Source organism: Scophthalmus maximus, chromosome 5 (genome assembly GCF_022379125.1).
Source record: "Scophthalmus maximus strain ysfricsl-2021 chromosome 5, ASM2237912v1, whole genome shotgun sequence".
In the NCBI taxonomy this organism is placed as follows: Eukaryota; Metazoa; Chordata; class Actinopteri; order Pleuronectiformes; family Scophthalmidae; genus Scophthalmus; species Scophthalmus maximus.
This window is the reverse complement of record NC_061519.1, coordinates 25169652-25310492: the sequence shown is the minus strand read 5'-3', so window position 1 is coordinate 25310492 and position 140841 is coordinate 25169652. Positions and strand designations below refer to the sequence as shown.

Below are 140841 nucleotides of genomic sequence, written 5' to 3'. Positions count from 1 at the left end.
AACAGATAGTCAGTAGATTGACAGAAGCTAAAGCAACTACTTCAATAATTGATTAATCACGTAGATCATTTTTTGAAGCTTAGACTCCAAACGTTGGTCCTTTCTCAAAATTCTCTGTTATGAGGATTTTGACGAGTTGCTTCACAGACATATTGAGATCTAAATAAAGTTTATGGTTAAATTGTAAAATATCAATCCTCAGTGTTAGTTCTTTGTCATAAAGGTTTGATAATGACATCTTAAGAAGCATTGACAATTTTTGTCTTTTGATATGTATATATATATTTCGATCGATATATCTGTATCGGAAATATCTTACTCCCAAATATCGGCATTGGCTCTGCATCTTTTATTCACTCTAAACATTGGCTTCAGGATAATGATAAATATATATATATATATATATATATATATGAATAAAATATTTACCAAGATACAAGTTGAACATTTTACAGTTTCAAAGTCTGCATAGTCGGTGCTTTGACCAAATCATCTCACCTAACCTCACTTTAATTTCCATCTGACATAGTGTTTTGGCAAATTTTTGCTTTTGTCTCTGACGTTTCATGTTTTTCTTCACACAGTTTTGTTTTTAGAAACCTGACCCCGTCTTCATACTTTGTGACAACCACACATTATAAACCATAATAACTCGGGTCATATGGAGGAGCATTATTGGGCCTAGATTTTTTTTGTGGTCATCCACAGTCTAAACGTGGACTTTGTTAAAGGATTACTAAACGTTCACAGATGTTCTCTGCTGCACCTTCGGACAACACCGGGCTTGTCCTTTTTATTAGGAGGAGGGTTTGATACTCTGCAGGTATACTTTTCTCTTAATGATATAATTCAATCCTCTCTCCTGGACATATCCACCCACAGACCACCAGTTAATGTTTCTTTACCCCTAAATGACATAAACAAAAAAAAAACAATAGACCTCGTCACGCAGTGTTTCAGAATATCAGGGAGTTGCCTCCGAAAAGAGGAAGTCTCCCAAACCAGACTTTGAACAGACATTTTCCCTGGTTGATAACAGCCCGATAAGCTGCGTGACACCGTCGGTGAACAGAGGGAGGCGTAAACAAGGAAGTGGCGGTGACACATCTGGGCAGCGACTGAGTCAAAGCCTTTATGTTCACCTCCTGTTTTTAACCGTGACTAAAAGCTGACTTGGGGAAAATCCTGATGTCTTCTCTGGAAGAATAATCCTTTTCCTTTTGAGGAACTCCAATCTACCTTAATGGATATGAATGGAATGAACACCTCTCCGTGAAGTGCGGTACCAGGCGGCGTTTGTCGAGCAGACACAACATGACAAACAACCAGGAGTCCAGCTGGTCAAATTCAAACCTCGAACCAATTCAAGAGTTAATGAAGTTCGTATTGAGTCAGATTTCTGTCCAGCTGTTTTGTTGTCTTAACTTTCTGCTGTGAGGCTTTTTTAAAAATTCTTCTGTTTATTGTATAAACCACATGTCTCCACTTGAAAAGAAAATTCAGCTGCTTTGACTGCAAATCAAATGAACAACACGATAAGTCATTTTTCATCAGAGGTCTTTGTTTTAGACAAAGACGGTTAACTACAATGGATTCAGCTCAATGTATCTAATAAACCAGCATTTGAGATGTGCATATATAGGTATTAAAATTTGGGTGTGTGGTGAAATAGTACGTTTACTGGTAAAAAATTGTTGTAAACAGTTACAAGATGGTGATGCCTGGTTGTTTTGGTAATTTCAGGGAGTAAAAATTAGAGCCCGACAAAAGCTTTTCACACGCGTTTTCAGATGTCTTAATATGAAAAATTATCAATAAAAAATTTCTTAATTCATCTTCTATATATTTGGTTTTATTTGTGTTTTTTAAACAGTTATTTATTATAAAATATCAAGCCTTAGTTACATTTTTTTGTCATTATGGTTTGATGAGGACATCTCCGGAATCTTTGCTGCTTTAAAAAATATATATCTGTTTGTATCGGCATCCCTAATATCGGCATCGGCGTTAAAAAAACCCCCCACATCAGTCTGGCTCTACTTTTATTTGTCTTGTGTGGTATTAAAATAAATATCTTGGTTTCAGTTCAGTAGCCTTGAATTAATCAACATTAATTTTAATATGAATATCAGCCAATATATTTAACTTCACAATAGCGGTATTGGCATCAGGTCAGGCTCTTGTAGAAATCAAGATACGTCTTTGATATAAATCTCCAGCGTTGCCATGAAGCAGTTGTCAATAATTTCCATCTAATTCTACAATGGCCTAATAATACAACCAGAAATATAAATGCGAAAATGCTGCCTCAGGATTAAAAATTGTCATATCGCTGAACTTTGCAATTGCAAGTGACGTGAATGCTCAAGACTTAATCTGTCGAACAGAAGCCCATTCCTTATCATTTTCCATCAGATGTTATATTTATGTGTCTCATCCAGGTCCCAGCGTGGGTGGAGGTGTAGCACACGGGGTCGGTTCTCTTCGCAGGACTGCTCGACGTGTGCGCAGAAGAATGCAGGCTGTGAATTTACAGAAGTCAGAGCGTGACTCTGGTTTTCGGGAGGCAGATTGAATCAAAGTGCCTCTCGCCTGACCTGTCTGGGCCTGACGACGGTTTACTGTGCAGAGAGCCGAGCTTCAGTCGGCAGCTGTGGGAAGAGATTCCTGATAAAAACATTTGTCTGGGTCTGTCTGTGCATGACTCCCTAGTGCTTGTGTCGAAACCTTGGCTTTGATTTACTCTTCTAGCAGTAACATCGTTTCACAGTCTTCCTTCCATATTTGAGGAATGCCTGGTAAAAGCTTCTGTCTCAGTCACTGTACTTGAATTGGAACGAGCAGCTCTGCTTCGTGTCAACGGCGCTTATACTGTAACTGACAAGCGATGGCGTTAATATCCAGCACCAGCAACACAAAGGCTGCTGCTTCTTCGTCGTCGTCTGCTGTCTGACCATAAAAAGTCATGATTCCATAGTTTACTCCTCTCAATCTAAATATTAAGCTTTCAGGTCCGTCAGCACAAAGACTCATGAGCCATAGTTTCTGCTTGACGATATTACACGGAGCAGTGTTTCCCATTAATTACCTAGACAGTCGTGGCCATGTGCCATAGTCTACAGTTTCACTATGATCCGAAAAATGTTAAAGTCCCCTTTCACTCAGTGTGTTTTTCTTCTGTGTCTGTCCTCTAAAATGTCTGACATTGACTACAGGGACTTGTATCTGAGCATATGTTGTCACTACTGAGGTGTTTTCACATTCCTCTCCTGGAGGAGGAGATTTCCATGTCACTTCTCTGCAATTTGAAATTCAAAAGGAATCCTGTTCAAGCTAGATTTGGTACATCACAAATACAGAAAATCAATCGCTGTTGAAGATGCAAATGTGAGGCAAAGAAACTGGAAAACTTCCAGTGCAGCAGAGGCAGCGCATCCACGAGAGGACGTGTGTCAGCAGACAGTTAGCGTTAGCATTAGCAGTTAGCATCCACGAGAGGACGGCAGGCGTGTCAGCAGACTGTTGGCCTTAGCATTAGCAGTTAGCATCCACGAGAAGATGGCAAGTGTCAGCAGACATTTAGCATTAGCAGTTAGCATCCAGGAGAATATGGCAGGTGTGTCAGAAGACAGTTAGCGTTAGCATTAGCAGTTAGCATCCACGAGAGGACGGCAGGCGTGTCAGCAGACTGTTAGCCTTAGCATTAGCGATTAGCATCCACGAGAAGACGGCAAGTGTCAGCAGACATTTAGCATTAGCAGTTAGCATCCAGGAGAAGATGGCAGGTGTGTAAGCAGACAGTTAGCGTTAGCCTTAGCAGTTAGCATCCACGAGAGGACGGCAGGTGTGTCAGAAGACTGTTAGCTTTAGTATTAGCAGTTAGCATCCACGAGAAGACGCAGGTGTCAGCAGACATTTAGCATTAGCATTAGCAGTTAGCATCCGCGAGGGGACGGCAGGTGTGTCAGCAGACAATTGGGATTAGCAGCTCGTGAAAGTTTTAAGGCTGAATCTCGCCGACGCTGCTGCTAGCCATCTTGTTGCACACATTCTTCCACCGGTCAACCTAGCGTGAGCAGCTATGGTGGGCGGGGCCTCTGTTATTTGCACATCATGAATATTCATAGTTTTGAAATTCCTGAGTGAGGGAGAGAGAGTGGATGGTTTCCATCCCCATTTCAGACGGGTTTTTTAAACTTTTTCTTGGAGTAAACAATGTTAACCAAAATGAGGCATAGCAGATTCTTTTTATATACTTTTTAAAGTGACTAGAGGGGTTCTTTAACGTTTTATCTTTGGAAGACCAACTTGTAAATCTTTCGGGCTCGAGTTAAAACACTAAGCAACTAAGTTGCTAACGTCAGGATGTAGATTAGAACGACAAGCAGGCGTCTCTTCAAAGTTATCATGCTCCAGGATCATGATCCCTGAAATGCCAGGGGCCTCCGCCCTAATGCCATTATGTGGCACTCTGGCACTGGAGCCCCACCCCCCTGCCCATCTGTCAGCTCGCTGCCATTTACAGCCCCGTGTAGGACGTGGCCCCGGGGCAGTAAACAAAGCTGGACTTCAGGAATGTGAGGGAGGAGCCTTCAATCGTGTAGAAAGTCTTTCCACTTGGTTTTGGTTTAGAAATTTTATTGATCGTCTATCTGGGTTTGTTGTGGGAGTAAAAACCCACAAGCTCTCATCCAAGTTAGTTAGTTAGTATAATTTACAAGGGGCAACTGGCCTATTGATCAACACAAATAATCATTAAAATTATTCCCATCTGTTTTTCATGGCCACACATCAACAAAAAAGCACAATTATGCTTTTATCTTTCTGTGTTAGATGTCAGACTTTTTCTTTTTGTCATTATTGTCTAAATCGTCCGCTGTGACTTGGTTCTTCTACCATCACGTTTTCCTTTGAGCCACAGCATCATGATAACTCTGAACCACTGAAACCTGCATTTGATGTCGGTCACCGGGCCTCATGTCACAGGATGTGGTTGTTTCGATGCCTGTACCCTCCCACCCACACTGCACTGCAGCAAACACAAAGCACTTTGTCAACTACTGGAGCACGTAGTCGGTCAGTGCGTTTACATGCACAGCAGTCCCCGGTTAAGTGAATAACCGGGTTATGCCAGTTCTCCCCGTGTACATGAGCGGGAAAGAATGACGGGAGTAACTCTGCCTCCCGTACAGTAGGTGGCGCTCTCCCAACGTACAACTGGTTGGAATAAGGCTCCGGTTAACCGGGGTAGGGTGTTTACACAGTGTTTGAGAAACCGGGGTATGGCCTTAACCCAAATATAAATCATTTTTATTTTTTTAATGCATGAACTGACGCACTGACTGGTTTTACACTCTAAAAAACATTCCTGTTCTTGTGTGGTGTTGATAAAAACACTGAATTAGCTCTCAAGTCCTGCAGGACCGGACTTATTCTCGGACGCAGCTGTTGACCTGGCAACTGTCAACAACTGCCCGATTTCCTATTTGCATCTGACCGAGGCAAACGCTCACCAGAAAGGCTGGTGGAAGTTTTTGCGAGTTTGAGGATTGGGCAGACGGTCAAAGGAAGTGTGTCACACACTGGAGCCTCAGGGAATGGCCGAGTTTTCAGGAGGGAGGCATAGAACAGCCTTGACCAAATATGGGAATTCAACACACACACATTCACGTGAACACACCGACCTCATTTTGAGGTTTTTGCCGCACAAAACTTGTTTGAAAATGTTGACCCACCACCAAAAGTATTTCAAAGTCTGTGTGTGAGTTTTGTCTATATTTTTGGGTTATGGCTGGAGGTTTATCCTCAGTGGGTCGAACTGCTCCGTGAACCACAGTTATTTCTTCCTAGTTTAAAATTCTTTACTGTTAAATCTGCTGCTGCTGCTGTTCCAGTCATTACATTACAGAGCAACATCGGTGAAGACTAAACACCTCCAGTGTAAATGTGGCCATTTCTTTTACAGAACAGTTATCTTTCTTATCGGATATGAAAAAAACCAGCCTCCTTCCCCAACGCCTGCTCACCACAGGCAGAAAGCGAACATGTAGTCAGTACAAAGGTTCGTAGAGGTGTTGACGAACTGGCAGCTGATGCCAGCTGAGTGTGGGCAAATCATTCCTCCACATATGGAACAAGCAGAATGAGAAATACTCCCTCTCTCCCTCCCCCCGTGGAAACTGGGCTAATCCAGCTCCATGTGAAATCAGGATTTTTTTTTGTGAACTTTCTTACGCAGGAGCGGTTGTGTTAATGGAGAACTTAAAGCCCCAGTTTGTAATTTTTGTAATTTTCTGGCGGCATCTGGTGGTGAAGTTGCAAACCGCAACCAACTGAGAACCCAACAGGGGACACTTAATGGTGGCGCACCGCTGATTCCATTTCCAGTTCCCGGCAACGTCTGAAAATCCAACGCGAATGGACGTAATCTGGACCGTTTTGTGCAACAACCATATTCAACACGTGTTTGAAAATGCGTCAGGCAAATGTAGAATGTAAAATGTTTTGTTTCATCGTATTTTATTTTTTCTTGTTGCAGATGGATTTGCGGTTACTGTTACTAGCCTCTTTATCGGCCGTCCTGGGTGGCAGCTGGGCGCAGCAAGGTAAGATCACAGAAATGTCATAGATTTGTTTTTTAGATTGAACTTTCTCTTATCTCAAAAGTTAAATATCAACTAATTCATAGTGTATCATGTGTTTCTAGCTTTTTAAACCATAGTAACCAACCATTCTAAAGGCTTTTCTCTCTGGTCTCTAGTTTTAAAACTTGCCCGCTTCAATCTTTTTCTAATTCTCTTTAATTGTTCTACTTCTTCCTTCATGGTTTTACGACTGTGTTGGCTAATGGTGGGAGGCCTTTTTAATTAATTCCTTATTTCTTCTTTAACGAGGTGAAGTCATCTGCCTCCAGCTCTTTCTCAGCATGACTCAGTTTGTACTTATCTGGGAAAGAGGTTTTTGGTCATTTGCAGCTAAAACCTAAAAGCTGCTTTTGGTTTAGTGAACGAATGGAAAATCTTCTGTTTTGTCGTTGTCGTCTTCGGCTAAGAGAGGAACTCGTTGTATGTGTCTCTTTTCAGAGGGAAGCATTTGCATCAAAGCCAACGCGCAGTCGTGCGGGGAATGCATCCAGGTCGCCGAGACGTGCGGATGGTGCTCGGACCAAGTGAGTTTGAGCGGGCGAAAGCTGCCACTGAACTATTTTATCGCATCAATGAAATGTTATCTTGGAAGATCTTGAAATGTGCATTGAAGAGTTTCCCCTCTGTGGTTTGTCTTGCAGCTTCGCCACATGCACACAGCTGGTAGTCATGTTACGAACAGGTCTTTACTGTCATTATTTACAATTATTACATCAAAAACACAAGAGTCACAGTTGGATCTATTTAAAACACACATATAATCCAAAGATTATTGACAAAATATGAATGTTAAGCCTCTGTGCTGGCTATGACCATAGGTTTTTGGTGTTGTCAGTCCATCCCATTCGCAGGAACACAATATCTCAGTTACGCTGCGAGGGAATTTCTTCAAATTGCTTAAAGATGAACTGATATGAACTGTGTGGTCAAAGGTCAAGGTCACTGCAGCTGTAGCTGTGTCCCAGTTCAGGGGGCGGCCTCTTTCGGAGGATCTGGTCTACGCGGCCGACAGAGGCCACAATGGCGGGTGGACTCCGCCGGCCGCATAGACTGAACCGGCATGAGACAGTCTAGTCTTCAGCACATTGTCTAAGCATTTCCTCCCTTTCTGCTGTCACCTAGCAACGGAGCCGCAGTCGCCCAGGCTTCGAAGGTTTGCGCAATGAATCCTGGGTCAGGTTAAGCAACCGGTCTGGACGCATTCGGTCTTCAAATGTAGCCACTGAAGGAAGCGAGCCGAGAATTGGGACACAGCTTGTGACTGTATAGAATAGATAGACTGTACCTGTTTGGCCATGATAAAAAAATATGTATATTTACTAATTATGACACAATTTCATACAAAATTTCCCCAAAGTGGATAAAATGCTGAAATTGTGACATTTCATATCCAAAAGGTCAAATTGTCAAATTGACTGTGGCCTCTCTGGCCATTATGCAACAGAGCACATAATTCCTGCAACCTGATTGGCTCGCAGTAAGGTACGTTTGTCCTCTAGTGTAGGCACGCTGAAATAAATAAACACATCGTGCCGTACATGAATAAACCACACATACACATAGTATACAGTAAGTAAATAAACACATGCAGAGGAGAAGCACTAGAGTAAAGAGATGAATGAGACGTGTTCTCACTTCCCGTTCGACCAGAGGAAACCGACCACAACTACGCCATTAGTTGTCAACATGAGTTCTGCTGCTTCTCGTCTCCCGGTGGAAAACTTTTTGGTAATTACATGTTTGCTGTTTCCCGAGGAGACACATACATACGTGCTGTGGAAGCGTCCATACCGCTGAGTGAACCGACAACGGCACAGGGAGAGAAATAGTATACTGACTTACAGGAGCACGGACACGAGGTCACGATGAAATGTTAACTGGCTCGTTCATCCTCCGTCGCAGATTCACTCGCAGCATGAGCTCATTGTAAAAATCAGTGGAACGAGGCAGTGAATTAGTCTAAAAGTATGAAAGTGTTTTTTAGGTGTGGGAGATAAAGACACTTTAGCGGCGCAAATACATTTTCATATCAGTTAAATACGTTAAAGGGGATGATTCTGATCGTTCACTATCATCTGTCTGCCTGTAGGTGTCAGTATTTTTTTTAAATATATATATATATATATTGTGAGCAGAATGCATATCCCCAATCTTTCTACTAATTAGAGCTGCAACAGTTAACCGATCGGCCGATTAATTGAGATAATGAAAATAATAGTTTTTTAGTTGCAGCCCTGCTATAGATATCGTGGTAATGTCATCGTCGTGAATTATTTTGGCCCCACTTCAAACATTAACCTGTGTGAGAAGCCAAAAGGCATCACCGTGATTCAAAGCTCCGAGGTGAAAAACAAAAATATGGTGTGAGAAGATTGTAATGTACCTAAACGCTGCAGATATTTGAACCAAATCATGTGGTTCTGAAGGAATTGGGTCAAAGAATTATATTTCTTTTAACTGAGTTTCATTGTCTCGATTTCTCTCCTCCACTGGGCCTTGTGGGATATCATGTGCGTCCAATCTATATTCTTAGCCGGGTGAGTTGCAGTCATCTGTTTCTCCTTATCTGTCCCCCGGCTTCCAAACAATGACAGAGTAGAGGTTTCTCTAAAAATGATTTTGGTTTGTCTGGACCTCACGATTCTATTAGATACTCGGGCCGTGTCAAAGATCCTGTCAATCGTATCTACAGTGTTGCATATGCAGCACAGTTGTTTTCTGGAAACCTGTGAAGTGACAGATTCCAGTTGCTGTGCAAGTTGTCAACATGTTTCTTCGTGTTGTATCTTAGCACACGTTGTCACTATAGAGGTGTTTTCACATTCTTCTCCTGGAGGAGGAGCTGTGGTGGGCGGGGCCTGTGTTATTTGCATATCATGAATATTCATAGTCTCAGAATTTTTTAGTCTCAGTTTAAACATTTTTTTTAAACCTTTTTTTGGGGGGTAAACAATGTTAAACAAAATACTAGGCATAGCAGATTATTTGTATAATCTTTAAAACGTGACTGGAGGGGTTTCTTTAAGAACAAATTCTACTTTAATATATTCCTCCTCACAATCGCTCTCATGCCAATTTTTTTCCCGGCAGAACTTCCTCACCGTGGGCGAATCCAAGTCGGCCCGCTGCGACGACCTGGAGTCGCTGAAGAAGAGGAGCTGCGCCGTGGCGCAAATCGAGAACCCGCGCGGAAGTATCGTCGTCGACAAGGACACGCCCGTCACCAACCGCAAGAAGGACGGCACCGAGAAACTGAATCCCGAGCAGATCACGCAGATCCAGCCCCAGAAACTAACCCTGACTCTCCGATCTGGTAAACGTTCAACAAGAAACGGCTGCCGGTGACGCAGTAGCTGCAGCAGTCTGGGTTTTAATGTCAGATTTGTAATCTGTAAATCTGCCATCCGTCCCGAAGGTGAGCCCCAGACGTTCGAGCTGAAGTTCAAGCGCGCGGAGGACTACCCCATCGACCTCTACTACCTGATGGACCTCTCCTACTCCATGAAAGATGATTTGGAAAACGTCAAGAACCTCGGCACTGACCTGATGAGGGAAATGCAGGAGATCACCTCAGACTTCCGGATTGGTGAGGGGGGGAACTCGACTCCCGATGAAGAGATATTAAACGACACGAAAGCTGTTGTGTATAATGAATCGTCTCCTCCTCCTCCTCCTTTTAGGTTTTGGCTCCTTCGTGGAGAAGACGGTCATGCCCTACATCAGCACCACGCCAGCCCGGCTCCTCAACCCCTGCACGGGGAGCCAGAACTGCACCAGCCCCTTCAGCTACAAGAACGTCCTTAATTTGACTAACAACGGGGACGACTTCAACCAGCTGGTCAGTCAGCAGCAGATCTCGGGGAACCTGGACTCTCCGGAGGGCGGCTTCGACGCCATCATGCAGGTGGCGGTCTGCGAGGTGAGAACGGGCATTATTTTGAACTGCAGATTTACAATCGAGCATATCTGCGAATGAACAAAAATGCTAACAAGGAATACTAACCCCCCCCCCTCCTCTCGGATCTCCTCCAGGGCCACATCGGCTGGAGGAACGTGACCCGCCTGCTGGTGTTTTCCACCGACGCTGGTTTCCACTTCGCCGGCGACGGCAAACTTGGCGGCATCGTCCTCCCCAACGACGGGAAGTGTCACCTGGAGAACAACATGTACACCATGAGCCACTACTACGTACGTGCTTTAATCATTTTATTCAATACGCATAATGTTTCCACAGAGAGAGAGAGAGCGAGAGAGATGACGACGGAGCCTGCGAGACGTTACGAGCTCTTTACTAATGGTCTTGATTTAATGTGGGCAGTTCTTTTTTTAGGGCTGAGCTCCACTGACAGAGTCAGAGCGAGGACCTATCGTAAACTCAGATTTATTATTATCCTTTAGCAAATAAATCACTAATTTGAGGCACTAGTCGTGCTCCGACCTGGCTGGAATCAGAACCGGTGAAAAAAATAAATACTTGAGGGGTATTGGGATTCGGGCTTGCCAAAATGACTCGATAGAGCCCTTCACCACGATTTCCCCCAGCCTCCGACAAACTTCACACCAGAATTAAAAGTGTGTGTGTGTGTGTGTGTGTGTGTGTGTGTGTGTGTGTGTGTGTGTGTGTGTTTTTCAGGACTACCCCTCCATCGCCCACTTGGTCCAGAAACTCAGTGACCACAACATCCAGACCATCTTTGCCGTCACGGAGGAATTCCAGCCCGTTTACAAGGTGAACTTTTGTTCTCTGCACATTGTACAAAATGACTCTAAAACATTAATATTAATAAGGAATGTGCACGGTTAAAAAATGTCCCTTTTGTCGCCTACAGGAGTTGAAAAATCTGATTCCCAAGTCGGCCGTCGGCACACTGTCCTCTAACTCCAGCAACGTGATCAAACTCATTATTGACGCTTACAACGTGAGTCAAATGGCACCGTGCAGCTTTCAGAGAGAACTGATGCTTTCAATTTGAATTAACACTATTTTCAAGCTGAATAAAGATCATCATGACTGCTCTCCCATCTGAAAACAAATGGCCCCAAAGCTGACGAGTGAGTGAGTCTTCTTCTTCTTGTCTTGTGCGCAGTCTTTGTCGTCCGAGGTGATTCTGGAAAACGGCCGGCTGCCGGATGGCGTGTCCATCACCTACAAGTCCATCTGTAAGAATGGCGTGGAGGGAACGGGAGAGAATGGCAGGAAGTGCTCCAACATCTCCATCGGAGACGAGGTATATACCCACGATCCCTCTGGTTGCAATTTGTGTAAATTCTGGGAAAAACTGATACAACTCGGAGAAAAACATGTATTTCACTCTCAGGAGTCTCCGATCACGCCGGCGTGATGAAATCACTATGTCTTGTGTGGTTTTGGTTGCAACAGTTAATCGTTTAGTAATCGATTACTAAATTAATCCCCAACTATTTTGATAATCGATTAATCGGTTCAAGTAGTTTTTATAATGAAAAAAAAGTCAAACTTCTCTGATTTCAGCTTCTTAAATGTGAATATTTTCTGGGGTTTTTTGCTCCTCTGACAGTAAACTAAATATTTCCAGTGTGTGGACAAAATAAAAAATCTTTTTTTGAAACACAATCCACCTTTTGCAACTAATTTTCATTATCGATGATTATTTTTATTGATTAATCGGTTTGTTGTTTATTCCATAAAATGTTGAAAAATGTCGATGCCGTTTCCCAAAACTCCAAGATGATATTTTGTTTTGTCCACACACCAAACACTGCTGCAGCTCTAAAAACATTAAACATTTTTAATGTGGCATATAAACACAAAATCAAGAGCGGCTAAAATGGCTCCGGATTCGTCTGGTTCAAACATGGAGAATCCAGGAAGTACAGGGACAGTGTAGTGAGAGCATTGTGAGTTTACACCCTGGACGTCCCGTGTCTGGAAAACAACTCTGTCCTATTAGTGTCTTCTACTGGTCGAGGGAACTGCTGTTCCAACCTGAGAGGAAAGGGGCAAAACACAGATTGAACAAAGTTGCTTAAACATAAATAAGAAATGAGAAATGCTTCACGAGCTAATAATTTGAGCCATGTCTGAAAAATGGCACAAACTCTCTCTCTGCGGTTTCCCCAGGTGTCCTTCAAGATTTCCATAGAATCCCAGAAGTGTCCGTTGCACAGCCAGCCCGAGGTCATCAAAATCAAACCGCTGGGCTTCACCGAGGAGGTGGAGGTGGTTCTGAACTTCATCTGCAACTGTCAGTGCGCCGCCAAAGGAGAACCAAAGAGCGAGAAGTGCCACGAGGGCAACGGCACCTTCGAGTGTGGCGCCTGCAAGTGAGTATATCACGGGCAGGGGAAGATTGACCGGACAATGTTCAGCTCTGATGACGCACGTTATTAACTGAGGCCGTCGCTCTCTCTCTCTCTCGCTCTCTCTCTCTCTCTCTCTCTCTCTCTCTCTCTCTCTCTCTCTCTCTCTCTGTCCCTCCCCCGTCTGCTCCAGGTGTAACGAGGGACGCATCGGGCGCCTCTGCGAGTGCAGCAAAGATGAGGTGCGGACCGAGGACCTGGACGCCAACTGCCGAAAGGACAACGGCACGGACATCTGCAGCAACAACGGCGACTGCGTGTGCGGGACCTGCGAGTGCAAGAAGCGGGAAAACCCCGCGGAGGTGTACAGCGGGAAATACTGCGATTGCGACAACTTCAACTGCGACCGCTCCAACAACAGACTCTGCGGAGGTGAGGATCTGTACGAGATCGTACGATCATCTGAATCCACTCGACATCGGGTTCTATTGTTTTAACCCTTTAATCTTTTTGCTTTTTAACCAGGACACGGCCGCTGCGAATGCAGGAAGTGCATCTGCGACGCCAACTACACGGGTAGCGCCTGCGACTGCTCACTGGAGACATCCACTTGCCTCGCGAAGAACGGGCAGATCTGTAATGGCCGCGGCACCTGCGAATGCGGAATCTGCAAGTGCACCAACCCCAAGTTCCAGGGTCCCACCTGCGAGATCTGCCCCACCTGCCCGGGCGTCTGCGCTGAGCACAAGTGAGTCCGAGGGTGTTTCTCTGCCTTCTAACCGAGTTACGCCGAGACTCTGACGGGAAGCTGATGCGTCCTCCCGTGTGTGTGTTTTCCCCCCAGGGACTGCGTGCAGTGCCGAGCGTTCGAGGCCGGCGAAAAGAAGGACACGTGCGAGCGTGACTGCAGCTACTTCGTGCTAATCAAGGTGAAGGACCGCGACAGGCTGCCGCAGCCGACGGACCAGAGTTTCCCGCTGACGCACTGCAAGGAGCGGGACGCAAACGACTGCTGGTTCTACTACACCTACGCCATCAGGAACGACACCAAGGAGGTGTACGTGGTGGAGAACCTGGGTACGTCTGGATTGCTAATCTTTGCAAAAAAAAGATGATCCAAATTTTGGGATTTCAAGACTTTAATTTAGGACTCTCTGCACTTCCTGTTTGTTTTCAGAGTGCCCGGCAGGACCCGACATCATCCCCATCGTGGCGGGCGTGGTGGCGGGCATCGTGCTGATCGGCCTTGCCCTGCTGCTCATCTGGAAGCTGCTCATGATCATCCACGACCGCCGAGAGTTCGCCAAATTCGAGAAGGAGAAGATGAACGCCAAATGGGACACGGTGAGTAGGGAGGGAAAAAAAACGATCAAACCTTTTTATCAGTGCGAAGGATTTCCGTCTCTCTCATACTTCAAACTATTGTTTCGGCTGCTAAAAATAATAATAATCTGAGTTAGATTCATTCTTAGATTTTCCAGCTGTCCAACCATATGGAGAAGCATTTGCAAAAAAAAAAAAGGAGCAGCACGTTGTAGTTGCGTCTCCAGGGAACAGAGAGCGAATCTGCAGCTCTCTGCTCAGGGAGCGGCCTTCCCCTCGGCCCCCCCAACAGCGCCGCCCCCCACTGTCCACGCGCCGCAACTGCACGGCCATAAAAGGCAATGAAGCCGAGGAGGGGAGGGGCCGGTGGGGAGAGACCGCACTGCTGCTCACCGCTTGTTTAGTCACAGGAGTTAGTTATAAACTTATTAATTTCTTCTTTATCTTTCCTGCTTTGCTGAACATTTTCCGTCAGACTTTTTATGCTTCATCCTTTTTTTTTTACTGCTTCTGCTCATTTTCTTTTCCCCTCTGTTTTTCCTTCTTCCCTCTTTCTTTCTCCATGTTAGCAAGGAAACCCCATTTACAAGAGTCCCATTAACCAGTTCCAGAATCCCAGCTATGGGAACAAATCCACTGCTCTTTAGGTCAAAGTTCGTATCCACCTGTTGACTCCGTTTACCTGCACGAACTCTCCTCTGGTTTGGTTTCATGCCGACGTCGACTTAATGTTGACGGCCGCATGTTGTGATTATTAACCCGAGGTGGATTTGCTGTGTTTCAACTTATTTATTGAAGTGCATTTGTTTGTTTTTCCTTGCTCTAACATGAACAAACGAAATAATGAATTTAAGAAAATTACTTATTCATCTTATTTAAACATGTTTAAACAAACTGTTGACTCAAGTCAATGGCCACTGCTGTCACTAATATATACTGGCCCTTAAAAGTCTGGATCAACGAACAGATTCTACAGATCATCTATGAAAAACATCTGTCGCCGTTTCTTAGTCGTCACGTTGCTGTGAACTCTTTTGTCCCCGTCAGGACCCTGTAAGGTATTCTGGTTATATCCAGCGATCTGATTGGTCGGTCAACCTCTAGTTTCAAGTCTTCTTCCATATGGCATGATATTAATTACATTGTGTGCATTGTGGTCTCATTTAGGGTCAAATAGACCATAAAGCACCGTAAACATTGGAACGTGGATACAGCGTGATTGACAGCTACAGCACCGTCCAATCAGTGCATGGTCGCAGGTGTCGGTGGACGAGCTGTCAGGCAGACTCCACCCACAATTCTACGTCTGGTTGCAAAAAAACCAAAACATGGCGCTGCTCAAAAAATGTAAACTCTAGGCGTCAGGGAGGGACGATCTGTATCTCAAATTTTTCTCACTCCACCACCGAAAACTCTGAGTCAAACCTAAAGTTGCGTCACTAACCACGAGTCCTGATCCGTAGCACGGGCAACTGAAGGTACAACTGAGCTGAAGGTTTGACGAGTGCTGTGATTTCTCAACCCAATGACTCAAAAAACAGTTCAGCTCACTCACAAGTTGTTGTTCTTCTTCTTCTGCTCAGGGCGAGAATCCAATCTACAAGAGTGCCGTGACAACTGTCGTCAATCCAAAGTACGAGGGCAAATGATGGAGCTTCGCCTTCGCTGTGTCAACACTGTATGGAAAAGAAGAAAAGAAAGAAAACGGGCTGGGGTGACGGGTTTTTATAACGCTCTCACTGTTTGTTTCTGTCTGTTTGTTGTAGTCACCAAATGATAGCAAATGCATTCTGCCACTATTTCAGTTTTTTTTTTGTTTTTTTTTACTAACTTCCATTTTCTATGCATCATCTGAAATGTGTACAGTCTGTGTAAATGTGGGGTTTTGTATTTTATTCTATGCATCCTTGAGAGAAAGTGAACCGTTTCTTTTTTTTCTGCCACAGGACTGGCAAAGTAACCAGAAGCCAAACTGTGCCTTTTTTTCTTCTTTAAAAAAAATAGAACCGTCAAGCCATCAGTGTTTTGTTGAGGGGTTTTCAATCGGACGTAGATAACCGCAAACAACTGAAGTGTTCCTTTCCAAATTACCATGTATGCAACGTCGAGTTGGCGCCGGTCAGTCGGTGACTCGGACCACCCGGGCGAGCAAAGACCTCGAGATCGATTGTGCCGTCTGAGCAAAGTCTTTTTCGTTTTGTGTCTCTTGAGTAGATCTCACTCCTTTTGTTCATTGTCCCTTTGGATTGAACTCTTCAGATGTAGCACCAGTGTGGACTGTGTACAGTGTGTGTTTGGGTTCTGTGTAAAGCCATATATGTATTCACAGAACCGGGTTGAAGGCGTTTTGTTTTTTTATTTTTGTCGTTGTTCCAGAGTGACTTCATCCGTCTGGACAACGTGTCGTTATCTACGAAAGATCATTTGTGATCGGTTTCGCCTTTTTCTAGGTGAAAGGACGTCGGTGTACAGTAGTATTACTGTTTGGCTCCAGGTTTTACTTTTACTTAAAGGGGCAGATAGCGATTTTCAATCCAATTACACTTTCTTTGGTCAAATTCAGCGCCTATTTTTCCTCCAATCAGGTTACTCGACTCTGCCCTGGCTCTGTAAATTGAAAACAATCACACACACAAACTGGCGCGGACCGCAGCACACAACGCGTGTGTGCAGTTTGTGAACATCCCTCCCCGACACTCTAAGAGACGTGCTAGCGACGGACGTGCTAGGACTCAGGGGTTTGGGCCTCGTGGTCAGCGCGTCCGTCTCCCGTACCCGAGGTGGCGGGATCGAACCCTGACCAGTGAAGTAAACAAAAAAAAGAAATTCAACAACAAATGATCTTTCTCCAAAAATCGCTCACTGCCCCTAAAAGCCAACTCAGGTCCTGAATTCTTCACAGCGATGCCAAATACGCAATCATGCCTTATGATGTGCTAACTAAATTAGCTTCTATTGAAATGCCCTGTTTTACTTGTAGAACTTGAACTGGGGAAGGGTCCCAGTTTCTTTTTTTTGTTGTTGTTGTTGTAACATGTCAGTAATCCCACTCGATCAAACTTTTAAAAAAAAAAAATTTAATTGAACATAAATAGGATAAAAACGTCACTTAGCGTTAAAGATCGGTGGTAAGGGAATGATTTTATCTAGATCGTTCTTTTTGTAAAGAATTAGAAGAAGAAAAAGGTCACACCTGTCACCATTGTTTTTAAGTGCCTTTTAATTTCTGCAACACAGTCACATTTGCAATTCTGTATTTCTGAAAATTATTTATTGAATAAACATTCAAAACAATCCATCACTATGCTGTCACGATATTGTTAATTTTATCTAATTCTAATGTCTGTGGTGATTGAATGGTTTTGTTTGTGTCGTGATGTGGATAATTTTCACTATTATTGAAATAGTGAAAATATTTCACTAACTATTGAGGTTTTAAAGCGATTGTGTTGAACTGAAACTGGTTCTGTACCAAAGTAGGTTTTATTTCTACTCCGGTGACTTGAAAAACATGAGATGTTCTTCAAAAAGTTTGGACTATGTTTTTTGATCTGCGAAGACTGAACTAAACTGCAATGTGCTGTGACTGACACCTGAGTTCATTGTTTATAATATGTTATGAACAATATTCCTTGTGCACATTTTGAAATAATCTGTGCGTGTGTCTTACATGTGTCCATTTCAACTTTAGAACATAATTTCAGTCGATGGAGGAAGAAAACAAATAGACAATGCTCTCTAAAGGAAAAAAACAAGATTAAGAAAGAGTGACACTGATCAAATAAAAAGCTCAAATGGAATAAGACGGATATAACAGTTGAATGAAAAAAATGACATTATTGACGAATAAGTAGCCCCAGCTTTCAAGTAAAGCGGTACAGGAGACGGTGAAGAAGTGGTTCAGGTGTCGGATCAGTCCCAAATTCACTCTGCAGCACGACGACCAACCCGAACGTCCGTCCGGTCCCGAAGAACTGATCTGCTTTGACAAGACCGAGGGAGTGAGTCCTGCAGCAGACGGACATGACGGAGTGCGTCTGGGATCACACGACGAGCGGGAAGACGCAGCTTTAATCTACAGAAGAAACTGGGAACAACATACAAAGAAGTTGCTTTGAATAAATCTGCACGTCTACCGAGGACAAGTGGTGTGATTTAGAAGGCAAATGGTGGTCAAAACAAATGATAGTGATTTATGTTTGTTCATCTGTTTTCTTCACTTTGTAGGAAGTCAATTAAAGTGTTAAAGTAAAACTATTGATGCCATATTTAGACAAGTCAAGTTTTTTTTATTGTATAGCACATTTCAACGACAAGGCAATTTTAAAGTGTTTTATATAAAAAATTGAAAGCATTGGGGAGACACAAATGTGACCCGAAAACGGGTTTCAGGTCTCATATCTGTATGAAAAAAAGATATTAAAAGAGGACATCACATAAAAGCAAGTCTGTAGAAATGTTTTTTTTTAAAGTGACCTGAAAACCGTTTTATTGTTGGAATGCTAATTTTAATTGTCTGTGATTTGTATGTTTTTTTGTGACAGCACTTTGCGAAGCTACTTTTGAAAGGTGCTACATAAATAAAATGATTATTATTATTATATTGACATTGACGTAAAATAAAAAAAATGGCCGACGCTCTGACGCGCTGCTGTCTTTCATCGCGACACCGTCAGCCAATCACGTGTCGTCCCCCCCCCCCTCTGTGGAACGTGACGCCACCGGGCCCCGCGGGCTCTCCACAGGTGATTGGTGGGCCCCGGCTCGTCCAATCCGGTGCCGCGTTTCAACACAAGCAAAGTTGTTAACCCCCAACAGAAGCACTTTGGTTTCCGCCTCTCTCTCTCTCCGTAGTTTCCAGCCTGTCGCCGCTGCCGCTTCTTCTTCTTCTTCTTCTTCTTACTTCACCCGACAGGAAAATAAAACACCCACTTCCACCGTGACACCGGGATACTCGTCCTCCTCCAGCAGCCGGGGACACCGGGAACCACCGGGCGCGGTGGTCTGTTATGAAACCGACCAGGAGAAGTAGCCGCGGCTAACGCTGCTGTAAGCTAGCTGCGTCGTGCTGCTGCTCCCTGACGGATTCTTTTTATTTCTTTATTTTTTAACTTCTGACTTCTGCACAAATGTTCCCCATCTTGTCTCCCAATCTCCGAACGATCGACTCGGTGAGTATTTATTTTTATTTTTTTTCTTAATTTTTTTTTTTATCTTCTAATGTTTTTTTCTACTTGAATCGATTGGCTGCTTTTTGTGGCGACAGAAGAAGAAGATAAAAAAAGAAAAAAAAAAAGAAAAAGAGAAGCAGAAGAGGAGGAGGAGGAGGAGGAGGCGGCCCATCGCTGAAAAGTGTTTCTGGCATCAGATGATTTCATACATGCGATCAAATTCCCCGTCTGCTAGGCTGGATGCAGTTCAGCACCGGATACAAAAATAATGAATACAAAAATAAGGATAAGTTTCCTCCTTTGATCACCTGTGTCCCCCTGTCGGAGCGACGGGGGGGGTGGTGATGTGGGCACAGGAGGAGACGTGTGGCTTCTTTATCATTGTATGAAAGTTAAAAAAAAACAAAAAAAAAAACGACTTTGCTAGGTGTGTGTGTGTGTGTGTGTGTGTCAGAAACCTGATCTGGCTGATCTGAGTCGATGAGAGGCAAAACATTGTGACAATATTTCATATGACTGTTCATTTTCTTCTTCTTCCTCCTCCTCCCCATCATCTTGGTTTTGACTGTAACAGACAGTGTGTGTGTGTGTGTGACTGTGTGACTGAACAGCGCCAGGCAGCTCCCCTGTGGCCTGGCACGGTACTGCTCGGCGCTGGCCTGCATGGGTCTGCATCACTGCTGTCACCCCTCGTATCCCCCTGCTCCCACCTCTCCCTCCCTACATGGACTCACAGAAGGGGAAGGAGGCTTTATGAGAGCCCCCCCCCCCCTCCCCATTACAAAGATGGAAGTTTGGCAGATCCGCACCCAGCCTAGGAGGATTAGAGCTGCCTCACGGTGACCAGCACAGGGTCTGTGTGGTACCATATGAACTTGTTCATAACTCGTAATAGACGCCTGCACACAGGAGCCAATCGGTAGGGTTGAATACGTGAAATAAGGTAAATCAGAACAAAATATGTGTAACTGTAGTGGTACTAGGGCTGAACGATTAATCGCATTTGCGATAATATCGCAATATGATAAAACGCAATTTTCTAATCACAAGGACGCGATTACACGGGTCACGGAATTCCGCGAGCGAGTGGAGCGCTCGGTGCAAAGACAAAACAGCAGTCACGCTGCACTTTAACCCGCTGCGCAATGTCCTCAAGCTCGACAGAACGGTTGGAAAAAGATACAGCGGAGACTTAAGTGTCGAAGAGGAGCAGTACGTCGGTTGTGTGGAAGTTCTTTGGTTTTAAAAAGGAGGATGGTGCGATGTCATGTGTTGTGCAGAACATGCCGTGCTACCGTTGCTACTTCACTGGGCAACACCACCAACCTGTATCAGCGCTTGACAGCGCCACAGCCACCGCGGCGGTTGACAATCGGTGACAGTAGTGACGAACACAGAACCACACAAGAGTTGTTTGAGACTGTTACTCTGTATGAAAACGTCTCACGGGGCACCGCGAGGTGACGAACACCACGACTATTCCCTCGTTAAAGAGACAGGGTGCTAACAGAGAGAGAGAGCTCTCTCCCCTTCTATATAGCTATAGTTCTATTCATCCAGCAGGTCAATATTCAAATATAAACTAGTACACTTGTGGTTTCTGGAAAATGACTCACTTGTTTTATTTACATAGTAGACATTTTCCTGAGGAGTTGATCTCAAGGGCGAGTTTAAGGTCTTCTTCAATACATCACGATTTTGATTTTGTAGAGACGATTAAGCACAATGTGCATTGGAGCGTGATTGACAGCTGGTACCGCCCAATTGGTGTGTGGTTGCAAAGTGTGGGTGGGCATGCAGTAGACTAGCTCTCAATCGGGTTGCAAAAAAAACAAGATGGCACTGGTCAAAATGCTGAACCTCGACGCTTCGAAGCGTCAGCTCACAAACCAGCGGGTGACGTCACCGGTGGGTTGCCACACATAATTTCAGTAGATAATTGAAAACTCTAAACCTGCTTGTGTTGCCAGATCAAGAAAGAATCACCAAAGCTGTCTGGATTTATCCTCTGGGGAGCTTAAATATCTGTACCAGACATTATGGCAGTTTATTCCTACGTAGTCCGAAACGTTTCACACAAAACCAAACATGTCGTCTTCATTGTAGTGCTATAGGGGACATGTCCGGGGATCGCCAGAAGACACAAGGATTCATCATCTGGGGAACACGACTTATCTGTTGATTAATTGCACGGAGAGAGAAATGGTTAAATACTTCCTTTCAACAGTAACATCTCCTCAGGACAAATTCACTTTACAAAAGAGTCCATTTGGCGAATCCCAGAGCCAGGTGCGGTCGTGGGAGGGCCCGACCAGGCAGCACTGCCGACAATCGTGATCAGGTGGTGGACAAATGTTTTGTCTTTGCTCCACCCAGCCAGCCTTTTCCTTAGCCTCTCTTTAGTCAGGAAAGGAAAGGCCTTGGTTAGGTTTTCTTTTTTTATTCGTCTGACTTGCAGTCTACTTGGTTCTATTTTTATGTCATAATGTCTTTTTGGTTGAGTTTTGGCTTATTGTCCCTGTTGGCTCTCAGGTCCTCATAATGGAGTCAGTGGATTTAAGGCAGATAAGAAATCCCCACTTCACCTGGTTGGATCCTGGCTGAACCCAATGTCATCAACAGGTAAGGTGTTTTAATGGTTGTAAAATATTATTATATCAATAACCTTGATAAATGTAACAGTGTTTTTGGCTCTGGTTGTCGCACACTTCAGTAAGCTTAGATCCTAGATCGACGCTCTACAGTGCTTTGGATCTTGATATTGGATAAATGCTGTATTCAATGTGTGTATTTGTACAAATGTATTGAATGAAAAATCAAGATCCTTTTGCCTGTCAGACCAGAGGAGGGTGCCATTGTTCACGAGGTGACCATGTTGCCATGAAAGCCTTGGTTTCACCTGGAATGAGCTTATGTTTTTTGTTTTTTTTAATTGTCGGCTGTTGTGGGATCACCTCTGCTTGATAAGGTTCAGTTATCTCAGGTCACTTCTCGGGAACAGTTACTTCCGTGCTGTGTGAGACGTGGGCTTGTAATGGATGACAGACTATTACGCCAGTTTTGCACTATTGAATGAAAAAATAAAAAAAAAGCAAAAATAAAACAAAATCTGGAGTATATTGTATTTGACTTAATATAACTTACATTTGATAGTTTTGATTAAGGAAAAAAATGAAGTTTGTGTGTCTATATATATATATATATATATATATAATCTGTCAAATGAGAGTAAATTGTTTGAGGCCATTTTTACTCCTGGTATTTTAGTGCATTTTTACTTTATATCAATGATATTTCACCACCCTGTCATATCAATGCATTACTAAAAGGAATAGTTATAGAACACAATAACTTTGTTGCGCTTTGATTCCTCATGATTCGCCTAGCTCTGGTGATAATTTTGTTTTATTTGGATTTGATATTATACTTAACATTCAAGGATTGTACAGTCAGTAATTCACAAGCAACAAGCGTCAAACTCATATATATATATTATAATATATAAGCTTATTATCACTGGTGCAAATTATATATTAAATTTTACAACATTACTTGTATCTTTCCTTTTCATAATACCCACGTGAATCACTTTTCACTTATAAATTATTTGTTATATCGTTTGTCATGTGACTAATTTCCAATTTTTTTGTAATAATCAAAAATAATAATGTTGGATGTGTTATTTGTATATTTAAAAAATTTTATATAATTTTTTAATTGCCTTGTGATTAATGTATTTTTTTCATACATATATATAAACAATTATTTAACTACGATTGATTATCACAATTTATAATTCAGAATCGTGCCCTGATGTTTAAATAGATAGATATAGCACGTTTCATACAGCACACTTTAAAAACATAAACAACATCTACAGTAATAAATGTAAAATATATGAATTGCAAAAAAATATGGAGAATAAGAATATTACACTTTTTGGAATTATATGAAATACTAACAGTGGAAATAGTGCAGCAGTACAATCAGTTACCAGTAGTGTGCAGAGGAACATGGTGACATGAAAGTGCAAATGTGGCGGAATTTATGTTTTAATTTAGATTAAACAGAGTCCAATAATGTGTGTGTGTGTGTGTGTCTATAAGGTTGTTGGTTCGCGAGGTGCCCCCTTCCCCCCCCCCCCCCCCCCGCCCGCCCACCCCCGCAACGCGCAAGCGCCCGGGACCGCGTGGGAATGGTCGGTCCCGCGAACGGGGGGTTGGACCGCTGCGAGCGAAACAAGCGCAAAAGAGTTTTAAATGTCCGCCATGTTGCCCATGGCGCACTGAACCAGCGCCAGGGAGCGGAGCGTCGGGAAGACCCAGTCCGAGCGAGAGCGACCGAGATCCGGGCCCTTCTCCCCCCCACCGGCTCCGCTGGCGACGCCCTCAGAACGCAAGCGACAGCCGCTCCGCACCGTCCGAACAGAACTCACCGCACAGAAACATCCATGAACGCGCCACTCCGGCACCGCGGCGAATGTCGGTGGATCGGACAGGTTTATTATTTGCATCGCGAGTTGTGAAAAAATGAGTAAATTGTCGTTTCGGGCGCGGGCGCTGGACGCGGCCAAGCCACTGCCCGTCTTCCGCTGCGAGGACCTGCCCGACCTGCACGAATATGCGTCCATTAACCGCGCCGTGCCGCAGATGCCCACGGGGATGGAGAAAGAAGAGGAATCGGTATGATTTTGTGGACATATTTCGCTTTGGTTTATTTTATATATATATTTTAATTTTTTTTTTTTTTTTTAGAGGCGTCCCTCTTTTTTTTTTTTTTTTTTTCCTCCTGCGCAAGCTTTCACAAAATGGCCGCCAATTTTCTCAGGAAGAAACACGACAGATTTGTGTGGCGGGCGGCTCGCGTGTGGCCCTCGGACGGATGTTTGGGCGCCGCGGGAGTGCGTCGTGTAGTTATCCGGTGAAATCGCCCGGTTTCACCGGCTCATTTGCGTGCGGCGCGATTTTCCGAGCACAAAGGAGTCATGTGACTTCGGCGATGCCGACATTTTGTCTCGTCTGTCAAGTGTGGTGTGGTGCTGGGGGCGTAATTGCGACGGGCCAGGGCAAGGGGGCGCTCGTGATCCCAAATTCTGTGTGTGCGTGTGTGTGCGCGTGCGCGCCTGCCAAGATAGGAATGTCAACAATGGTGCCATGTATTTGGGGGAAAATATATACATCTGTGTTGACATGGTTTTCATGTTTTTGTCACAAATTGTGGTGCTGTTTGCACTTTGCATGCTGCAGCCCCTCATGTATATTTATATGGAGGCTGTGGGTTGTAATGCAGCTGTTGTCAGTCGTTGTTTGACAGTAAATGCACGGGTCAAAACATCCAGTCTGTGTATTTAATCTCCCAGTTTTACACCACTAACCTGTGAATCCACGTTGACTTTTTCACAGGTCACTTGGTGGTTATGTTGGGGGTTTTTTTTAGTTTTTTTTTTTACATCTAATAAACATCTGTGGACTTGCAAGAAACAATCAAAGTCCCTCGTGCTTGCAATTTTTATAAATTTAATGATTTTTGGATGCGCCTGCCATAGAGGCAGGTAGATAAACAAAGTCTGCTTCTCTGTCTGGTTTGTGTAGTAGCACACCACGGGGTGTTGCAGTTTATCTGTAGGATGTAGTGGGATGTTTGTAAATCATGCACCGACCCCCCCATTGGATTTCTCTCCTTCTTCTACTGTGTCATTCTCTTCTGTTTGTGCCATTTATCAGAGACAACAGTGTGGCACTGCCAGGCCCCTTATTCTGGGCATCATATGGGCTTCTCCAAGGGTGCAGCTAAGTCGCCTGCCCAGCAGGCTTGACTAAATGTTTAAATGTAAATGGGGGGATATCACTCCTGGCGTTTGCAGCGATGCATGCTGTAGTTTAATTCTAACTGAAAAGTGTGTTGCAGCCAGTCTTGCCTCGCTGCTCTTGCGGAGGCTCAGTGTCTGGGGTTCAGTGTGTCAGATGGCACAGCAGGCTGGCAGACAAGCGGCACGTGGCGTGCAGGAGGAAAGGGGGGGGGCTTGCTGTCACTTCAAAGTCTGTGCCCCGCTCAGCTGGAGTGGTGGCTTATGTAATGCTCATATTATCATAAGAGGTAAAGCCAAGGCCCGCAGCGTGCGAACCGCTCTGTTTTGGAGCTGATCTGGAGTTTTTTACGTCAGAGTTCAGGTGGAAATTTCCTTTTTAATCATTGACAGTAGATACTGTGGCTCATGCTCCCTCAGCAGATTTCTGCACTCCTTGGCGTTTCTCTAGATCTGCTCGACTCCCACTTCCTGAAAGTGTTCAAAGAAAGCATCATCTTTTTCATTTTTCGCTTTCCTCCTCCACCGCAACCACACTGAACCCCCTTGCTCAGTGTTCGGTGGTCTACGAGGTGAATGTGCGGTGTCCCTGCACTTCCCCACGCTTTTGACCACAGAGGAACTTTTCAGACACTTTCTTCCTCCGTTGCTGCTTGCTCGCCTTCCAAGATCCATATTTTAGTCTTGACATGTGGTTTTGTACTTTTCAGGTCTGCGTGTTTTTGTAAGCGCGGCTCGACTGCAGAGAGCCGTCATCGCGGAAATTCCCCTCAGCACGTGCGGCTTGTTTGTTTTGGGGCCAGACACTTTGTCTTGTGTTTACGTTTGGGTGAACGCGAGGTGAATATCTGCGGCGGCGGTGGGAACCCACAGGCGTCTGCTGTGTGTGCGTCTTGTACTCACACGCACACACAGTCCGCTTCTGGCAGACGCCCAGCTCGTCACACCGTGACCTTGCTGGGTGGGAATTTGGCGCATGTCACCTGTCCAAAGTCTCTCCAGCGTACATGCTGTGAAATTGAAAGTTGTCTTTGTCATCTGTCCCCCCCCCCCCCCCCCAAACGTTTTCTTTCACTGTTGACAGTTTTGTGTTGACGTGTATGTGTGGGGCAGCGTGGGATATTAACACCAGCAAGTCTGCCAGCTCGAGCCTCAGCTGGAACAACTCCTCCTGAGATTGACCCGTGAATTCAGGAAGTCTACAGTCAACGACCCATGAATGGAAAAGTACTCCGTGTACATTGCCTGTTTTGTAATTATTGCTTTCACTTCGTTGTTGCACAACAGTGCACTCTGCTCAAAGTTTGAAGCAGATATTTGGCCTCGTGGACTCTTATTTAAGTAATGGAAGGTAATGGAAAGTTTCTGTTGGCCAAAAAACACTCCGTCTGATGGCTGAGGTTATAATGTCTCACCCTGGCTCAGACAGGATGTTAAAAATCATCCTCTCGCACGCAGCGCTTTTGCGCCGTTGCCGAGCATCCCTGGACAGCTCTACCAGACCGTTCCCTGTGGCTGTCCATCACGTTAAGAGGCATTTACAGTGTCTGGGACAGTAGCTGTCGCAGGAGAGACCAGAGACGGCGGAGCGGACTCGACAGTGATCGATTGGGTCATTTTAGAAAGGCTATTTCTGGCTCCAGTGTGCACGTGTGAGAAAGCGAGATCAAGAGAAGCCGCGTTCTGTGTGTGAGGGCACCAGCCCCATGCGCTGTGTTGTGACCGCTCACCTCCATCCGAGTGTATTTATTCTCAGGCGAATGGCCGTGGCCGGGAGAAGTAAACTCCCATGTTGCTTGATTAGGTTTGGCAGCTGGCGTGATTTTGCTCGAGGCCTTTTGATTTATGAGTTTTTCTTGTCACAGAGTAAAAGAGGAAGTTGATGCGGAGGCTTAGGTGTTTACCGGGGGGGATGTGGGAATCGGGCAGGAACGCGAAGGGTTACGCAAGCCGCATCCTCCGAAACGGATCGCCACAGCACATGGCGCCGTAAATATAGAGAACAGTCATTTGCCTCGGGTGTGACAGACCGTGAAGAATATTGCTGGTCCCAAAAATCCAAATGGTGTTGATGAACACTGGGCTCTGGGAGGCAGTAAATCAGATTTGATGCAGTAGACTAAGACTGAAACGACACGATGGGATAAAAGGTCACCCGAGAAAGTTAACTTTCCAAACGTCCTCAAGTTTTTTCACTGGGATACTTTTTGCCAAGACCAGACACATGTAGTAATGCAAAATAATAACATGATTATTTGTCCACACTCAGATTTAAGAGATATGTTGCCGTCAGGGAACAGTCCTGTACAATAAAGTCAGGACTAAAGACCATGTGGAATAATATAGCCGGCGCTGCCCACAGTAGAATATCGCTTTGTGTCTTCAAGGTGTTGGTGAAAGCACCATTTGTTTTTATCATCGGAAAGACCGATGCCTCCACACAGCCACTTCTCTGCTGAGGTGACGGAGGCATCGACGAGTCTGAAATGACGAGATCTCTGCACATTTTGTGATCTGAGCAGTGATTTCACTTTAAAGAGAATCTGTAATGAAAAAAAAAATGCAATAGCACAGAAAAGCTTTTGCCTCATCTGTGTTTTCTGCTCTCCTCGGTTTCGCCCCGGAGGTGTTTCTGAGAAGCGGCACACTTAGCCTGATTTAACCCAGTGAAAACAGTTTGCCCCCCCTGTGTTTCTTGTTCTCTGCCTTTCTCCTCCTGGCTTCCATGTGTTGCCAGCGGGCTGCTTGGATCAAAACAAAATCCAGATGATATGAAACACAACAGGCTTAAAAAAAAATTTTTGATAGAAATTCCATGTGGGGTCATCTCAGGAACAACCAGGCATTTGGACAATAATAATTATTACAGTGGTTCATCTGTCACGTTTGAGTATTTAAGTCCCAAAAGTGCAGCAAATGTGTGGGAATTGTGGTGATGCGCAACCAGATTGAAGATGTTTATATATTAGATAAAGACCATAAAACGGCTACTTGGCCGACCCACTTCCCTCTTCCTGAATTCCACACGGAAATAAACACAAGTTGAGACTGAAAAGGAAATTACCAGACTGGTGCATAGCTTTGTAGTTGGTAGTTTGAGAATTTAGAAATGTCAGTGGTCACATTTTGAACATGTTTCTTTTGTGTTGTTTTAAGGCCAGTGATCGATGCAAGAAATCCCGAAAATCTCCATCACATTCCCATGTAGTTATCTATGTAGAATTTCTCAATGGAAATCAATCGAAAATATACAGTATCATAATATTATGATTTTTTTAAGTAGACAGTGCCATCAGTTGTAAATTGAAAAGCTGCTCCAGCTGCTCACTTGTTCGGATTGTGTGTATGTTGTGCAGGTGCTTGCACGCCAGATCTTGACAGAGCCAGTGGAGCTTGAAGTACAGCGAGTGTGACGGGTCACATTACCTGTAAATATGAAGCAGGGACCTAATACCTGTAAATTAGTGAAACCAGCATCATGAGGGCTGCGTGAGTTGGAAGAAAGACTGAAGCACGTTAGTTGTGGCTGTAGCTGAAAAAGGAATAAAAGAAATGTGTGGTGGAAGTTTTTGAATAATTTTTGGGAGTGAGTCCCACATACCGGCACCTAATTGTGCTCTTACCTGGAGACAATTAACAAAATACAACACGTGGAGCCACAGAAACTTAATTCAACAGCGTAGGACAGTCTATTCAACTGCTGGCCTTTTCTGGACCTGACGTACCAGCCCCACAACTTGTCTGGGAATGTCTGAATGACCTTTCCCATGACCCAGGCGTTGCGTGGTGCTGAGTCATCGACGACCGATGGTATAAAGTTGCGAGATTGATAGCGACATTATCAGATAATAGCTTGTGACTGGACTGGCAGGAGGGAAATCACTTTCCAATGGGGGAAAATGCTCTGTTGAATTTTTCTCCCAGAATTCATCTGCGTCCCAGGCCAACACTCTAGTGCTTTCCATGGAAAACTGCAGCCATGGCAGACGAGTTGGATTTACCAGCCTTCTCATTCAGACGGACACACATGCTCACTTTATATCTGACTCATTCACTCTTCCTGTCATCTTCACACACACTCTTTCCCTCACCAGTGAGGTCTTTAACAGCCGCAGGGGAAAACAATAAACACCCACCTTCCCCCCAGAGAGCTGTTGTACGAGGCCGGCAGCACGCCGCCTTGTTGACACGCTCCCTGCAGGTGGCTCGGTGCCCAGCTCTGGGGCCAAAGGCTCCGCTACTACGACTGACTGTGACTGTTCAGACGAGCGGCCCGCCAGAAAACCAGTTCATCACCTCCGGCACATCCGCCCCTCAGCCGGCTTGGCAGCAGCAACAGCCGGCTCTCGTCACACTTGCGGCGGGTTAGATAAGACAGACCGATCCGAGAGCTGGAGCGGAACACGGTGTCAAGCTTCTGTCTGTGTCCGTCTTGAGCGTGATTGGATGGAGGGCAGGTTTATAGATTTGTCCCCATCCAACTCCCGCTAAGCCCAATCGACTTAGCGCCAGACCTTTTCAGTTCTTTTTCTTCTTGTGTTTGTTTTTTACATTTTTTCAGAGATTGTCATAAGGTCTGGAGGCCAAATGTTACTCATTGTGTAACTGTTCCTCCTGTAACTCACTTGGTGGACGTACATTCAGCTGGTGTCTACATGAGTCAGTGTGTTGTTGTCCCTCCTGAACTGAGTGGAAGTTTACAAGATGTTGTTTCAGTTTGACACGGTCTTGTTTCGCACAAACTGTTTCACAATTTTGTTTTATGTTGGAAGTCGTTGTCTTGGATTGTTATGGTTTGTTTCGACTCGACGACCTTTCACCCCTCAGTATTTAGTTAACCTCCTATTGTGAAATTGTGACGGCCAAATTAAATGTCACAGAGGTTTTCTTCTTTATATTTCTCTAGGTTGTGGCTGCTGTTGTTTCTCGTAAGGAAAAGAGATTACCAGCAAAATCAAAACTTTTTGTCATAGAAATTGGGCATTTTCAACTAATTAAATCTGCCGCAGCTTGTGGATATATTTGCATCAACTGGTTCATTCATAACAATGTCTGACTCGTTCACAGTTGTGTGGCTGTCAGCTGTCATCAACCTTTTTTTTTTTACCACTTTGCCATGTAGTCTGGCTGATATTGGAAGTTTGGGTGATGTGCTCATATCGATAATTGATGCTGATAGGTTTATTTGTTGTTAAAAATCAATCTGGCAGCAGATCCTGTAGTTTTGCTTGATTTGTTTGGGTTTGTTAAGAATACACATAGCTGTGATCAGGATGAATAATAACCTTGACATTTTACAGGTGAGAGATAAACTTGTTTGTCCTCAGACAACCTCAAACTGGGATTTTTTTTCTTGTAAATATGGGCCAAAATTAACACTAGGGCTGCAACTAACGATTATTTTCATAAACGGTTCATTTGTCTTAATATTTTCTCTATTTTCTCTCTATTAGTTGTTTGGTCCATAAAGTGAAAAATGTTGATCGTGTTTGCCAAAACTCCACGAAGATGTTTTGTTTTGTCCACACCAGAGATATTCAGTTCGCTGTCACAGAGGAGCAAAGAAACCAGAAAAAAAATCACATTTAAGAAGCTGAAATCAGAGAATTTTGCGAATTTATTCAATAAAACTATTGGAACCGATTGATTGATAATCAAAAAAGTTAGCGATTAATTTACTCATGGATTTCACTGTTGCAGCTCTTATTAACATCCCAATATGTCTGTAATAAGCCATTTTTGCTGCTTGTATTTTTTTAATCTTAATTGAGAGCTCATTCAAAGGGCACAACCTTTTCCCACAAATCCATCTGTATAACCCGTTTCTATAAATGATGAACTTCCCTCCAAAAACATTTTTTTTTTGCCTTTACATCAGTTCCATATTTTTGAAACGCCAGCTTTCGCTTAGCAAGTAAAGTAACTTCATATCCAGCAAAAAAAACCCTTTAAGCAATTTCATTTGTATAGCATTTTAACCCTGACAATTGTTTGTGTGTGTGTGTATATAACATCTCGGAAGAGATGATTTGCCGTGGTCCAGGCGTCTCACCTCCACCCCCGTGTCTCCGCAGGAACACCACCTCCAGCGGGCCATCTCGGCACAGCAGGTCTATGGCGAGAAGCGGGACAACATGGTCATCCCGGTCCCCGAGGCGGAGAGCAACATCACCTACTACGACTCCCTCTACCCCGGGGACTACAAGATGCCAAAGCAGCTTATTCACATACAGCGTGAGTGGGCGTCTCCTAATGGCAAATGTTGTGCTGCACAAAAGCAGAGACGAGGGGGTTTGTTGTTGCCGCAGGTTGTTTCATTTGGCTGTAACGGTGTTTTTTTTTCCCCTCGATTATTCTGAATGCGCTGAGTGACACTTGGGGGGCTGTTGATCAAAATAATGAGCTGCATTAAGCAGAATAGTTCACATTAGGGTAATTTTAGGTTTAAATTATCACGTTGTAGACCTGCGTCAATCCATTTAATTCACTTTAGGACCATAAAGTGGCAAATAAGAGAGTTCCCCCTCCAGAGCAGCCTTGCCTGATGGGAAAAGGTGAGGTGACGTTCTCTGGCTCTGGAAGTTCAGCCAAGTTAACCTTGGTCTGTCCTCCTGACGTTCGTCCATTTTAATGGCTTCAGGCGTGTGTCTTTTTCTATGAACTTTTACCGAGCTGTCAAAAGTGTGTCAAAGCAAATGAGTTTGAGAGATTTCCCAGTTGCAGCGATGGCAATCGGAGAAAATGAGTTTGCTAGATGGACGAGTTCAAGAAACCGTGTCTTGTGTCACAGGCGGCTGCCGCGATTGTTCCTCAAATCAAAGCAATTTGCCGTACCCTAAAACTCGAGACGCCAGTTATCGGTCGACGGCTGAAATGACAAATGTTTTGTCCCGTCAAATGGCTGTCGGAGCAGATTCCAGGGTTTCCACCCTTTCTTCAGACTGCAACGTGAAGAAAATTCAGTTGGGAATTGAAAAAAATACCTATATGGTCTTATTCAATTTGTTTAAACCGACCGAAGATTCCAGTTGCGATCTCTCGTACATCTATCGTCCTCAGTTGCCTTGACGGCTGCCCTGGATGAAAATGACTTGCTGTAGTTATCGTTTTAAAAATAAAGCAGCAAGTTCTCTGCTCTGTAACCAGTCAAATTTGATTGAATAGATTTTCCGCGGCGCGTTCTCGCCGTGAGACGAACCGCAGCGGAATTAAACAGAAATGATTGAAAAACACCGGCTGCTAGTCGTGAGACACTTGTTGGGACTCAGGAAGTGGATTGATTTGAATTAGTCTGTGGTTTGACTCCTGGTTTCACTGTTCACTGAGGATGAGGAAAAAGAGCTGAGCTATATTGACTGAGTAGCTTTTATATATTTCTGTCTCGAGTCAAAAACGTGATCACATTAGAACGTTAGCAAAGGGTCACATTTTATCCATCAACTAAAATTACACAAATGCACCTCTGACCTATAGAAACATTCAGCGTGGCTTTTTTAAATTTTAGCTTCAGCTCCGTTGAAGTGTCTGCCAGTGTTCAGTCAGTCTGTGAGTTACTGGTTTTGGGTGAGACTTAATGGATCTACACTTAAATAACACTCAGATATAGGAACTGTCTTATCTCCTGCGTCCACGCGTCAGAACGGGTCAGTCTGGTGCAGTGGAGCCTGACGGTCTCTAACCTTTGAGTCCAGCAGACGCTCGGCGGTCCGTACTGTTAAATCCGTGAACCATTTAATCCTGCGTGTGGTTTAATGACCATTAGATCTTCTGCAGCAGGTTTGTACGAACAGAGACACGGGACAAGGTGCCATGCAGCTGAAAATATACTGTCATTATAATAATAATAATAATACATTTCATTTACATTGAATGAAGCATGTTTTAGGGGATAATTGGGAAAAAATGAGTGGTCTGTACCAAAAGCCTGATCCTTTTTCGAATATGATTTGAAGGCCGGAGTGTCTCATTTATATAATGCAGTGCTGTTACACATTTGTATTATTCTTCTTTTTGTGCATGCGGCTGTGTTTTGATCTCGTGTACGCTGAGGTGCTGATTCTATTCTCTCATTACATTGTGGCTTCTAAAAGGCTGCTGTGTAAGTGCTAAACTTGCCTCTACGGTGAACTATAATAATCTCTGTACATATAGATATGTGACAAAAAACATAATATATATATGTCTGACTTAGCTACAACTCTTTTTAATGCAGGTGTCTGGCAGAATACAGATTGTGGATTGTGATTTATGGGACCTGCTATTCCACTGATTGAATTTGTATCTCTTTTTATAAACTGAAGCTTTCTGCTCTAGTTTGATGGATACACGGTTGTTTTAGTTTGCTGCGCTGCATCTCCAGCAATAACTCATAGTCAGGATTCATAGAAAGTCTCTTATTTCGGCACCTTCAGTCACTACCTGATCCAATTGAGCTGAAATGTAACTTTCAATAGCCAAGTCTGCTTCAGAGTTACAGTAGAGAAGACGTGTTTACCTGCTCACGTTTCAAATGTCGTATTGAACAAAGTCTGAATGAAAGTGTGACTGTACGCCGCTATTTGAATCTATAAACCCAAACGTGTCGAATTGTTTTTCCAAATATGAAAGAGACCCTGTGATGGAGACACGTGATGTGATTTAGCCAGGTAGCACAGCCACAATGGATGTCGTATTATTCCACTTCATCGACCCCTCTTGTTGTATTCACGACCTTGTCTCTGAATTTTCTGAAGGCTCAAGAGTTGTGACACGTTTGCTGATGTTTTCACAATTGGGTGAAGTCAAATTTCCGTTGGGTGGTTTTGAAATGCGTCCACGGATAAATGTTGATATCCCTTACGACTTATGTTGTCAACTCGCGTTTACATCGACTGCATTGTGCTACTTGGCTGCTAGCTTGTAAAATGGTTAGCCTCTGTGGCGTTGGGACAGTAACGTTGATGTCAGCGTCCACGTTGCCGTGGTGCGTTCACGACTTAAAACACTTTTGAAAGCCTTATTAGAAGGAGGATGAAAAAAAATGTCAAGCTCTTGAAAAGTAGATCCTGGACTGTCCTCCTGCTCGATCACGATATCAAGTCGTCAGATCGCAGAGCCTTTTAGATGAATGTCAGACATGAAAGCAGTTGCATTAAATGTAGAGAGCATCTAACATGTTGAAGTGGGACAATCACAGGCGTAAAGAAAGAATGAATGAACGATGGCTGAATTTCTTTTAGCTGCTTCAGTTTCTTGCTCCTGGTATATTTTGCGTACTCGCTCACTGTCACGTCGTGAATGTTTTCACTGCATCATGTGCGTTAACTTTCATCACATGTGAAAGTGTCTCCTGTGGAAAAAAAACAACCTTTGGGGATTACAATAGAAGCAGAACACAAACACCTACATGCATTAAGTATGTGCTGCAGAGTCTGCAGAGTATTTAGTCAATCTGATGCAGAAGCATCCAAAAAATCAGAAACCCTCTAGAAATATCCATTTCTGAGTGGATTCTTTCCACTGTTGTTCGCACCTTTAACAATTCCCCCCACAAAAACCTCTAATTTGTCTGACATTGATTGTCAAGTCTTTCGTGCTTTCTCAGTCCAGGGAATTGTCTAAAGTCTGTCCTCTCCTCTTCCTCTCCCTCCCCTGCAGCTTTCAGCCTGGACACAGAGCAGCCCGACTACGACCTGGATGCCGACGACGAGGCCTTCGTCATCAAGCTGAAAAAGAAGATGGAGATCGGCTTCCTGCAGTTTGAGGAGATGATCGACAGGCTAGAGAAAGGCAGCGGACAGCAGGTCGGTGTCTCCATCTTCACCCTTAAACTCATCCCGCTCTTAAGAAACTTGAAATATACCTAAAGACCTGAGGGAAAAACTGATAGCTGCAATAAATCAATGTTGTTTGCCATTTTCGGAGCAAAAGCAAAATGTGACTCCGGCTTGTATCTCGCAGCCGGTGAGTCTTCCCGAGGCCAAACTGCTGCTGAAGGAGGACGACGAGCTCATCAAGGAGGTCTTCGACTACTGGAGCCGGAAGAGGAAAAACAGCAAGGCCAACTCGCTCATCCCCACCGTCAAGCAGGAGAGGCGGGACGGCTCCAGCACCAGTGACCCGTACGTGGCCTTCCGGCGGCGCACGGAGAAGATGCAAACCAGGAAGGTCTGTTTGCTTTTATCAGAGTTCTGAGTAGTTATGGATTAAAACTTGTGTAATGTCTCTTTAATCAACCTGTAGTGACGTAATTCAATTTAACTGGTTCATTTTGTTGGCCAATTAGTTTTTGAAACTCAACCTCATCTGATTTTGTGTTTTTCTCAACCTTTTTTTCCCCACCTCCAACATTCAGAACCGCAAGAACGACGAGGCGTCCTATGAGAAGATGCTGAAGCTTCGGCGGGATCTCAGTCGAGCCGTCACCATCCTGGAAATGATCAAGAGGCGGGAGAAGAGCAAGCGGGAGCTGCTGCACCTCACGCTGGAGATCTTCGAGAAGAGGTGAGGCCCCCTCCTCCAACAGGGCTGCACACACAAACGCACCGGCGCAGAGACGAAACTAAATGTCTGGCGGAGTTTCCAAAAGAGTTGTCATTGACGTTGTTTTTGAGGGCACCACACAAAATTAGTGTGCCAAAAGAAATGACTCTGATTGGCTAATCCTTTGTCACCCTCTCTTTTCCAGAAACGTCATGTCGGACTACGGCGGCGAGGTGATGGCAGAGGTTCTGGCCGAACGGGCTCTGGTGAGGCCTCAGATCATTCCCCTGGTTCCGCTCACCAACCAGTACCGACACCAGGACCACATGGACCTCAAGGAATACAAGTCCAAGGTGAGGCCTGCTGTTGGGTTCCGTGATTATTCACACAAGTCTAGAAGTTGAAGGAAAGAAAGTACCTTCAAACACCTGATCACAGACAAAAACACGTTTCCTAAAATGCTGCTTAGAAATTAAAGTTAAAAAGAGTCTTTCGAAAAGGTAGAATCAGGAATTTTGTCAGAAGACTGTTTCCCATGGCCATCTGTCTCTTAAAGTTTGCTCCTAAGAATAAAAGAAGTCTCACAACCTTATCTCTTGTTTCCCCCCGTAGCCCGAGAAGATGGAAGTCCCGCGGCAGAAGAGGAAGTACGAGAAGAAGCAAAAGGCTTTGCCTCTGTCGTCGGGTGCCCCCCACCACCCTGGTCCTGTCGTCTTCAACGCCAAGGACCTCAACCAGTACGACTTCCCCAGCTCAGACGACGAGCCCTTCTCCCAGGTACGCGCACTCGTTACTTGTCAGTGTGTATTAATCCTGCTCTCCCAGTGACCTCACCCTGACCTCTGACCTCCTGTGCCCACAGCTGCACTCAGGCTCATCGGAGGCGGAGGAGGAGAACGACCCAGACGGGGCCTACGCCTTTCGCAGGAAGGCAGGCTGCCAGTACTATGCCGTGAGTCACACGACCATCTCTTCCACAGAGCGAGTAACAAAGATCCTCGCAGCTCCAGCACGCTGCACGATTTTATCGCAAGGCCTTCCGTTGATGTGTTGTTCACACTACGTGACTTATCACTACACGATTCTTCAGCAGGAGACATCCTCAACGAGCGTCCCTGGTCTCCAAAGGATGTTTTCCCCCACTAAAACTGACGCGATAAGTGACACAGGAAATGAGCGCTGCCATTGGCTGTAATGCGTCGACAGCACTGACGTTGCAGTCTACTAGATATGTCAGACGAGAGCAAGGCACCCGATGGCGCCGTTGGAGGATCACACGTAGCGTTTGAGTCCTGATTTAGGAGCCCTGACTTGTCGTTGATTTTCCTCAGATTTTTTTTTTTTTTGTTGCCGAGCTCCAGTATTTGGCGCAGAGCGGAAAAACGTGTAGCGTGAACTCGTCATTAGAGGTTCAAGTTTTGTGGTAAATTTGGTAAATCATGATCATGCTGGTGGGATTATGGGAGACATTCTGTCTTGTGGGCGCTCACGTCTTAAGAAGAAGTTGCCTTCATGTTGTAAAGTCAACACTCCCACTAAAAAAAAGTTCAGGTTCCTGCTTTTACCTCAAGGTTACAAGGTCAATTTTTTGTAGGTTCTTTTCATTCTGTTAAAACAAGAAAAACTATTTACCGTGTGGAGATAAATCTTCTGTTCTGCTCTGTTACACCTGAGCATAGTAGATGACTGTTACTTCTATAAAAGACAAATGGCAGAAGTGAAGTTTTGTTCCATACACATCAGTACTATAAAACCGTCTTGATAACGACCGGTCACCGACTGCGACCAACAGAGTTGTGACTCTGTGACTCTCTCTCCAGGCTCGTCAGGACCGTGTGGGGAGTTGGCCGTGGTGTGACCCCTTGCAGGGCGGTTTGGCAGAAGCTCGCTTTCGCTACAGTCTCACTACGCTCACCGTACCGCGGCGCTGCCTGGGCATGGCTCGCCGGCGGCTGGGGCGAGGCGGCAGGTCGGTTACCCTCCACTTTTCTCAGATTCACATTTAGTAGTGTATCACCGCAGAGTATCTGACTTTGTCTCTCTCTCAGGGTTTTGCTGGACAGGGCTCACACGGACTATGACAACATTTTCCACGGCCTGGATCCAGAAATGCTCGACCTGCCTCTTCCCTCATCTCCTCCTCCTCCCCCCACAGCGACGTCACGCTCGCCGGCCGCCGACAAGTTTGCCAGTACCTCAGAAACAAATACCTCGGACAGAAGTTCCTCCTCCTTCTTCAACTCCTCTCTTTCCTCGTCCTCGCCCTCTTCCACGGACCTCAGTCAGATACTGTTGAATATAAAGTCGTGCCGATGGAGGCACTTTAGACCACGGACACTACCACTACATGAGCTGGATAACGCCCACCCGCTATTCAGGAGGCTGAGTCGAGGCCTGAAGCGCCCGGTCTTCGCCTCCGCGGCCGGGGGACAGCCCTCTCAGCGTCTGGCGAGGGTCGTCCCTGCTCCCGCACCCGTTGCTGGTAAGAGGCTCGGCTGCCTTCGCACAGTGGTTCTAATATTCTGCTGGTCCACCATCTCTGATTTTAGAGGAGATATGTTATACTTTTTCAGTTTTTACCTTTTCTCTTGGGAGTTGTAGTTTTTGTTTTTTTGTGCATGTAAAAGATCTGCAAAAAGTCCGCAGTAAAGGGAGCTCCTCTCCCCGACAGAAAACACTGAAACACCTCGTCAGTAGTCCGGACGATACTTTTGTAATATTGTGACGTCGCCATATTACGGACGTGCATATATCACGTCTAGCAGCTAGTCTGACACGCCCCCAACAAAGCCAGGTAAAGCGAGAGAACTTCGCTGGAAGCAGTCGACCAATCACAACAGAGTGGAGCCAGCTGGCCAATCGGAGCAGACTGGGCTTTTATTGGGAGGGAGGGGCCTTAAAGAGACAAGAAGCAAAAGGCAAGTGTTTCAGACCAGAGGCTGTGAAAGAGGAGCTGCGGGAAACTGGTGTTTACTGAACATTGGAGCAGGGGAACCTTTTCAAGCGATAACCCACATTTAAATGATGAACCTGAATACGAGCAGAATGTCTCCGTTAATTTGAGCGACATAAAAAATATTTAATTGAAAACGAGACCCTGTCCCTAACCCTCGTACAATAAAATTGTGTTTGTGCTGATTATTTTTTTAATTTTTATTCATGCCGCAGACTTATTTACTCCTTTAACCTGCATTGTTGTGATGGTTTGTTTGTTGTCGGTAATGTGTTTGTAAGTGCGGGGTGGTCGTCCAGCTGCGTTGTGAGAAGTTGACATCTGTTGTTGCTTCTTGACATTCTCACTGCATCACCTCCCCGTCCGCAAGGTGTCAATAAAAACTAGGGTTTGATGAATTCATGAGATGCTGAGGGATTCGTCAGGGTGTGTGGACATGGGACTTGTGGAGGCGTCCAATGAAAATTAATGCCATTGTGTTTTTGAATTTTTGCTTTGACAAACAACTGCCTGGGAGCGAGAAGAAACGACCTGCATGCAAAGTAGCATAAAAAAAACTGAAGGACGCAGATGGAATGAGGAAAAGATTGTACAGTTGGTGGTCACGTCTACACAGAGCAGTGATAAAAGAAGATTATGATTAAAAGGAGCTGTAGTTTGATTAAATGAGATGTTGCCAGGTTGCATGAAGTGATGAATTCTGTTTCCTGTGGCGTGGGGATGAAAGGCTCGCAGTGAACAAGTGAATCAACATATCGCACTGAGGCGTAAAGCCACATGATACTTTTATGATCAATAGGAAGCCGGTGAAGAAAGAGATTGAGTTGTTGGCATGCAAACAAGGCGACGGAGGAAGCGCTTCATTAATGCAACGCACACAAGAAACGCAGGATAGACGAGATCATTGAGTTTGTGTTTCGTCGAACAATCATCGGATTTCTTCCTCTCACAACCTGATGTCTTTAAGAGAAAGAAGGAAGCAGGTCACTAAAATGCATTTAATTCTCACAGTTCTCATTTAGCACTCGTGGAAACTTTGACGAAAGCACCAGGAGCATAAACCCACCGTCAAGACCACAGGCTCAATAGTATTGTTGAATTACCTTTTTAATATTTATGGCAGCCTGCCATACGTCGTCTAGAACTTCCCAGTTTTCACTGTGAGAATATATTTCTCAACTTATATTATTCATTGTCAGCACAGTCTGCATTAATGAGTCCTGAGCTACAGCGAGAAGAAGACTGAGCTCTACAGGTCCGGAAGACGAGTCGTAGTTTCCGTATCGGACCAAGTCTTTAACAGTCTCGGCTGCTCTGTTTGAGTTGGTTAACTGCAACCAAGAACCTTGAAGGTTCGGTGCATAAGCGATGAACTATTGAAACGGTTCACTCTGTTTGATTTGAATTCACCAGAAGAAGAAAAAAAGAACAAGAAAAAAAAGATCTGCGTTTTGTGTAAGAGAGTGAGAAAGAGGAGAATATTGATTCAAACCTCTTATGTTTGTTTAGAAAAAGAGCCACATCATATCAATTGTCATCTGACGTGTATCGCTCAGCTCTCCGTCCTCGCTGTAAACTGGGGTTGAACCGGAACCAACCAGTTGGAAATGGTGATTCTTAGCAGAACAGCTGTTTTAAAGTTTTCCTGATATTTTTGAATTTCATGTCGTAGAAAAGCGTTGAAGTAAATCTTAAGTAAAACGCAGCGTCACGCTGTTAGTGATCATGTGATTTGCACCCAAAAAACCCCCCCAAAAAAGTGTACACGATGTTGTGAATTTAATATTCCCCCAGATTTGTAACAGGAGCGTTTGTCCCCCCTCAGCTTTCACAGCCGAACAGTACCAGCAGCATCAGGAGCAGCTGGGCCTGATGCAGAAGCAGCAGCTGGAGCAGATCCAGCTGCAACAGCGAGCCAACAGCACCGCCACTGCCAACAGCACACGGGTCAGTGACACGCACCTCCCAGTTTCTCTTCTCTCTCCCTCCATCCTTACCGCTCACAGCATCTTTTTTATTCTCCCCCCGAAACAACAACAGGGCTTAGCGAACACGTTGGACCAGGCCAGCGCTCAGTTCGCCGCCTCTGCCCTCGTCACAGCCGACCAACTGCTGGCTCTGAAAACCAAGGAGGAGCTGGCCCTGGGAGGCGGAGTCAATGGCGTCCTCTCCCCCTCAGGTATGACACTTAAACCCCCCCCCCCCCCCCCCCCCCCGAAAAGACCTGTCGGTGGATTATAGTCTGTTTAATGAACGCAAAATTATTCTTTATAAAAGTGAGTTCTATTCTGTTGCTAACTGTGTTTGTGCCTCAGCTATTTATTTTATCTACAAGTTATTTTTTTATACATTTATTTTTATTTACAGAAGCAGAACAAATTTAAAGTGAACCTCATCAAAGTTTAGCAAAACGGTGGCAATGAGCAGACAAAGCAAACCATGGCAGTGAAATAATTATTGTCAGGAATAGAGCTGAATTCTTTCTTAATCGATTTATCTGTTGATTATTTTTCTCGATTTAATCGACTAGTTGTTTGGTCCATAAAATTTAGAAAAATGTCGAACCACAAGATGATGTTTCGTTTTTCTCCCTACACACCAAAGATATTCAGTTTACTTTCACAGAGGAGCAAAGAAACCAGAAAATATTAATGTTTAAGAAGCTGAAATCAGAATCGTGACTTTTTTTGTACCATAAAAAACTAAGTTAATCGATTAATGGATTATTTAAATAGTTTGGCGATCAAAATGTGTGTATATATATATATATCTACTTGAACAGTAATATTATGCTATGATAGTAATTATATGACAGTGCATATTCAGTGAGACATTTGAATATCGATCATTTCAGGATTTATTTTCAAAGAACATTTGATAATTGAAACCTTCCAACTCCCCCCACCCCTGTCATCACCCACCCCCCCTCGCCTCCCCCTCTTCTCCCCCACCCGTCACCACCCTCCGCTTTCCCCCATCCCCACCCCCACCTCAACCCCTCAGGTGTCTATAAGGGCTTGCACCTCTCAAGCACAGTGTCCCCATCCCCCGCCGCCCCGGCTCCTCCCACCACCAACACCCCGACACCGGCCTCGCTCCACCCCTGCACCACCACCACCACCACCAGTAACAACAACGGCACCGCCCACCCCGCCAACACCGCCATCACCGCCACTAACACCGCCACCACCACCACTCAGGTCCTGCCTGGAAACAACAACAGCCTCCGTCTGGGTGTTCCCACCGGCAAGCGTGTCCACGCAGCGCGGACACTGAGCACCACCATGTCGACATCCGCCTTAAAGTTCACCCATGCAGCCGCCAACTGTCAGAAACCCAAGGTCACTACGGCCTCGGCTTCGCCGCTGGATATAGTGCCCAGGTGAGGAAAGGTGCAGAAGGCGTGAGGCGTCAACCGATGTACAAAATATAGATTTGAAAATGATGGTGATCTTTTAGAAACGGTATGTTTCAAAATCTTGAGTTGTATTTTTTTTTTTTCTTCTGGCACACTGTCTCTGTATGAACATATGATGGAGTTTTAAGGGCCACATTGAGTAGAAAGAATAAGTGAGATTTCGAGAATAAAGTCCTAACATTGCGAAAATGAAGTCGTAAAGTTACGAGGATAATGAAAATTTTATTTAACGTTATATTACGGAAATAAAAATAGTGTAATGACTTTATTCTCTATATTACCACTTTAATCCCAAAATATTTCGAGGTGAAGTTCCTGCGGAGCTAAAAATAAAAAAAAGACTCTTAATAACTGTGTGAAGGGCCAACATGTTGCCGCGTCTCACCGTCTCTCATGTCTCTTCTCTTTGTCCTCAGGGAAAATCACGAACAAGACAAACCAGCACTGAACAGTCTGTCAGAGAACACACTGGCCATGGAGGTGACGTAGCCTCGCGTACACAGCACCGGGGAAACGTGACTCCGCCCCCTCTTCCTCCACCTCCATGGGGTTTTCTTTTTCTTTTCTTTTCTTTTTTTTGGTGCTATGCATCATTTGTCAGTCATGAATGCAAGTGGTGGCAGAATGAGCAAAGGCTGGGTTTCCATGGCAACTGTTTTGGGACTTAATTGCAATGCTCATGTCGTACAAAAATAATTTTTTCTCCTCCTCCCTCCAAATTCCCCTTATTTGTTACTGTTAATAAGAGATCGTCTGTAAATTCTTAATATGGCAATTATATGTACAGTACTGCATATTTGTAATACCCACCCCACCCCTTCTTGTATATAACATTACTTGAATACAGAATTGTTCATTTGTGATGTTTTGCACTCGAGATATTGAAAAAAAAAAAAGAGAAAAATTAAAAAGAGAAAACGACAAACTAAAGTATGAGGTGTGAAAGTTGTACCACAGAAAAATATGTATGTCTTCACATGCATGGTGCGGAAACCTGCTGTCTGATCTATTTATTGTGCCGTGTTTACAAAAGGGTTTTTCTTTTTTTTTCCAAACCTTTATTTTTTTAATACACTGTACCCCCCCCCCCCCCCCAATCCCCATCCCCAACGGTTCCCTGTGGTTAAGTCCGTGTTAAAACTGATTTAAACAACTGTCTTTTTATTTTATTTTCCGGATGTTTGTGAACATGGTTCACGACGTTTCCCACACGCCACCACGTCGAACTCCGTGGAGTCGTTAGACGGGAGACGTCGGGCGTGAATCCGTTATGTTGTCGGCATCGGTTCGTCAGTGGGTTCGTCACGTTTCCTCGAAGCTCTTCCATAACGTATATTATTATTCCTTAGACGAGTAACAAAACAATGGGGATGGAGACTCTTTTTCCCAGAAGACTTTTGCTGCTTCTGACTCATCTAAGCACTAAATAATTTTTTGAAAAAATGATTTATTTTTTTCTTATGCTGCTTTTGTATTGATTTTGCCCTCTGGGCCTCGTTTTCTTTGTGTTTTTCTCTAAAAGATAAACCCCTCCCACCACCACCTCCCGTACCATTAAAAAAAATATATATATATATATATATATATATTTTTGTATCGCCCACTAATTTTTTTTTTTTTATTTTTTTTTACATTTTAATTTTCCTCACAAAAACACTTCATTTTTTTGTTACTTGTTACTAAAAAAAACAAAAACTATAAGGGACTAAAAAAAAAAATGCAGTAACTGACATTTATTATCATTCCAGCTTCTACATAATAAGGAAGACAACATGTATTATTTGATAAGAAGAAAAAAAAAAAAAAGAATGATCGTTTTCTCTACTTTTAATAACTCCAGACGGCTGACGAAGCCATGGACTACAAGTTATCGGGTGCCTTCATTTGGGGGGAAAAAGAAAAAACCTTATTAATGAAATGAAAAAAAAAAACTCAAAAAAATGAACCAAACTTTAATGGCTCTCTTCTGTGAAGAGTTTGGTACTGAAGGCTACTTGGCTACTACTTTTCTTTGTCTGTACCACAACCCCAATGCCCATTCCAGTGGCCCGGCTGATTCATGAGTCGTTTTTATTTTATATATACATATATATATATGTATATATATATATTTAGTCTCTTCCACCAAACAGACACTCACACTCTCATGGGAAAGACTAAGAATCCTCTTGAATTGTCACAAAATTAAATAAAAATCCAGGGCATTAAGTGTTTTGACCAACATGTCTCTTCTTTTTGTTGTTGCCGTCGTCTTTGTCCTCCAATCCATCGTCAGGTGATGGAGCAAGAAATGACCCCCGACCTCCGGCTAAATGCTGCTGCGCGTGTCCAGTAGCTTTGACTTTTTCAGAACAAACGAGCCACATTTCAAAGAAATCCCTAAAATCAAACAGCTTCAAATAAAAGGTTTGATAATCTCCTCTCTTCTAGCTCTTAATTTTATGGCTATATTTCTATTTTTTGACTCGTTGCAGTTGGATAATAAACATCTGTAGTAGAATCTTCGTCAAGTCTTAGTACATTAACAGAAAAAAATGGATTTGCCCGGTTTGTGTTTTGAGCAGCTTCACCTCTGCATGGAAGTGATGAAACCTATCTGAGATTATCATTCCTACATTTTGGCTTTTTGATTGGCTCTGTTGATAGGTGGCCTTGTTCCGTGAAACATTATCCTCTTGTTTGGCTTCGTGTAGATTCAAACACGTGGAAATATATATTATATTCAATGTGAGGAAAGTGATTAGTGGTTTTATATTCAAACTTCAGACTCGAGGAACGTTGGCTACATTCATCAGAATCATGTAAAGCGTTGAATGCGAAATCCAGACGATAGATATTTGTATATTACACATTTTTCTTTCTTCTTCAAGCTCCGAAAAAATAAAATATGTAATTGTGGTATGATATCATAATCAACAGTCATATCAGATCTGATAGTTGACACGTTTATGCTTCTGTGCGGACGATGAAGGGTGCACAGTTCACGACGGAGCTGTTAGACGATGATGCCTCCCTCCTGAATATTGGTTGAAATGAAATTGTCCAGCCAATCGGTTATCGAGAGTCGCTTGTCGTGTAAAATCTTGTTGATGATTTAGATGCAAGTTCTCATCCGTGAGACCTCTTTTCCTCTTACTCTCTTTTTGATGACAACAGGATGCGTCGGGTTAAAAGAAGGACGTTAACTAATGAAGAAGTCTCTCGCCGGCCTCCTCGTCTTACATGAGCTCTGGGGTGCGGTCGAATTCTCAAATTGTCTGAGGAAGATTCCTAAATCTGGACGTGACCCAGCGTCCATGATGAGAGCTGTTCGGATTCTCTAAATCTCCTTTGGCATAGGGTACACTGGAGCTTCCTATGGGGGAAGGAAAGGAGATCTAGACGCCCCACAATTCATTGCGGCAGCGACATTTAACGTGACGCACGTCGTCGTGTCAGTTACTGTTACATATGAATCATAACGTGATGTCACACGGGGGTAAAACACTGAGACATGCCGATGGAGCCGCTGAGGGTTATGTAGTCCATTTTCGAAAATTTGAAGTTTCACCACGACAGACGCACCAACAACATCCACCGTCGCGTGATGACGTAGGATGGTGAAAGTCGAGTCGGATTCTCTGAGCAGCGCTGTCGGCTTTTCCTCAGTCCTAGGAATCCTCCTTCACACCTTTCCTTGACCTCGTGACGTTTTCCACTGAGGTCAAGGAATAGGAGATAAGAAGGACAATTCAACCTCACCCCTGACTCCTCCCAAGCCGCCGCCTCATAATCTCCATCTGCAGTCGCCGCGTTCAATCACCGGGCCGAGCCCCCGATGAACAGCCGACACACACACACACACACACACACACTCACACACCCCCCCCCCCCCCGCAGAGCTGCTGTGGAACCGGCAGGCTCATTAAAGGGCCGATGAGTCAGAGGGCGAACGGGGCCGACCGCGACGTCAGTCTGGTGTCTGAGGCCGCTCGGCGCCTGGAGTCTCGCATCTTTGTTCCATCGTCGTCTCATCTCCAGTTGTGCTGCGGCGCATCGATGCAGGTGCATCTCTAAGGACTGTGCACAGGTAAGTTGAACTTTTTGTTTGTTACCATTTGTCTTACAAAGCCCCAATGTCTGCTGGGATTGACTCATGCAGCCCCCCACGACCCTCAAGGGATGTAGTGGTATAGATAACATGGTTAGATAGTTCTTCAATACAGCATGATGTTCATCTTGTAAATTCCGGTTCCGTTAAAAGCATTGTATATGCGTTGGGTTGTGTGATTGACAGCTGGTTCGTCCAATCGGTGAATGGTTGCAGGTGTCTAAATCAGATCCCACCCCCCCCCCAAGTCTACGTCTACTTACAAAAAAAAAACCACATCTCGCTGGTCAAATGCGGGAAATCGAGTCTTCAAAACGTCAGTTCACAAACCAACAGGCGACGTCACGGTGGGTTGTCTGTTTCCATGTAGGGCCCCCCAGGTCCCTATTGCCTGGGGGGCCCCCCGATGTCCCTAGAAACGCCCCTGTGAAGAGTTGTAACTCTTAGGACCGTGAACCAAGGAAGGGATGAATTAGAGTGTGGGGGGGAGAGGGGAGACGGACCTTTAGCCCGAGGAGGAGGGTGATGAGGCGTCGGTGTTTCATTTTAATGTAGTCGTTTGTCTAACGTCTGACTGGGACGTAACACAAGTTCATCTCTTTCTTCTCTCTGCATCGGACTCTGGGATTTTGATGAAACGTCACTGCACCATGATTCAGGATCTGAATGTATATATATGTGTGTGTGTGTGTATATATTTTATATATATATATATATATATATATATATATATATATATATACACGTGTGTGAAAGAGAGAGCGAGGGTTTTACTGAGATATTTTAGTGTGAGATAGTGTGAGAATGAAATTAATGGAATATTTATGTTTGTGTGTGTTTGTGTTTTATTTTGGCCACTAAGGGATTATGATCAGCTGATTCTTTTTTCCTAGTTTTCACCTGTCTGTCTGTTTTGTTTCTTAAACATTTCGAAATGGGGGGCGTTATTTTAAATAATTCATAGGTCTTTATGGAGAACAAAAAATCTGGAGATTAGAAAACTGAATTCAATCATCACTTAGAGGAAACGGTGTGAAGTGAGAAGGCCTGAACTTTAGCCCGAGTGATGCTCAGGAGACTGAACGGCCGACGTGACGCGATGTGTTGATATCTGGCGCCACCTCGAGGTCGAATCTCATTTCTAATATGCAGCCCCTTGTGTATTATATTTTTAATAGTGTCATTGTGTGTCTTTGAAGTTGCACGAGCATGACAGCACTTGGTCAGATTTGGAAATAATGAGACTTACTAGACTTACTCGATTTTTTGATTTAACAGCAAAACCATCTTCGACGTTACTGTATGTACAACTGAGCCATGTTTAATAATACATATATGTGTGTGTGTGTGTGTGTGTGTTCTCAAGCATCTTAAATGTTTTTTTGGAGTCTTACGAGTGAGGGCAGTGGCATGTTTGGTGCCTGCGGACGTGAAAATAAAAGGACAAGTCTCTGTTGATCTTATTTCACTCTTTATTTGCTCAGGGTGGAGGAGGAAGGCGTTCCTCTCTGCCGCTCACACACACACACACGGTCTACTCACACGCTCGTGTTCCGTTGCCGAGCGGCCACAGACGCGGTTTTGTTCCGACGTTGAGCAAACAAGCTGAAATATTTGGAGGTTAGGTGTCTCTCGCTCGAGCGGACGAAACCGCCGTCTCACTTCAAAGATGTTGCTCGTGATGGTTAAACACTTCTTCTTTTGTACCTTCTCTCCTCTGTTTTCTGAACACGAGAGCGTTAACTGACAAACAACAAAATCATTGTGATCTCGACATCGACTGGCTCATTTTGTGTTCGTCTTCGCCGGGTTCATCTTCACGTCCAGTCCTTCTAACAATCACCTGAAAACAAAATAAAAACCTAAGTCGGTTTAATTAAAAAAAAACGTTTTCGCCCTGAAACTGGTTGAATTCAATTTAAAAATAAAAATATGGCTGATTGCTGCAGGATTTTGCTACCTAGTGCTTGAAATGTTAAAATATAAGTTCAAATGACATGTTCACAGTAGGATGCAGTGAATTAAAAACACAACACTGACAATTCAAAAGTCAAAAGAGACGCTCGCCACTGGCAACACGTTGAAACAAGCCACCGTGGCCTGTTTCAGCCAAATAGTAGAAAAACATCTGAAACTCACTGGAACACTGAACTTAAAAAAAAACAACGTAAAAAATAGACATTAAAAACCTCCTTTGTCATGTTTTCTTGTTTATGGCAGAGCAAAGAAAAACAACAAAAGAGATGTACGACTGTCAGGACCATGCACCGGCTCTTTAACATCTGCTTCTACACACGAAAACCCGGTCAACATCACAGATCAATAGACATTTGACTGTCGCACGAAGTCGCTGTGCGATAAAGATCAAACTGTACAAAACAATAAGTAAGAAACTATCGCCACGTTTGAAACCGCCTTTAATTTAAAGGGTAATTTCACCAATTTTGCAAAAAAGCAACAACAAAGGTTTTGCTGTAGGATTATGCACACATTTTTGAGTGTTGCTTGCTGAGAAATAATGTCTCAAATACTAACAAATTAAATCCTCCGTTTAAACAGATAATGTATTTTTTTCTGGATATCCGTTGTTTTTTTCCCCCCCAAATTTTTGGGGCTTTTACTTTGAAAAATTATTGAACTCATCTCAACGTCTTGAGCCTCCGTTCGGCTCTACAGCAGAATGTGGCGAACTTTTCAAAATCGTATTAAAAAATCTACTGTCTGCCCGGACAGGTCAGAAAATGTTTTTTGTAAATTGAGTGGACCGATCCTTTGAATGTCAGTGACATGAGGTCTGATAGCGGGACAGACGGCGGCGTCGCCTCGGACGAGATATTTTACACCAGATTTGACGCGTTCATGACGAATGATTCTATAATGTCTGTATTCGTGAATACCGGATCATCTGGCTCGCCCCCTGGTGGCAGGCAGACGGAACACGGACCAAACTTTTAAAAGGTCCAGGTTAAGTGCTCGTCAAAATCGTTCTTTCTCAAAGATGGTTCTCGTCCTTTTCAGGAAGTTCTTATCAAACTGATGTGTGTTCACGTTTCCGATGAGTTTGGTTTCTGAGTCTGTCCCGGTCGACTCACGGTCGGTCGAGTGCGTGCAACGTCGCGAGCGCGAGATGGCGCCGTCCCCACTGGAGATACTTTGGCTCCGTGGAGGACGTGGAGACGCGTCGTCCATTTTGAATTTGGGGTCTGTGGGATTTGTCTGCACGGTAAATGACGTAGTGTTTTACAAATGTTTCTGAACTGATCATTTTTTTCTTCATTTTTTTTTTTTTTTACAGAGGAACAAGTAAAAGAGTGAAGCCAGTGAAACGGACAAGTTCGCCATAGTTCGTAAAAACACGTTTTACTCCGCCATTTTTTCACTGGTTTAAAAGAGGTGAAGATGTAACAAAAGACAAAAAAATCAAAAACATTTCAAAATGTAGAAGTCTTTTGACGCATCCAGCTCATCGGACGAGTCGCTCATCGGCCTCAGATCCGATTGGACATCATCCCGGTGTTCAGTTTCAGAAAGAACAACTTGAGCTTGCACAGGTGGCACCTCTTCTTCTTCCTCTTCTTCTTGCTGCTCTTGCCTTTCTTGTACACCCCCTGGTACTTCCCCTCGTCCTCGTCCTCGTCCTCCCCCCCCTCTCCGTCCACCCAGGGCACCCAGGCGCCGCCGTGCCGGCTGGGATTGGCTCGCGGGTCGTCGGGGGGGAAGTACACCGGCACGGCGGTCCGGTTGTAGTGGGCGAGCCGGGCCAGCAGCCGTTGGACCACGTCCGGCCTCCGGTCCGCCAGGTCCCGCCGCTCGTACGGGTCGCCCGTGATGTTGAACAGCCAGATGTTTTTGTGGGCGGAGGGTTTGTGGTGAGACGGGAAGGTGCGCTCGAGGTTCCACCAGCGACCGGGGAGGGTGGGGAGCACCTGAGGATAAAAAAAATGTACATTTTAATTGTGATGATTATTTCACGATCAGTTAGAAAACAGAAGAGTAAAAAATAACTAGAGGCACAAATACATCCGCCGAGGCCAAACAATCCTACACATGATTGTCTTGTTCTTAATGTAGAAATATAGAATAATAAATCAGATCTGAATCTGCCCCACAATATGTTAACACGTCTATGACGATCAAAAAAAAGTCATAGATACGTTTTCACCTACCGGAATCCACATCATCTCAGCTACACATTAGTTGCAGGTTTTTTGAAGTTACATTTTACACGAAAACACAATCTTCTGTAACCCCCCCACAAAAATGTTAGAATCTACCAAATTCTGATTTTTATTTGGATCCACATCAAAATGTAACCACTTATAAATATCATTCCACTTTAAATGTCTGATTTATATTCCCAAAATTACGATCTGAGCATTATTTCCTGAAAAATACCCAATGTTGCACTGTTAAACAAAGTTAAACGTTTTTTAATAAATCCTGAAATTGCCCCTTTATCCGCATCAAAAGAAGAGCCGACCGATATATGTGTTGGCCTGTATGTTTAGGGCCTGACTGATATTATCGGCCAACTGATATGTGCATTTATGTTTTAAATTTTACATTATTACATATTTACGTTTATTTTCTTAATTCAAGTCCTATCTATGGTTGTATTTGTACTTATTTTTTTCAAATCATTGTTATTTATGGCTTAACTAAAATATCAAGCCTCAATTACATTTTTTGTCATTAAGGTTTGATAAGGTCATTTTAGGAATCATTGAAAGATTCAAATAAATAAAAATACAAATATACATATCGGCCAATGTATCGGTATCGATATCGGCATCGCCCCCAAAATATCCATATCGGTCGGCCTCCAATCGAAAAGGTAACGTGTTCGTCCTAAGGCCCCGTCCCAAGTTTGGAAGAAATCGGTTAAGAAGTATTTGCGTAATCCTGCTAACAAAAAAAACAACCAACAAACAAATAAACCAACAAACAAACAAATAAACCAACAAACCAACAAACAAATAAACCAGTAACGGTGAAGATCCTTCAAAAAAAATCCCCTGGATCCAGATTGGGATCGGAATCGCTCTCCCAAAATGTAAACACCAGTTTCCGTGGCTGAGACAAATCTTTGATAAAAGAATTCATGTAAATCGTGGCCCATGTGTCAGAGACTCGTACCTGTGGCGGGACCCAGTCCCCGTGGCCCGGGTCTCCCGTCAGCAGCTTCCAGTCCCCGACTCTGATGGCCGCCTGGACCGAGGCGTCCCACACCGGCTGGGACGTCGGAGGCGGGGAAGTCCCCGGCCGGGACTGGTTCTGGTACTGGGACACCGTCCTCCTGGACTTTGACCTGGAACCCAATCTGAGTTTTGTCTTGGACTTGGGCCGAGGCGACGATCGCGACCTCGACCAGTTCTGCTTCTGGGACGCGGTCCGCCTGGACTTGGGCCTTGGATGCGGCCGAGACCCGGGGTCAGATGTTCCCCACGCGGGCGGGAGACCGCCGCTGGAGTGGGACTTGAGCCGTGGCCCGTGATGGGACGGGGGCCGGTGCTGGGAGAAGACCGTGGTCTTGGGTTTAGGTGCGGGCTTTGATTTCGGGAGTGGTTTGGTGGCGTGATGAGAGAAGGTCTGAGGTTTCTTGGTCGTCTTTAACTTGAACAGGGACTTCTGCTGTCGCTGCTGCTTCAGGATCTTCTTCTTCTTCTTCTTCTTCTTCTTCTTCTTTGGCTTCTTGAACGTCGGGCCTTCTGATGTGCGCTCTGACGAATCAAAGTGAGACAAACTATGAAAGCAATCACCCGGTCTACATTTGACTCTGTGAGATTATCGCTTTTGTTTGTTTGTTGAGTGCTAGTCCTTCCATGTCTTTCTTCTTTTTACAAAGTCCTTTAGAGCTGCAACAGTTAATCATTTGATCGATTAGTAATTGACTACTAAATTAATCGCCAACTATTTTGATAATCGATTAATCGGTTCAAGTAGTTTTTAATGAAAAAAAAGTGAACTGAGTATCTTTGGTGAGTGGACCAAACAAAAAGTTTTGGGAAACGCAATCGACATTTTATGGACCGAACAAATAATCCACTAATCGACAAAATAATAGAAAGATTAATCGATTATGAAAATAATCGTTAGTTGCAGACCTAAGTGTCCTTTATATTTAAATTTCTGTCTCCCCCTTTTCTTGTGGCGCCACATCTCGCTCTTACTCTCACTTTCTTTTCTTATCCGTTTTTATTCGATCTAAGAACTGCAAATTTTCGCCTTCTTCCACAAGATTTACACTCCTAAATTATGTATATTACTTTTTATATTCCTTTTTTTAAAAGTATTTTTTTCTATTATTGTTTGTCAATTTGCCATATTTTTCTTGTCATTCTGCATCTTCTGCCTACTTTAATCTGTGAGTTTGCTCACATTGTGTTGTGTCAATGTTTTTACATTTTTGATGATATGTCAAAATGCAAAAATTGATAAGAAGTAAATAATAATCCAACATCTCCAATAAAAATTAATTTCCATGCCTCTCATTTACCGGCCGTTCTCTCCTCTACGGTCGAGCAGCTTTACAGTACAGTACTTTACAGTACAGTACAGTACTTCACAGTACTTTACAGTACAGTACTTCACAGTACAGTAGCCTCTGTGAAGTTACCTGAGGCTCCCTCTGTGTCCCAGCTCGTGGTTTGAGCGGCAGCTTTGTGCAGCGGGTCGATGTTGTGGAGGATTTCGCGCCGGGGTGACTCGCTCCCCTCGCTGATGGTCTTCCAAACATCGAACCCGTCCAGGCCTCGACTCTTGACGAGGAAAACAAAGAGGACATATGTCAAGCAAGGTGACGACAGGTCTCTGTGTCAGAAGACCTACTTGACATTTCCTCCGGTTACTGAACCACTTTCTGGTCTGTTTGTCTGACGATTGAAGCAAAAGTCACGTTGCTCATCTGCTTTGGCAAAAAAAATAAAAATATGTATATATCTATTTGCATATGGAGCCAACGAGGCTCTCTGGGGGCTGCGCGCAGGCTGCACTGACCTCGCCAACGGGAGTAAATTCATCTCTCAACTAGAAAACACAAAGAACCTACGAAGCCGATTGCGCCGACCACGAAAGGTTAAGAGCACATTTATCCGCCCTCAGGTCATTTATAACACTCTGACCTGAGGACCGCGGGGGGGTCGTCGTTCAAAAGCCACAAAAGGCAATAGGCGGTACAAAGCGTCGTCATGAAAGTGAGAGAGTGGCGGCGCCTTCGCCCGACCTGGCTGACGTTCCCTCCGGCCAGGTTCACCAGCGTGGGGAACCAGTCGGTGATGTGGAGGAGAGCTTTGGAGACGCGCCGCCGCCGCCGCAGCAGGGGGCTGTGCACGAAGGCCACGCCGCGGACTCCGCCCTCCCAGTACGTACCCTGAAAACACAAGAAACCGACTCAAAGTGAATCCTTTTTTTTTTTTTCCGTTAAATACGCGTTCGCTTTTACAGATTTTCTTTGTCCAATTGCACATGTTATGTTCATTACACATCAGAAAAAGAAACACACACACACACACACGCTTGGATGGTTTTACCACATTGCGACGTCAGCACCGCCTTTGCTGAGTCGAATGTTAATGTTGGCGTGGTAACGAGACTTTTTGTAATGTAAAATCAAGGTCCAAAATTCTAACTGCAGGATGTAAAAGCCGGTGTAACTGTACGTGTGCTAACGTGCCTACAATACTTTATATATATTTAATGTTAAGCTGCTCAAATGCAAATCTACCCATATCAATTAATCTAATTATTAGATATAATGCATTTCTTAATTACATTAAACTGTGGCACAAATACAAGGAGCAAGGTGCTCGAGGCTGACCAGAGCTCGACCGATATGGACTTTTGGGGGGGGGGGCGATGCCGATATACGATGTAATATGTATTTTTTTCTTTCTGTCAATGATTCCCAAGATGTCGTTATCAAACCTTTATGACGAGGAAATGTATTTGAGGCTTGATTTTTTTCTAGATTAACCATAAACATTTATCATAAATAACTACAAACGGAAATGAATCAAATACAACCAAGATACTACAAAGAAAATAAACATTTGTTTTTTATGTAAAATGCGAAACATGAATGCCCTTTTTTCGGGGGGGGAGGGCATTGTTTATTCTGTGCAACAAAAGATTTCACAACAGGCAAACGCACGTAAGCGCGGACGCCGGTATGTCTGCGAAAGGCTCGTACAGATACGACCGATGTATCAGAGCCAACGTCAAAGAAAAGTCCTGCATCTGCCTGTTCGTCCGAGACGTAATATCTTCTTCCTTGGGGTCAGGCCCCGCCCCTCCGCCAGGCGTCACGGAGATGGCCCCCCCCCCCCCGTAGCTTTTTCCGAGGGATCCTGCCGGACGGGCGGCGGATAGAAACGCAACCTCGCCGGCGGAGGGCAGTTATCTGACGCTACCTTGCGGCCTCGCAGTGGCCAGTTGCTGCCGCCCGTGAACGGCTGGGCGCCGTTGTCGGTGGAGTAGACGATGACGCTGTTCTTGTAGTAGCCGTACTTTCGCAGGGCGTAGGTGACGTTCCGGACCGACTCGTCCACCGTGGACACCATGGCGGCGAACTTCCTCCGGGCCACGTCTGCCATGTGGCGGTACGGGTAGATGTAGTGCTTCGGAGGCTGGAGCGGCGTGTGGACGGCCTGGGCGGGGAAACAGTTCATCGGTCACTCGCGCGGTTGTTGTTGTTGTTGTTGTTGTCTCTTCTTCAAATGCAGTCAAGCCTCATCGCCAAGTCAACAACACAATGCGGGTCACAAAATCATCATCTCCATTGCAGAAGATGCAAGAACCAACATAGATATCAGTCCCTGAAATGTGCCTGATTTGTTAGTTTTTTTGTCATCAAGATCCCTGAATTATTCCCTGGGAAATCTGAGTAAATGTCAATAAATTAAAGTTAAGTGGAATTTCATTCAGAAGTTTTAGCAAAATCGAACGAGCTAGCTAGCTATATTACTAGCTAGCCAGTTAGCTCGATCGTTCGCTATCTATCTAACTAGCTAGCTAGTTAGCTCGTTCGTTAGCTAGCTAGCTAGCTACTGGACAGGGGTGAAAACATGACCTCCTTGATGGAGGTAAAAATTCCACAATGAGCCAGTTGGAAATGAAACCCTTATTAAAAAACGAGTTCATAGTGTGATCAGCATTAATATTACACGTTTAATTATTCGTTTAATCTGAAAAAAAAAACCTACAAATTCACTTTGAATCTTTTATCATTATTGTTAACTCACTTTCCTCAACCTCCTCATCTACCTCGACGTCAGTTAGACATGTCCTACATTTTCCCAGAATGCCCCTGGGCACTGACTCGCGGTGCGAACGTTGGAACCATCGAACTCAGCCCCTTTATTTTCGTATTTTTTCTCCTCCTTGCGCCGACGCCGACTTTTTTTTTCTCCATATGTTCTCAAAAAACCACGACCTTAAAATCAAGGGGACGCAGCTGCGCACAAGAATCGACAACGAATCAAACGTCTCTCTCTCTCCGGCCCTTTTTTCACACATCAGGTTACATTTTCCTTCGAGTTCCCGATGCTCGCAGCCCGACGTCACACAGACAAACACTTTCAACTTGCAGACGTGAATCGAACACAATCGCGTCTGACCTATGTCATGAATTTATTCGAGAAGAATTTTTAAAAACTGTGTATGATTGTGAAGAAAAATGGCCGTTCTAGATTTAAAAAAAATATTTATTTTGAGCTTCTCAGACTTACATCTTATTTCAGGGATTTTGATTTTAAATTTTTTTTCACTGGTCCTTCATTTTAACAGGAAGGTCCCATTGAGATACAACATCCTGGTCCTGGGTCCTGGTCAAGATTAGCGCTGCAACTAACGATTATTTTCATAATCGATTAATCTGTTGATTATTTTCTCAATTTTAATCGATCAGTTGTTTGGTTTCTAAAATGGCGAAAAATGTCGATCGTGTTTCCCCAAAACCTCAAGATGATGGTTTTGTTTTGTCCACAAACCAAAGATAGTCAGTTTACTGTCACAGAGGTGCAAAGAAACCAGAGAATATTCACATTTACGAAGCTGAAACAGAGAATTTAGACTTTTTTTCCCCATAAAAACTACATGAACAGATTAATCGATTATCAAAATAATGAATAAAATAATGGATTAACTGTTGCAGCTATAGTCAAGATGACAACAAATGATATAAAAAGACTCATACACAGATACAAACAAAGACAGATGACATTAACGCATAATAATAATAATAATAATAATAAAAAACCTTATTAAAAGCCAACGACAATGTGATACCTGTAGTGAGAGCAGCAGGAAGAGCGGCCTGTCCGCGGGGTCGTGGCTCTCGAGGATCTTGCGCGCTCTCTGCGTGAACAGCGTGGTGGAGTACTTCCCCTCCCGGCCCCAGGCCACGGCCTCGTCGTCGTGGAGGTCGTAGCCGCACACCCCGGGGCCGTCGCACGACCCGTAGCTGGAGACAGACGGGAGACATGTGAGTGACCGACATACGGAGTGGAGAGACGGAGAGAGCCAAGCGGCGTCAGCGGTTGCGCGGATGAGCTCGGTTCCTACGGCAACGATACCCATAATTCACCTGTAGTAGTCCACGCTGCCGGTCAAAGAGCCGAAGAAGCTGTCGAAGCCCTTCCTGGTGGGCAGACACGCTTTCCTGAAGGGGGGGGGGGGGGGGGAGATGAAGTAAAGTGAGCTTCAGATTTCCATCGTGTTGTTTCACAGCGGAGGTCGTGAAGGAAATACGACGTCCGAGGGACGTGATTCGTGCTCTTTCCTTCCTCGTATGCATATGCGACGCTTACACAACATTCGACACCTGAATTGCTTCCCTCCGACTTCTGCTGTCCTGCCGATCATCTCTCCTCTCCTGTGTTTTCCCGGCGTGTTACAGTCGGCGACCACTGAGAGAGAGTGAAACCATTTGCGGCCGCGGAAAAGCGAATCACGCCGCTCGCGTCCCAACTCACCTTTAAAGCCCCAGTGTGTAATTTTTTGTACTTTTTCTCGCAGCAATCTGCTGGTAAAGTTGCAAACCGCAACCGACTGAGCGACCGACAGGGGACACTTTATGGCGGCGCACCGCCGATTCCATTTCCGGTTTCCGCCAGCATCTGAAAATTCAACGCGACGTATTCTGGACCCGTTTTGTTTCAACAACCGTGTTCAACACGACGTAGAAACATGGAGACTCACACGGAGGTCGGGTCCACCTCATGGAACTATATTTAACTCATTCAAACTTGAGGAAAAACATCGTGATTGTACATATTTGAACACACAGTTATGGACAATATAATTAAATTTCTGTGAATAAGTTCTTCTAAATATTACACACTGTAGCTTTAACATTCAAAACTAAAAAAAAAAAAATGAAAATGCTCCATTTTATTTATCACCTGATTTTTCTGTCTTTGGCTTATTTCTGATTTACCCTGAGCGTCCAGCCGCCTCGCGCTGGTGGTCCGCCGGAATTGAGACAAATGAGCTGATTTATGATCATTAAGACGCTTTTGCCAGATTCGCACATGAAGTTCTTTAGAAATGTTTTACTTCGCTGGGCTGCCAGCTACGGCTTGGACAAGTATGGAGATACCATATGTCTTGGGGGGTTTTTTAAATGTTTTTTTTTTACATGATTCTACATTATTCGTCCTGGCATCGGAAGACTGAGCTTTTAGCTGAGCACAGAATTTACCCTGGTGATTGACATATTCGTATTTGTTCAACCTCTCAAAGCTTCCAGCAGTGAAATAAACTTTATTTATGTGGCGCTTAAAAAAAAAAACAGGTCTGCAAACTGCTTCACAAGACATAAATACAGAGAATACATGGTGCAGTTGCGCAATCTTAACTCTACCAGTTCATGGATATTATATATATACACACACACATATATATATATATATATATATATATTCACATCATTTTAGGTGCGATATCCGTTCTGTGCAATAGCGAATAGGAACCCACTCGTCTGATTTTTTAAAGTATTTATTAGTCTTGTATTTGTTGGTTGTGTCTGATTTTAAACTTTCTTTATAAGCGTTTTTCACCTGTACAATTCTGCAGTCTATTCTATTCAACACTTAAAGAAGTTAATGCAGGAGACAATGGATAAAATACTTAGGGCGTCGCGTGTGTCCGACGGAGTGTGATGAAAGGCGTGAGGACCCGGACTGAACTTTAGGTGTGGGTATGTTTCAGCACCTAAACCCCCCCCCCCCCCTCCCTCCCTCCCTCCCTCCCTCCCTCCTCCCCCTCTTACACCTTTCTGACATTAAATGAGGGCGACCATCCAAGAGCAACACTATAAATGTCTTTGAGGAAAGAATGTCTGAACGCGTGCGCCGTTATCCACGTTTGAACAATCAACCCCCCTGAATATCTTTGGTGTGTGGACGATTCAAAACATCATCTTGGAGTTTTGGGAAAACACGATCAACTTTTTTCAACATTTTATGGACCAAACAACTAATAACAATAATCAAGGAGATTAATCGATTATGAAAATAATCGTTGGTCGCAGCCCTAAATACAACTCAGCCCTCCACGGTGTAGGGGCCCCTACGGTGGCCCCTTAGGTCATTTAAGAACGTGAAGGGACCTTTCTGTAGAGTCAGTGTTCGCTCCGTCTGTTCTCTGGGAACACGAATGACTCCGTGACAGACGACCTGCTCCCCACGCAGACACACAGATCTCTTTCGAAGGTAACGACAGTCACAGTCCTTCTCAGTTTCAGGCGATCATAAACGTAACTTGAATATGAATATTTCTTACAATACAATAATGTTCTTTCAATAGAGATCTCCCTCAATCCTGCACACTGGACCTTTAAGTGATAAAATATGAACCTTTCTGTCCCCCCAAGGAATTGAACGGTTCATGCAGATCCTCGCTTCGCCTGCGTCTCCACGACGGTCAAACGTCGAGGGCTGAGTGGGTTGCACCCCTGACTTTGGTACAGAAGGTCAGGGTTCGATTCCCCCGGGTCAGGACATGGCTAACCCTAACCCGTGAAGACCCGTAGATCTCACAAAACACAGCAATTCCTAAATTTAGCCCATTATAAACTAATGAAAACGTACTTATGAATATATTTTTTTTCCATTTCTGCACACTGGACCTTTAATGAGGAAATATTAGACATTTGAGCTTATGATTTCTTTTGAACAAATAATAATAAAAAAAATGGATAAAGTGGTCAGTTATTGGCAAATAATCACGTGTTCGGGGGTTTTTTCGTACATATTTTAATTATATTTATTCTTGTATGATGTGTGAATATGGTGTTTTTTCCTAATTTGGTTGTACCATGTACAATGACAATGAAAGGACGCTGACTCTAAATAACTGCGTCGTCATCACGTTGTCGGTTATGAATCCATAACCGATCCCCGTACAGTCTCCGCCCCCTCACCTGTAGAAGCCCAGGTGCCACTTGCCGACCATGTGTGTGGTGTATCCGGCCTCGCGGAGCCTCTCGGGCAGCGTGTCCATGTGTGAGGGCAGACAGCTCGGCTGACTGGGTCTGATGATGGAGTGCTGCAGTCCAGTGTGGATCTGATATCTGGAGGAGAGGAAAAAGAAATTGTCATTGGCTTCGTATCAGATGAGCTGCTCACCCAGGATTTATTCATTCATTCTCCGGTTGCCTAAATCAATAATCACGATTTAATCCGGGCAGCAGCCTCGTTTGAACCGAAGCCTCGGACGCGACACTTGGTTCTGCTCTCTGGTCCACGTCCACATCATGAATCTGTCTTCATTTTAAATCATATCTTCCTCTTTTGCCTAAATGAACATGTCTAACGTATTCCTTTACGGCCTGAGGATCGATACACTAACATTTTTGACACGGAGGTCGGGTCCACCTCATGTTACTATATTTAACATTCATTCATTCACAGTTGAAGAAAAACCATCGTGATTATACATATATGAACACAGAGTTATGGACAATATTCACAGAGGCAAGAAATAAAAGAAAAGTAAAACCGATCAAATAAAACTGAAGATTCCGAAACGATCATTAGCTGCAGCACGACGACTAATTCCACTCAAAAAAAAATTGTGATTGATCTTCAACGACCACCTTTATGTATTGTAGATAATCTCCGTGCCGGAGGCGTCTGTACCTGCCCGTGAGCAGCTGGCTGCGTGACGGCGTGCAGATGGGCTGAACGTAGTAGTTCTCCAGCCTCACGCCCTCGGCCGCCAGTTTGTCCAGAGTAGGAGTCTTGATGGTCGGGTTGTGGTAGCCGATGTCGTTGAAGCCCTGTCGCAGAGTCGCAAAGTTATTAAAGAGTTAAGTTAAATGTTTTATTGTTTATATATATTTTCTTTACATTTGGCCGATGTGTAATACATAAATTCCTTTTGTATATATATCTCCTTTGAGAGCAGGAGTCGTCTGCATCTCTGCATCTTCACACAACCGACCAGCAGGCGGGAAAACCTTCCTCTGACATACTGTAACTGACAGTTAATCAGGTTCAAGTCATCAGGTTCAGGTAGTCAGGTTCAGGTAGTCAGGTTCAGGTAGTCAGGTTCAGGTAATCAGGTTCAGGTAATCAGGTTCAGGTAGTCAGGTTCAGGTAATCAGGTTCAGGTAGTCAGGTTCAGGTAATCAGGTTCAGGTAATCAGGTTCAGGTAGTCAGGTTCAGGTAGTCAGGTTCAGGTAATCAGGTTCAGGTAATCAGGTTCAGGTAGTCAGGTTCAGGTAGTCAGGTTCAAGTCATCAGGTTCAGGTAGTCAGGTTCAAGTCATCAGGTTCAGGTAGTCAGGTTCAAGTCATCAGGTTCAGGTAGTCAGGTTCAAGTAATCAGGTTCAGGTAGTCAGGTTCAAGTAATCAGGTTCAGGTAGTCAGGTTCAGGTAATCAGGTTCAGGTAATCAGGTTCAGGTAGTCAGGTTCAGGTAGTCAGGTTCAGGTAGTCAGGTTCAGGTAATCAGGTTCAGGTAGTCAGGTTCAGGTAGTCAGGTTCAGGTAATCAGGTTCAGGTAGTCAGGTTCAGGTAATCAGGTTCAGGTAGTCAGGTTCAGGTAATCAGGTTCAGGTAATCAGGTTCAGGTAATCAGGTTCAGGTAATCAGGTTCAGGTAGTCAGGTTCAGGTAATCAGGTTCAGGTAGTCAGGTTCAGGTAATCAGGTTCAGGTAATCAGGTTCAGGTAATCAGGTTCAGGTAATCAGGTTCAGGTAGTCAGGTTCAAGTCATCAGGTTGAGGTAGTCAGGTTCAGGTAGTCAGGTTCAATACATCAGGTTCAGGTAGTCAGGTTCAGGTAGTCAGGTTCAGGTAGTCAAGTTCAGGTAATCTGGTTCAGTTAATCAGGTTCAGGTAATCAGGTTCAGGTTTATTAGCTTCAGTTAATCAGACTCAGTTAATCGGGTTCAAGTAATCAGGTTCAGTTAGTTAGGTTCAAAATAATCAATCTTTATCGTAAAATACATAATCTGTCAGGAACCATTGTCATATGTTTGAAGTCATCAAATTGCCGTTTTCATCACATTATCTTCTTGTTATAATGTGTGAAATGAAACACACACACACACACACACACACACACACACCTGGTCGTCTGTGAGGATGAAGATGATGTGCGGCTGGCTCTTCTTCTGCGTCGGTTGCGTGTCATCGCCGCTCGGCGTGCTGGCGTGGCCCTGGTGCAGCGTGCGGTCGGGCTGGGGCCGGTGGGCACACAGGCAGTCGAGGGTGAAGAGAACACTCAGCACAGCCAGAGCCTGAGCAGCGGCGGCCTGCATCTTCACCGCGGGCCCCGTCGGAGGGAAAATATCAAAACATTAAAAAACAACGACGTATAAAACAATACGGCGAAGAAGAAGTGGAGCTGAAAAATGTTTGAGTCGACACAAATCCACGCGAGCGAGCCGCCGCAGCTCTGACCGCGGATCATAAAAAAACCCACATTGGAGACGGAGCTGCCAACTCGGCTGGAGCTCTGATCTGAAACACATTCGTCTGGCGGAGAAGCGGAGCCGAGGCGCTTCACTATTTCAAATCTGTGTAACTGGATAACACCAATAAAAACACAAAAAAGAGACGAAAGTATGGGAGAGCGGCGACGGAGCAGGACGAGGACTTCTCTCCCCCCCAATCGTTGACCGGTTTCTGTTGTATTGTATGAATTCTCGTACATAATGCAACACGGGAGTATCAATCCTGCATATGGTTTAGTTTAGTTTAGTTTAGCAGATACTTTATTCATCCCGAGGGAAATTCAGGCATCCAGCAACAAACATACATACATTAAACATACATCGATCCTACATAAAATAAAAATACAAAATTAAGTTAAATATTAAACTATAACTATAAAAACTAGCTCGTGACAGTGCAAAACGGGAACGGTGTAGAAATGGATGTGCAAATGAAGGTAGAAATAAATTGTCCTTTTCTATTGTATATATCGTTATATATATATATACACTGTGATATAGTATTTCATTTTCTGGCAAAACCATTTGAGGAAAAGTTTGTGCATGAAACAACGTGACGGAGGTCCAATTGAGTGACGGGTGGAGGTGTTTCGACGATAAGAGTCTTTTACATATAAATCACATATCAGCAATTTGTGTTTGCAGATGTGAAGAGCTACATTTTCCTTTACAGAATAAAAAATGCCGAAAGGTACATTTATGTTTACATTTGAGATTATCTATAACGATAACTTCAATTCTTTTCGTAATTCAAGCTCTTAAGAGTCAAGTTCATGGTTAAATCAGTTAAATATTAAGCCTCAATTACATTTCGTTGACAACGACATCGTTGACACATTTACATATCGGCAGATATATATCGCAATCAGAATCTTTTTTACTCCCTGATATCAGCATCTTGTGGACTCATTCCTCGACAGTGTTTACTTCGTCCCTACTTAAGTATAACGTGAAGGTACTTGGTGTTTTACCTGAGTTCTTCCATCTGAGGCTACTTTACACCTCCACTTCAATACAAGTGGAATCATGTACTTTTCACTTGACGACTTTTATTTGAGTCAATTGAGAAAATGAATCTTCTCGCATTAGATTTCACTGTTATTTTTTATTTTTATTCATTTATTATGTTATTACTGTATTGAGGGAAGCTGCAGTTTGATAATATGATGTCTCCTATATTCTAGGAAAAGGGAAGAGGGAGGAGGAGGAGGTTGGGGGGGTCAACTTGCATCAATACTGAGCTGGATTCCCATCAGGTGAGACACTGGTGGTCATGGCAACAGTACCGGACACACACACACACACACACACACACACACACACACACACACACACACTCTTTTCCTGGAGTGTGTGTTAGTAGTGACTGTGCGAGCACAGACTGGTCCTGCATACATTTTTTTTTTTATTTTCAGCCTGGATCAACTTTTCTGGGTTAAATGACTGAACTCTCTTATGAAACACAACATCTGTCATAATCACTTTCCATTATGAGTCTGACATCACACGTTTTCTCTTTCATCAATAGCAACAAGTAAATTGCCATGCATCCATTCGTGGTCAGGCCTGATGGAAATCAATACCTCGAGACGGGATCAATGGGAGTGAACGGCTCTTCCTCCTCCTCCTCCTCCTCCTCCTCCTCCTCTTCCTCCTCCTCCTCCTCCTCCTTCACTTCATCCTCGTCGCCTCGGGGTCTTTGTTCGACTCGCGCAGGAGCTTTCGGGTTTCAAGTCACAGCTGGAGGAGCCGCCGCCGCATTGTCCCTCAACTTTCCACAAGAACCGTCCTCCTTCCTCCTTCCTCCTCCCTGCGCGCTCCCCGGTGAGAAGGGAGCGAGGTCAAGCCGCGAGCGGCCACACGCTCGCAACCGCCGGTTCGAGCCCTTCAAAATAAAACACACCCACGAAGAACGTTTTTAATCGTAGACCGCATGAATACTTTTGTAAAAGTATGTTTCATATGCTTCAGTTGACTGTTTTTTTTTTTTAAATGTTAAAAATTACCATACTTGAAGTTGTATTAAATAAAAAATAAAAAATGAAGTTGTATTTAAAGGGACAGTGCAGGGATTTTGAAATGGGGTTGTATGAATATGAATTACTTAAGAACAGTTAATATGTTACCGTAAGGAGATGGTGATCGGCGATGTCATTTACCGGAGTTTGGAGGAGAAGTGGAAGCAGCGTAAGTCTGAGTCGCACTGTTGCAAAGGGGACCACCGGAAAACATCTTTTTCGCTACATTTTAAAAGGTGACCTAAGGAATAAAATATCCGTTCAATTGTACGCTGGAGGATGTATTTTTTTTATCACTGCTTCAGTTTTCTGCCAGACATCCGTTTAAGTTTGCACTTATTTTTCAAGTGTTCTTCAGCCAGGTGTTACCGCGCCAACTCGCCGTTTTTTTAGGTCACGCTTTTAAAATGTGCTGAAAAAGTTATTTCCGCTTCTTACGCTTCTCCTCCAAACTCCGTTAAATGACATTGCTGATCACCATCTCCATAAGGTGACATATCAACTATGCATAAGTAACTCATACAACCCCACTTCAAAATCACTGAACTATCCCTTTAATATACTGGGAGCTGCACTTAAGGCTTAAATACATTAAATGCATATTTGTTAGGGGGCGCTATGGAGCCATTTGGACACAATTAGGCTAACAAACCATTTCCGATACAAGGATTCGCCACTCTCAACATGTCTGCTAATTTGAATGAGATTCCAATGATTACAACTCCATCAAACACATCTACGTATTTAATGTTGAATGATGCATTGCCAGGGCAACAGCATTTAACCTCCCCTATCATGGAGGAACGTATAAAAGTGGATGTCTGGTCACTGGGTATGGGGAATGAAGCCGATGCGGAAGTGCCTGAAGCCTGTGTTCTCTGGAATGACCAGCAGAGGGCGACTCCACTGGTTGTTTCCACAGAAGTCTTTGAGAAAATGACTCCTCTACTTCTCGATTGATTTGTAGTAGGCCAACAAATACGATCCATGCTCACCAAATTAGGACTTTAAAGATTTTTTTTAGTAGCAATTAATATGAAATTACTCTATTCACATTGACAGCCATTTTATTTCTGCAATTCCCAGCTGTTCATGACAATAATTCTTAGTAGTAAACCTGATCAATCACAACGACCTGAACCCAGACAAGGGGCATGAAATTGATGGGCACATTAGCCGTGATAAATTCTGTTAAAAAAATTGTACATTGAGTCAATGAACTCCCTATAAACTGTGTCTTTAAATTTATAGTGATAAATGATTTTAAAAAAATACATAACTCCGAACAATTATGAAGCCTCCTGCCTGTATGATCTACCGAACATTCCGATTTTCATTAATAAAATATGTGTAAATGAAATAAAATAAAAAATAATCTTAATTCAATGCCTTGAAATACTTCTAAGACAACTTAAATATGGATTAAAAGAAGGAACATTTTTGCTCGGTCAACACTGGAGAAGCTATACTTAGCTTGACACTTTTATTCTGAAGGCTAAATTTCCTAAGATCCGCTATTCCTTGTCTCTTTTATGCAAACTTGAAAACGGTTGCAGCCTCTCAACCGTTAACACCGATGGGTGTGAAGGGGTCCAAATGGAATCAGGATGACACCGGAAGTGGGTCGGATTTATTAAGAAATAAGAGCTCCAAGTATCCCATGGGGGACTGAAGTGTGATGCGACAGTAAGAACTGGATTAAGATTAAGAATAATGCAAAACACTGAACATTCAGAGCATGTTTATTACAAATGTTGGGGCTGCAAACAATAAGTTCATTGACTAAGAAAGAACATCAATTTCAATAATCAACAATACGCTGAAAACATATATAGTATTCCACAGAAAAATAGTTTTAAATCGTTTTAGATATGGTTTGTTTATGACTAATTCTAAGTAATAATTTCTAGAGCTGCAAACAATAAGTTGATAGATTGACTAAGAAAAATAAATCCATTTCAACAATCAACAATATGTTGAACATATATACAGTATTCCATTGAAAAAATAGTTTAAAAAAGTATAAGACATGGTTTGTATATGACTAATATTAAGTAATAATCACAGTGTCATCATATAATACCTGGGTGGTGAATGTTGTTAAATTCTACAACATGCTAAATAACATATATTTAAAAAATAATTGATCACAAATGTTTGTTAGCACCGCAGAACAAAATTTTTTTGTTCCTGTACCTGTGCTTTTATTTTGAAAGTTATAATTGTGACTCTCATTTTTTAAAGATTGATGACTCTCTTAAATTTGTCTGACAGTGGTTATTAATAAAACAAAACACCTAAAATGTAAATTAGGCAGAAAGAATGAAGGGCATCTGGCTTTGGCCACAGCGAAGCGATTCCTTCCAACTCTTTTTCTTCCAAAACCAAAACTTTCGAGTCCAATCATATTTCCTCTGACTTTGTGTTTCAGGCACTTTGTCTCCGTTTGAAAACTCCAGGCTGCGAGTGCGACTCTGACTCCGTCCCAGATCGGCGTCCTGTCCTGCTCCCAAGTTTCCAGGAAAACAAAGTGGTGAAAGAGGTTTCGTGTGTAATTTATCGCCGACTCATTCGCAGGAAGGAACGTCGCCAGACATTGTTGCTCCTTCAGAGGAGAAACAGCTGTTCAGCCAAAAACACAGAGTTTAGCTCTGAAATGTTCGTAAATTCTCCATTGAAATCAATATTTAGTCTTCTGGGGTTTTCTCGGTTAATGTTACAGGTCCATGGATTTATTAGTTGAGTCTGACAGAAATAGGAAAGGGTGAAAAGTGGAAGTTGAATGATAATAAATAAGAAATACTACAAATTTCTTGGTTTAACTTATGACATTCTAGGTTACAATCATGAGGCGGCAAGTCAAGATTTTGACAGGAAAAATGCTTCGTATCTAATAAACAAGAATGAGATTGTTAACAATATAATAAAAAGAAAATCTCATCAAACTGATGAGCCACCAAGTGACTTTATAACTCTAAGTATGAGAGACTGTTTCCAGATTTCTTATGTACTTTCTATGTCATGATAATGAAATATTAACACACAATTTTGACTCAAAATGACCAAAAAAAATCTTGATTTTTGATTCAATAAGTAAAAACAAAAAGGTCAGATCTCACATTTTTGACATAAAAAGTCAAAGAATTGTCTCAATAACTCATAAATAAGATAAGATATGATAATGGGGGAATTTGCTATTACAAAAAAAGCATCAGCAATGGATGAGCAAACATTAATTTAGCATAAATTACAAAGTAAAACATTGTTTGATATTTCATTGACAAAAAAAGGAATTTCTAAAAAAGATTTTTCACAAATGAAATATGAGTCAATAAGTACATCATTAAAATACATTATTGTGTTCATAGATAGATAATAGAATGTTTGAAAATGCACTTAAAATGCAATCAAGTAATTGTCTTTACATATATGTTATTTTAAATAATAATATATACATATACTGATTTCCGTCCAGCCTTCTCCCGGGCCCTAATATCATGCTTAAATGTGCCTTAGGTTAATTTTTTATTCATCTTAATATTAGAGCCCGATCAATATATTGGTTGACCGATAAGATCGGCCGATATTTTAAGAGCCCGACCGATATTATCGGCCGACTGATTTGAGCCTTTCAAATGTGCATATATGTTTTATTTAATGTAAAATAAATCTTTTTTATAAGTGCTATGTATTTGGTTGTATTTGTATTTTCAATTTACAGTTACTTATGATAAAGTTCGTGGTTAAACTAAAATATCAAGCCTCAATTACATGTCTTTGTCATGAAGGTTTGATGACGACACTTTAGAAATCGTTGACAGATAAAAAATAAAAAAAAGTTAAATAAATATATATATCGGCCGATGTATCGTTGTCGGGAATCTCATTCTCCCTAATCGGCCACGAAATCCATATCGGTCAGGCACTAATCTTAAAGGGATAGTTCAGTGATTTTGAAGTGGGGTTGTTTGAGTTACTTAGGCATAGTTAATAGTTAATATGTTACATTATGGAGACGGTGATCAGCGATGTGATTTAACGGAGTTTGGAGGAGAAGCGGAAGTGGCGAAAGTCAGAGTTCTACAGTTGCAGAGGGGACCACGAGAACATTTTAAATGCTTAACTAAAAAAAAAAAATCTGTTCAGTTGATTAGGGTGTATTACTGCGCCAACTCGCGGCGGTGCAGTATCACTCCGCAAATCAGCTGGTCGACTCAAAAGTTTTTCCAAAAAAAAATACATCCTCCAGCGTGCAATTGAACGGATATTTGTCTTTCAGGAAATAATTTACGCTACTTCCACTTCTCCTCCAAACTGCGTTAAATGACCCTTAAATGGATAAAGTTGTAGACGATGGATGGATGGATGGAAGTAGCTCACACAACCCCACTCCGAAATCCCTGCACTGTCCCTTTAAGATCTCAGAAGATGCCTTTGTAGTCGCCGTCCAGCGCCTTCCTTTGAACAATAGACTCCACTTCCCATGATGCAGTGTGGGGAGAAGACGAAAGGGGGCGTCGCTGGCTCACGTGTGCGCGGCGGACAGAGGGCGTGGCCTGCGCTCGACGGCGACACTGACGCGGTGTTCTCCTGCGTGTCGGTGCTGGTCGGTGCTCGTCGGTGGGTGTCCGGTGCAGCAGCAGCAGCAGCAGCAGCAGCAGCATCATGGCCGCGGAGGAGCAGGACGACGCCGCGCTGCTGGTTCTCATCTATCAGCACCTGAAGGTGAACGGCTTCCAGAGAGCCGCCAAGGGGCTGGAGAAGCACGTGGCCCGGGTGAGAGTCCGCGTGTAATCCGATTGATTTTATTTTGTTTTATTTTATTTTATTTTGTAATTTTTATTTATTTATTTAATTTAATTTAATTTAATTTAATTCATTTATTTATGTATGTATGTATGTTTGTATGTATGTATGTATGTATTTATTTATTTATTTATTAGGATGTGTTGTATTTATTTCTTGGGACGACATGCAGGTTATGTAACAGCCTGGATTAAATATACACTGGATTATAGTGTTGCAGTGCTGCTGCTGTAAACTGCAGGACAGGCAGCTCTCTCTCTCTCTCACTATATATATATATATATGTATATATATTTATATAAACATGTAAACATGTGTGTGTGTGTGTGTGTGTGTGTGTGTGTGTGTGTGTGTGTGTGTGTGTGTGAGTGAAAGCACATGGCTCCTTGTCGAGGCCTCCTGGAGGAAAAAGAACATAATGTTTCAGCAGCTGCACAAACGAGCCATGCAGGATGCTGCAAACTGAACCCCCCCCCACATTAACTACTGTTCAACGGTCCGCGTGTCAATGATGCATGAAAAGCACCGGAGCTGAGAAAAACACTTCATCAATACTTTTGACGGTCGATTAATCTGTCTAATTTTTTAAGCCAAATATTTGGTTTCTTAAATGTACGAATCTGCTGATTCGTGGTGTCCTACGTTATTGTTTGATTTGGGATCTTTTGTGGGGGGGTAGTAAATGATTTTTACTTTAAACTCCAAGAAGTTACGATGGAAAAGTTTCACAGTTCACGTGTGCACATGTTCTAGAGACAGAACAATGAAGGAATTAATAAATTGATTTTTTATATATATATATATAGATATATATATATATCAAATGTCCAAACAATACACATGTTTAGTCATGATTCGACCAACACACACTTCTCAATTTATATAAACGCTCCCAATATTACATTTTTTTCTCAAATGTGTTGAAACTCGAGTTTCAGGAAGTGGTCAGGGGAAAAGAGTTTTAAAAAAACTTTAAAATCCACCTCCACGTATTGAGGAGCCCATCGCTCTGAATTCCTCTCTCCGTTGTTTTTTTCAGTGGATTTCATTTGGGGGGGGGTTGTGGCATCAAAGAGTTGCAGCGTTCCCCTGAAACACACAGGAAATTTGCTATTTCCCTTTTGAAATCCTCCTTATGTTTTGTTTTTCTATCTGTGTCTTCATAGTTGACTTTCAGGAACAGAGTCCAGCGCCTTGACTTCAGATGTAACTTGATGAAAAAGGTTTAGTTGCCCAGTACGTCTCTTCTTTGATGGTTTCTCTCTCTCTGTGTGTGTGTGTGTGTGTGTGTGTGTGTGTGTGTGTGTGTGTGTGTGTGTGTGTGTGTGTGTGTGTGTGTGTGTGTGTGCGTGTGCGTGTGTGTGTGCGTGTGTGTGTGCAGGTGGAAACGCCAGAGGAGAGCTCCAACCTACATGATATCTACACGGGCTGGATGAAGTAAGTCGCTTGTCAGCCACAACCTCAATCTTTGAAAAATATGAATAACATGTTTAAACATCTGATGAGAGGCTGAGCCCAGCGACGAGACCGTCATCCGTGGAGCCTCGTCCCTGGTCAAACGGAACTGCGAAACACTCCCATTGAAGCGGAATTAAAAAATCCGACAATTTGTTTTGCTTGTCCGACTTTGTTTTTGGAGTTGAACGCACCTCGGCTCCACCCTGACCCCCCCCCCCCGGCGATATGTCTCCGACTCACACATTCCCCCTGTCAGAACAATTTCCTGTGGCTGTTAACATCTCTCGGAGCTCCTCCTCCTCCTCCTCCTCCTCCTCGTCACATTCAGTCGCTCGCAAACCGTTCGCCTGACGCTTCGGTCGGATGCAACACACGTCAGCGTGTCCACGAAAGATCCACAATGCAACAGTCTCACTGATACTCGTCCGTCTGCTGATGTGGAAAAAACCCATCGTCTGATATTTGCGGCCGTCACAGAAATATGTTTTTTAGTTTTTGAGCTTTGGATCTAATCTCTTGACATTACCTTCCTTCTTATTCCTTTTTTCAGCCGAATTTGTATTTCATATTCATATACGGCAAATAAAAATAGCGCCAAATGAAACCAACCGGATGAATGAATTCAAAAGGAATAAATCTTTTCTTTTTATTGTGTGTGTGTGTGTGTGTGTGTGTGTGTGTGTGTGTGTGTGTGTGTGTGTGTGTGTGTGTGTGTGTGTGTGTGTGTGTGTGTGTGTGTGTGTGTGTGTGTGTGTGTGTGTGTGTGTGTGTGTGTGTGTGTGTGTGTGTGTGTGTGTGTGTGTGTGTGTGTGTGTGTGTGTGTGTGTGTAGACTTTGCTCCCTCGCTCAACATGCCAAGCAGGAGGCCGAAGACTCAGCCACGTTAAAGAAGCGGAGCATCAAGGCGGAGCCTGCCACCAGCGAAGAAGAAGAGGCGGCGAACGGCAAACTCGCCGCCGCCGCAGGAGAGGAAGAAGAAGCGGATGCAAAGCCTCCAGCTGGTAAAACTTTATTATTCATGGACCAACTCATTCTTGCTTGTTTTGTATCGTTTAGATTGTGAACGTCAATAACTTTATTACACTTTCAGATCTGGGAAAAACTGCGGTGAACGTTTTTAACAAATTTCGGACAAATTTTAAACAATTAGTCGACTTATTGAGAAGTTGCAGCTCTAAACTTTATGTTCATTCGTCTGACTAGTGAACATAAAGTCTAAATTTGACATTACAATTTGTCAAATACTTGATAATTGCACCATATTGCCCCATATTTTTTGACTTTATATTCAAGTGTTGATATTCAAATTGTTGTACAGGTTTATATAAATACGTGTATAAATATATCAAATATTTTGCACGTGGTTATTATATTTATTTTTAGCCGTTAACATCTGCACCTTTCAGTTCAGTACTTTATCGTCCTGCTAAAAAACTAAACAATGACAGTCGACATGCATTAAAACAATAACACAAATAAGTTAGGTTTTTTTTGTGTAGGCCCAACAATCATGATGAATGTGGATTGATGGAAAATCCTAAAGAGCTACAGTTTGTTAAAATTCAATTTCTAAGTGAATTAGAGACAAAGTCTCCAAACTGAGACCAGCTCCCTTCTCTCAGGGTCCCGGGCAGATGCCGTGGACTCGTCCGCTGCAGATCTGAGCCGTGGGGGGAAACACGCCGACGCCGTCTCGGAGCGGCGGCCGGAAGCCGCAGGTGAAACGGGATCAACGAACCCGGAGGCCGAGAGACCTGACGACGACGAAGAGGACGAAGAGGAGGAGGAAACCAAATCCGAACAGGAGGTGAGCGGAGATGAGAGCTCACAAATACAAAATTGTGTTTTGTTGAAATTAAAACAAGATATTTGACCACGTCACTTTTAAGCTTTGGGAAATTGTTAACGGAAACTTTTGACTGTTTTCTGACTCCGACGGTGATTCATCGGTGACGGTTCATTGATGATGACACATTTTTTCGAGTTGAACTTTACCAAAGTTCTCCTCAAGGACACGATCGATCAATTCTTCTTGATCACCAACATTGTTTAGTTTCAGTTTTTAAAATCTTCAAACGATTTATGGCACATTTACAGGATTTATGCCGTGAAAACATTGGCATCTTTTTGACTTTTTGAAAAATGATTGACGCTTAATGAGGGAAATTAAATGTGACGGGGAAAAGGTTAAAAGAAATTAACGTCTAAGTGAAAAAAAAAACTGTGAATTTGACTCATGATTTTTAAACTGCAGGGAACTATCTCGTGGTTGTTGCTACAGTTGGAGGAAACCACAGCCATCGTGATTACACACGCGCACACACACGCACACACACACACACGCGCACGCATAGCTGTTGTCCATTGGCTGTAATAATGTGCTAATAGATTAACAGTAGCTGCAGTGTTGTTTTGTGCTTCTGAGATACACACACGCACACACACACACACACACACACACACACACACACACACACTCGTCTGTCCTGTTTGTGTTAGTTTGGTCTGATAGTGTGTGTGCGTGCGCGTCCGTGTGTGTGCGTGTGTGCGTTTGTGTGAGAGAATATCAGAGTCTTGTCTGTGTTCTTTTATATTGGCTCAGTGATGCAGGCGATAATGCTGTTTGGACAGAAACTGTGTTTGACAGAATGATAATCTTCTCTCTCTCTCTCTGTGTGTGTGTGTGTGTGTGTGTGTGTGTGTGTGTGTGTGTGTGTGTGTGTGTGTGTGTGTGTGTGTGTGTGTGTGTGTGTGTGTGTGTGTGTGTGTGTGTGTGTGTGTGTGTGTGTGTGTGTGTGTGTGTGTGTGTGTGTGTGTGTGTGTGTGTGTGTGTGATATTCCTGATTCCTCTGCTTTGTGTTTGACACCAGAAGATCTTTGATTTTCTTCGGCAACAACACTGAACTGATTCAAAACCAAAATACGAAGTTGAGGTCCTTTTTTTTGTCCACTTTTACCGCAGACCGCTCTGAAGTATCTGTCTTTTTCCCCCAGTCGGCTCCTGTCGAAGCGTCTGCCGAGGCCACTAACGGCTCCTGTGACTGCGAGGAAGCAGCTGAGGACGGGAGCAGCACTGAGCACGTGGAGCTCGACGATGAGCCCAAACAGGTTGGTGACCTGAGGCTGAATCTGAAAGAATGTGGTTGTGCAAGTTCCCTCCTCCCATTTACATAAAACACTTTTCTTACTTTTTAAAAACTTAAAACTAAAAAAGTGCTAAGAAAACACATGCAAATAAGACAAAACACAAGCAAACTAAGAAAAAAACCTGTCCATCAATTTGACAATGACACGCGCAGCATTCAGACAACGCCCCGCAGCTAGAGCGCAACGAAACGGAAGTGTTTCCAGAGGACACTTCAGAGTGATGCACACGTCTGGACCAGACACGCCGCTGCGGATTTTGACTCACAGCACTGATGAAGGTGAATGAGATAATGAGATAAAAAGTAAGTGATAGAGCTGCGAGTCAAAATCCGCGGCAACAAGAAGCGCGTCCAGACGTGTGCATCACTTTTAAGTGTCCTCCGGAAACACTTCCGTTTTGTTGTGGCCTATTTTCTATAACTGTTTATTAGTAGTAGCTTATCATGAAAGATCAGGAGAAAAGATCAGGAGAAGCTGTTATTATTCTTTGCACACCTGAAACTTATTTTGCAAGAGATTACAAACTGCTGATTTAAAAAAAAAAATTTAAAGACTAAATTAGGGCTGCGACCAACGAATATTTCTATTATCAATTAATCTCCTTGATAATTTTCTCGATTGATCCGTTTGTTGTTTGGTCCATGAAATGGTGAAAAATGTCAAACGTGTTTCCCAAAACTCCAAGATGATGCTTTGTTTTGTCCACACGCCAAATATATTCAGTTCACTGTCATAGAGGAGCAAAGAAACCAGAAAATATTCACATTTAAGAAGCTGAAATCAGAGAATTTTCCCGCCATAACAACTACAACCCCGTTTTTCTTTGCTCAGGAGACAGACGCCGCCGCGGACGCAGCCGCGGACGCCGCCGCGGACACCACCGCGGACGCCGCCGCAGACGTAACCCCTGCGTCAGAGCAGGCGGCTGTCGGTCAAACGGAGGCCACGCCCCCCAGCACTCAGGAGGTCGAGGATGAGGAGGTGGACGCTGCAGAGGTCCAGTACTGTTCGTCGTCTGATGTGTTTGTTGACATGCTGGCTACCCCAAAACAACTCAAATCTATGATGATAAGTCCGATGTTATAATCACTGGTCACACAAACTATACCGTCAACATCCATAATGTCTTTTAAATCTTTAAAAAAAAAAATTTTTATGAATTTGATGACATATATTGTGTTTTATGAACTTTTCCTGCTTTAATTGCTGCTCCTTTAATTTCCTTTTTTCTTTTCTTTCTGTTAAGCACTTTGTAACTTTGTTAAGGAAAGTGCTACATGAATAAAGTTTATTACGATGATTATTATTATTCAGCATATAGAACAATTGTATCCTGCAATCTACCTCGGGTGAATTTTTATGATCGCGATTTTATGAATCACTGCAGTGACGTCAAATTATGATTTCTAAACGTTTTCGTTTTTTTTCCCATGTCAGCATTTAAAAAAAAATCTAAAAGTCAAAACTCACATCAGCTTTTTGTTGTTCACACAGGCTGAAATACGATCAAATCTACGGAAGAGTATTAGGGCATAAGAAGAAGAAAAATGAGGGGGAAGATTTCATTTATTCATTTAACATTTAGACAATAAAGTTGAAATGTGGAGATTAAAGTTGAAATGTCCCTGAACGTCCGTGTTGTTGTTCCAGTTCAGCTGTTACACATCCACGTTAACTAACGTTAGCAAAGCTACGCTAGCCTCGGTAAATTCCCGCCTCTCAAAATTCATTAACGGTCGTTTGCAGTTGAACGTTATCTCGTCAGGACGCACGTTGACGTTCATGTTGCAAACACTCGCATCGTTTCTTCCAGATTCATCCTGTCAATAATAATATCGCAACTTTACAACGTGGCTAGCAGCTAGCGTTAGCTTAGCAAAACTGGCTAACAAAACATCAACATCCGGTTGTTTGGTGCTGAAAAGTGCTTCCGGGTCACAATGTTCAACTTTATTCTTGAAGTAGTATTTTTTAACTTTGTTCTTGACATTTCGACTTTATTCTCGAAATAATATTAAAACTTTGTTCTTGACATTTCAACTTTATTCTCGAAATAATATTAAAACTTTGTTCTTGACATTTCAACTTTATTCTCGAAATAATATTTAAACTTTATTCTCTAAGTATTTTAACTTTATTCTGGAAAATGTTAAAATAAATTTACAAAAATCTTCCCCCTCATTTAGTTTTTCTTATGCCTGGCACTAATACTCTTCCGTACCAATCTTCCTCTTGAGTGAAAGAGAAATAAAGCCAAACTTTTTTTGCCGGAGACTGTTGTTAACCTGTCGATTCCTCGTGCAGACGTCCGCCCAGGCCGAGCCCCCGGCGGCCGAGCAGACCAATGACCAGCCAGCGGAGAGCGAGGCCCCGCCCCCTGCAGGTAGGAACAACCAATAGGTAGATGTCTGATGACCAGGCGTTACGTTTTGTCACTGCGCCAGTGACAAAACGTTCACAAGCTGTCGTGAAGAAACGGCCCCGGAGGCCTAGAGCGGGAGTTCTCCCACTTTAACTATGTTTTTATGACAAATAAACCATTTAGGTTATTATTATATAGGACCATTTTCCTTTTTTTTTCTTTTACACATAAGAACTAGACGAACGTGCCTAGGATTGTTCGGTCTTGGCCGAGGAATTTCTAGTTCACGCGGAATCCAGTGAGGAAGCATTGTTGTTGAGACAGGCTGTGTATGTTCACATAACACTCGGCTCGTCCTTTGTTTTTTTATGGGTTTTTTTAACCAAGTATTGTTTTTGTGTTGTAAAAATAGTGCAGATTACAGTTTCAATCACAACATCTTCAGTTTGATAAAGACTTTAGTCCTGATGTCCCAACGAGACACGTAAGACTTCCGACGATGTATAAATGGCGGCTTTGTTTTCATCTCTTCTAGACGCTGAAAATCCAAAAGAAGAAGACGATGAGGTAGTGGAGGAAGAGGAGGAAGAGGAGAAGCCCAAGGTACAAAAAATGTTTTGCTGATGTTGGGGGCTAATTTGATCAGAAGTTACGTCGCCGCTCGGCCTTTTTCCAGAAGCGGAGAGATGATTACGAATTTAAACAGTAACCGCGACACGTGTGTGTGTGTGTGTGTGTGTGTGTGTGTGTGTGTGTGTGTGTGTGTGTGTGTGTGTGTGTGTGTGTGTGTGTGTGTGTGTGTGTGTGTGTGTGTGTGTGTGTGTGTGTGTGTGTGTGTGTGTGTGTGTGTGTGTCCGTCCGTCCTCAGGACCTCACATCCCCACTGACGTCTGACGACCAGGCGGAGACGCCAGCGGCCTCGGGTGACGGAGGCGCCGCCGGCGGCCTTCCCCCCGCTGACACTGGTAACGTGGATGTCATCAAAGTTAAAAACAACTTGTCGTACAACTTTTCTCTCGTACGCGAGGCGTTATGTAAATATATATATATTTTATTTTTTAAATCCCCATCTGGGGCAACCTTCTGAATAACTTTGCATATTAATGAGGGGACGCTGATTTCCTGCAGCTGCTTTCAAACTCCTTTATGTTCTAAGTTAGGTTGCTGGATATGTTTTATGCCAAGCCAAAACACATTGGTATGCAAATGTTTACCTAATTAATGAGGTGATTAGGGCTGCAACTTACGATTACTTTCATTATCGATTAATCTGTCGATAAATAATTTTTTTCTTTAGTTTTGAATGGGGGGAAAATGTCGGATCATGTTTTCCAAACCCTGAGATGATGTTTTGTTTTTGTCCACACACCACAGATATTTAGTTTACTGTCATAGAGGAGCAAAGAAACAAGAAAATATTCAATTAAATTTCCATTTAAGAAGCTGAAATCACAGAATTTTGACTTTTTCTATTCATAAAAAAACACTTAAACCGATGAATCGATTATCAAAAAAGTTGGCGATTAATTAAGTAGTCGATTAATAGATTAAGTGATGCAGCTCTATAGGTAATAATTAGGAGGAAACGTTGATTGTAATGATACATATAAGAAACGTAATACTCACAGAAGTTCTGTTCCATAATAGTGTTATTGTTCCTTGATGAAAAAATCTGCAAATTAAATTTTCTCAAAATCCTGTTTGATTTGTTGACACATGTAGCGCTGTTGCGAAGATGATGTATTTTTGTTTTTATTGACATTTTTCAAACATACAAAACCACATACAAACAAAATGCACTAGAGTTGAAGACCCGTGAGAAAAAGCTTCGAATAATGCCAACATGTGGTAAAATAATATATATGGATATTTATAACAACAAAATAAAATTTAAAAAATGACAAAGAAATCCACAAAGTGACATGTGAGCTTTCTCCCTTATCTGTAATGCAACGTCAATAACAAACAAAGACAAACATCTGTCATCTGTCGTCCTGTTCTGTTGTAGAAGAGCCGACGGCGGAGGAGGAGCGAACAGACCCGGACGACTCCATCACGCTCAACATTCAGGTCGAAGTCGACGACGGGACGGAGGCGGAGTCCGGCAAAGAGGCGACAACTCCCAAGAAAAAGAAGAAGAAGAGCAAGAAGGAAACGAAAACCGATGCCGCGGAAACGCCGAGCACAGACGCGTCCGCCTCGGACACGCTCAGTGACACTCCTCTCGCCCCCAAGTCCGCCAAGAAGAAGAAGCGAGACAAAAAGAGAAAGGAGGAGGATCAGACGGTGGAGGAGGAGGAGAAGCTGGAGGAAGAGGAGGAGGAGGAGGAGGAGCCAGTGGTGGTGGTCGTGTCTCAGGTCACCCCATCAGAGAAGAAGGCGAAGAAAAGGAAACTGGAGCGAGACGAAGCGGAGGAAGAGAAAGAGGAGGAAACTCCTGTCGTGCCTTTGGAAAACAAAATTAAGAAGAAGAAGAAGAAGAAGGTAAAAGAAGTGGAGGAGGTGGAGGAGGAAGAGGAGGAGGAGGAGGAGAAGGTGGAGGATCCTGTTAGTCCGGCAGAGAAAAAGAAGAAGAAGAAAAAGAGGAAAAAGGAGGGAGGACAGGGCAAGGAGGTGCAGTCTGATGAAATACCAGCAGGGGGCGACAAAGACGCAGAAATCAAACAGGAGGCAACAGGTAGAAAGAAAGTAAAAGAAATGTTTTGAATGAAGCAGCGTTAACAGTTTTTCATCGGCTCATTTCCTCTTTCTCTCTCTGCAGACGGGAACTCTTCCCAGCTCCCCTCTGCGAAGAAGAAACGTCTCCGGAAGAAACTCAGCCTGAAGAAGAGGCTGAGGCTGCACAAGACGGAGGAGAGGATGAGGAATAGGACGATGATGAAGAAGAAGAAGAAGAAGAGCGCCGCCGCCGCAGGACCGACTGACACCGCGGACAGGAAGAAGTCAGTAGAGTTCATGATCATCGGCTTCTGCTTCATCGCCCCCGCTTCTGTCATTTATGATACTCGTGTTTAAAAAGACCATTTAAAAGAAAGTTTAAAAAAAGAACGAAAAAGGAAAGATTCCTGGATCTGCTCCAAAATGTACGGAGTCCATCTTCAGTCGTGTCACAACCCTCCTCAAAATTCGTGGAGATGGGTTCTGTCGGGTTTTTTTATTTATTATGTAGTAGTCCTGTTGACAGAGTCAAACAAACTTAGCAGAAAAAAATTAATAAGACTAACTAAAGAAAAGACCTTCCAACTCACAACTACTGTACAGTGGGTCGTACGGTTCCAGCTTCTACAATGTGTGGTCAGAGTTTGATGTGAAGTGAAACCTTGTCCGGGTGTATGTGAAAGGCATTGAATCACTAAGTCTTGAAATTATGTATGTGACTTTTTTATTTTTGCATCTGAATTCAACACTTACAAAATGTCAATAACTGAAATCCTTCACACGATGCCACAGACGTCTTGCATCCATCGGTAGTGAAACTTTTGAAAAATATTCTTTCGAATAAACGGGTGACGCTTTGTAATTTAATGTTCTCCCAGGCGGACCGAGGAGGAGGCGGCGGCGGCGGCGGCGGAGGAGACGCCTCGGCCGAAACCCACCAAAAGACCCAAATCCGATCCCGCCCAGGACGACGACGACAATGACGACCACACGCCAAAGAAGAAACGGATCAATGAACAAGAGGAGAATCCCTCAAAGGAAAACCAACCTCCGAAGAAGAAGAAGAAGAAGAAGGGGTCGGCGACGGAGGAAGAGGAAAGGGGCGCGGTGGCGCCCGAGCCTCTGGAGGGGGTGTCGTCTCCGCGCTGCGGCGAGGGGACGAAGAAGAAGAAAGGGAAGAAGACGAAGGCGGTTGAAGGGACGACAGGGAACTCCCCTCCCGTCTCGGCCAACCACGACGGACCTGCGAAGAAAAAGAGTGAGGAACTTCCTGGTTGTTACAACTTTTTTTGATACTAACATTAATTTAATTTTTTAATAAAACTTCATTGAATGATTCGTCATTATTGATTAATAGTTTGGTCGTGGGAAAAGAGTTTAAAGAGAGTTTCATAAGTCATGTAACTGCCAGTCACTTGGTGAGGATACGTTTCTGTTTATTGACTAATTTGAATTTTTTTTTTTTTTTACTATTTATTTCCAATGCAACTTGGAACCCAATCAACATATTGAACAATATGACCTCTAATCAACGTCATGTGATCTGCTCAATAAGAATCTAATACTTGGATCGTGTTGACGTAATGTCAAATGCCAATGATTTTGTGATTTATTTTTAAAACATAATTAAAGTCAAATTAGTCAAATTTCACATAAAAATCTCCTGAATCAGATTTGTGTACGAGCTAATTAAGGCTCTCTGATTCCTCGGGGGGTTCCCAGAACGGCCAATGCTCCTTTACATTTTTCTCTCTTTGAAATTGTACAAATCAAAAAAGAATATTCTGAAAATGTTGAAAAAAAAAAAAATCTTTTGGCGATTGTTTAATCTTCTACTCACAGAAACAGGGTTTCACAAACGTTTTGATTTGGACTCTAACCTCTGACTGAATTACGGGACAAGCTGTCCTAATTGAGCTTTTGTTTTTATTGGTACAAAAAATAACTTATGTTCATGTCTTGTGCTGATGTTTGCAGAGAAGAACAGACTAACGGAGAAACTAGAAAAGACAGAATTCACGGCGACTGCTGCTTCCACGGTACGACAACACACGCTCATCTGACTTCAGGAAGTTTAATTCCCATGTTTTTTTAATTTTTTTTAATTATTATATTATTTCATATTTCTGAACATTTGTCAGTGAACACTTGTCGGGCTTCACCAAGTAAACCACACGTTCCCACACAAAATAATTTGTATGTAGAAGCAATTGGGACTTATGCAAATATAATATTATTATAATCTTTTTTTTTTACACCTTTTTACAGAAAAAGAAATCCTCCAAAAAGAAAATCACCTCTGATTAAATCTGGGTAAGTAGCAACTCAAGGATTTAATGCTTGAGGTTATGGAAGATACTTTATTCCCTTTCTTTATTTTATATATATATATATATATATATATATATATATATATATATATATATGTAGGAAAACAAACATAATGAATTAGGCACAAGAAGGTTGTTGGTTCGAATCCTAGTCTCTCCCTGTGTCTGTAGTTTCTCCGGATATTGTGCTTCCTCCCACAGTCCAGTTATTTCCAGTAAATCCTTCTCAATTGTCTTCGGAGCACAGTAGGTTATTAAGAAAATGTTATTCATGCTTTTACAGACTTGAGAGCTGATGTTCACAGGTCATGTCGCCTGAAAATTAAATAAAAAACAAAACAAAACTGTTCCATCCAGCTGCTAGCGTACCCTCGTGGGGGAGTAACGCAATTTTTATTTTTTTTTAATAACAGTCAAGACATGATGAAAGACTCACACGACGACAGCCCCAGAAGTTGAATAAAAAGTAATAACTAAAGGCAAAACTACAAAGTTCCTGCGTACATTAAAGCGCGTCCTTCGCTATTCAAGCCTGACGATCGCTTTTGCTTCAGTGACGACTAATGAGTCTTTTTTTTTTAAAAATATTTGCTCCCCAGTGAATTCTCTCAGTGTCAGTGGAGGGAGGGAGGAGGACGATGACGATCGCATCTTGGACCTGAAAAGCGACACGACAATCTGCGTAATGATGGTGCCTTCACTCCTGATCGTCCGTGCGAGGTGAAAGGACTCGGCTCTCGGAAAACATCAGGTTTAACTTTTAACTGTGAAAAACGGGACTAACTCGCGCGCACCTTAGAACCGTGTCGAATAAGGTTAACAAGGATTGAGATATGAAATGCTACCGTTTTTGGAGGATGTTTCATTTAATCGCCATGTCGTTTTTGAAGTGCCGCAAATTCTACTTACTTTCTGACTGTGAAAAGTCTTCCTCGCTCTCTTTGTGATATTAGCCATAACGACGACCGATGAGCTTTAGACGTTTCATGCTCCACGATTGTGATCAGTAGATCTTTAGAGGTTTTTACAGTTTTGAGCTGTCTGGTGGAAAAGTTAGTTAGTTTCATTGTTACACTAAACTTGTGTTTTGACTGTTTGTTTGTCTTCTTCTCTCTGTCAGTTTAAAAAAGCTGTGACTTTGTTTACAATGTTCCGTTTTCGCCATCTTCTTTCTCGGTAAACTCACGTACTGTTAACTATGCACCTGATTAAATGCTGTTAGTTGAAGAGTGATTAATATTCACATGTTTGCCTGTGGCTTCTGTCTGGGCACTACGAAATAAAGCAAACATGTCAACCAAAACCAAAAATGACTTTATTGACCTTATCATTCCATGAAATTTTATATCATTTTTATAACCTTACTATGACAGTTTTTTGACGTTTGTCTTACTATAGGCTACTATGATTTTATGACTATATTTCTTACAATACCATGACATTTTTATAGTATGTAATATTAATAACTTACCATACAATGACATTTTATTTAGTTTCTATACAATGACATCTTATCAACTTACTATGCTATGACATTTTAATAACTTACTATAATATGACATTTTAATAACTTACTATAATATGACATTTTATTAACTTGCTATACGATGACATTTCATTAACTTACTATAAGATGGCATTTTAATTACTTACTATACTATGACATTTTATTAACTTACTATACGATGACATTTTATTAACTTACTATACTATGACATTTTAAGTTTTGTGCTATACTACACTGATATATTTTTGACATTTATTTATTACATACATACATACTCAACATGAAACTGCATTAGAGCTTTGATCTAATGAGAAACATACAAGCAGCAGCACATATGCATCATTTCAACAGAAGAAAAATTTGGTATAGCCTAACCATAACATGGAGATCTAAGAAATAATAATAATAATAATTCAGGACACTTTATGGAGGCGCAGCGCTGATTCCATTTCCGGTTTCCTGCAGCGCTTAAAAAATTCAACGCGAATGTGACGTATTCCGCACCGTTTTGTGCAACAACCGTATTTAACACGACGTAGCAAACAGGAAGACTCACACGGAGGTCGGGTCCACCTCATGTTACTATATTGAACTCATTCAGAGTTGACGAAAAAACATCTGTGATTCTACATATATGAACACAAAGTTATGGACAATATATTCAATGTCTGTGAATACGCTCTTCTAAATATTACACACTGTAGCTTTAAGTTTTTACGCCACTGCAAAACTCACCCACCGATCTCCCAGCAGGAGCAGAAAGATACACAAAACCTTTAATTTTTTTTATTTTTATATATATATGTGTACAGTTTTATTCCTATTCCGGGACCATGGCAGAGTTATAACTTTTTCCAGCAGGGAGCAGTGTTTGCGTGTGTGTGTGTGTGTGTGTGTGTGTGTGTGTGTGTGTGTGTTGGCAGATGCCTGCTGAGGTTTGTCCCAGTGATTTGTTTGTCCCGCTGAATGAGTTTGCAGCCTGTCATTAAAGCAGCCAGGCAGGGAGCAGCAGTCCGTCTGTCACGAAGCCCCCGTGTGGCTGCATGAGTTCAGCCCCCCCCCCCCCCGTCTATGTTTGTCTTCCGTCTGTGTCTGTCCACTCGCCTCGTCCATCATGCCGATGGGATCTCTCCCTCTGTACAGTTCAGGCATTTAGCTGATGTCATCATCCAGAGCCTTTATTATATATGATAAAAGTTTATGGTTAAACTAAAATATCAAGCCTCAATTACAATTCTTTGTCATAAAGGTTTGATAACGAAATCTTAGGAATCATTGATGGATAAAAAAAAAAAAAAGTATAAATATGTATCGGTCGATGTATCGGTATCGGAAATCTTGAATTCCTTAATATCGATATCGGTAGCGGGCTCTAGTTTTGATTAGTTATGTTGTGTGTGTGGTTAAAATTCTTGTTGGCTATTGTGTGCGTGTGTCATTTGTTTTCAGTTCCCTCTTGCAGAAAAATTTGAAACATTGATCTCAGAGAGATTTTCTGAATATGAAGCTTAACTCTCAAGGCAAGGCTTCGTTATTGTTTGACAGCGTATATAGATTTTTAATTAATCGATTTTTAGTCACGGCCATAATTTGATCAGCCATACTGAAAATTGCTTTACTTCCTCAATAGCCATGGCCTTGGCTGCAAATATTCATCAAAACATACAAATCTTGAATATCCCTCTGTCCAATCATCTATACTGATGATCGTCCCGACCTTCGGGGGTCGTGTGGGGGCTGGAGCCGATTCCCAGCTGACATTTGGGCTAGAGGCGGGACACAGGTCGCCAGTGCATCGCAGGGCTGACGCCATGTGGAGAGACGAACTAACCATTCATTCACACCTACGGGCAATTCAGAAGCCGCAGTACCCGGAGAAAATAAAAAAAAAACCCACGCAGAGAACACGCAAAAACTCCACAGAGAGTTTCGAACACGGGAACTTCTTCTTCTTTCTATTTTTTATCCTCCACATCCTATAAATCATCGTACAACCTGCTTGAGGCGCCTTGACCAACCGAGACAAAGGTTATCAATCAGTCCAAGAAGAGGCGGACTGAGATTATCCTGAAGCGGAGGTGGAGGGAGGCGGGCAGAGCAGCAGCAGCAGCAGCAGCAGCCTCCATCTCACCTGTGTGTGTGTGTGTGTGTGTGTGTGTATATATATATATATATATATGTGTATGGCCAGGCACAATATTAAACAATTATACAATGTTTTTTATCTTGCATTTTCGAGAATGTCGAGAATAAAGTTTAAATATTTTGAGAATTAAGTTTAAATACTTTCAGAATAAAGTTGTAATACTATTTTGTGAATAAAGTCTAAATGTCGAGAATAAAGTTGAAATACTTTGTCAAAAAGTCGAAATGTCGAGAATAAATTTGTAATACTTTGAGAATAAAGTCGAAATACTTAGAGAATAAAGTTTAAATACTTTGAGAATAAAGTTTAAATACTATTTTGAGAAAAAGTCGAAAAGGTCGAGAATAAACTTTAAATATTTTGAAAATAAAGTCTAAATGTCGAGAATAAAGTTGCAATACTTTGAGAATAAAGTCGAAATACTTGGAGAATAAAGTTTAAATACTATTTTGAGAAAAAGTCGAAAAGGTCGAGAATAAAGTTTAAATATTTTGAAAATAAAGTCGAAATGTTGAGAATAAAGTTGAAATACTTAAAGAATAAAGTTGAAATACTTAGAGAATAACGTTGAAATACTTTGAGAATAACGTTGAAATACTTTGAGAATAAAGTTGAAATACTATTTCGAGAATAAAGTCGAAAATTGTGACCAGGAAGCACTTCTCCGCAGCACCAAACAACCGGATGTTGATGTTCTGTTAGCCAGTTTGCTAAGGTAACGCTAGCTGCTAACCAAGTTGTAAAGTTGTGATATTATTATTGACAGGCTGAATGTTGAAGAGACGACGCGGTGACAACGTGTGTCCTGACACAATAACGTTCAACTGCAAACAACCGTTAATGAATTCTGAAAAAGGCGCGCAGTTACCGAAGCTAGTGTAGCTTTGCTAACGCTAGTTAACGTGGATTTGTGACAGATGAACTGGGGCCACAACACGGACGTTTAGGGCTATTTCGTCTTTATTCTCGCAATGTTAAATAAATATCCCCCCCCTCTTTTCCTTTCTTCTCATGCCTGGCCCTAATACTCCTCCGTGCTACTCAAATGTGCACATGGCAGAGAGTAGCTACATCGACACAGGGCGGACCGTTTCCCCCCCTGAGCCTCGTGATGGATTACTCCTGCTGGTGGGGGAATATGTTTTTCTGTGTTTTATGCATAAATCTGAACGTTTGTGTGTGTATGTGTGTGAATGTGACTTTATAGGCGCGTCATTACCCTTTATCAGAACCTCCCAGCCCCTGCAGACGTTTCATTTTCGCGATATATATGGATCAATTTCTGACAGCCTAGTCTATATACAACCTGTTTATTTCCAACCATCTCTCTAAATAATCCCTGGGCCGCCGCCGCCGCAGCGCTCTCCTCCTCCTCCTGCAAACAATGAGACTCTCGGGTCTCCTGCCCATATATTCCCAGTGAAATGGTCCTTTCTCTCACGTTAGATGAGATCTGGGAGCCTGTCTTGCCTTTGCGGGAAGCTAATCAACCTGCACGCCTCCGCACTGTGGTGCAGCCCAGACTAAAATCAATTCTTGCAACAATTGCAGGACAGCGAAAGCAGCAGCAGCAGCAAGATTGCCTTGCGCCAAACAACTCAAGAAATTTCAGCAGTGTCACAGTCACTGAGGTGACGCTCTCCTTCTCTACCGGGAGCTGCGGAGAGAATCCGACCACACGCACCAATGTGCGAGCGCCACTTGGGGGGGGGGGGTCTTTTTATTATATAATAGCTTCATCTGTTGTCCTCGACGAGCCGTCTCCAGATGTTAAAAAAAAACAAAAACTGGAACCGCCGAACTGTGAATACGTGGAAGTGGAAAGGGACAGAAGGGCGTGTGGAAACGCGCCACGCCGTGCGAGATGATTCGGAGCATCGTCCTCATGCGAGTCCTCCAGAGTCGCCCCTGCAAATGCGATCAAAGGGAGAAAAAACACGAGAGCTCGGGAGTAAAGGAAGTTGCATGTCGCAGGAGGGATTGAACACGTCAGACCCGCAGAGTTTTTTGGTGATGAATATTAACTGGGGGGCGTCAGGCCACGCTTCTGTACAGTCTAAGGCTTGAAATCAAAGACTTCCCCGGTCTTCCCGTCACAGCAGACAAACTTCAAGCCGGAGTGAACGTCATCCGCTTATAGCCCTCATTGTGTTTTTTTAAATGTCGGAGCGCAGAGTTAGTCCCTGTGCCGCCACTGTGCCGGTGCCACTTCAGAGAGAGGAATTGCGACGTATTCCAATTTTTACAACTCGAGGAAACGAGTGAATTTACAACCTGTCTCGGACCTCGAACGAGGCCTTGAACAAGGCGCTTGGCGAGAACGGGGCACAATCCCCAGTTTGTGCCCCGTTCTCGCCAAGCGCCTTGTTCAACCCGCAGTGAAGTACTGCGTTACCGAGGTCCTCGCTGCGTTGTGCCGCCTTGTGACCACAGGCTGAGCTGAATATTACGAAGCAGCGCCGAGGAGCCGACAGGAGGGGGTGTGGTTTGTGGAGTTACAGCTGCCCGACGCTTCCTGGATCTCTAGCAAACACCAATCTCAGGATCTCTTGGAAGATGGATCAAGAAATTCTTCCTCTCAGCGAGTCCGACCTCGGGTCCTCACACCGCCGCAGCTCTCGGCGTGTTCAATCCTCTGTCCGCTCTAATTGGACGACGCTTATGTAGTATTATATATATATAATCATATGTAACAGTAACTGACATGATGACGTCTCTTCTGGGTCACCTTCATGAATCGTTTACGTCCGTGCATGGCGAGTCACGTTAAATATCGCTGCCGCAATGAATGGTTGGTGCGTCTATTCCTCCTTTCCTGTCCGCAGAGGAAGGTCCAGTGTGTCCTCTGCTAAAGGAGACAGGAAGGGAAGCATTGAAGCTCCTTTCGGGTTCGGTCGAATTGTCAAATAGTTTCCTAGTTCTCGAAGTGACCCGGAAGTATTTGATCGGAAGCCACGACGAGAGCTGTTTGGATTCTCTAAATGCACAGGAAAGGAGCTTCAATGCCTCCTCTCCTATCTCCTTTAGCAGAGGACACACTGGAGCTTCCTGTGCGGAAAGGAAAGGAGGAATAAACACTGACACATGCTAACGGGGCCGCTGCGTCGTTTGTGGTCCATCTTCGGAAATTTGTAGTTGAGTAGTATAGTGAAAGTCAGCTTTCCCCTTAGTCCTACCAATCCTCCTTCACGCCTTTCCTTGACCTCGTGACGTTTTCCGCTGAGGTCAAGGAATAGGAGACAGGAAAAGACGAAAGGAAGGACGATCCCAATCCACCGAGCCATTTAGGAAAAACCTCCTCAGCAAATTTGACAGTTCGACTGCACCCGTTAACTGTTGATGTGCCGCAAGCTGTTGGAGGAAGGGTGGACTCCGAGAACCAGAGGAGAGGACAAAACAAGGGGAGAAAGGGGGAGGGGCTGACAGAAGACGGGACGAGGAGGACGAGGCCTGGAAGCTCAGTGACCCTCCTCTGTCTGCTGATAGAAGGACCCTGACAGAGGAGTCTAATTTCTCTTTCATGGCCACTTTCTTTGTTTTTGTTTCGCAAAGAGGTCAGAGAAAAATCTGATCAGCGACGCATCGCCGCTTCCACTGTTTCTTCTCTCGTTCTCTCTCTCTCTCTCTCTCTCCCTCTCTCTCTCTCTCTGCCGCCTGCATCTCGGAGGAGAAACACAGCGAGTGAAAAGTTACGAAAAGGCGGCATGGAGGTCTCTCGCAGTTGCTTACTCTTGGTTCTCGAAATTTGAATATAGTGTGATGAAAAAGCACAAAAGCTCAAGGTCAAACGCACGCACACACACACACACACACACACACACACACACACACACACTCATAGTCTGAGCAAATAATAAGACCATGGTGTTTTCTCTTTTTTTTCTGCATCAGAAAACTAAATAAATCACTCATTAGAATCAGCATTTGCTCGATAAAAAGAGTAAATAGTAATAATGTGGATGCGCTTCTTGGCAAGGAAAAATATGTGAAAAAAAAAAAAAGGTCAGATAGAAAGATGAAGATAGAACAACAACAAAAACAAGAACCATAAAGGATGATTTACAATTCAAATTAGTATTCTTTAACACTAACCATCTATGGGTGATTTGCATTCTGTTTAATAATTAGGACAAAGATGCAAATAAAAAACAATGTTTTTTTCAACATCTTACTAGGTATTGAATATATATATATATATATATATATATATATATATATATATATATATATACATACATATATATATATATATTTTTTAAAGATGAGAAGATTGATATCCTGCTCGTGACCGTACTGTAAATATCAAGCGACAGCCGGCGGCTAGTTGGCTTAGCGAAAAAAAGGATAACGAGTGGAACTTGGAAATGTCGATCTCCTGTCAGCTCGTCAAAGCTGCGCGTCTTTAAAAATCTGTGTCAAGATACATTTTCACTGTGACGAATTAAAATGAATCGTGACTGTAGGGTTCTGTCTCTGCTATCCGATATTTAATAAGACATCAACACTGATTTATTATGTCAAAAGGAGCTGATGTCTTTGGTCACTTGGAGGCAGTGGAAACAAGCTGTGAAACAACGACTGTATAAAAAATGATCCTGTAGATATTATATCTATGGTAAAGATGAGCGACATTACATCTCCATCGGCCCCTGGTGGCTGGCTGCAGTATACACCATAAACCCCGCCCTCCTCAGCGTTAGCAGGTGCTAACATTATCCTCGCATCATCACGTTGTTGTTCGCTTGTGGTTTCATTCATTGTTATTATGAACATGTCAAATCAACACGCACGACAAAACTACCCGACGAAAAACAAGCGCCAGCAGAAGCGAACAGACACTAAATGAGAAACCGTCCATCCACATTTTAAAATAAAAACAGGGGAAGATTCAGGCCACTATGCCAGAGTGTTTAAAAAAACAAACAAACGGTACAATAATCAGTTTCCACAATTAAATACAAGAAAAATACATAAAAATGTAAAGAAAATGATATCTAAGGTCAACAACAACTCATAACATTATGAAAAGAAACACAAAGAGCCTCAAAGAAAGCTAATTTAAGTTGGAATAAGCAAAAATCAAATGTTCCAGAGACACATTGACATGTAATTTTGTTTTTTTCTAATAACTGCTTTAGATAAGTAGACAATTCTTACAGATAATTAGATTTTAGTGACATTTATTCTCGCAAACAGAATCAAAGAGCCCTGTCGGTACATTACTACTTGCAGTAGTTACGTACCTGGTTAGTCCCTCAATGTTTGTGTCTTTAAATGGATTAGGAAATTTATATCCTGTAAAGTAATCATGCTAATTACCTGTACAAGCTCATCAACCGTACGTTGGTGAAGTAAATAAAGGCCAACACGGATTTCATCCTGTACTGTTTCCATGTTGAGTGCAAGAGTGTGATCTACTGTAAGATGACACGTTTGGAAGAAATACAATAAATAAAGGTTTTTCTTTTAAAGAATGAAACCAGGAGGTGTGTTTCATTCGTGTCCATTTGGATTCAGAGATGTAAAAAAAAGCTTTTTTCCCTGATTCTATGATTTTGGTTTAAATGTATTTAAAGATTGGAAAACTGGTTTGGCTCAGGATGATATTCTGAATTTGACCAGTTTTCATCACAAATCCCCCAAAGGAGTTTATTATATGTGAGAAAATTAATATTTGGGTTTATTTTTGATTTAAAAATAGTTTGATTTGATATTTTATATCCTAGTTGATATATGTTTTTATCAATAAAATGTTTTTGACAGAAAATTTAGGGAAAAAGACATCAACAGATCCTGAAGTGCCAAAGTGTATTTTCCAGCTAGAAACAAATCAAAGAGTTGAGCAGGTTTTAACTGAGGCTTCATAGTGAATGATTACACAAAGTCCGGCTGCTCCTCTTACTGGAATGTAATGAAGTCTGATCACCCTCCATCTTCTTCCTGCTCTCAAACACAGTGAGCTCCACCCCATCCACACATTTCCTGGTTCCCTCCCCTTTAGATCTACAAGTTGAAGATGGGTGGAACCAACATGTGGTGAAGTGTCAGAGCTGACAGGCCCCGTTCACTGTGCAGACACATGTTGTTGAGATCAGAGATCAGACTTCAGTTTCACTTCTCACACACTGAAACTCAGACAGTCGTTCGTCACTGAGAGGTGAAATGGCGCAGAAAGGAGTTCAGCTGGAGCGGGAATCCCTCTCTTGTTCCATCTGTCTGGATCTACTGAAGGATCCGGTGGCTATTTCCTGTGGACACAGCTACTGTATGAGCTGTATTAAAACCCACTGGGACAAAGAGGATGAGAAGAGGATCTACAGCTGCCCTCAGTGTAGACAGACCTTCACACTGAGGCCTGTCCTGGGGAAAAACACCATGTTGGCTGATTTAGTGGAGCAGTTGAAGAAGACTGGACTCCAAGCTGCTCCTGCTGATCACTGCTACGCTGGAGCTGAAGATGTGGCCTGTGATTTCTGCACTGGGAGAAAACTGAAAGCCGTCAAGTCCTGTTTGGTTTGTTTGGTCTCTTATTGTGAGAAACACCTCCAGCCTCATTATGATGTTCCTCCGTTAAAGAAGCACAAGCTGGTGGACCCAACCAACAAGCTCCAGGAGAACATCTGCTCTCGTCACGATGAGGTGATGAAGATGTTCTGCCGCACTGATCAGCAGTGTATCTGTTATCTCTGCTCTGTGGATGAACATAAAGGCCACGACACAGTCTCAGCTGCAGCAGAAATCACCGAGAGGCAGAGAGAGCTCGAGTTGAGTCGACAACAAATCCAGCAGAGAGTCCAGGACAGAGAGGAAGATGTGAAGCTGCTTCAACAGGAGCTGGAGGCTGTCAATGGCTCTGCTGACAAAGCAGTGGAGGACAGTGAGAAGATCTTCACTGAGCTGATCCGTCTGGTGGAGAAAAGAAGCTCCGACGTGAAGCAGCAGATCAGATCCCAGCAGGAAACTGAAGTGAGTCGAGTTAAAGATCTTCAGGAGAAGCTGGAGCAGGAGATCACTGAGCTGAAGAGGAAAGACGCTGAACTGAAGCAGCTCTCACACACAGAGGATCACAACCAGTTTCTACACAACTACCCCTCACTGTCACCACTCAGTCCGTCTACACACTCATCCAGCATCGACATCCGTCCTCTCAGGTACTTTGAGGCTGTGACAGCAGCTGTGTCAGAGGTCAGAGGTCGACTACAGGACGTCCTGACCGAGTCAGAGACAAACATCTCACTGACAGTGACTCAAGTGGATGTTTTACTGTCACAACCAGAGCCCAAGACCAGAGAGGAATTCTTAACATATTCACAGGAAATCACACTGGATCCAAACACTGCAATGACACGTCTGTTATTATCTGAGGGAAACAGAAAAGTAACATTTATGAAAGAAGAACAGTTTTATTCTAGTCACCCAGACAGATTCACTAATTATTTTCAGGTCCTGAGTAGAGAGAGTCTGACTGGACGTTGTTACTGGGAGGTGGAGTGGAGAGAAGGAGTTAATGTAGCAGTCGCATACAAGAATATCATCAGAGCAGGGATCTCACAGGAATGTGCATTTGGATTCAATGACAAATCTTGGAGGTTAGAATGTTGTGAAAACAGTTATAACTTTTATTACAACAGTATCGACACTCCAGTCTCAGGTCCGGTGTCCTCCAGAGTCGGAGTGTACCTGGATCACAGTGCAGGTGTTCTGTCCTTCTACAGCGTCTCTGACACCATGACTCTCCTCCACAGAGTCCAGACCACATTCACTCAGCCGCTCTTTGCTGGAGTTTATCTTTATAATGTAGGATTCACAGCTGAGTTCTGTAAACTCAAATAGACTTGAGTCATTTAAAGAGCAGTGAGTTAAACTCTGCGTTTCAACCTTATAACTTCTTTTCCCTCCATGTTTGTTCCTCATCGTTGTTGTTGTTGTTGTTGTTGTGACATTTGTTGCTCTGCACAGAGATCAGCTGTCAATCAAACACTGGGCGGTGCTTTGACGTCTCCTCATTCGTTGTTCTGTCGATGTTTGAGTTCGTCGAGTCGGAGCTGGAGCCGTGGACGATCTCAATGCTCATGTTGATGTTCGTTCACCTGACTTTTCTCCAATTGAGAATATAAACGTGCCTGTGCTCTAAACGTTTAATGGGACTTTTTTCTGAATAGTCATCATACTGATCATTAACAGATTGAATACATTTGATGCTCTGATGAAGAATGAAAAGGTCCAGTGTGATTTCGGTTTCAGAGCTTTTTTCCCCTCTGGAAACAGCTTCCTGCTGCTGTTATTAAATCAAACTTTGTAATGTGAAAATTCTACTGTCACTCAACGTGGTTTATTTCTTCACTTTCCCTCACACAAGCAGTTTAATGAACAAAAACCAATCAACCTTCACCATGTTGGTGGCAGAGCAGGAAACAGCCACACAAGTCATTTGGATCAGTTGTGTTGGTGTTTTACTACACAAATGTTCTGTTGTGTCATTTAGCTGTGATGACTTGTTGGACATAATAGCAATGTACCACACACACAATATGTTTTCCTGTGTATGATATCAAAACAACAACAGCAGCTTGATTGTCTGATAAAATGTTTATAAAACGACCAACGTTGACTTGATGTTGAAATTATTCTTCACCTTGGAAACATTGCTTGTCAAACAAATCTCACCACCAGGTCCAATCTGTTGCTATACTGTCTCAACACCAATGAGATTTCCTTAATAATCAATATGGGTTTTTTTATATTTAATGACCTCTGACACGGAGGTTATGTTTTCACACGTATCCCTTTGTTCCTTTGTTGGTCAGATTAATTACTACTAATCAGATTTTCATGAAACCTGGTGGAAAGATGGGACATGGGCCAAAAAAATGATCTCTTACAGTTTGGTATTGATCTGATCAATGACACTTAAAAATAAAATCATGTTCTTAAATATTGTGAGACGATTTTACCACATTTTCACTGATTTCCCTGGAAATGATTCACGGGTCTTGATGAGTAAATCAGGTATATTTCAGGGACTGATGAGTATGAGTGTGTACAATGTGATGTGGATCCAGATCAAGATGTAACTGTGCTTCACGTGAGGACTGTTGGGCCTCGGCTGAGGTTCGCTCTCTCCTGAGTTATATTCCAGCTCTTTGAACACTGTTCTGTTTGACCTTGTGTTGCTGACGCTCAGGTTGAACACAGATTTCATCCTGTACTGTTTCCATGTTGAGTGCAAGAGTGTGATCTACTGTAAGATGACAAGTTTGGAAGAAATTGATAAATCATATTATCAATAAAGGCTTTTCTTTTAAAGAATGAAACCAGGAGGTGTGTTTTATTCATGTCCATCTCGATTCAGAGATGTCAAAAAAATAATTAACTTGATTCTATGATTTTGGTTTAAATGTATTTAAGAATTGGAAAACTGGTTTGGCTCAGGATGATATTCTGAATTTGACCAGTTTTCATCGCAAATCCCCCAAAGGAGTTTATTAAATGTAAGAAAATTTAAATTTATTGATTTTTAAATCGTTTGATTTGATATTTTATATCCTAGTTTATCTATGTTTTTACCAACAAAATGTTTTTGACTGAAAATCTATGGAAAAAGACATCAACAGATCCTGAAATGCCAAAGTGTATTTTCCAACTAGAAACAAATCAAAGAGTTGAGCAGGTTTTAACTGAGGCTTCATAGTGAATGATTAAACAAAGTCTGGCTGCTCCTCTTACTGGAATGTAATGAAGTCTGATCACCCTCCGTCTTCTTCCTGCTCTCAAACACAGCGAGCTCCACCCTGTCCACACATTTCCTGGTTCCCTCCCCTTTAGATCTACAAGTTGAAGATGGGTGGAACCAACATGTGGTGAAGTGTCAGAGCTGACAGGCCCCGTTCACTGTGCAGACACATGTTGTTGAGATCAGAGCTCAGACTATAGTTTCACTTCTCACACACTGAAACTCAGACAGTCGTTCGTCACTGAGAGGTGAAATGGCGCAGAAAGGAGTTGAGCTGGAGCGGGAATCCTTCTCTTGTTCCATCTGTCTGGATCTACTGAAGGATCCGGTGACTATTCCCTGTGGACACAGCTACTGTATGAGCTGTATTAAAACCCACTGGGACAATGAGGATGAGAAGAGGATCTACAGCTGCCCTCAGTGTAGACAGACCTTCACACTGAGACCTGTCCTGGTGAAAAACACCATGTTGGCTGATTTAGTGGAGCAGTTGAAGAAGACTGGACTCCAAGCTGCTCCTGCTGATCACTGCTACGCTGGAGCTGAAGATGTGGCCTGTGATTTCTGCACTGGGAGAAAACTGAGAGCCGTCAAGTCCTGTTTGGTTTGTTTGGTCTCTTATTGTGAGAAACACCTCCAGCCTCATTATGAATCCTCTGCCTTTGAGAAGCACAAGCTGGTGGACCCCACCAAGAAACTCCGGGAGAACATCTGCTCTCGTCACGATGAGGTGATGAAGATGTTCTGCCGCACCGATCAGCAGTGTATCTGTTACCTCTGCTCTGTGGACGAACATAAAGGCCACGACACAGTCTCAGCTGCAGCAGAAAGGACCGAGAGGCAGAGAGAGCTCGAGCTTAGTCGACAACAAATCCAGCAGAGAGTCCAGGACAGAGAGAAAGATGTGAAGCTGCTTCAACAGGAGCTGGAGGCTGTCAATGGCTCTGCTGATAAAGCAGTGGAGGACAGTGAGAAGATCTTCACTGAGCTGATCCGTCTGGTGGAGAAAAGAAGCTCCGACTTGAAGCAGCAGATCAGATCCCAGCAGGTAACTGAAGTGAGTCGAGTCAAAGATCTTCAGGAGAAGTTGGAGCAGGAGATCACTGAGCTGAAGAGGAAAGACGCTGAACTGAAGCAGCTCTCACACACAGAGGATCACAACCAGTTTCTACACAACTACCCCTCACTGACACCACTCAGTCCGTCTACACACTCATCCAGCATCAACATCCGTCCTCTCGGGTACTTTGAGGCTGTGACAGCAGCTGTGTCAGAGGTCAGAGGTCGACTACAGGACGTCCTGACTGAGTCAGAGACAAACATCTCACTGACAGTGACTCAAGTGGATGTTTTACTGTCACAACCAGAGCCCAAGACCAGAGAGGAATTCTTAACATATTCACAGGAAATCACACTGGATCCAAACACAGCAAACACATATCTGTTATTATCTGAGTAGAGAGAGTCTGACTGGACGTTGTTACTGGGAGGTGGAGAGGAGAGGAAGAGTTAATGTAGCAGTCACATACAAGAATATCATCAGAGCAGGGATCTCACAGGAATGTGCATTTGGATTCAATGACAAATCTTGGTCGTTAGATTGTTTTAAAAACAGTTATAACTTTTGTTACAACAGTATCATCACTCCAGTCTCAGGTCCGGTGTCCTCCAGAGTCGGAGTGTACCTGGATCACAGTGCAGGTGTTCTGTCCTTCTACAGCGTCTCTGACACCATGACTCTCCTCCACAGAGTCCAGACCACATTCACTCAGCCGCTCTTTGCTGGAGTTCATCTTTATAATGTAGGAGTCACAGCTGAGTTCTGTAAACTCAAATAAGACCTGAGTCATTTAAAGAGCAGTGAGTTAAACTCTGCGTTTAAACCTTTTAACTTCTTTTCTCTCATGTTTGTGGCTCAAAGCTCATCGTTGTTGTTGTTGTTGTTGTGACATTTGTGGCTCTGCACAGAGATCAGCTGTCAATCAAACACTGTGCTTTGCCGTCTCCTCATTCGTTGTTCTGTCGATGTTTGAGTTCGTCGAGTCGGAGCTGGAGCCGTGGACGATCTCACTGCTCACGTTGATGTTCGTTCACCTCCACTGACTCGTCTCCACTTGAGAATATAAACGTGCCTGTGCTCTAAACGTTTAATGGGACTTTTTTCTGAATAGTCATCATACTGATCATTAACAGATTGAATACATTTGATGCTCTGATGAAGAATGAAAAGGTCCAGTGTGATTTCGGTTTCAGAGCTTTTTTCCCCTCTGGAAACAGCTTCCTGCTGCTGTTATTAAATCAAACTTTGTAATGTGAAAATTCTACTGTCACTCAACGTCGTTTATTTCTTCACTTTCCCTCACACAAGCAGTTTAATGAACAAAAACCAATCAACCTTCACCATGTTGGTGGCAGAGCAGGAAACAGCCACACAAGTCATTTGGATCAGTTGTGTTGGTGTTTTACTACACAAATGTTCTGTTGTGTCATTTAGCTGTGATGACTTGTTGGACATAATAGCAATGTACCACACACACAATATGTTTTCCTGTGTATGATATCAAAACAACAACAGCAGCTTGATTGTCTGATAAAATGTTTATAAAACGACCAACGTTGACTTGATGTTGAAATTATTCTTCACCTTGGAAACATTGCTTGTCAAACAAATCTCACCACCAGGTCCAATCTGTTGCTATACTGTCTCAACACCAATGAGATTTCCTTAATAATCAATATGGGTTTTTTTATATTTAATGACCTCTGACACGGAGGTTATGTTTTCACACGTATCCCTTTGTTCCTTTGTTGGTCAGATTAATTACTGCTAATCAGATTTTCATGAAACCTGGTGGAAAGATGGGACATGGGCCAAAAAAAAGATCTCTTACAGTTTGGTGTTGATCTGATCAATGACACTTAAAAATAAAATCATGTTCTTAAATATTGTGAGACGATTTTACCACATTTTCACTGATTTCCCTGGAAATGATTCACGGGTCTTGATGAGTAAATCAGGTATATTTCAGGGACTGATGAGTATGAGTGTGTACAATGTGATGTGGATCCAGATCAAGATGTAACTGTGCTTCACGTGAGGACTGTTGGGCCTCGGCTGAGGTTCGCTCTCTCCTGAGTTATATTCCAGCTCTTTGAACACTGTTCTGTTTGACCTTGTGTTGCTGACGCTCAGGTTGAACACAGATTTCATCCTGTACTGTTTCCATGTTGAGTGCAAGAGTGTGATCTACTGTAAGATGACAAGTTTGGAAGAAATTGATAAATCATATTATCAATAAAGGCTTTTCTTTTAAAGAATGAAACCAGGAGGTGTGTTTTATTCATGTCCATCTCGATTCAGAGATGTCAAAAAAATAATTAACTTGATTCTATGATTTTGGTTTAAATGTATTTAAGAATTGGAAAACTGGTTTGGCTCAGGATGATATTCTGAATTTGACCAGTTTTCATCGCAAATCCCCCAAAGGAGTTTATTCAATGTAAGAAAATTTAAATTTATTGATTTTTAAATCGTTTGATTTGATATTTTATATCCTAGTTTATCTATGTTTTTACCAACAAAATGTTTTTGACTGAAAATCTATGGAAAAAGACATCAACAGATCCTGAAATGCCAAAGTGTATTTTCCAACTAGAAACAAATCAAAGAGTTGAGCAGGTTTTAACTGAGGATTCATAGTGAATGATTAAACAAAGTCTGGCTGCTCCTCTTACTGGAATGTAATGAAGTCTGATCACCCTCCGTCTTCTTCCTGCTCTCAAACACAGCGAGCTCCACCCTGTCCACACATTTCCTGGTTCCCTCCCCTTTAGATCTACAAGTTGAAGATGGGTGGAACCAACATGTGGTGAAGTGTCAGAGCTGACAGGCCCCGTTCACTGTGCAGACATGTTGTTGAGATCAGAGCTCAGACTTCAGTTTCACTTCTCACACACTGAAACTCAGACAGTCGTTCGTCACTGAGAGGTGAAATGGCGCAGAAAGGAGTTGAGCTGGAGCGGGAATCCTTCTCTTGTTCCATCTGTCTGGATCTACTGAAGGATCCGGTGACTATTCCCTGTGGACACAGCTACTGTATGAGCTGTATTAAAACCCACTGGGACAAAGAGGATGAGAAGAGGATCTACAGCTGCCCTCAGTGTAGACAGACCTTCACACTGAGGCCTGTCCTGGGGAAAAACACCATGTTCACTGATTTAGTGGAGCAGCTGAAGAAGACTGGACTCCAAGCTGCTCCTGCTGATCACTGCTACGCTGGAGCTGAAGATGTGGCCTGTGATGTTTGTACTGGGAGAAAACTGAAAGCCGTCAAGTCCTGTTTGGTTTGTTTGGTCTCTTATTGTGAAAAACACCTCCAGCCTCATTATGAATCCTCTGCCTTTGAGAAGCACAAGCTGGTGGACCCCACCAACAAGCTCCAGGAGAACATCTGCTCTCATCACGATGAGGTGATGAAGATGTTCTGCCGCACTGATCAGCAGTGTATCTGTTATCTCTGCTCTGTGGATGAACATAAAGGCCACGACACAGTCTCAGCTGCAGCAGAAATCACCGAGAGGCAGAGAGAGCTCGAGTTGAGTCGACAACAAATCCAGCAGAGAGTCCAGGACAGAGAGAAAGATGTGAAGCTGCTTCAACAGGAGCTGGAGGCTGTAAATGGCTCTGCTGACAAAGCAGTGGAGGACAGTGAGAAGATCTTCACTGAGCTGATCCGTCTGGTGGAGAAAAGAAGCTCCGACGTGAAGCAGCAGATCAGATCCCAGCAGGAAACTGAAGTGAGTCGAGTTAAAGATCTTCAGGAGAAGCTGGAGCAGGAGATCACTGAGCTGAAGAGGAAAGACGCTGAACTGAAGCAGCTCTCACACACAGAGGATCACAACCAGTTTCTACACAACTACCCCTCACTGACACCACTCAGTCCGTCTACACACTCATCCAGCATCGACATCCGTCCTCTCAGGTACTTTGAGGCTGTGACAGCAGCTGTGTCAGAGGTCAGAGGTCGACTACAGGACGTCCTGACCGAGTCAGAGACAAACATCTCACTGACAGTGACTCAAGTGGATGTTTTACTGTCACAACCAGAGCCCAAGACCAGAGAGGAATTCTTAACATATTCACAGGAAATCACACTGGATCCAAACACTGCAATGACACGTCTGTTATTATCTGAGGGAAACAGAAAAGTAACATTTATGAAAGAAGAACAGTTTTATTCTAGTCACCCAGACAGATTCACTAATTATTTTCAGGTCCTGAGTAGAGAGAGTCTGACTGGACGTTGTTACTGGGAGGTGGAGTGGAGAGAAGGAGTTAATGTAGCAGTCGCATACAAGAATATCATCAGAGCAGGGATCTCACAGGAATGTGCATTTGGATTCAATGACAAATCTTGGAGGTTAGAATGTTGTGAAAACAGTTATAACTTTTATTACAACAGAATCATCACTCCAGTCTCAGGTCCGGTGTCCTCCAGAGTCGGAGTGTACCTGGATCACAGTGCAGGTGTTCTGTCCTTCTACAGCGTCTCTGACACCATGACTCTCCTCCACAGAGTCCAGACCACATTCACTCAGCCGCTCTTTGCTGGAGTTTATCTTTATAATGTACGATTCACAGCTGAGTTCTGTAAACTCAAATAGACTTGAGTCATTTAAAGAGCAGTGAGTTAAACTCTGCGTTTCAACCTTATAACTTCTTTTCCCTCCATGTTTGTTCCTCATCGTTGTTGTTGTTGTTGTTGTTGTGACATTTGTTGCTCTGCACAGAGATCAGCTGTCAATCAAACACTGTGGGCGGTGCTTTGACGTCTCCTCATTCGTTGTTCTGTCGATGTTTGAGTTCGTCGAGTCGGAGCTGGAGCCGTGGACGATCTCAATGCTCATGTTGATGTTCGTTCACCTGACTTTTCTCCAATTGAGAATATAAACGTGCCTGTGCTCTAAACGTAAACGGGACTTTTTTCTGAATAGTCATCATACTGATCATTAACCGATTGAATACATTTGATGCTCTGATGAAGAATGAAAAGCTCCAGTGTGATTTCGGTTTCAGAGCTTTTTTCCCCTCTGGAAACAGCTTCCTGCTGCTGTTATTAAATCAAACTTTGTAATGTGAAAATTCTACTGTCACTCAACGTCGTTTATTTCTTCACTTTCCCTCACACAAGCAGTTTAATGAACAAAAACCAATCAACCTTCACCATGTTGGTGGCAGAGCAGGAAACAGCCACACAAGTCATTTGGATCAGTTGTGTTGGTGTTTTACTACACAAATGTTCTGTTGTGTCATTTAGCTGTGATGACTTGTTGGACATAATAGCAATGTACCACACACACAATATGTTTTCCTGTGTATGATATCAAAACAACAACAGCAGCTTGATTGTCTGATAAAATGTTTATAAAACGACCAACGTTGACTTGATGTTGAAATTATTCTTCACCTTGGAAACATTGCTTGTCAAACAAATCTCACCACCAGGTCCAATCTGTTGCTATACTGTCTCAACACCAATGAGATTTCCTTAATAATCAATATGGGTTTTTTTATATTTAATGACCTCTGACACGGAGGTTATGTTTTCACACGTATCCCTTTGTTCCTTTGTTGGTCAGATTAATTACTGCTAATCAGATTTTCATGAAACCTGGTGGAAAGATGGGACATGGGCCAAAAGAATGATCTCTTACAGTTTGGTGTTGATCTGATCAATGACACTTAAAAATAAAATCATGTTCTTAAATATTGTGAGACGATTTTACCACATTTTCACTGATTTCCCTGGAAATGATTCACGGGTCTTGATGAGTAAATCAGGTATATTTCAGGGACTGATGAGTCTGAGTGTGTGCAATGTGATGTGGATCCAGATCAAGATGTAACTGTGCTTCACGTGAGGACTGTTGGGCCTCGGCTGAGGTTCGCTCTCTCCTGAGTTATATTCCAGCTCTTTGAACACTGTTCTGTTTGACCTTGTGTTGCTGACGCTCAGGTTGAACACAGATTTCATCCTGTACTGTTTCCATGTTGAGTGCAAGAGTGTGATCTACTGTAAGATGACACGTTTGGAAGAAATTGATAAATCATATTATCAATAAAGGCTTTTCTTTTAAAGAATGAAACCAGGAGGTGTGTTTTATTCATGTCCATCTCGATTCAGAGATGTCAAAAAAATAATTAACTTGATTCTATGATTTTGGTTTAAATGTATTTAAGAATTGGAAAACTGGTTTGGCTCAGGATGATATTCTGAATTTGACCAGTTTTCATCGCAAATCCCCCAAAGGAGTTTATTAAATGTAAGAAAATTTAAATTTAAATTTATTGATTTTTAAATCGTTTGATTTGATATTTTATATCCTAGTTTATCTATGTTTTTACCAACAAAATGTTTTTGACTGAAAATCTATGGAAAAAGACATCAACAGATCCTGAAATGCCAAAGTGTATTTTCCAACTAGAAACAAATCAAAGAGTTGAGCAGGTTTCAACTGAGGCTTCATAGTGAATGATTAAACAAAGTCCGGCTGCTCCTCTTACTGGAATGTAATGAAGTCTGATCACCCTCCCTCTTCTTCCTGCTCTCAAACACAGTGAGCTCCACCCTGTCCACACATTTCCTGGTTCCCTCCCCTTTAGATCTACAAGTTGAAGATGGGTGGAACCAACATGTGGTGAAGTGTCAGAGCTGACAGGCCCCGTTCACTGTGCAGACACATGTTGTTGAGATCAGAGATCAGACTTCAGTTTCACTTCTCACACACTGAAACTCAGACAGTCGTTCGTCACTGAGAGGTGAAATGGCGCAGAAAGGAGTTGAGCTGGAGCGGGAATCCTTCTCTTGTTCCATCTGTCTGGATCTACTGAAGGATCCGGTGACTATTCCCTGTGGACACAGCTACTGTATGAGCTGTATTAAAACCCACTGGGACAATGAGGATGAGAAGAGGATCTACAGCTGCCCTCAGTGTAGACAGACCTTCACACTGAGACCTGTCCTGGTGAAAAACACCATGTTGGCTGATTTAGTGGAGCAGTTGAAGAAGACTGGACTCCAAGCTGCTCCTGCTGATCACTGCTACGCTGGAGCTGAAGATGTGGCCTGTGATTTCTGCACTGGGAGAAAACTGAAAGCCGTCAAGTCCTGTTTGGTTTGTTTGGTCTCTTATTGTGAGAAACACCTCCAGCCTCATTATGATGTTCCTCCGTTAAAGACGCACAAGCTGGTGGACCCCACCAAGAAACTCCGGGAGAACATCTGCTCTCGTCACGATGAGGTGATGAAGATGTTCTGCCGCACCGATCAGCAGTGTATCTGTTACCTCTGCTCTGTGGACGAACATAAAGGCCACGACACAATCTCAGCTGCAGCAGAAAGGGCCGAGAGGCAGAAAGAGCTCGAGCTGAGTCAACAACAAATCCAGCAGAGAGTCCAGGACAGAGAGAAAGATGTGAAGCTGCTTCAACAGGAGCTGGAGGCTGTCAATGGCTCTGCTGACAAAGCAGTGGAGGACAGTGAGAAGATCTTCACTGAGATGATCCGTCTGGTGGAGAAAAGAAGCTCCGACGTGAAGCAGCAGATCAGATCCCAGCAGGAAACTGAAGTGAGTCGAGTCAAAGATCTTCAGGAGAAGTTGGAGCAGGAGATCACTGAGCTGAAGAGGAAAGACGCTGAACTGAAGCAGCTCTCACACACAGAGGATCACAACCAGTTTCTACACAACTACCCCTCACTGTCACCACTCAGTCCGTCTACACACTCATCCAGCATCAACATCCGTCCTCTCGGGTACTTTGAGGCTGTGACAGCAGCTTTGTCAGAGGTCACAGGTCGACTACAGGACGTCCTGACTGAGTCAGAGACAAACATCTCACGGACAGTGACTCAAGTGGATGTTTTACTGTCACAACCAGAGCCCAAGACCAGAGAGGAATTCTTAACATATTCACAGGAAATCACACTGGATCCAAACACAGCAAACACATGTCTGTTATTATCTGAGGGAAACAGAAAAGTAACATTTATGAAAGAAGAACACTTTTATTCTAGTCACCCAGACAGATTCACTAATTATTTTCAGGTCCTGAGTAGAGAGAGTCTGACTGGACGTTGTTACTGGGAGGTGGAGTGGAGAGGAGGAGTTGATGTAGCAGTCGCATACAAGAATATCATCAGAGCAGGGATCTCACAGGAATGTGCATTTGGATTCAATGACAAATCTTGGAGGTTAGATTGTTGTGAAAACAGTTATAACTTTTGTTACAACAGTATCATCACTCCAGTCTCAGGTCCTTGGTCCTCCAGAGTCGGAGTGTACCTGGATCACAGTGCAGGTGTTCTGTCCTTCTACAGCGTCTCTGACACCATGACTCTCCTCCACAGAGTCCAGACCACATTCACTCAGCCGCTCTTTGCTGGAGTTTGTCTTTATGATGTAGGAGTCACAGCTGAGTTCTGTAAACTCAAATAGACTTGAGTCATTTAAAGAGCAGTGAGTTAAACTCTGCGTTTAAACCTTTTAACTTCTTTTCTCTCATGTTTGTGGCTCAAAGCTCATCGTTGTTGTTGTTGTTGTTGTGACATTTGTGGCTCTGCACAGAAATCAGCTGTCAATCAAACACTGTGGGCGGTGCTTTGACGTCTCCTCATTCGTAGTTCTGTCGATGTTTGAGTTCGTCGAGTCGGAGCTGGAGCCGTGGACGATCTCAATGCTCATGTTGATGTTCGTTCACCTCCACTGACTCGTCTCCACTTGAGAATATAAACGTGTCTGTGCTCCAAACGTTTAATGAGACTTTTTCTTGAATTGTCATAATACTGATCATTAACAGATTGAATCCATTTCGTGCTCTGATGAAGATTTAAAAGCTCGAGATTGATCTTGTTTTTTCCCTCTGCTGCTGTTTTTAAATCAAACTTTTTAACGTGAAAATTCTGAGGTTATTCAACGTGGTTTATTTCTTCACCTTACCTCACACAAGCAGTTTTAATGAACTAAAACCAATCAACCTTCACCATGTTGGTGGCAGAGCAGGAAACAGCCACACAAGTCATTTGGATCAGTTGTGTTGGTGTTTTACAAGAGCAAATGTTCAGTTGTGTCATTTAGGTGTGATGACTTGTTGGACATAATATCAATGCACCACACACACAATATGTTTTCCCGTGTATGATGTTAAATCAACAGCAGCTTGATTATGTTATAAAATGCGTAAAAAATGACCAACGTTGGCTTGATGTTGAAAATGATTCTTCACCTTGGAAACATTACATGTCAAACAAATCTCACCACCAGGTCCAATCTGTTGCTATCCTGTCTCAACACCACTGAGATTTCCTTAATAATCAATATGTTGGTTTTTTTTCATCTTTAATGACCTCTGACATGGAGGTTATGTTTTCACACGTGTCCCTTTGTTCCTTTGTTGCTCAGATTAATTACTGCTAATCAGATTTTCATGAAACTTGGTGGAAAGATGGGACATGGGCCAAAAAAAGATCTCTTACAGTTTGGTGTTGATCTGATCAATGACACTTAAAAATAAAATCATGTCCTTTAATATTGTGAGACGATTTTACCACATTTTCACTGATTTCCCTGGAAATGATTCACGGGTCTTGATGAGTAAATCAGGTATGTTTCCGGGACTGATGAGTCTGAGTGTGTGCAATGTGATGTGGTTCCAGATCAAGATGTAACTGTGCTTCACGTGAGGACTGTTGGGCCTCGGCCGAGGTTCGCTCTCGACTGAGTCACATTCCAGCTCTTTGAACATTGTTCTGTTTGACTTTGTGTTGCGGATGTAATGGTGATAAAGATGTGATCCTGTAATTCATTGCACTTCTTGGTTCAAAAGATTCATCTCTCATCAAGTTGAAATACATTTTGATCAGTAATCCATTACTCTGACCTGTTAGAAGAGGCCTAAAAGATAAATAGGAACAAAAGAACCGATTTGTGTTAAAATGCCGTCTAAATAACTTTTACAAGAAAAACACTGTAAATTGCATTTTGCAGTAGTTCGTTATTTCCCTAAGTGTCCATTTGTTTCCCGTTTGAATACCGAGATGCGATATGCTGATCTGTGTTCGATTGCTAATGTCTCGCTCAGACCGAATGTGTGGCGCGATAAATAGAAACAAAAAAACCAATTTGCGTTAAAATGCCCTCTGACTAACTTTTACAAGAAATACACTGTAAATTGCATTTTGCAGTAGTTCGTTATTTCCCTAAGTGTCCATTTGTTTCCCGTTTGAATACCGAGATGCGACATGCTGATCTGTGTTCGATTGCTAATGTCTCGTTCACAATGTGTGGCGCATGCGCGTCCATGCCACCGGTGGACGTGACTGCAGCAACATCGCGTCCGTGTCGTATCTTCTATTCTCCCCTCTACAGGTAAGAACGAGGGTCGCGGTGTGTTTGAACGATGTCTGTGTGTGTTCATTGTGTAAGGAACACGCAGGGAGTAAACGTGAGTGACTGTGATAACTTCAACAGGTGAAGTTAGCAGGCTAAATGTAGCTCCACCGCAGCCTGCAGGTAAGCTGCGCCACGAGGAGCTAGGTGAACACGTGGTGCCGCGTGACGTCACCGTAGCGCCTGCGATTGCTCGTTTTATTTGAATGGAAGATATTAACACTATTGCTGCAGTTAAATGAATGAATAGTGTTGAATATTACAGTAATGCATTTGAACAGGTAAACGATACATCCTATATGTACAGCAGTATTTAGCGTGAAAACGTCCAATTGTGCTGTTTATGTATGTGTCTTAATGAAGAAACTCTTTTGAGATGCTTGAAATGCATTTTGCCATATTATTCATGTCAATTTGAAGATTCAACTCTTTTCTGATTAATGACAAATGTCTGTTCCTGCTTCGTTTCTTTGATGCATGTAAGGTACTATTGACATTTGTATTTTTGTGTGTACATTTTGTTAACATGCTGATATGTTTGTGGAAAAAACATTACACCAGTGGACGTGACTGAAGCAACATCGTGTCCGTGTTAGGGCGATAAAACTATAACGATATGTAGACACGTAATCAATATCAATAGAAAATGCGATCGATAGAACGTTTTGATAATTTTTTTTTCCTCGTTGGAAGAAACTGGAGCAAAGAGTCTAGCTACGCCGGCCGCTAGCATACGAATCTGCCAAAGGAGTTAATTAAATGTGAGAAAAAATAAACATTTTGATTGATTATTAATTTTAAGATCATTTGATTTGATATTATATATCCTAGTTTATCTATGTTTTCACCAATGAAAATGTTTTGATTGAAAATTTAGGGAAAAAGACATCAACAAATCTTGAAGTGCCACAGTGTATTCAAGTAGAAACAAATCAAAGAGGTGAGCAGGTTTTAATTGATTCTTCATTGTAAATGATTAAACAAAGTCCGGCTGCTCCTCTTCCTGGATTGTATAAAGTCTGATCACCCTCCCTCTTCTTCCTGCTCTCAAACACAGCGAGCTCCACCCTGTCCACAGGTTTCCTGGTTCCCTCCCCTTTAGATTTACAAGTTGAAGATGGGTGGAACCAACATGTGGTGAAGTGTCAGAGCTGACAGGCCCCGTTCACTGTGCAGACACATGTTGTTGAGATCAGAGATCAGACTTCAGTTTCACTTCTCAGACACTGAAACTCAGTCGTTCGTCACTGAGAGGTGAAATGTCGCAGAAAGGAGTTCAGCTGGAGCGGGAATCCCTCTCTTGTTCCATCTGTCTGGATCTAATGAAGGATCCGGTGACTATTCCCTGTGGACACAGCTACTGTATGAGCTGTATTAAAACCCACTGGGACAATGAGGATGAGAAGAGGATCTACAGCTGCCCTCAGTGTAGACAGACCTTCACACTGAGACCTGTCCTGGTGAAAAACACCATGTTGGCTGATTTAGTGGAGCAGTTGAAGAAAACTGGACTCCAAGCTGCTCCTGCTGATCACTGCTACGCTGGAGCTGAAGACGTGGCCTGTGATTTCTGCACTGGGAGAAAACTGAAAGCCGTCAAGTCCTGTTTGGTTTGTTTGGTCTCTTATTGTGAGAAAGACCTCCAGCCTCATTATGATGTTCCTCCGTTTAAGAAGCACAAGCTGGTGGACCCCACCAACAAGCTCCAGGAGAACATCTGCTCTCATCACGATGAGGTGATGAAGATGTTCTGCCGCACTGATCAGCAGTGTATCTGTTACCTCTGCTCTGTGGACGAACATAAAGGCCACGACACAGTCTCAGCTGCAGCAGAAAGGACCGAGAGGCAGAGAGAGCTCGAGCTGAGTCGACAACAAATCCAGCAGAGAGTCCAGGACAGAGAGAAAGATGTGAAGCTGCTTCAACAGGAGCTGGAGGCTGTCAATGGCTCTGCTGACAAAGCAGTGGAGGACAGTGAGAAGATCTTCACTGAGATGATCCGTCTGGTGGAGAAAAGAAGCTCTGACGTGAAGCAGCAGATCAGATCCCAGCAGGAAACTGAAGTGAATCTAGTCAAAGATCTTCAGGAGAAGCTGGAGCAGGAGATCACTGAGCTGAAGAGGAAAGACGCTGAACTGAAGCAGCTCTCACACACAGAGGATCACAACCAGTTTCTACACAACTACCCCTCACTGTCACCACTCAGTCCGTCTACACACTCATCCAGCATCGACATCCATCCTCTCAGGTACTTTGAGGCTGTGACAGCAGCTGTGTCAGAGGTCAGAGGTCGACTACAGGACGTCCTGACCGAGTCAGAGACAAACATCTCACGGACAGTGACTCAAGTGGATGTTTTACTGCCACAACCAGAGCCCAAGACCAGAGAGGAATTCTTAGCATATTCACAGGAAATCACACTGGATCCAAACACAGCAAACACATATCTGTTATTATCTGAGGGAAACAGAAAAGTAACATATATGACAGAAGAACAGTTTTATTCTAGTCACCCAGACAGATTAACTGCTTGGCCTCAGGTCCTGAGTAGAGAGAGTCTGACTGGACGTTGTTACTGGGAGGTGGAGTGGAGAGGAGGAGTTATTGTAGCAGTCGCATACAAGAATAACTTCAGAGCAGGGGGCTCAGGAAAATGTTTATTTGGATTAAATGACAAATCTTGGAGATTGGATTGTTTTAAAAACAGTTATAACTTTTGTTACAACAGTATCAGAACTGCAGTCTCAGGTCCTCGGTCCTCCAGAGTCGGAGTGTACCTGGATCACAGTGCAGGTGTTCTGTCCTTCTACAGCGTCTCTGACACCATGACTCTCCTCCACAGAGTCCAGACCACATTCACTCAGCCGCTCTGTGCTGGAGTTTATCTTTATGATGAAGGATTCACAGCTGAGTTCTGTAAACTCAAATAGACTTGAGTCATTTAAAGAGCAGTGAGTTAAACTCTGCGTTTCAACCTTATAACTTCTTTTCCCTCCATGTTTGTTCCTCATCGTTGTTGTTGTTGTTGTTGTGACATTTGTTGCTCTGCACAGAGATCAGCTGTCAATCAAACACTGTGGGCGGTGCTTTGACGTCTCCTCATTCGTTGTTCTGTCGATGTTTGAGTTCGTCGAGTCGGAGCTGGAGCCGTGGACGATCTCAATGCTCATGTTGATGTTCGTTCACCTGACTTTTCTCCAATTGAGAATATAAACGTGCCTGTGCTCTAAACGTAAACGGGACTTTTTTCTGAATAGTCATCATACTGATCATTAACCGATTGAATACATTTGATGCTCTGATGAAGAATGAAAAGGTCCAGTGTGATTTCGGTTTCAGAGCTTTTTTCCCCTCTGGAAACAGCTTCCTGCTGCTGTTATTAAATCAAACTTTGTAATGTGAAAATTCTACTGTCACTCAACGTGGTTTATTTCTTCACTTTCCCTCACACAAGCAGTTTAATGAACAAAAACCAATCAACCTTCACCATGTTGGTGGCAGAGCAGGAAACAGCCACACAAGTCATTTGGATCAGTTGTGTTGGTGTTTTACTACACAAATGTTCTGTTGTGTCATTTAGCTGTGATGACTTGTTGGACATAATAGCAATGTACCACACACACAATATGTTTTCCTGTGTATGATATCAAAACAACAACAGCAGCTTGATTGTCTGATAAAATGTTTATAAAACGACCAACGTTGACTTGATGTTGAAATTATTCTTCACCTTGGAAACATTGCTTGTCAAACAAATCTCACCACCAGGTCCAATCTGTTGCTATACTGTCTCAACACCAATGAGATTTCCTTAATAATCAATATGGGTTTTTTTATATTTAATGACCTCTGACACGGAGGTTATGTTTTCACACGTATCCCTTTGTTCCTTTGTTGGTCAGATTAATTACTGCTAATCAGATTTTCATGAAACCTGGTGGAAAGATGGGACATGGGCCAAAAGAATGATCTCTTACAGTTTGGTGTTGATCTGATCAATGACACTTAAAAATAAAATCATGTTCTTAAATATTGTGAGACGATTTTACCACATTTTCACTGATTTCCCTGGAAATGATTCATGGGTCTTGATGAGTAAATCAGGTATATTTCAGGGACTGATGAGTATGAGTGTGTACAATGTGATGTGGATCCAGATCAAGATGTAACTGTGCTTCACGTGAGGACTGTTGGGCCTCGGCTGAGGTTCGCTCTCTCCTGAGTTATATTCCAGCTCTTTGAACACTGTTCTGTTTGACCTTGTGTTGCTGACGCTCAGGTTGAACACAGATTTCATCCTGTACTGTTTCCATGTTGAGTGCAAGAGTGTGATCTACTGTAAGATGACACGTTTGGAAGAAATTGATAAATCATATTATCAATAAAGGCTTTTCTTTTAAAGAATGAAACCAGGAGGTGTGTTTTATTCATGTCCATCTCGATTCAGAGATGTCAAAAAAATAATTAACTTGATTCTATGATTTTGGTTTAAATGTATTTAAGAATTGGAAAACTGGTTTGGCTCAGGATGATATTCTGAATTTGACCAGTTTTCATCGCAAATCCCCCAAAGGAGTTTATTAAATGTAAGAAAATTTAAATTTAAATTTATTGATTTTTAAATCGTTTGATTTGATATTTTATATCCTAGTTTATCTATGTTTTTACCAACAAAATGTTTTTGACTGAAAATCTATGGAAAAAGACATCAACAGATCCTGAAATGCCAAAGTGTATTTTCCAACTAGAAACAAATCAAAGAGTTGAGCAGGTTTCAACTGAGGCTTCATAGTGAATGATTAAACAAAGTCCGGCTGCTCCTCTTACTGGAATGTAATGAAGTCTGATCACCCTCCCTCTTCTTCCTGCTCTCAAACACAGCGAGCTCCAACCTGTCCACACATTTCCTGGTTCCCTCCCCTTTAGATCTACAAGTTGAAGATGGGTGGAACCAACATGTGGTGAAGTGTCAGAGCTGACAGGCCCCGTTCACTGTGCAGACACATGTTGTTGAGATCAGAGATCAGACTTCAGTTTCACTTCACAGACACTGAAACTCAGACAGTCGTTCGTCACTGAGAGGTGAAATGGCGCAGAAAGGAGTTCAGCTGGAGCGGGAATCCCTCTCTTGTTCCATCTGTCTGGATCTACTGAAGGATCCGGTGACTATTCCCTGTGGACACAGCTACTGTATGAGCTGTATTAAAACCCACTGGCACAAAGAGGATGAGAAGAGGATCTACAGCTGCCCTCAGTGTAGACAGACCTTCACACTGAGACCTGTCCTGGTGAAAAACATCATGTTTACTGATTTAGTGGAGCAGTTGAAGAAGACTGGACTTCAAGCTGCTCCTGCTGATCACTGCTACGCTGGAGCTGAAGATGTGGCCTGTGATTTTTGCACTGGGAGAAAACTGAAAGCCGTCAAGTCCTGTTTGGTTTGTTTGGTCTCTTATTGTGAGAAACACCTCCAGCCTCATTATGATGTTCCTCCGTTAAAGACGCACAAGCTGGTGGACCCCACCAAGAAGCTCCAGGAGAACATCTGCTCTCGTCACGATGAGGTGATGAAGATGTTCTGCCGTACTGATCAGCAGTGTATCTGTTATCTCTGCTCTGTGGATGAACATAAAGGCCACGACACAGTCTCAGCTGCAGCAGAAAGGACCGAGAGGCAGAGAGAGCTCGAGCTGAGTCGACAACAAATCCAGCAGAGAGTCCAGGACAGAGAGAAAGATGTGAAGCTGCTTCAACAGGAGCTGGAGGCTGTCAATGGCTCTGCTGACAAAGCAGTGGAGGACAGTGAGAAGATCTTCACTGAGATGATCCGTCTGGTGGAGAAAAGAAGCTCCGACGTGAAGCAGCAGATCAGATCCCAGCAGGAAACTGAAGTGAGTCGAGTCAAAGATCTTCAGGAGAAGCTGGAGCAGGAGATTACTGAGCTGAAGAGGAAAGACGCTGAACTGAAGCAGCTCTCACACACAGAGGATCACAACCAGTTTCTACACAACTACCCCTCACTGTCACCACTCAGTCCGTCTACACACTCATCCAGCATCGACATCCGTCCTCTCAGGTACTTTGAGGCTGTGACAGCAGCTGTGTCAGAGGTCAGAGGTCGACTACAGGACGTCCTGACTGAGTCAGAGACAAACATCTCACTGACAGTGACTCAAGTGGATGTTTTACTGTCACAACCAGAGCCCAAGACCAGAGAGGAATTCTTAACATATTCACAGGAAATCACACTGGATCCAAACACTGCAATGACACGTCTGTTATTATCTGAGGGAAACAGAAAAGTAACATTTATGAAAGAAGAACAGTTTTATTCTAGTCACCCAGACAGATTCACTGTTTGGCCTGGGGTCCTGAGTAGAGAGAGTCTGACTGGACGTTGTTACTGGGAGGTGGAGAGGAGAGGAAGAGTTAATGTAGCAGTCACATACAAGAATATCATCAGAGCAGGGATCTCACAGGAATGTGCATTTGGATTCAATGACAAATCTTGGTCGTTAGATTGTTTTAAAAACAGTTATAACTTTTGTTACAACAGTATCATCACTCCAGTCTCAGGTCCGGTGTCCTCCAGAGTCGGAGTGTACCTGGATCACAGTGCAGGTGTTCTGTCCTTCTACAGCGTCTCTGACACCATGACTCTCCTCCACAGAGTCCAGACCACATTCACTCAGCCGCTCTTTGCTGGAGTTCATCTTTATAATGTAGGAGTCACAGCTGAGTTCTGTAAACTCAAATAAGACCTGAGTCATTTAAAGAGCAGTGAGTTAAACTCTGCGTTTAAACCTTTTAACTTCTTTTCTCTCATGTTTGTGGCTCAAAGCTCATCGTTGTTGTTGTTGTTGTTGTGACATTTGTGGCTCTGCACAGAGATCAGCTGTCAATCAAACACTGTGCTTTGCCGTCTCCTCATTCGTTGTTCTGTCGATGTTTGAGTTCGTCGAGTCGGAGCTGGAGCCGTGGACGATCTCACTGCTCACGTTGATGTTCGTTCACCTCCACTGACTCGTCTCCACTTGAGAATATAAACGTGCCTGTGCTCTAAACGTTTAATGGGACTTTTTTCTGAATAGTCATCATACTGATCATTAACAGATTGAATACATTTGATGCTCTGATGAAGAATGAAAAGGTCCAGTGTGATTTCGGTTTCAGAGCTTTTTTCCCCTCTGGAAACAGCTTCCTGCTGCTGTTATTAAATCAAACTTTGTAATGTGAAAATTCTACTGTCACTCAACGTCGTTTATTTCTTCACTTTCCCTCACACAAGCAGTTTAATGAACAAAAACCAATCAACCTTCACCATGTTGGTGGCAGAGCAGGAAACAGCCACACAAGTCATTTGGATCAGTTGTGTTGGTGTTTTACTACACAAATGTTCTGTTGTGTCATTTAGCTGTGATGACTTGTTGGACATAATAGCAATGTACCACACACACAATATGTTTTCCTGTGTATGATATCAAAACAACAACAGCAGCTTGATTGTCTGATAAAATGTTTATAAAACGACCAACGTTGACTTGATGTTGAAATTATTCTTCACCTTGGAAACATTGCTTGTCAAACAAATCTCCCCACCAGGTCCAATCTGTTGCTATACTGTCTCAACACCAATGAGATTTCCTTAATAATCAATATGGGTTTTTTTATATTTAATGACCTCTGACACGGAGGTTATGTTTTCACACGTATCCCTTTGTTCCTTTGTTGGTCAGATTAATTACTGCTAATCAGATTTTCATGAAACCTGGTGGAAAGATGGGACATGGGCCAAAAAAAAGATCTCTTACAGTTTGGTGTTGATCTGATCAATGACACTTAAAAATAAAATCATGTTCTTAAATATTGTGAGACGATTTTACCACATTTTCACTGATTTCCCTGGAAATGATTCACGGGTCTTGATGAGTAAATCAGGTATATTTCAGGGACTGATGAGTATGAGTGTGTACAATGTGATGTGGATCCAGATCAAGATGTAACTGTGCTTCACGTGAGGACTGTTGGGCCTCGGCTGAGGTTCGCTCTCTCCTGAGTTATATTCCAGCTCTTTGAACACTGTTCTGTTTGACCTTGTGTTGCTGACGCTCAGGTTGAACACAGATTTCATCCTGTACTGTTTCCATGTTGAGTGCAAGAGTGTGATCTACTGTAAGATGACAAGTTTGGAAGAAATTGATAAATCATATTATCAATAAAGGCTTTTCTTTTAAAGAATGAAACCAGGAGGTGTGTTTTATTCATGTCCATCTCGATTCAGAGATGTCAAAAAAATAATTAACTTGATTCTATGATTTTGGTTTAAATGTATTTAAGAATTGGAAAACTGGTTTGGCTCAGGATGATATTCTGAATTTGACCAGTTTTCATCGCAAATCCCCCAAAGGAGTTTATTCAATGTAAGAAAATTTAAATTTATTGATTTTTAAATCGTTTGATTTGATATTTTATATCCTAGTTTATCTATGTTTTTACCAACAAAATGTTTTTGACTGAAAATCTATGGAAAAAGACATCAACAGATCCTGAAATGCCAAAGTGTATTTTCCAACTAGAAACAAATCAAAGAGTTGAGCAGGTTTTAACTGAGGCTTCATAGTGAATGATTAAACAAAGTCCGGCTGCTCCTCTTACTGGAATGTAATGAAGTCTGATCACCCTCCGTCTTCTTCCTGCTCTCAAACACAGCGAGCTCCACCCCGTCCACACATTTCCTGGTTCCCTCCCCTTTAGATCTACAAGTTGAAGATGGGTGGAACCAACATGTGGTGAAGTGTCAGAGCTGACAGGCCCCGTTCACTGTGCAGACATGTTGTTGAGATCAGAGCTCAGACTTCAGTTTCACTTCTCACACACTGAAACTCAGACAGTCGTTCGTCACTGAGAGGTGAAATGGCGCAGAAAGGAGTTGAGCTGGAGCGGGAATCCCTCTCTTGTTCCATCTGTCTGGATCTACTGAAGGATCCGGTGACTATTCCCTGTGGACACAGCTACTGTATGAGCTGTATTAAAACCCACTGGGACAAAGAGGATGAGAAGAGGATCTACAGCTGCCCTCAGTGTAGACAGACCTTCACACTGAGGCCTGTCCTGGTGAAAAACACCATGTTGGCTGATTTAGTGGAGCAGTTGAAGAAGACTGGACTCCAAGCTGCTCCTGCTGATCACTGCTACGCTGGAGCTGAAGATGTGGCCTGTGATTTCTGCACTGGGAGAAAACTGAAAGCCGTCAAGTCCTGTTTGGTTTGTTTGGTCTCTTATTGTGAGAAACACCTCCAGCCTCATTATGATGTTCCTCCGTTAAAGACGCACAAGCTGGTGGACCCCACCAAGAAGCTCCAGGAGAACATCTGCTCTCGTCACGATGAGGTGATGAAGATGTTCTGCCGTACTGATCAGCAGTGTATCTGTTATCTCTGCTCTGTGGATGAACATAAAGGCCACGACACAGTCTCAGCTGCAGCAGAAAGGACCGAGAGGCAGAGAGAGCTCGAGCTGAGTCGACAACAAATCCAGCAGAGAGTCCAGGACAGAGAGAAAGATGTGAAGCTGCTTCAACAGGAGCTGGAGGCTGTCAATGGCTCTGCTGACAAAGCAGTGGAGGACAGTGAGAAGATCTTCACTGAGCTGATCCGTCTGGTGGAGAAAAGAAGCTCCGACTTGAAGCAGCAGATCAGATCCCAGCAGGTAACTGAAGTGAGTCGAGTCAAAGATCTTCAGGAGAAGTTGGAGCAGGAGATCACTGAGCTGAAGAGGAAAGACGCTGAACTGAAGCAGCTCTCACACACAGAGGATCACAACCAGTTTCTACACAACTACCCCTCACTGTCACCACTCAGTCCGTCTACACACTCATCCAGCATCAACATCCGTCCTCTCGGGTACTTTGAGGCTGTGACAGCAGCTTTGTCAGAGGTCACAGGTCGACTACAGGACGTCCTGACTGAGTCAGAGACAAACATCTCACGGACAGTGACTCAAGTGGATGTTTTACTGTCACAACCAGAGCCCAAGACCAGAGAGGAATTCTTAACATATTCACAGGAAATCACACTGGATCCAAGAATATAAACGTGTCCGTGCTCCAATTGTTTAATGAGACTTTTTCTTGAATTGTCATGATAATGATCAATAACAGTTTAAATCCTTTTTTCTGCTCCAGTGTGATCTCGATTTTAAAGCTTTTTCCCCCCGCTGCTGTTTTTGAGTCAAACTTTGTAATGTGAAAATTGTACTATCATGCAATGTGTTTTATTTCTTCACTTTCCCTCCAACAAGTCGACTCCAGATGAATGACAATGTAGCTTTGCAATTTCTGAACGTGTAAATGAGCAACAGTTTGCTAACAAAGGTGATGTGTCCTGTTTGTGATGTGTCTCCCCGAAGTGGCCAAGAAAGAAAAGAAAAGAATCAGTTATTAAAAAATAGTTTAAAACATGAAATCTGCTGCTGGTAACTCAAGATGTAGGAGAGGTTAAATTACCTAAACTCAGTTTGTTCAAAGTTTTAGATCAGAACATTGAATTGCTGTTGTACGATAAGATTTGAGCAAAGTCAAAAAAAATAAAATGAATATTAAAAATGCATCATGGTTTGTGGTGTGGAGGTGTAGCAGGGACACATACGTCGCAGTTCGTCATATTAGTTGCAGGACTTGTTGTTCAAAAACTATTCCTTGAACCTTTCTGAGGTCAGTGACTTTGCCGTCGCTGCGTCCCCGTTATGAGAATTTGTTTTTTCAAACTCAGACCCCCAAACTGTTATCAGCACCGACATCACATTTTCTCCGGAAAAAAAGATTTCATTCTTGACCCGGGAGAAGAATCACTGTCACGTTCGCGTCGGCTCCGGTCAACCCTAATCACACTCAGACAAACTGATGGGTATCAATTCGACCCGCTCAGATCCATTTGCACTCGCAGTCGAAGAAAAGAAGAAAAAAAAAACGACCCAATCCTCCTGTTTTTTCCGTAGCCGACAGAAACGCGGACCTCAGGAGACTGGAAAGTGTGAGATTAGATTGGGTGTTGAAATTTAAGATATTGGTGAAGAGGTCAGGCGCAAAAAACAACAACGTCATCTTCCTAAAATCATTCAGAATATGAGGAGCATAACAAAATCACACAGCAGGTTGTTGAAATCCTTGAAAATATGAATTTGTATTTGACCTTTATGCGATTACTTAAGCATCTTTACCACCATTATTTCCCTCTTGAATCCTTGAAGCTTCGGGGCCTGGAAGGAGAATTTTCAATAATGATTTCTGGCCTAATAGACACATAATTATATCAACAGGGACCGTTTTCCTCTGATTGTGAACGGACAACTAAGGCTGAGTGGGAGTGGATTTAGCCAGCGAGGCTGACATATCAAACGATGGATTACGATTCCTCCGTTTATAGACTGCGGTTGAAGGATCACCCACGAGCCCCTGGGGCCGGGCGGAGTCGTGCGGACGCAGTAACAAGCTGTGAAGCCAGCGGCCTTCTGGGAAGAGGCGGCCGTGACGGACCGCAGGCTGAATGAGAAACAAAACCTCTGAATGCTGAGAGCCGTGATTCGTGGCTGCTGGTGGTTTCACGCTAGTGGAAAATGTCAAAGTAAATGATCCTATATTGGAGAAGCAGGAAATCTGGTAAGAGGAGGGATCAAATAAATTGGTGGGCTGCTACGGGAGTAATGTCGGAGAAAAAACAAATGTGTTTAGGCTGTTGGGGCTGCCGAGTAGCGAGAAAGGTCTGAGAAACTGAACAGAAAGGACCCGACTGAGGGGCCACGCTGAGGAGATGTGAGGCTCCGGGGAAATCAACATCACGAAAAACTCCTCGCGCGAAAAAGCGGCGCGACTGACTTCCATCCGGACGTCGGGATCAGATGGAAAAAACGAGCCGACGACTCTGCAGACAAACACAGAGTCTTATGTAAAGATCGAGCAGTTATTCCGTACAGCGTCCATTGGGTGGGATGTCATGTAGAACAGTACATTTACGAAGGGCGTGTCTGAATCTTAAATTCATGATCAGACTTGTGGATATTTAACTTGTGTATAAAATCTTGCATAGCATCTCCAAATCTGAGGCCAACGGTGGATTGCTCTGCCCAGGTTGGGGGTCATGTATATTCCGAGCCTCGCCTGTGGTCGTGAGCTCTGGTTGGTGACAAAAAGAACAAGATCGCATGCGCAAGCGGCCCGAAATTCGTTCTCTCCGTAGGGTCGCCGGACTCGGCCTTATGGTGCGTTCACACCAAAGGCGACGCAAATCATTCCCGCGATGAGATAACGCACGAAGTCCGAACAGCTGACCTGCAGCCCATGTCAGCGTGGTGATTTACCAAACGCCGGGTTAAACCCTGAACTTACCCCCATAACCGCAAAATCCTGCTTCGCGGTACGGGCCTCTGATCGGACTGCCCTCCTGCGGTACCGGCCTATTTGAGTTGTGCACCTGAGTCCAGGCCTCGTGCGCTGGACGTCACGGAGGCAGTGAAGCGACGCACAGTCTGGTCCAAGACAAATGACTGGAGGGCTCACATGCTGACGGGGAGGCAGGTGTGTAGACAGGCGACGTGTTAAGGGTGAGGAGCACATGGAGCGAAACTCCTCGGCAGATGGGGAACGACAGGAGAGCCACAGCCGCAGCTGCTACAAGCAGAAGTCAGACTCATGAAATAATAATATCTAACCTCTTCGAACTGTACCAACATCTCCGGTTGCCATGTTCGATCATCGCGTACATGATGAATCCAAAAAGAGCTCCGCTCACTCCATCCAAATGTCCCTCCGTCCCTCCCCCCGATTGCCGTGTAGCACGTGGTGGGATTTCTTCACCGCCTGCAGCTGCTGATGCTGCCGAATGGGAAAACCCAGACAAAGCGTTGAGCCGTGCCTACTCTTGTCAAAACCTCCGTGACTGGAGCTGGAAACAACAGTTGGAACCGCACAGGCCGCCGTCGGACGAGGGGACACTGCGCTGGAGGTTCGGGTAAGAAGCTGCCGTATTGTTGTGTGGGGTGCAAAGTCGTCCGACCATGAAAGACGCACGGCGAAGGCCGGCTGTCCTTCTCCCTCCCCAGGTGAATCCCCTGGGATCTCCTGCGCCCTTCCAACAGAACAATCCCGAAACAGAGGGGTTGTGTGGAACGACTTCCTATTTAGCGGTTTGGGGGAAACGGGGGCAGCGCCGAGAGGAATCTCTCAGGATGAGGTGCAAAGTGGCTCCTGACAGGAAACCGTTAAACCTGAACCAAACAGGATTTACTATTCTTAGCGACTGGGCGCAGCCCCCAAGGATTTTTAAAGGGAGTTTAAAACAATCTTGTTCTTGGAAACAGCCGACACGTCTGTAGAAAATCCTTTCGAACGGGGTTTCCACATATTTTTTTCCACTTGACGTTGGGTCTACTTGCCATGACTGAAAATAGCTGTGGCTGCAGCGTCTCCTCCGGCTCACGACACTCACCTTTTTAAAAAGCGGTGGCAGAAACTGGAGATGAGGGGTTTACAATTGGGGGCGTACTGAGGCGTGGTGAATGTGTAGGATCAAGGCTTAAATTGCTTTGGAGCTTAACTCAAACTAGGGACCAAAAGTCAGGATATATGTCAGCCTCTCGTTTTAATTGAGAACTTTTTTTTTATCAATATTGTCCCAACTTTATGGAATTCCAAACACTAAATACTCAGAACACTTTACATACATTAAATTACCATAAAAAAAAAGAAGCCAGAATTGGCCCAGAAAGCGAATCGTGCATCACCAAGGCCCTGAAACTGCAGAACAGTGTTCCAAAAGTGAAGCCAAAACATCTCCATCGCCCCCTGGAGGCTGGCTGCAGTACAGGTCCGCGACCCTGCCGCCTCCATGTTAGCAGACGGGACGTGGACCAAAGTCCTACATGTCAAATAAATGTTTTCCAGACATGGTTTCTGTCATTATAGGTAGGTCTAATGGTTCTAATAAGTTTGGCTTTAACTAGTTCTTTCAAACGTCCTGGTTGACAGTTATATCAGAATCTGACAGAGCGACATGGCGGCGGGTTCTCCTGGTTTTCTTTCCTGTCCAGGAGTCAAGGGAGAGAGAGAGAGAGAGAGACAGAGAGAGAGAGAGAGAGAGACAGAGTCACAAAACAGACGAGCAGCAGAGGACTTTTTTCCCGCTCAGCCGGCGCACAAGCTGTCACAACTATTTCACCTGTTGCCTGACAGTGACTTCATCCTCCAGGCAAGAGACAGAAAAAAGGAAACCTCATCGCTGCAACAGACCAAAAGATTTTGTGGTGGTGTGGATCTGTGGGGGCAAACTCGTGATGCAAGAGGTGTGTCTGAGGAGCGGGGCGCTCGTCCTTTTTACCGTCATCGACCTGTTGCTTTTGTATCGACAGGACAGACAAGCACGTTTTTCCTGTAAACTCCTGAACAGTTTTTAATTTCACCACACGATTCCAGCTTGGATTTATTTAAAGGGTGACTAGCCACACAACAAATAAAATATGCGGAGTCTGGAGCTACTGCTCGACTCCTGCAGACGGGGGCAAATTTTTTTAGGATTTTATCTTTGTTATTTTTAAGTTTTTATCTTGCACTTATTCATTTATTTAATACATTGTTTTGTGTTGCAATGAAAGTCTTCTTGATTTACCTGGTGTTTTGTTATTTTATTTCATTTTTCATGAACCCACATAAGAATGACCAATAAAAGGAATCTCGGAGTGAATCTCTCTGTTATTTCATTTATGCTTTTAAAACGTATTTCAGGCGTTAAAATTTTTTTTTCCCCAATTAGCTTCTTACTCGGAGAGTTGCGAAATCAATTTGAATCAAAATCCCAATGATGATTGTGAGGTTGATTGTCCGTGTTGCCAGGCCGTTGTCGACCACTGTCAAATTTAGGTTCAAACACATCTAAGAACAGTTTGGTGTTTTTTTCTCCCTCAAAATTCTATCGTTGCTGATTTGACATGGATATGTTATTTCATCAGAGATGGTATTTAGTATTTTTGGGCCTTTATAGAACAGGCCAAGACAAATGATGGCAAATCACACACCTGCCAAAAGTAAATGAATAACTGGAAGGGCGATTAACCTCGACCAAGGCTAACACCCTATCTCACATGTTAGAAAGACAGTGACAGTAGAATTCCTTTATCTGGGTCTTCTGTTAAATCGAGTGGGTTCTTCCTCGTCATAGTTGATTCCCGACCCCGGTTCCGTAGTTTTTTTTTTTTAAGTAATCCCGCTGAGAGGCAGAAAAATAAACGGCAATGAAAACAGAACTTCCTTGTGGGAGTTGGAATGTTGACGATAGGATTTGAACACAGCGGGAAAAACAGTACATCACATCTCCCCCTTGTCAATTTTAGGTCAACATAGACTATGTATGTAGTATTTTTTCTCACCGTCCTATCTGCCATTGTTTGCCGCGTGACGTTGTCGACCAGGAGACAATCTCCTGCACATGAGGATCAATGTGATTCTGTCTGTGGTCGTTCATCCCGCTCAGGAGAACACGGGGGTCGTTCTTCATTCACCTGCTCCAGCTGCTCCAGTGTGAAAGATCTGCCATTCCCAGATCCACCGAAATCTCTCTCTGTCTCCTGCAGTTCAAAGCTCTGTTAACTAATAATCCATCACCGCGCTCTCGACCTTGGAGCACAAGCGGCATCATCGATGTGTTGCACCGTGAGTAACGGTACAGAGCGGTGGACGACCTTTAACACCCCGGCCTGACCGGATCACTCCACATCCATATGGATGAGTAGAGAGTATGGATCCTGGTGGGGTGGCGCCGCAACATGGACGTGATCACAGATCATATTCATATTCATTCTCAAATGAGGGTTTTAGGTTTGCAAGACAAACTGTCTTTGGCGGTTGGTTGCTTAGTTACAGAAAACATACTGATTACGAGAAACGGCAATTGTGAAAAAAGCAGGGATTCCTTTTCTCGGAGCGACGATGAGGTGAAAGTGACAGTAAGCGTTTCCAACATAGTTTGCCGTCAAGCGGGGTTTTTTGTGCATTCATCTCAAAACTGAATGTTTACATCTTAATCTGTTTTTTTTACTCGTCCTGTAAAATGGTTCCAACCTTATTGTTGATTTTTTTTTGATAATACTCTTTTGGAATGGTCAGATTTTCATTGTTGTTTGTTGATGTTGTTTTTTGTGGTTTTAATGTTAGAAAATCATTGTTTAAAAAAAAAAAGATAGTCAATAGATGCTATAAGCAGTAATAATATAGCACTGAATGTACATATACTAATATTAATACATTATTTCTTAAAATGTTTTGGATATGGCATACAAAATGTTTGTGTTCGTGGCAAATCTTAGTTTATGATATTGTTTTGAGAGTGTAGATTATTGTTTCCCTGCGGCGCAGAGAAATTCTTATTATAAATGTGTTCTGAAAATAGAAAAATTGGACATTAAAGGGAAAATCTATAATCAAACGATCAATGGGAACAAAAGCACATCATGTGCCGCTAACAAAAAAAACTACACACACACACACACACACACACACACACAACTCAGCCTGTGTGTGATGCTTTACCCTGAACGACACCAAAGGGACGAGAGAGGAAAGAGATTAACACCGGTTGGTGATTCGCCTTTCTCCAGACGGAGCCACTCCATCACAGATGTTTGCCTCTTCTCTCTCAAGGTTCAATTTGTCACCTGGTACGTGGCAGAGAGTTGTCAGGAATGTCCTCACGGCCACTGAATATCAATTTGGTGGAGTCGGGGTCAAGGTGCAGGCCTCGGCCTGGGGGGACACGACACAGCTCGACTGTTTTCCGGTGCCATTTCAACAGTTGACCGTCTCTCGTGTTGCGCAGCCCCTGAACACACGAGCTCCTACAAGTCAAGTCGGTTAAAAGGCGTCCTGCCTTTAATCAAGGCTGCGGGACTCGCGGGGCCACATTGTCAAACCATAAACGAATGCGTGCTTTCTGAAACCAACCCGGTGGGGAAATTAAACTGCAGCTGTCGGCTCTTACTCCGCTCTGCTGCTCCCTGCGAGCCAAAGAAAACAACAAATGAATACACAAAACCTGTCGTATAGGTTAAAGAGGGAAAAACACATTATTCATGTTCCCTTCAGCAGACGCTTAACCGGCTTTAGAGTCACGGCTAGGAAACGCTCCTCTTTGCCTCGTTAGCTGAACACGTTGCCCTTTTACAGCGGAGCCCGGGTTGACACTAATGATGTGCGCCACACATGACCATAATCTACTTTACCCCGCTGTAGGTGTGATGAATTCATCGCAACAGAGAAAACGGCGTTCGCCTGAAAGATTTGCGGCCGGGTTCGCAGGGTTCGCCTCCGCGGTTCGTAGCTCGGCTCCGTAGAAAACTGTTTTTCCGAGCATCTTATCAGGCACCAACACCGACACACACACACACACACACACACACACACAGACACAGACACAGACACACACACACACACACACATACACACACACAGACAGACACAGACACACACACACACACAGACACACACACACACACACACACACACACACACACACAGACACACACACACACACACACACACACACACACACAGACACACCCCGGAGGTCACAGAAGTGGCGTCTATCCTCTTTGTCCCGTATCCTGGATTAACGGTGAACGGGAGTTAAATTGAACAACACACTGCTGCTGCGGTGAAAGAAAAGAAAAGTGGATGAGGCTTAAGAGGGACAGACAATGGCCGGGAAATAGCAAACTGAAAGTGGAAGCAAGACAAAAACTCAGACAGTCATTTGAGAGAGAGAGAGAGATACGGAGGCTCCCGGTGAGCAGAAAATAGCTCAGCATCTGCGCGAGATAACAACAAACGGGAGGCTGCAGTAAATGTCAGTCTGTAGGCGTCTGCAATGGGCCGGTGTGCCACGGGGTAAATGAGAGACGTTGGCAGCAGAGAGCCTCGTGACATCGACTGTAATGGGACAGCTTAGGTGATACCTGGAGGAGAATGGAAGCAGCGCACCACCGGGATAATTACACGTGATTGAGAGCACTTGGCAATCTTCATAACCATCCTTGAAAAAAAAAGAAAAAACAGAAGGGAGTTGGGCAAACGTTGGCAAATCACCCCGGAGACGGAGTCCGAGACGTTTAGGGGGGAATATGTTGAAACAGCGGCAGTCGGGGGGGAAATTGCATCATATTATAAACAGAGCGGAGGCTTTAAATAAACGGAGACTTGCAAACAACAAATCTGTGCTTCTTGCGGAGCGGAAGTGATCTGTCCAGACCCTTCAGACATTCGTGAGCATACGTTTGTCTTTAAAAGCTTGACAAAAGTGCATCCGGCTTCGATATTGTCCAGACATCACAGTTTTGCAGTCACCTTGTTTATTATTCATTATCAAGACAAATACCTCGACACGCGGAGCCGTGGGGGGTGATCTATCTTGGAGTACAGTTTGTTATATCTCTCGAAATCTTCCTCACATCCCTGACGGCAATGAATAAACGAAAAGCTCTGATAACAAAAATATATGAATGAATCTTTCATTGAACGTAAAATGACAAAAAAACCTCTTTGAATTTAATATTTAAACACGTCAAGTTTGACTTTTTAGTTCGGTCCATGTCCCAATCTGCTGATGTGGAAATGGGGCGGGGTTTAGGACCTATACTGCAGCCAGCCGCCAGGGGGCGATCCAGATGATTTGGCCTCACTTTTGGGAGCTGTCATCTGTCGTCCATCTTTGTATACAGTACAGTCTACGGTTACGACTAACTGACTGTTAAGGTGGAGATTGTTTCCCGAGTAGTGTACGTTTGTTTTGGTTTTTTTGCCGATTAGCCACCACTTACATATATCTGCATTATCGGCAGATACACAAAAGTTCCAGCTGCTAACAAATGAAATGCTCCTCAGACTTTGTCGGGAGGGCATTTCTTCACCCGATCGGTTTTTTCACCCCGTCTCTGAATCGTCCGACAGGAGAACAGATCAAAGATGGAGGATGGGACATAAAAGAACGGCGGCCACACGGATGGCGGCAGGGCGGAGGGTAAAGACAGACAGGAGGAGAATATTCATCAGATTGCTCCACAGCACCTTGACTCACTCGGCCCACCTTTCCCTTTTAATGGGAGATAACACTGGCCTAATCTCTAATGGGAAAGAAATACTAGTCCCCTTGGAGAACCAGAGGTAATCTGTTAAAGAAATAACAGCAGCGGAGAGGAACTTTTTCCAACATGGCGGTGGGCGGACGACGTGTACTTCTGAAGGATTTCATCCCCGCGCTCCACAGGCTCCTCCGCCTCTGGCTTCCTCCACCCCACAGTGGAGTCGGTGTTCGTCGCGATAGGCATCAGTTGTCACGGCGCCCGGGCCGCGTTACAGCCGCACTTCCCCAGGATAAATTGACTCTCCACAAACATTTGTCAGTTCCTGCGCTCCGCGTGCTCTTATGCGGCAGGTGATAAGGCGCGAGGAAGAGGTAGCAAGCCTTCCACGCAGCAGAGCTCAGACGACCTTGACTATTAATTAAGATCTTCTGTCTCCTAAAAACCCCGCCAGCTTAACGTCCCTCGGATATGGAGGTGACGAATTAAATCTGATAAAAAGGGAAGACGTGCATCGTTTGGAGTTGCTGCTCCGTTGATGAAATCTTCAGTTTCGTCCAGGGGATGCTCAAATGAAGAAATTCCCAACGCCTCGTTTAGGATACAAACATTTACACGATTTTTCCTTTTGCATGCTAAATTCTCCTGCACCTTTGTTTTTGCCCGCTGGCAAACTGGCCACGAGCCACTGTTGCACTGTCGCTGTGCCGTGTTGTCGTGGCATGAATCACATGTGCCCCGACAGGCGCGACAACATATTTTCACACTGTGTGGCGCGTGCGGATGTTGCCATGGCGTCACATAAAGCAGTTGAGGGCCCATTAACGCACTGCAATGCATCACTCGGCATAAATGACGTCGAATTGGAGCAAGAAACGAACTTGCAGGTGCTCCGACGTGGGTTAGAAAAGACACTACAATACCAACGACTCTCAGCTGCCTGTGGAGAAGAAGGCAGTTAGAGGACCTGGCTGACTGATTTGATTCAGACGGAGCTGACGGAGCGTGAATTCCATTAGGCCTTTCAATACTTCCTGTTATGTGACATATAGAGGATAATCCCTCTCCAGCGTCGCTGCAACATGGGGGCGTTGAATTGAGCAATAACTGAACGCGCAAGAGGTCGGTTTTTGTGCCGTTCACAAACCGAGTTGTTCACCTCACACGCGTTGGATACATTTTTAAAAAACAAGCCCGGCGAGTCTGATACTCGAAATCAAAACGCCCCCCTCGAGAATAAATTCCCCTGATGACATAATTGTGAAATAATGACGAACATGAAAAGAAAAGAAGAGATGTGTGCGGTCGTAACGCAGTAACATTGTAGCGCCCGGCTGTGTGCCAAGGATCAAGGTGCTCAGGAGTCTCAGTGATGTCATTTTGTCCTGCTAATCTCATTACGTCCTCTAACACACTCGAAGGATAGAAGCAGATTTGAATCTTCATCTTTGGGGGGAGATTTGATTCTGCACGTTTGAATTGAAACGATCGCAGAGCCACGCGGCCCGCACGCCGCCGAGACACGTCTCGGTGTTAATTCAAAGAATTCACTTCCAGCAAACGCCGAGGGGGAATTAAGCGACTGAAGTTGTTTGGATTAAATCGGTTTACAGGAATTTAAAACGCATGAATGAAGCCCGAGTCCTACAGGCTCCTCGGGTGGAAGCTGACATTGTTGTAATCATGAGATCATTTTTTTTGTCCTCGGCAACACAGGCCTCGTTTCCTCTTGTATTTCTTTACCTTCTCAGTTCTCGTGTCTTTGTTTTTTACGTGTATAGATTTCATCCGTTTTATCCCCTGATGTCATGTGGGAATGGTTTTCCGAGCGTCGCGAGGAGGAACGTTAGCGGTTCCGGATCACAACCCGACTGCTCAACACATGAACACGTACTCACTCATCACTCCAGCTGCACGCCCTCGCCGACACCCAGGCCTGTCCGCTTGAAACCGGCCGTCCGTCATCTTAACAGCCACCAACAGACGGTTTGCGGCTGCGTGAGGTCGAGGCGGAGAACTGAGGGGGGATTTTAAGTCAACGAAAATAGTCAACATGCCAAGTGACGGGGAAGTGACACAAGCACGTGTCAAGCTACTGCAATGGGAGAGAAGACGGTGAATTATGGATTTCAGGGTTCGTGCCTTTCTACTCCACTGTGCTGTAATTTTTTGGGGGTGAAACAAACACACAGGCTTCATTGTTTTCCGTAAATGTGACTTATAGATCAAGCTGACGTGTCCCATTCACTCAGTCGATCCACAAGGGAGAAGAGAAAGTACAAACAGACTCCAGTACGGCTTGAATTATTCATCCGCATGTATTGCTGTCGTAACTCTGCAGACGGGCATCGGGGGGGCGTTGGCGCATGAGCTCGCATCCGCTCAATCCATCAATCAGTCGACTTCTAGCCGTGCCATGTATTACGTGTAATGCATGTAATACATGGCCCGAAGTACGCTAGTCACTTTCCGGTGTGAGAAGGCCTTTATCCTTTAAATATGACATGAACCATTATGTTCAGATTACATCGTAAAGCCGTCGTAATATTGCCTGAAAATGTATTGACTGTTACTCACATTAACGGTCGACTGATGTTCAAGGTCAAACATCTGTTCCCTTGGCCGCGCCTGCACACACCTCTGTCTACATCCCCACGTGGGCTCTTTTGACCAAACGTCCTTCCCCGGAGCTCGATAAACCTTTTCTCTTTCTTCGCCGTGTTCTCATGCAAAGGGATGCAAAAACAAAAGGGATGAAAAATGCACTTCAAAGTTTTAGAGCAACTTTTCTCATTAAAATCCCATCAGCGCTCTGGAGTGTCGCGGAGAGACGGCGGCGTGTGTTTTCTGCTTCTCGGCTTCGCTCAATCAGCGGTGAGCTGAAGTAACACGTGGAGGCGTGTGTTTTCATTACACTCTGCCCTCTTGGATTGTCTCGCGGCCCCGTTTCGGATCATCTCACTGCTTTTCTGTCGAGTCACAATCCACCTGTCGGCAGATCTAGCATTTGAGGGAAAAAAAACACACACATTAGACGTCTCCGCGGCGGTGAACGAGGAGGTGACAGACGTGCACGGTGTTGGCGCGCGCGCGTCTGTGCCGCCGCCGTCGGCGTTGAGAGCTTCACCGTTCAGGAACATGTACAGAGTCGAGGGGGGAAAAGCTTCCAGCAGGCGGCAAGGAGGAGAGAAGTTTTATTTTAGAGTAAAAACAACCTTCCCCCCCCCCCCCCCCCCCCCCCCCCCCCCCCCCCCCCCCCCCCCCCCGAAAAAAGCCTCCACTCTACTTAAAGTTAAATGCTCAAGGACGTATTTCTGTTCCCTGGTTTCATGTGACCACGGGAAGAAGTCACAAGAAGGAACAGATAGAAGTGCAGCGAGAGGAAGGAAATGAATCAACCGGCTGTATAAAGGTCTCCGAGTGTCTGAACCAGCTTCTGCCAGGCTACAGCGTAACATTCGTCCAACTGTAAAAAAAAATTCAATTCATTGTTGCATGGTGCTGTCAATTATTGAATGTTTATTTGTGCTTCCATTAATGACGAGCAAACTTTGTTTGTGATTGTATTTGTGATGGACGCCGACGAGCCACCTGTCCGGTGGGCGTGGCTAATTAAAGTCCTCCCGCAGGCAGCTGATTGCAGTTGCAGTGCGAGCGCCCTGAGAAGCAGCAGAACGTCTCTCGTCTTTTCTTTTTCCTCCAAGTTTTCGGTGCTATGGAATTTGGGTTCACAACGAGTAGCCGCTGTAACGCGCTGCTCCGCCAACACGAATGGTTATGGCGATGTGCGTGACTGGAGTGAGCGAGACTGAGTTGACCTTGAAGACGCCGCTTGTGAACACCAAAAAGGTCAAAGGTGGCAAAAATGTTTTCGCCCCTTGAAAAATGTGCGCGAGTGTGTTGGAAAAAAATCTCGGGCGTGAGGTACGAGACCCGTTCCAAGTGTACGGGCGCAGGCATCCACAGCCTCTGAAGGGTTCACACACCGTTTATTTCACCAAAGCATTATAAAGGCATCACACACACGAGCAGAAACCCACCAAACGCCAGCTCATACGGAGCATTTCCACTTCCAGTTACGGACACATCAGTTCATCATCCGCACAGAAACGTGCATCGACGTCCGGATCGATTCGGATTCACTGGAATGAAGAAATAAAGTTGTGTTTGAATATTCAATCCACCAAACGAATATTTTTTCAATATGACAGTGACGTTAGCTAGAGATTGTGGTGGACATGACATTTACATTATTTGAATATTTACAGATTCTGAAACGAGGACATCGACACCTCAAGAGTCAAGCTGTTTAGGATCCTTATATACACACTACACAGGAAAAGACAAAACCGTTTGAATTGTCCCTTTTTTCCCCCCCTTTTGCTTTCCATGTTTTTGTGGAGCCACTTCTTGCCAGTGAAGTCTCAAAGTGAAGTGCAGCGCGAAGTCCCGGGGACAATTCCCCTCGTCTGCACCCTCCGCTTACGAAAAAACACCCACCGGGTCGTCGGTTAAATGAAATACTCCTTTCGGTTTTCACTGGAGGCGTCCTGGGAGTCGGTCTGGTTGTTGAAAGGGAAATCTGGGCTGTCCTCCGGCTTGACGCCCTTCACTTCCTGATTCCGGTACGTCTCTTTTCTCCGGTAGAGGAATCTGGCCGTTATCGCCAGGCCGGCCACGACCATAAAGATCACCACCGCTATCACACCTGCCAGAGAGAGGGACGACAGTTGACACGCGATTCTGTGATTTAAGGATAAAATATAAAACAATATAAAACAATATAAAACACAACAAGCTGTTTGACAAAATAAAAAAACAAAACATTAATGTTAAGTATTTAAAGCGACAACGTGTAATATTTAGAAGATTTTTATTTGTCCATGACTATGTGTTCATAAATGTATAATCACCTGCGACAAATAACCAATGTTTTTTCGTCAACTCTGAATGAGTGAAGTATAGTTACATGAGGTGGACCCGACCTCCCTGTGAGTCGCCATGTTTGTTACATCGTGTTGAATACGCTTGTTGCACAAAACGGTCCAGAATACGTCGCATTTGTGTTTCAGCGCTGCCGGACACCGGAAATGGAATCAACGGTGGCCACCATGAAGTGTCCGCCTGTCGGCTGCGGTTTGCAACTTTACCACCAGATGCCACCAGAAAAATTGTAAAATTACACACTGGGGCTTTAAGTACAAAGGGCTTGGGAGGCACGGAGGACACTGATGTTGTTCCACCAACCTGTGTAATAAACTGCGCATTTGACATTTGGATGTGTGCTCATATTGGTGAACCTCTGAGTCTTGTAGCTCCCTGAGGCCACGACTCCCTGCCGAGTGAAATCTGTCCCAGTGGACTTTGGTCACGTAGCTTTGTGTCGGCTCCGTCACCCTGCAGTCTGGACGATTATCTAGTTGGAATTCCCGAATTTAGCTGAAATTGATTTCCCACCGTGTCACTTTGGTTTTTAAAGTGTCAGCAGCATTCGGAGATAACCTCTGTACGTCAGCGAGTCATTTCAGCGGAGGTTTAAGCTCGGTTCAGCTGTGCTTTGTGCACCGAGACGCAAAGTCACAGAGATTTAATAGACAGTTTTGACTCTCGCCGCGTAAAAATCTCTCTCATCAGTGTAATACTCCGTGTTCATCTCTGACACGAACAGAAGTCCAGTGCAAACATGGTGAAAACAAGGCGACACACCCCCGAGTACGGGGAAAAGGACAGTTCAGTACCTCCGATCAGAGCCGAGTCGGTCCTGATGGCGTTGACTAAAGGTTGACCTGAGCCCACTGAACCAGACCGGTCTACGGCGGAGAAAGAAGGAGAAGAAAAAAAGGTAGAGGAGAAGAAAGTAAGGAAGATAGAAGAACGACAATTAGGAAATAGAGGCGAGAGTCAAAGGAACAATAAGAAGCAGCAATTCTGTGGAGAAAAAAAGCAGAAATAATTACACCGGAGGGGAAATATGAGAAGAGGAATCAGAGAAACAAGGAGACACTTTCCAGACACAATCACAGTATCACCATTCACAGCATTCAGGGAATAAAGCAGCAGAGGAACTATTGCAGTGAGATGAAGCTGGAGGAAAACAGTACGAGAGGAACGTCCCCTCAATGCTCCAAATGAATTATCTCATCTCGTACGTCGTCAGGAATGTCCACAGCATACCGCATGAGTCCACACAGAGACAGAGGGGAGAGAGGGATACTGTACAGCACATACTGTACGCTCATTGAAAAAAGCCCAAAGTGAAACATTAACTTGAAACACAAACGTTAAAAAGGGTCAGACGTGTTTACAGAAGAGTGCAGTGACATTTAACGTGAGAAGATAAAAACAATCCTCTGAATTCTTTTTATTTTTAAATATCAATGCATGAAAATATCTTTCCCCCAGTGCATTTTGGGAAAGTAAACTTGACTTTACAGCCATGGTCAGATTAACTTTAAAGAACCCCGCCACTCGCGTTTTAAAGAATAAAAATAAATTCTGCTATGCCTAATATTTTGTTAAACATATTTTACCACCCCCCCCCCCCAATCTCACCGGTCAGGTGGTGTTTGTTCTCCGCCGCGTAGGGATTGGCCGAAGCCGAGGCGCCGCAGCCGGACCGGACCAGGGGCCCGGCGATGGCGACGGGGCTGGAGTCTGGGTGGAGCAGAGCCGCCTTCAGAGGGCTGATGGAGTTGAAGTGGACCACGGAGAGGCAGCCGGTGAAACCGAGCGACGCCAGCCGGGCCAGGTCTGGATCCAGCTCATCAGAGTCTGAAGAGGGAAAAATAAATAACAGATCTCTCACTCGTGACAGTGATGTAATCCACTTTTCAGAGTTCAATAAACTATTAAAAATAGTTTTAATCTAATTTTTCACTTTTAAATCATTTTAAATGTTGCGTTCGACTTCGTACGGCTCTGGGTCGGGGTCAGGGGTCGTTGTCGACTGAAGTGAACATCGAACGCTGACTTTCTTTTTAATGAGCTAGGTCGGGTCCACCTCGTGTTACTATGTTTAACTCCTTCAGAGTTGACGAAAAAAACATCGGTTCTTTGTCACAGGTGATTATACATATATGAACGCATAGATATGGACAATATATTCAATTTCTGTGAATAAGTTCTTCCAAAATATTACACACTGCTTTAACTTCTCTGTACTGTGACTTGAATCTTCATCAAGAGGCGGCACTCAACCAGTCGGACGATTTGTCCAAATCACGTCAAAAACTTTGACGGGTTCATTGACTCTCTTCTTCTTCATTATCCTGATATCAGCATCAGCGTAGGACAACATAGGCAGTACATTGATGCTTATGATTCTTAGTACACACACACGCACGCACGCACGCACACTCCATCAGACAGATGTGGGCACTTGTCCTCGTTTCATTGACTTTCCTCGGCTCCTTCACAGCAGCGTCAAAACAACAGCTGTGGACGCCGACGCTCCGGCTGTAACCGTCCGAGGGGCGACTGTGTGTGTGTGTGTGTGTGTGTGTGTGTGTGTGTGTGTGTGTTGTGTTTATTTAACCAGGACACGTGGGCATGTTGATGAGAGCATCAGGGAACATTACTGAAGCCTGTCAGCTCCTCTCAGCTGATCTTCCCTCCATCACCTCTCCCTCCCTCCCTCCCTCCCTCCCTCTCCCTTTCTCTCTCTCCGTCTCTCTGTATTCGTTCCGGGTCCATTAGTCCGGCTGATGGATGGTGGGTTTGGCAGCGGACGACAGAAAATCCACTTTCCTGCCGCGTGTGGTTTGACAGAGGGGAGGACGGGTCGCACGCCGACACGACGGGGTTAAAAAAAAACACAAAAAAACAACAACAACCCCACCGCTACACTGAGGATTTACATCCAAGGAGACAAACAAGATGATGTATTCGTGAATCTCTGCCAGATATTGTATCATCGTAATAATCGTTTTGAACTATCTGAGGTGTCTGGAGGCCAAAATCAAACGCCAACATTTTAAAATCAAGCTGCCTATGGCTATTTTGTAAAAACAACTTTTATACACGTGAATGACGATTAACAATGATATTTTCCCAACACTGGCATAGTAGAAAACACAAAATCAATAAATGAAAATGAAAAAACATGCATGGGTGCAACTGAACCAAAAATGAATAAACTAATGTTTCAAAAACTTAATTCAGAATACCACAGGATGACGACAAACACTGCTGCATGTTTTTTTTGTTTTTTTTTAATACTACGCACGTGTTGAAATATCGTAGTTTCAGACCTCTTTTATTTTCAATCTGTGCAAAATTCATCCTGACCGTTCAGTGTTACCTGATGGACACAGCACGTCTGTTTCAAACACCTGACTCACGTTTCACTGGCCAGTTTGCCTCCTGTTAAATTGACGGCGTCGCTGTGAGTCCCTCTCTTATCGGAGAGCTTTCGCGAGCTGCAGCGCCTCGGCCCCTCGACTTATTAAGCTTATACCTCAGTCCGTCTCTGATGGATCCGCTCGGAAGAAACATGAATAAGTCATGACAGAGCCAATTACTGTCCACCCCCCCGACTCTGACACGGGTCCACGACTTAAAAACAGCAGCTCGATGATGATGTGCTTTAACCTTCTCAGCATCCATCCATTTTTAACCGATGCTAAGCAAATCCACACTTGACCCCGAGGCGTCTTAAAACGGCCACACATCTTTTTCTTTCTCCTTTTAATCTTTCTTGGTTGTGATGGAAAGTGAAAGGTGGAAAACAGGATATTCAAAAAAACAACTCCTCAATTATGCATCAAATCCTTCCAAGACATCGAACTTGAAATACAACACGTCCGATGTCGGGAGAGCAAATGAGTATTTTAAATCAGATTTGTATCTGGGTGTTGCATAAATATTTTCACTCACTATGAATTACTGGATTTTTTTTTTTCGATTAAAAAAAGAAGAAAATGTTTTATCTCAGACGCACTAAATTTGTGGACAGAGAGAAAATTCACACATATTAATTGACTTTGGTTTCACATTAAGACGAGTAATTATAGTGAGACTGCCTGAGCATATTGTTTTGTAATTGTGAAGTGAAAAGTGGGATTTTAACTTTCAAGGTGATTTGTCGTCTTTCCACATACAAAAAAACAACCACCCCAAAACAAAAACGTAGTTGATTGTTTGGTCGACTTCTGAATCCGATACGTTCACTTACGTTCACCAACTTTACGAGATTAATCACTGATATAGTGGAATTCAAACCTCATGTGTGCAGATCCACCTTCAAGTAGTTCTTTCATTTCGCCTCAGAAGTCTTCAGATCATTGAAATAATAGTTCAGTCTTGATGCAAACAGCTGAAGCTGCACACATTTATTTCTTTGACCTTTCTTACGCCGAGTGTCCAGTGAGGCCACACATCTCAGAGCTGTTACACAAAAGAGCCTCGTCCCTGCTTCTGCTGCTGTGTGGAAGTGGTGTTTCACTGGACGGTGATGACAGGTGAAACGCATTAGGACGAAAAACAATCACGAGACCAAGACGGGAAGTCAACCATGCCAATGTAAGAAACTCCAAATTAAAACAGGGAGTAACAGAAAAAGTGCTCCTACAACCTCTTAAAGGGGCAGATCCTAACATTGACAGTAGTAGCCTCCTCACTCACCTTGTACTCTGCCCAACAGCAGACTCCTGACGGCGTTGAACTCTCCGTCAGATGTCAGGTTGAAGTCCTCTCTGGCGTTCTGGTTGACCTGGAAGATAAGAACAATCTGATCACATTCATTTCAACCCCCTCCTTATTATGAAGCTCTCTGTTGACACCCTTTCTGGGACGACTGGTAAAAGTGTTGGGAATGTAAATCTATTTAAAATGTTTGTTGGCGGATCCGTGTCCAGAGTAAACGCTCACCTCACGCCTCAACCACGTGCTACTTAAGACAAACCGATTCAACGCGATTGAAAACAACGATAAGACAGGATGCAGCTCAGGTTTCGCCGCTGCCTCGCACCGGGGTCACCTTGTTATTTATCTCCCCGCGTTGGTAATTATACAGATGCTCCGGCCGCCGGATCCTGGTCGGATGACGCTGGCCTCATACATCACCTTGCGGCGGTTTGTTATAACAAGATAAGGGTTTCCCTTAGATCCAGATATGATAAAGACGCCTCGCGTTCTCACGCGGCGATTTTATTGTGTCGTTTGTCCCTGCTGCCCTGCTGCGGCTGCACCCAGGACGACAGCTGCTGCTGAGGGCGAAATGCTGACGGAGGCTTTGATACGCAAACGAACAAAACTGTACCGTAGCACATGGATGGCACTGCCTGTGTGTCCTTCAATCAGTCCTTGAGAAAAGACAAATCATTTTCTCACCGCAGTATTGTGCGGTCCGCAGCATTTTTTATAGTTTTCCATTTTAAGCGGACCGCGAGGAAATATATTTGCTGAATTTGCCAAAAAGTGGATTGGATTAAAATCACTAACTGCCCCTTTAATGCTACCTGCCTCCCTCTGATAAGACTTGGACAGAAAAACAGTTATTGTAAGTGGCTTGGGACAAGTAGCTTTTAAGAGTTAGCTAATGTAGCTAACGTTGCAGTAAAGACAAAGTGGTATGGGTTTAGCTTTTTGGCTTCATTCGGGAATTTGCTTTAAAACCATTTTCACTGCAGTGCTCTCCTGCGTCATTCACAGTAGTGTAGTTGATGAGAGTAGCGATGGCATTAGCTCGTTAGCTAATGCACAAACACTGAATATGCAAAGTACATTTCATTTGCAAGAATAATGATTTGAGACGTTTCCAGAGAAATAACAATGAACATTTGATGTGACTCAAGATGTCTTTCTTTTTTTCTTTTTAAGGTAACAAACATTTGCATGCCGTGTTAGTGTGTGTCTGTGTGTGTGTGTGTGTGTGTGTTACCTGCACAGACACAGAGTCGGTCAGCCTCCTGATGGAAACCGTGTGCAGTTGTCCGTTGGCCAGACTCCTCACTCTGCTCCGCAACACTTCTGCTTCTCTGCTGCTGTCCAGCTTGTACCTCACCTCCAGCTCGTCTTCACACACAAAGACACACACACACACACACACGCATGCACACACGCATACACACACACACGCACGCGCATGCACACACACACACACACACACACACACACACAGCCACACACACACAAAGACACGCGCACATTTCAGTTTGGTTACATTTCAGACGTCACAAATATGAAAACATCAGAGCTTTTTTTCAAAAGCAAAGATTTCAGCGTGGCTAAAAGGAATAAATACATTTTTATAATCCTTTAAATGATAACTTAAAATATTCTAAAGAAGCAGTTGCTCCATTAATTAGTATGGCTATATTAAGAGGAGCTAATTCTCTATCAATAACTGAACTAATGTAATTAATTAAATTTAAAGTCTAATAAAATGATTCATATATATTCATATATCCACAGAGAACGTGAGAGAATAAGTGTAGGGGACGTCCAGATACCTGCTGCGGCTCTGGTGACAAATTCCTTATTTCTTTCTTTCTATTTTTCTCTGTTGAGGACTTTTTTTTTGGAGGAGTAACAGCAGTTCAGGGTAAAAAAAGAAAGAAAAAAGAAAGTCATTTCAGGGGAAACAAGAGAAAGCTCTCAGGGATTTAATTGGACACTTCAGGTTAAGAGCGTTTACCTGACAACTCCACGGTCAACACGGAACCTTAATGCTCCGTGGTCCATCAGCTTTGAATCATTAACTGCAGGAGAAAAAAATCCATTTACAGCTAATCCAGCAGCAAAGTGCCTGTTTCATTAGACTCCCGGATATTCGGAGTGTAAATTTAAATTCAAAGTGCCTCCGACTTCTCTTAAAAGCCAAACTCACTCACTCACAAGTTTATAAAACACATCGGCGAGTGTTTTCTGCTCCTTTACCATTAACATCCCACCACACTTTGACTCCCTTCAGCATCACACCCATCAGCGCCCACTGATAAGACCTGTGGACCTTTTTTATTCATTTCTTCTCCTTCTTTTTACTCGGCCAGTCGACTCAGCTGGACAGATTAAAAGCCAGTAGAGGCTGACGGGTTGAATCCAGAGAGAGGAACGATCTGACAGATCCTGAAAGATCGGGGAAAGCTGCCGAAGCAAAAGGATGAGGAGGACGGAGAGAGTGAGGGAGGGAGGGAGGAGGAGAGGAGGAGAGGTCAGTATCACCAGAAGATGACAGAAATGGGAGAGGGGATGAGAGGAGGAAGGGAGGGAGATGTGAGGAGAGGCAGGTAATTGGAAAAACGTTGTGGGAGGAAGAGGAGTTGTGGCGAGAAAGGAAACTCTGAGAGAGACGTGTGATCTGAGGTTAGAAGCCTGTAGCCAAAAAGGAGGAGGAGAGACGGAAAAGGAAGCAAAGGAGTGAGGAAAAGTGAATAGAAGGAGGAGGAGGAGGAAGAATGATGAGCACAAAAACTTTTAATGAAGAGGATGAGAAGTACAAAATCTAAGAGAAAAAAACTCGGATATTCTCTGAGATTAAAGTCGCAAATTTACAAGAATTTTAATTTTTTTTAAATCTCGGAATATTACCCTCCTCCCCTGGCTCTGTAATTATTTTATCTTTTTTCTACAATGGCCCTAATACGCCGTCGTAGAAAACGCTTTTTGTGCGGCAAAAATAATAACAAAGCAAAGGAGAGCAACAACTAATAAGGAAAATATGGACAAGAAGTGTGATTAACTGGAAAGGTAGATATGGGGGGATTAAGAAAATGAATTTTCAGAGGTAGAATTTTGGGAAGGAGGATAATGAGAAGCCTTTTGTAAATAACAGCAGACTGAATGTCCTGGAGGAGAGGAGACGAGCTCTCCTTCAGAATAAAAGCCTCCTGGCGTCCTCCTCACCGTGCTTGTTGACGAGCAGGGCCAGGTACTCTCTGTAGTAGGAGCCCACGTAGAGCAGCAGCGCCGGACTCTGGCTCGTGCTGAAGCTCAGGGAGACGTTCTCGCCCCTCGGCGTCACGTCCGAGTAGATGGAGGACGGCGGGGCGCTGCTGTTCCTCGCCAACTCGTACGGCCCCTTGAAGGTGTAGGCCACGGACGTCGCCGGCTTGAAGGCGGCCGACACCTCTGGGGGGGTGGGGGGGTTTACCGATCAACAGAGTTTTAGTGTGAAGTTGACAATTGAAGCGAAGGACATCGCAAACAACCTGATGTATCATTTTATAATCATTAATACAAATTTATGGACATAGACAAATATGTAAACGAGACAATGGCATTTTTCCATTTTTCCATCAATCCTTCACAATTTCTTCAACTATGAAAATCGTCATTGATGCATCTCCTCTAATTGGACTAATTTCTAAAGCATCAACCAGGAAAATTGGAGAGGTTTGCATCCCGCATTTTTAATTTACGCAATTTTAATTAATTTCTAGGGCAAAGTAAAATACAAATATTAAGTTTATCTTAAAAGACTTCCTTAACTCAAATTATTTTTTCCAAAGGAAGCTGTAGCATCTCAGATCAAAAACAAAAAGCATTAGTAATTGCAGAAAATAGTCTTCACAACTACTGCGTCCTGGCTTCAATCGTCCAACAGGAAACAAAGATGACTTTTTAAAATATTGAACATTGAGTCACTGTGACTCACTTGTGAAATCAGAAGTGTGAATCAGTGTGACATTTAACATAAGCAGATCCAGTAAGTGAAGAGAGACGACTGAGCTGACGATGAAAACATGAATATTCGATTATTCTATTCGATGATGAAAAGTTACAGCGCTTAACATCAAACAAGTAAGTAAAATAGACGCCAACACGTCTGGACAAGTGTTAAGTGCAAAAAAAATATATAAATCCGTAAACACCCACGTATAAATGCTGCCGTTTCTACTTTTATTTCCATTTGAGCTCCGAAAATGCCATCTTATAAATAACTGCCTGCAATCTCCACGGAGAGTTATTAAAAGTGGGAAACTCAACTCAACGCAACTCTTTCTTTTCCCCAGCAACAGGAATACCGAGATGAAAGCTTTGACCTCGGCTGAGTAAATGTAAAGCCGAGGCGAGAGGACGGAGGCATGAAATCGCACCCGTGGTCCCACGCATCTCCCACAGACAGGTCAAGCCAGGTGGCGCCACCAGAGGGCAATAATCCACTCAAAATCCAATCTTTTGAATATCAAATACTTTATAACATCTTTAGGCTTTAAAAGTCCAGTGTGTAGGATTGAGGGGGATCTATGAGCAGACAATGGAACTAAATATGACTGTATTTTGCTCAAAATTTCCTCAAAATTTGGTCCGACCAAAAGAGGTGGTCTCGGTTTCTAATCGGTTGCAGTGTGAAAACACTGGTTTAGATATTACAGACTCTGGGACCAACTGCAGGAAATTGAGACCGCACTGAAAAAGAAGGGTGGGAGGAGACGAAATATTAAATTGCAGTCTTCCCCTCGGACGACAAAAACGCCTGAAATCTCTATCACTCAAGAGGGCCTTTAGTTTTCTTTTAAGATTACCTGACGGTCACCGTAGCTATCATAAAAGTTTTACCTATGTGTGTATTTGTGTGTGTGTGTGTGTGTGTGTGTGTACCTGTGTGGCAGAAGACTCCCGTGTAGGCCGACGGGCCGCAGTCGCAGCGGAAGCCGCTGGGCATCTCGGCGCAGCGGCCCCGGTTCCGGCAGAGCGCGCCGTAGCTGCCGCAGTGGCCCGGGCAGCCGGGCCGGACCCCCGGCGTGATCCTCGCCCTCTCCTCCAGGTCCAGGGTGACACCGTTCAGCTGCAGGGAGCGAATGCAGCCGCGGAAGCCCTTCTGCCTGGACGCCGTGCCCCCTGAGAAATATTAGAAAATGATATCTACATTTGAGACGGTCACGGGAAAGGAACACAACAAGTACGTGCGGAAATCTAGAAAGCCCCAGTGTGTAATTTTTGTAATTTTCTAACGGTAAAGTTGCAAACCGCAAACAACTGTGCGACCGACAGGGGACACTCATGTTACTGTATTTGACTCCTTCACAGTTAACAAAAAAACATCAGGGATTATACATATATGAACACATAGTAATGGACAATAAATTCAATTTCTGTGACTAAGTTCTTCAAGTATTACACGCTGTAGCTTTAAATTTTTTGTTTTCAAATATATAATTTTATCTGATTTTGGGGTTCGGCTAAATACAACCGACGAATCTGCCGGAGGACCTTCAGTAATCTTTGACACTCGACCTCTTTTTGTGGCATTCTTTTGAACCTGTTGCATTTCACTGACAACAATAGTGCTTCCGATGATCAATGTCCCATTCAATACAACATGACCTAGTCATGCCATGACAGGTCTGTGTTTGCTCCTCCTCCTTGTCAACGGATCCACGTCGCCTCTGCTCCTCCTGAGAAGCGTCAAACTGTCGACACTCTGCTTGGGGGGAGCGAGAATGATGAGAGAGCAAAAAGAGAGAGAGAGAGGCTTTTTCAGCAAGAAAGTTAAAAGGAAGCGTTTTCTGGGGTGCATGGCTCTCATCAGTCGCCTGCCTGCTTGTCCAACAGGACACTCTTCACTCCACGCCATTGTTCGGTGTGCCACGACGTTTGTTCGCTTGGTTTTAAAACATGACAACCTCTTATTTCGGCAAAGATCACAGACTCAAAACTCTGTGTGCCCCCGGAGCAGAAATGCTTGGCAGCTTTTTTTCTTCCCTCGGCGCGTGAAGGCGGACGGCGTCCCGTCGCACCGCCGCGGCTTTTCGCATGAATAAATCACTGGGCTCTGATCTGACTCGTTAATTATTGAGCCAGCTGAACAATCAAAGGATACGAAACTTGCCCCGATGATTCCGCTGACAACACCGTGAGGAGTCATTTTCATCCTTATTGAGTCTATTGAAAAACCATTGTTCCAACACTAAAAGAGAATATTTTCAAAAGTGACAAACTGTCTTCTGTTGGAATTATTAATCTTTACAGAATCATTCAGAGGTCTTGACACATTGTCCGCCCCCTCACACGCACTTGCACTGCAATGCTTTTTTATGTAAATGCCTTTGCGCGTTAATCATCGGCACA

General features: G+C 43.6%; 10 protein-coding genes, 1 long non-coding RNA gene and 1 pseudogene across 24 annotated transcripts in view; 9 read left to right on the top strand and 3 right to left on the bottom strand.

The window, feature by feature from the left end:
- LOC118311250 (integrin beta-1) overlaps window positions 1-17547 on the top strand; it is a 22276-nt gene extending 4729 nt beyond the window's left edge. The window contains exons 2-16 of one of the 2 annotated variants that reach the window (XM_047332244.1): window positions 6539-6605; window positions 7083-7168; window positions 9735-9957; window positions 10060-10230; window positions 10325-10563; window positions 10677-10832; window positions 11278-11373; window positions 11474-11563; window positions 11732-11872; window positions 12745-12947; window positions 13117-13355; window positions 13449-13671; window positions 13768-14000; window positions 14101-14267; window positions 15830-17547. In XM_047332244.1, the coding sequence (XP_047188200.1) occupies window positions 6539-6605; window positions 7083-7168; window positions 9735-9957; window positions 10060-10230; window positions 10325-10563; window positions 10677-10832; window positions 11278-11373; window positions 11474-11563; window positions 11732-11872; window positions 12745-12947; window positions 13117-13355; window positions 13449-13671; window positions 13768-14000; window positions 14101-14267; window positions 15830-15895 (2400 nt within the window). In that variant the 3' untranslated portion in view covers window positions 15896-17547. Of the gene's footprint in view, window positions 1-6538; window positions 6606-7082; window positions 7169-9734; window positions 9958-10059; window positions 10231-10324; window positions 10564-10676; window positions 10833-11277; window positions 11374-11473; window positions 11564-11731; window positions 11873-12744; window positions 12948-13116; window positions 13356-13448; window positions 13672-13767; window positions 14001-14100; window positions 14268-14815; window positions 14962-15829 lie in introns of those variants that run through there. The other variant, XM_047332243.1, reaches the window with a different exon arrangement.
- Window positions 17410-19993, bottom strand: LOC118311253. Its single transcript, XR_004793942.2, has 2 exons — window positions 19876-19993; window positions 17410-18333 (listed from the first exon to the last, which is right to left on the bottom strand). It is a non-coding gene; the product is annotated as an uncharacterized LOC118311253 (long non-coding RNA).
- Window positions 19005-44263, top strand: LOC118311249 (enhancer of polycomb homolog 1). 2 transcript variants are annotated; one of them, XM_035634947.2, is made up of 15 exons: window positions 19005-19417; window positions 21950-22039; window positions 31298-31457; window positions 34860-35005; window positions 35163-35369; window positions 35557-35705; window positions 35890-36037; window positions 36297-36461; window positions 36547-36636; window positions 37505-37653; window positions 37733-38166; window positions 40463-40584; window positions 40678-40816; window positions 41641-42019; window positions 42472-44263. In XM_035634947.2, the coding sequence occupies exons 3-15, from the start codon at window positions 31358-31360 to the stop codon at window positions 42542-42544; spliced, it is 2301 nt and encodes a 766-aa protein (XP_035490840.2). In that variant the 5' UTR covers window positions 19005-19417; window positions 21950-22039; window positions 31298-31357; the 3' UTR covers window positions 42545-44263. The 2 variants fall into 2 exon arrangements, with proteins under 2 accessions (XP_035490840.2, XP_035490839.2); XM_035634946.2 differs by lacking the exons at window positions 19005-19417; window positions 21950-22039 and adding an exon at window positions 23612-24099.
- Window positions 44264-47599: 3336 nt separating this feature from the next.
- LOC118311252 (arylsulfatase I-like) lies at window positions 47600-63925 on the bottom strand. Of its 4 annotated transcripts, none has more exons than XM_035634955.2 (11): window positions 63688-63924; window positions 61718-61909; window positions 60284-60423; window positions 59566-59715; window positions 56728-56802; window positions 56430-56604; window positions 54554-54790; window positions 53368-53514; window positions 52762-52903; window positions 51282-51865; window positions 47600-50071 (listed from the first exon to the last, which is right to left on the bottom strand). In XM_035634955.2, the coding sequence occupies exons 2-11, from the start codon at window positions 61907-61909 to the stop codon at window positions 49634-49636; spliced, it is 2280 nt and encodes a 759-aa protein (XP_035490848.1). In that variant the 5' UTR covers window positions 63688-63924; the 3' UTR covers window positions 47600-49633. The 4 variants fall into 4 exon arrangements, with proteins under 4 accessions (XP_035490848.1, XP_035490847.1, XP_035490851.1 ...); XM_035634954.2 differs by having other exon boundaries at window positions 61718-61925; window positions 63689-63924; XM_035634958.2 differs by lacking the exon at window positions 54554-54790 and having other exon boundaries at window positions 61718-61925; window positions 63689-63925.
- Window positions 63926-68637: 4712 nt separating this feature from the next.
- Window positions 68638-82196, top strand: LOC118311251 (ABC transporter F family member 4-like). 2 transcript variants are annotated; one of them, XR_007030769.1, is made up of 16 exons: window positions 68638-68898; window positions 70310-70365; window positions 71218-71387; window positions 72009-72193; window positions 73381-73494; window positions 74365-74529; window positions 75838-75916; window positions 76431-76498; window positions 76764-76860; window positions 77904-78572; window positions 78657-78837; window positions 79432-79811; window positions 80531-80592; window positions 80822-80866; window positions 81297-81349; window positions 81483-82196. XR_007030769.1 is itself a non-coding variant. In XM_035634951.2 (15 exons), the coding sequence occupies exons 1-14, from the start codon at window positions 68788-68790 to the stop codon at window positions 80858-80860; spliced, it is 2376 nt and encodes a 791-aa protein (XP_035490844.2). In that variant the 5' UTR covers window positions 68638-68787; the 3' UTR covers window positions 80861-80866; window positions 81483-82196. The 2 variants fall into 2 exon arrangements, 1 of the variants encoding a protein (XP_035490844.2); XM_035634951.2 differs by lacking the exon at window positions 81297-81349.
- An 8376-nt stretch (window positions 82197-90572) lies between these two features.
- LOC118310589 (tripartite motif-containing protein 16-like) lies at window positions 90573-93850 on the top strand. The gene has a single exon (XM_047332074.1). The coding sequence runs from the start codon at window positions 90699-90701 to the stop codon at window positions 92367-92369; it is 1671 nt and encodes a 556-aa protein (XP_047188030.1). The 5' UTR covers window positions 90573-90698; the 3' UTR covers window positions 92370-93850.
- Window positions 93851-94460: 610 nt separating this feature from the next.
- Window positions 94461-97592, top strand: LOC124850027 (annotated as a pseudogene).
- A 557-nt stretch (window positions 97593-98149) lies between these two features.
- LOC124850026 (tripartite motif-containing protein 16-like) lies at window positions 98150-101415 on the top strand. Its single transcript, XM_047332073.1, has one exon. The coding sequence runs from the start codon at window positions 98263-98265 to the stop codon at window positions 99931-99933; it is 1671 nt and encodes a 556-aa protein (XP_047188029.1). The 5' UTR covers window positions 98150-98262; the 3' UTR covers window positions 99934-101415.
- A 549-nt stretch (window positions 101416-101964) lies between these two features.
- On the top strand, window positions 101965-104854 carry LOC118310588 (tripartite motif-containing protein 16-like). The gene has a single exon (XM_035633640.2). The coding sequence runs from the start codon at window positions 102094-102096 to the stop codon at window positions 103762-103764; it is 1671 nt and encodes a 556-aa protein (XP_035489533.2). The 5' UTR covers window positions 101965-102093; the 3' UTR covers window positions 103765-104854.
- Window positions 104855-106309: 1455 nt separating this feature from the next.
- On the top strand, window positions 106310-113957 carry LOC118310587. Its single transcript, XM_047331941.1, has 2 exons — window positions 106310-108641; window positions 110769-113957. Exons 1-2 carry the CDS (start codon window positions 106974-106976, stop codon window positions 112470-112472), a joined length of 3372 nt encoding a protein of 1123 aa, XP_047187897.1. The 5' UTR covers window positions 106310-106973; the 3' UTR covers window positions 112473-113957.
- A 579-nt stretch (window positions 113958-114536) lies between these two features.
- Window positions 114537-116319, top strand: LOC124850028 (E3 ubiquitin/ISG15 ligase TRIM25-like). Its single transcript, XM_047332075.1, has one exon. The coding sequence runs from the start codon at window positions 114628-114630 to the stop codon at window positions 115804-115806; it is 1179 nt and encodes a 392-aa protein (XP_047188031.1). The 5' UTR covers window positions 114537-114627; the 3' UTR covers window positions 115807-116319.
- A 9333-nt stretch (window positions 116320-125652) lies between these two features.
- LOC118310582 (contactin-associated protein-like 4) overlaps window positions 125653-140841 on the bottom strand; it is a 93765-nt gene continuing 78576 nt past the window's right edge. The window contains exons 19-30 of one of the 8 annotated variants that reach the window (XR_007030775.1): window positions 139372-139611; window positions 137674-137898; window positions 136466-136529; window positions 136281-136291; window positions 135710-135843; window positions 134452-134539; window positions 131383-131601; window positions 130569-130640; window positions 129331-129538; window positions 128871-128972; window positions 127408-127830; window positions 125653-126847 (exon numbers count right to left, since the gene is read on the bottom strand). Coding sequence is in view for 6 of the 8 variants with exons in the window: in XM_047332170.1 (XP_047188126.1) it covers window positions 129342-129538; window positions 130569-130640; window positions 131383-131601; window positions 134452-134539; window positions 135710-135843; window positions 136281-136291; window positions 136466-136529; window positions 137674-137898; window positions 139372-139611 (1250 nt within the window). In the remaining 2 variants the exon portion in view is untranslated. Of the gene's footprint in view, window positions 126848-127407; window positions 127831-128802; window positions 129539-130568; window positions 130759-131382; window positions 131602-134451; window positions 134540-135709; window positions 135844-136280; window positions 136341-136465; window positions 136530-137673; window positions 137899-139371; window positions 139612-140841 lie in introns of those variants that run through there. The other 7 variants (XR_007030774.1, XM_047332170.1, XM_035633625.2 and 4 more) reach the window with 7 other exon arrangements.

Bases quoted from the DNA above. Each gene is read 5' to 3' on its own strand.
- LOC118311249 (XM_035634946.2), top strand. From the start codon at position 23,947: ATGAGTAAATTGTCGTTTCGGGCGCGGGCGCTGGACGCGGCCAAGCCA. The intron at 36,038-36,296 runs GTGAGGCCTGCT...TTCCCCCCGTAG, and splicing joins TCAAGGAATACAAGTCCAAG to CCCGAGAAGATGGAAGTCCC. The intron at 42,020-42,471 runs GTGAGGAAAGGT...CTTTGTCCTCAG, and splicing joins CCGCTGGATATAGTGCCCAG to GGAAAATCACGAACAAGACA.
- LOC118311252 (XM_035634955.2), bottom strand. From the start codon at position 61,909: ATGCAGGCCGCCGCTGCTCAGGCTCTGGCTGTGCTGAGTGTTCTCTTC. The intron at 52,904-53,367 runs GTCGGGCGAAGG...TTCCTCGTCAAG, and splicing joins CCGGAGGGAACGTCAGCCAG to AGTCGAGGCCTGGACGGGTT. The intron at 50,072-51,281 runs GTACGAGTCTCT...TTTTATCCTCAG, and splicing joins GGGACTGGGTCCCGCCACAG to GTGCTCCCCACCCTCCCCGG.
- LOC118311251 (XM_035634951.2), top strand. From the start codon at position 68,788: ATGGCCGCGGAGGAGCAGGACGACGCCGCGCTGCTGGTTCTCATCTAT. The intron at 71,388-72,008 runs GTAAAACTTTAT...CCCTTCTCTCAG, and splicing joins GGATGCAAAGCCTCCAGCTG to GGTCCCGGGCAGATGCCGTG. The intron at 74,530-75,837 runs GTCCAGTACTGT...TTCCTCGTGCAG, and splicing joins AGGAGGTGGACGCTGCAGAG to ACGTCCGCCCAGGCCGAGCC.
- LOC118310589 (XM_047332074.1), top strand. From the start codon at position 90,699: ATGGCGCAGAAAGGAGTTCAGCTGGAGCGGGAATCCCTCTCTTGTTCC.
- LOC124850026 (XM_047332073.1), top strand. From the start codon at position 98,263: ATGGCGCAGAAAGGAGTTGAGCTGGAGCGGGAATCCTTCTCTTGTTCC.
- LOC118310588 (XM_035633640.2), top strand. From the start codon at position 102,094: ATGGCGCAGAAAGGAGTTGAGCTGGAGCGGGAATCCTTCTCTTGTTCC.
- LOC118310587 (XM_047331941.1), top strand. From the start codon at position 106,974: ATGTCGCAGAAAGGAGTTCAGCTGGAGCGGGAATCCCTCTCTTGTTCC. The intron at 108,642-110,768 runs TAGACTTGAGTC...CACAGACACTGA, and splicing joins CTGAGTTCTGTAAACTCAAA to AACTCAGACAGTCGTTCGTC.
- LOC124850028 (XM_047332075.1), top strand. From the start codon at position 114,628: ATGGCGCAGAAAGGAGTTGAGCTGGAGCGGGAATCCCTCTCTTGTTCC.